The sequence below is a fragment of the Haemaphysalis longicornis genome, unplaced genomic scaffold, assembly GCF_048455015.1.
Source record: "Haemaphysalis longicornis isolate Haplotype H1 unplaced genomic scaffold, Haemaphysalis longicornis Haplotype H1 scaffold_18, whole genome shotgun sequence".
Lineage (NCBI taxonomy): Eukaryota > Metazoa > Arthropoda > Arachnida > Ixodida > Ixodidae > Haemaphysalis > Haemaphysalis longicornis.
In genome coordinates this window covers 4,192,938-4,304,730 of record NW_027526282.1, presented here as the reverse complement: position 1 = coordinate 4,304,730, position 111,793 = coordinate 4,192,938, and the positions used below count along the sequence as shown (strand labels likewise).

The window sequence follows — 111,793 nt, the reverse complement described above, 5'->3', positions numbered from 1 at the left end:
CGAGGGGAACTCCTTGTTTTACTTTTTCGTCTCCGAACTTAGGAAATGAAAGTACTTAAGTGATCCAGTAAACGTCATTGCACTTTATGCTGAACAAACGCGATTTTTCGGATAACATAAATGCAATTTCCAATGAGAGTATTGGAACAGTTTGCTTGTGGGCGTGTTATGTTCTGGCTGACCAGGTAGAACGAGTCACAGCTCTGGTGGTGACTCAATCTCGTTAACATCTTTGTTGCTCTGAGGACGCTGGACTGGAAGCGTTGAAATTCCTACAAGGTCTGGCATGAAATCTCTGTGACCACCGGTTTTACATTGGCATGAATAAGAAGGCTGTGCTACGGATATCGAACTGCGAGGTAGATTAATTTTTATTCCATCCTTAGGTCTGTCACACAGCTGAAAAGCATCTTGGTGGTCTTGTCTGAACTGACGCTTGAAAAAAAAAAATCTGGGTTTAATGTATCGCCGGATGTGTGAATGAGTGCTGCATGCAATACACATGAAGTGTCTCAATGCAGTACACTAGCGAACGATGATAGTTCCATACAAAGCAGTTTGGTTCTTCAATGGCGTGGAATGCATGCAGGCAACCAAGTGTGCGCCGCCATATCTGTTGCCAAGCGTCTGTTGCTAGGCGAGAGAGAGAGAGAGAGAGGAAAACATCTTTATTCGCCCTTCTATAAAGGCTTCTGCGTTGCTGGGGGAAGGAGCTGCTGTTACCAGTCGCCCCCAAGAACTGTTTCAATGTGTTGGAGGAGGGCCTCCTAGTGCTCCTCTTCTGTCAGTCGTAATGAGGAGGTGGTCAATTGTCGGACTGAGGGCGCGTACCGGCCGGCGCTTTTCGTCCGCTTGCGGAGAGCGAGTTTGAGTTGTTTGTTTTTGGGGATCCTCTGGGGGGTCAAGCCACTCCGCCCAAATGCCAGGAGTAGGGGAAAGGGAGTCTGTGTATGTTTCTTGTCTGTATAATCTCTAAACAGTCCCACATGCAGTGCTGGTTGTTAGGGTACCCGTGACCGCAGCGTGGGCAGCTAGGGTGGCCAGGTTTATTTTCTATGTAGTGCATGATATGTGGGGTGCGTAGGACACCCGCTTGAGCTCGGCGGATGCAACTACGTTGTGCGCACGGCCCGCAGATCAGGCACTCCTCTTCTCCTCCAGTGCGCCGTCACTCGTTACGTAGGGCTCCGCGGGATGGCGGTACTTGTCCAAGCTAAGCACGACTGTGAAACGTGACTGTGTTTAACGTTACAAACTCTACCTCAACGAACGCTAAGTATTGCCTCGAGTTCAATGTGAGTGCGATTAATAACATATCTGTTGACGCCACCGCTTAGAATCGGATTCGAACGGAGCAGATGACGCACGCCGGTGTTTTTTTTTCTTCGGCGTGCTGGCGCAGTGGCCCAAGCCGCGCCGTGTCCGTGGCGCATCGGCCATGCCTGTGGCCGTTTCCACTTTTCAACGAATACTGCCTATACTTGTGTGACGACAAGCTCCACTGCTGTAGTTCTATGAGGGAGTTCCTAAAGTGATCGTGCTTTATTTTCATTTTTGATTACAACGTAAACTGGCCTAGGCATGAATCTACCATCTAACAATGCTTTCGTGCCTGTTTGTTTTCAAAAATTAACGAATGGTCATTAGGGCTTCCTGGCGTTGCACCATCCTCTTGTAGCATACACTGCTTAGTTTTGAGCCTCTTTGTACATGCTGGCCCTTTTAAGCCCTAGTCGTTGACTTGGCATAGCACTATGTTTAACGATATGTTTAATGACTGCATAGAAGAAGACAAGGTGGTAAAAAACATCTTTACTGGGCAAGCATGCAAGGTAGGGGGAAAAGGATGTGGTCAGCCTCCTGTGTCCAAGAGGCGCGCGCGTGCCTGTTCAGAATCCAGGGCTCGTTGCACCGGGGCGAGTTGATGCTGCGGCGCCGAGCTGGTCAGCGCAGACTCCCACTGCTCAAGGGAGGGGGAGTGGATGGGGTGGGGGTGGTGGAGACTTTATGGGGACACGTGGTGGGGACATGGTAGGTTGTGAGAGGGGCGTCACATTGTGGGCAGTTGTGGGGGAAAAGGGACAGAGATATATGGGAAAGGATAGTGTTGATTTAGAACGTTTCTGTTTGCAGACACCGATATATGTGAGCTCGGTGGTTAAAGAGACTGTGGTGCGGGGGAGGGTATACGTTCTTCTGGTGCGTGTGTAGTGCGCGAGGAGGGAGATTGTCAGAAAAGCACAGGTTCCGAGTTGCTCAGTGGCGACTGGGACTTTCCACAGTGCCAATAACCAGACGAGGGCGCTTGCGAAGAGCACAAGGAAACACATTCTCAAACAAGCACTACGCAATGAAACATGCCAAGACTACAGGCTGAATTACAAATGGGACCACATGACAACTCACAATTAGACGACACCTACATTAAACTAGGAAATAGCAATTCTAAAGAAAGCACAAAGAAACGTCCGCACGAAATGTTCAGCGCGATGCGGCGGTGTCGTCAGGGCGTCGTGGGATCGACCAACGATGCGCAGCGAGGTGCGACATGGCAACGATGCCGGCGTCTCGCGTGCTGGGACGTCAACGAGGAAGACGCACCGTTTTCCTCGTAGACAATGGTTTGCTCGGCACCCGCTCACGACCAGGTGCCATGTTACAGCGGCCAGCTGGTAGCAGGCAACCATGCAACTGCCGGCAGACGACGGGCAGCAGGTGGATGGTCGCCAAAGCTGCACGCCTTCACGAGTCAGGAGTCGCGCCTCGGCACAGGATGCCAAGGCGTCAGGTTGGACCACTCTCGAGCTCGGGCCCCAAAAACCCGACGACCCTTGTGTGTCTTCCATCTGGACATCGCGCTCGTCGAACCTGTTCCGTCAACTCCCCCGGTCGCTCTCTCGTTCCTTACAAGCTCGTTTCTTCCGGGGGCCTCGACGATGATGATGATGACGATGATGATGATGATGCCCCCAAAATTTCTGGCACGTACCCACAGGGGGGGGGGGGGAATTGGCCAGAACTAAATCACTTATTGAAATTCGTTTGTACTTCAAAATACTAATTTATTTCCGGAAAGAAAGAAGCCGTAAAATTAAGGTTTGCTATGATTAAAACCCCAATTACCCTTTAATTAGTATCCTTTAGCAATTCAAGCGATCTGAAGCAGAAAGGTAGGGTGCCTCCCACAGTCCACGCCATCCCCTCGTGTGGCTTTTTTTATTGCGCATATACGCCCTTCGGCATGAACTAAATGAAGTCCAGCAGTCCCGTCTCCGCAATGAAGTTAAGGAGGGGCCGGTATTGGGGGCCGTGCGTCCAGCGGCGAAGGTCAGGTGTTCGTCCTGGGTGGCCCTCAATGTGCGAACTCCTGCTGTCTGGAGACCCTGGCATGTCCCCAGGAGGTGGTCCAGAGTCGCTTCAGAGGCAGGGGCTTCGCAGAAGGGGCATGTTTCTGGGAACTTGCGTTCTCCATGAGGCCTTTATCGACGTGGTCAAAGCTGCACCCACGCGGATTCTCCGGAGCACCACCTCCTCGCGGCGAGTTAAACCGCCAGAAAGGTCCGATCCACGCGGAGGAAGAAGGGTGCGCGTGGAGAGCCGGAGAAATTCCTTGTGAATGATGAGGGTGTCACTCTTGATGCTGGTGTGCATCATTCATACTGGTGTGATGATGGTGGTAGTGGCATGGGCGATGACAAGCGCTTCGGCTGAGGTAACGGAACACCAATAATAATTATAGGCTTGTACACTTTCTTCAGTAGTAAAATAATTTAAAATTGCCCGACGCCTTTTGGGTCACTTTGATTGATGCAAAGAGTGCCGGTTAGTCTTTTTGCATTACGGCGCATAACAGGAAACGTTCCACAATATGACTGAGTTCAGGTTAGCTTGGAAGCCTTTGTTTTACTGCTTGTAGGGAAGGTTACATTTCTCTGTAATAGCACTATTACTGGGTAAGGCTTATTTTTTTCTGACGTCTGGTGCAACTGCTTTGTTAAGCATTGGTTGCGGTGTAACGGTTCTCTAAAGCTTGTGTTTAGTAACACAAATCTTGTACCATGCTAAGTTTGCATGTGAAGTTAAAATTTTTTAGTGAGCAGGTTTGTTTCTAAAAATGTAACCAGCAGTAGTGCAAAGTTGTGGGCATACACAAGTTGCGAGCAAAAATAAACGCTAGCTAATTTTTTCCTTGGTATTTTTACCAGCTCATCATAATGACCAATTTGCTCGAAAGAGCAAGAAAATATGACAATTTTTTTTTCAAGTAGTATTTAGCTAAGGGCTGTAAAGGTACAAAGCTTAATAAGAAGATGCATGTTAATGTTATAGTCCTGCTTGCAGAAAAATGTGTACGGGGCAATCAGTTTTTCCGGTATTTTTCCGGGGTGGTGCTTGTATGTTTTTAGTGCCCCTTCTAGCAGTGGTCTGATAGGCAGTGGGTATCTCAGCTGGTGAAACGCTTTTTAAAGCTTATTGACTGAGCCAAATAACGTATGCAGACTAAATTGGCAAGCCTCAACTACAATGCATTGTACTAAGTTGGGCAATACGTAATGACAGGCAACTGAAGGCATCGCAGAACAAGTTCCAATTTTTCGCTTGCATTGAGATGCCCAAGCCACTGCCGTTTAACAAGTTGAGAGAATTAACATTTTCTACTTGCTATAATTCGGAAGCCTGGTTGTTGATAGTTGTTTATAGCTGATCTCTAGAAGGTTGTGATCGACTCAGAATGATAGGTAAACGCAAGTATATTCTTCTGGTCCCATGTTGGTCCTGGAGGTAAGTGCTGAATTTTTAGGCGTGCAAAGGCATCCACGGTTATTCCTGCAAAGTCTCGCACTGATCCATTATTGCAACAGGTCTAACAAAACGTTTTGTTTTTTTGTTACATCGCCTTCCTTCCCCCGATGTTTCTTCCTCCGTCCGGTACCAATATTCCCTGACAACGTGAGCAGAACTACCTGTTCGGCTCACGTAACTGAAAAACTAGAAATCGAATCAGGAACTATGGAAAAAGAAAGTGATTTTTTTTTACTTCGTTTGACCTAAGCACGCGCGTATTTTCCTAGAGGGGAAATAATAAATTTTTTTCACTGTGGTAGCATAAATACATACCACAACATTAGCGCAGTACGTAATTCCACAATAATGCAGTTATAGAAAAAGAGATCGCAGGGCAACTTATACTTGTGATACGGTACGTCGGTCTATTTGTTTCGATGAAGTGCATGGTGCACATTTTAGGGACGGTAGAAACAAAAAGGGGGGGGGGGGGACCCAGGAGAGTAAAACATTTTGCTGTAAGATGCACTGGTGTAGCCTTTATATTTTGTAAAAAACCCATCAGGGGGGATCGACCCAAAGATAATGCAGTGTGCTGATCGACTGTTGTGGGCATATAATGTTTAAGGGGCCATGAAGACAAGATGCAACTTTGGTTCATCCGAAAGATCGCCTCGTTAAAATAACACTGACACCCCTTTTAACGCAAACTTTACTAAAATGAGCTATGGCATTCCCTTTTTTTTTCTAAATGAAGAAAAGAGAATGACCATACGGCCCACTAGCTCATTTCCCATACGAGAACCTATGACGTATTATGGGCAGTCGTGCGATTGGCTGAGGCCAGAAAAAGCACACACAACTTAGGCAGGGCTCATAAGCTTACAGAACGAGCTATTAGCGCTTAAATTTAATGCATATTATTTCTATAGCAGTAAGAGTGGTGGGGTAATTAATATAAGTTACGAACGCGCATATATACCTAAAACCACCAGGGCGTACTGCGCGCACCATGCTCTTCGGCGCTTAGCTAGGAGTTGTCTCACACTACACTGGCCAACTGGCAGAGGCGACGTGGCCCTGTTTGTCGAGCATGCCCAATGTTCCACGAAACGATTTTTATCGACCCCCCAAAAAATACCCCAGGTGCAAATCCGGTCAAAGCAAAAACGAGTGCGGACAGCGGCCTTGAGCGGTATTGTGGCGTCATCTAGAGGACGGATGGAAACGAAGCAACGAAAGATGTTTAGTCGCCCGCTGCAGCCCTACTCAGCATACTCAGCATTCTTTTCAAATATCTTCCCTGGGTACATCACCGCTGACATCACGAAACTCGCTATTTTGCGGGAGCATTGGAATTTCGGCTTACATTTAATTTTTTTTTTTTTGGGGGGGGGGGGGGGGGGGGAATAGAGCATCTTTTGCCCACAAACAAGCGTCGGAGCACTACATAACACCCAACCTCTTGGATAAAACAAACTTGCATTTTGACTTTATGGCCACATTAAACGCTAATATTAGTAATTCGCCTAATAAATGCTTGCCAGATAGTGGAAAATTAGCCATCGTGATTTAACTAATCAACGTGCAATAGCTGATTTATATGTACAGTCAAATTAACTTACTTCTGAAGGTAGGCATATATATCCTCGGTCGGCTTCGCCTTGCACAAAACACACGGCGGGGTGTCATGATCGGGTTGGTGACCCGACATACCCAAACTGATAAGGGACGTCGACGCTAATTAGAGTGTTTTCGCTACCGGCGACCAATTCGGCCCGTGCCGCGGGAGTTGCGTTATTGAAGAGTAATCACTGCAATAAGCCTGCAGACGACGGCAGCGTGACAAAGGAGGTGACTTGCACGGACCGTGGAATCGGCTATCAGCGAGCCACGTGGATCAGGCACTCAGGTGTGCCCCCTTCTCGGGCAAAAGGTCTCCCCGTTGGAGCGGCTCCAACACCTTCTCGTCCTCGTGGTGACGTGGGCAAGCATCGGGAACAGCTTCGGGCGTGGGCGGGGTCTGTGTTCGTGGTCACGTGGGCAAGCATCAAGAACAGCCTCAAGGGGCGGGGCCTATGTGTTTTGAACTGCGGGTTCTTGATTGGACCAGACTTTTGGAGTTGAATTCCCTGGGGGAACTTTAGGAGCTTCTGTTGTAAACAAAAAGGCGGTGCTGTGCGCCGCCAAGGGTTGCTCGTTGTGCGATTCGATTCGAGACTCGACATCCAAACCTGCATATTCATCATGTAAATAATTGTATAAAGTTTTCTCGTTCATTAGCACGCCTTGGTCTCCTGATCAACGTTACTCTACCAAAATGGAATCCCGACACCGGATTCCCAACAGGGCGGGGCCATCGCGACCCGAAGAAGCGTGTATGTACAGGTGCCGTCACAAGTAATTGGAACAGGAATTTGTGAATATCACAAAATATTTGTCTTGCTGGCTTTATGACAGCCATTACCGGTATATGACAAGCTTTTTTCTATTGGGGATGACTCCTTTAAACACACAGTCGCTCACCAATGCAGCCAAGCAGCTGCGGAATAAGAAATTGCAAATTTACGAGACCGTGTTCCAATTACTTTTGATTGCCCCTGTACGTAGCTTGAGGTTCTCCCAAGGCGGCTTCTATGAGCAGGCTAAGTCTTTGATTGGGAAACCGGCGAATACACTAGCCTAATTTGGCTGCAAAATATGTGCACAGGAACATGGAATTGAACGTGAAAGAAGAGACGGCATGGTGTATTGCGTAGTTAAGCGTTTTGTCCGTAGCAGTCCGAAAAGAATAACCTGTCGTTGAAGAGCTGTTTTAGTACAATAATGGGCCCCGACACAAGCAGAGTTACTCGCTACATCGAAGAGCTGTGGACACAAGGTAAAACACATTAAGAAACAAGAGAAGAGCATATAGCACGAGGGTTTCACAGCATGAATTAAGGGGCAAGTTTCTGGCTGAAAGGCACGTATAACACGTCTGAATAATTACGAGCAGCTCCGCACTCTTAAAAAAATACAATGTATTCAACAACCTTCAAATACACTGGACTTTCTTTGCAACTACCGTTCATAAAACAGCACATAACAAAGCACGCTAAGAACTTCACTTGTCCGTATCACGTTGAGATTGTTGCAGGTTACTTCAGCTTGAAGCGGTCGTAGTCGGTGCATCGCGCAAACCCGTTGCGCCGAAGGTAAGTGTCCCACAAACGCCACCAGAGTCTAGCACCATTCGCGACAACTTGAGGCGATATGGCAGCGTTAGCCGCAAACACTCTCGCGGTCACAATGGACGCGTTGCGCAGCCTTGAATACATTGCCGAGCGGTCTTTGCATTCCATGCTCTTGGCACCGAGACAGCAGTTCGAAGGCAAGTAGCAGCCATGCACACGGTATGTCGCTTTACGGCCTTGTCTAGTATGCAATCTCCCAGAGAAGGCCGCGATGTCCACACAAGGGCACTGGTAGTGCCGGATGGAGATATGGAAGAAAGAGACGAGCTGGTAATGCGGCTGGGGACGTTACTTCACGATGCAATCATCACCAGCTCCAGAGCAGTGTCCCATCTTTTCCTCCCGTTAGGCTGCCGGTCGACTAAGCGGTGATGGCAACTGATGTGTTCCTGGTGACATCGCCCGTGTGCCCTCGCGTACAAGCGAACTCCGGGGTCGTTGGCCGCGTCATAGCTCTGTCCTGGCGATCTCTTTCGTTTGCGAGACGGGTGATGACGGGGAGGAGGTGTGGCCATTGGCCGACGCGGACTTGACGGGCTTGAGCGCTGTGTTCTCGTTGGCACTGGGGACGTCGTCGGACGCCATGCCCCAGCTCTGCACTTCGGCCGAAGCGAAGAGCTGGAAGAAGAGCCCGGTCACCAGGCCCACGACCCCGGACAGGTAGAACATGTAGCTCCACTGCTGCAGGGTGTTCTGCGACAACAAGAGGTAAAGAGAATGGGTGCCAGACAACTCCTGCTTACTGCGCAATAATCATGTCATTCCTGCCCAGAAGGTCTCTGCGGCAAGCGTATACTTCCAACCAATTCTATATCACCTTTCTTTTCCAGTGACTTGTATCATCTCATCGTTCATCAAGTTCTTGACCTGTCCCAATCTCTCAGTCAATGCCGCGGTAATCATTACATATATTGTAAGCATTCCGAGTCACCCGTGTAGCACCAAACTCCTATCTTCTGACATTTATTGACACCAACTCAATAATTTGTTAATGCGGCGAAGTTAGTGAAACACATATTGGTGTCCTGCCATCCACCGCTCTGCGTACCAACACGCCATTTCTTTTGGCACTTGGTCAAAGCATTCCACGGGCCGCTCAATGACTCTGCGATGTCAGTGTCGTCTGACGCGTTCTGTGAAGTTCTGTAAAAGTGTACGTGGGGCTTGTATCAGGTTTATGAGTGAAAGAGAAAGAGAACTTTCACGCTCAGTAGAGCAGTCCCTGGCTGAAATCCCGCCGTGGACTGCGATACGTGCCCACATGATGTAGGATTGCCACAAACAACAATTCTCGGGGAATACGCGGGTAAACCTGGTTTAGAATTTTACTGTGCATTCTGCTTTATAAAGCAAGGGGAAGGCGATCGCGTTAATGCCTCGTCGATGCACCTGACGCATACGGTTTTATTTTGCGAACAAGTAGAAAAGAAGTTAAGTTGGTTTTATTAGTTTGTGCTTTCAAAGCAAAGCTTTATGGCTTGGCAAAAGGGAAGTCCGGTGGTCCCGTGTACACAGAAAACTACTCCGGTGCAACCACATGCGCATGCGCAAAAAAACCAGGTTAGAAAAGAGTTGGACGTAAGGGGAGAGAGAGGTTTGTTTGGTTTATAAATGACATAGCTACGCTCGCATTTACCTAGAGTGGTAGGAGCTAAAAATTCCACGAACTTGATAATAAGAAATACTTCACGAACCATAACAAGTAAAACAGGGTAAACCCCGGCCACACGTACCACTTCGGTGGATGACCGTCTGTACGGAGTGCATGGGTGAATTTTATTAAAACCAAGCCTTTTTAAATTTTTTTTTAAAACCAAGTGCACCTCACCTGGGCTATACTTTCTCGTAGCAGTTGAGGTTTTTAAATTAGCAAGTGTGACTCAATGAGGTGAGGTATTAATAACATTGCCTTTGACTTTTGGGCAGCCGCACCAACGGAATAGAGTGGTTAATGCATACACACACACTTCCGTCGTTCCCCAGATGTTTAATTTGGGTGCGTGATTTTCGAAATCAATAACCACAAGGCAGTGCCAGTTTCTTAATGCGTAGCATTCCTTCCCGAGTACCCCCACACCCAAGACCGTGTAACGCCCTATATTTCCACCTGTAATTGTTATAATAGCGTAAATAGAGATAACTGGTCGCACAAAATTTTGTTGTGAACAAATTTAATCCGTATTCACCGCCTGCTAACCAGTCCGCAACAAGCTGCTCGTACATCACAACAGCATATAATCCGCACGCTTACTGTGGGCTTTTCAAGATGCAGTAACCACGGCTTCCTATGTGCAAACAAAAAGGAAGAGAAGAAAAATCCGCGGGAGAATGCACAATCTTCCCAGCTGTGTCAACGGCTTGGCAGCAAGGCGACAACGTTCTATCAGCGCCCGTTTAATTTGGAGGTTTCCCCCTACAGTATAGCATTTCTGCATGACCTCAGTATGTAGTAGTTATCTATCCACGCAAATAACGTTATGGCACACGTTTTTGCAAAGGTGCATTCACAGGCGATGAAGGCGGTCGGCACGGCGGGACCGACCCAGAGCTGCGCTGGTCTGCCGCGGCTGGCGCTGCGCTCATCCGGCAAACTTCGCTGTCCGGAGCCTATAGCTCCAGTATGGTGTATAGCTCCAGTCTCAATCGGTCTGCCGCTTTATCTAATCAGTTGCGATGGCGCCCGCATCAGTATACAACACGGCGCTGTTCTTGCGTTTGAAAATTTGTAAATCTTTCCAGCAATGACGCTCACCTCGATGCTTTGTATTCTAGATGGCTTCCAATTACCCATATAATGGGTTTTAGCTTCGACTTATCGAGCAATTTCTGCCATTGGATTGCATGGAAAATTGGTGCGACCAGCAATTCACTTCCCAATTAAGCGACTTCGCATTATCGAGAGTCGACTGTACAGCACCAAAATATCCTATTCTGTCGGTGTAGTACTTTTTTATGTTCGATAGTCTTAGATACGTTCGAATGTATTGGCAGCTGACAAACCTTTCATGGAAGGACTGTACGTACTAAGAGGCAAACTGAAAAATGAATTTCCGAAAAGAATGTTTGTATAGCTGATTTCCTATACAAAAGACATTGAAGTGCGAAGCACGACTGCGCATAACTTAAAGCTGCACTGTGTGTAATAACACTACCAGGGAGGTCGGACTACCAGGGAGATTATGGAAGCATGGCACATGTGTAAAATAACGAAAGTGTGCGTAAGCTATCTGTCTATCGCCTTGTCACAAAAAGAGATTGACTTGCTAAACAGCATGAAGTAGGTTGTTCAATAAATAAACTGTTTTTAGTGATTAGACAATGTGTGCACCATTCTGACCATGCGCAGTGTTCATAGGAATGACGTTGAGGGTATAAATGTGATATGTTCTTAATAAAATTCAGTTGTTAGTCTGCGCTTGTGTTCGTGTCACCTTTTTCTGTGTCCCCGTGTCGAGAGCGCAAAAGTTACCGTTAAGATGCACTGTGTGCGCAAGTTTCTTTCTTTTTTGCTTCGTGTTTTTTCCAAACGGCATATGAGAGGGGTTTTAAAGAAAGGAAGAGAGAAGAAAGTAGAAAATCAAGAGGGAGGGGCTGCAAAAAGCACACACGGTCACAAAACCGATAAATTTTAGAGTCCACAGATATGCATGAAGTCCAGTTCCGTGCAGAAAGTCCATCAGCGGCCTGCAGTATCTATCATCCTGCACCCAGTTTTCCAATGAATATCCTGCGGATGTACCTTTGTTTCTGTGAGGACGCCTGTGATGTACGGAACGAGGATGCCAGTGGTGTTGCCGATGCTTACGCAGATGCCGAGGATCGTTCCTGCATGTTTGAACGAGAGGGAAACAGAGCAAAAACAGAGCATCAGTAAAGCTTACGTTGGTCAATAAAGCAATCCGATAATTTTACGCGATTTTTGAGTCATCCCTTAGGCCTTTAGGCAGACAAGCTTTACAAACAACACGGACGCTCATTCGAAACAATGGCTTTGTTCTGAACGGTATACAAGTCGTAACAGGAGTAAAGACATTTTAAAACACTAAACATTACAAAATTAAAAAAAAAAAAAACGAATGAATGCTTGTCCCAGTTCTTTTCGCACGACTGCACCAATCCTGTGCGGTCGTCCTCTCGCTACTTTTTTCGTCAATGAGAAAGAAAAGTAGCATAAAATAAACCAGTTGCGTTGTTTCCTTTCAATATCTGTATTTAATGGGGCGACAAATGTTGATGTTCCTGAAGATATTGCTCTATGTTATTAACCTTAAATAACAATGATGAAAACTATTGTTCCACCAAAGTATCGGCTGGAAAGAGCTGCCATGGATAGGATTTCTTTTTCACATTGAAGCTGTCTATGGCTAGGATGCGGGTTTTGATGGCGTCCTCGCTGAAAGCGACACGTGGGAAAGGCAGCCTACAAACGACAAGCCTGCACCCATAAGAGGGACTGCATATTTTGATGTCTTCGCACCAATGCATCTGTGTTCAAAAATGAAGCTAACTCTCGTGTCGGTGCAATGCTTTGGTGTTTAAAAGTGAAACCGGCTTTTCGCTTCAGTTTTCAAACCAGTGTAAGCTTAGTCTTTGTAAGCTCACTTTCCCACATTGCTTGTCCCTACTCTACAAAAAAAAATGCTATGCGGCAAACGGGTCCTGATAACAGCGACGCGAGTGTCATCGTCGACGACGTGCCGACGCTAATGTGGCGTCCGACAAGCGTGCCTGCAAGACGGCAAGTAATCGGCTATCGAGTACCGAGAATGTCGCAAAGCGCCGTTGGGGCCAAGGTACCCTTGGAAAAGTTCAAGGAGGCGTACGCCATGTTCCATAGAAACTGTATCCATCGTCATTTCGGCTCAAGCTGCAACGTGTGCGACAGGCTGCGGTTCGACAACGGCCTGACCGCTGACACAGGCCGTTGTCCAACACACACTGATGATCCCCGAACACACGCAGCCTGGCTGGACGACCACCGGCCTTCACAGAGTGAAAAATGGATGGATAATCTTTTTCTTTTTTGTGTGTGTGTGTGGGGGGGGGGGGGGGGGGGGAGGGGTGTATCAACACTTCGGAGAAACGGGGCTTAACTACTTAGATTCCTTATATTTGCACGCGCATAGTTTTGTATCCTTTAAAACTGCTACCGTAAAATGTTCCTACGCCAGTCGCCCACCACATTGTGATGAAGCTCAAAACTGCGCGCACGCAGTCCTCGACGCTGATAGGCTGAAACGGCGCGTGGACACGTGTTCGCCAGGGCTCCCTACTAGAAAAATCGGGCATCATCGATTTAGTCCTCGATAGTTCTCGGGAAATCCGAGGACTGCCTTGGAACCGAGGCTTTTATATAGGGAACAATCGAGCGCCGTATCGCGTCCAAGGCTGCCGGCGGACGGTCCGGGCCTGATAATCGCCGTATAATCGACCCAAGGCACTGCCCGGAGAGGCGGTTCGATGTACCAAACAAAACACACGATAACATCAACTGACATACAGAAATGCGCGTTGGTAAAGCTTTATTTCGTCCGAAACGTAGTGAGAATCTCCTTGTGGTCGGCTCGGGCACGACCAACCTCACAATCCTAACACCAAATCATCCATGCTCAACTTGGCTATGCTGGGTATACACGTTCACCGCGTCGGAAAGCGCGTTCTGCAGTGCTCGCAACTCCGCTGCCGGTGCCCACGTGAGCAGCGGCGGGCTGTGCTTGTGTGTGCGTTGCGCGGCTTCTGAAGTTGCCGTGTATCAAGTGTTCCCGTTGGCGTCGCAGGAGCGGCTGTGTCGCGTTCATTTTTATCTCCCTTGTTTTTTTTTCGTTTTTTTTTGCCATTCGGGGGTACGTGAGCGGTGGTGTCGCGTTCATTATCTTCGCTTCCAGATCCCCGCTGTACGCGGAACCTACAAGAAAAAAAAAAAAAAAAACTCCGGCCAACGAGACGCTAGCAGCGCCGCTGTAAAATGAACGTCCCGCTGCGTGCCATTTGCGTGCGCGCACCGTCACAGCCGTCATGTGAAACGTGGTTGAGATCTCGTCCGTGGTTAAGAGGCAAAAATAATTTTGGGACGGGCTACTACAAGCAGCGGCAGAAAGAGAAAGAGAACGATGTGTAGTAAAGTTAGGCGAAGTGGCGGCAGTGCCACCTCTCGCTTCCGATGCTGACTCCTAGTTCACCAAGCAGGTGGTTGGAGATGATTTCTATCGGGGCGTTGTTTCATTCCGCAACTGATTGGGCGAAATGCGGTTACCACGCGCTAAGCAAAAGAGAACGGACTACCCGAGCGTGCATTTTTAGCCGAGAGTGGGAGACGGATAATAAGGAGAGACGGGTGTCTATACTTGAGAACAAAGGGTAATAAAAATTGCGTTAAACGGAGTCTGTATCTTTAATCAACCGCCCGTATGGGTGGAGTTGGGTAACGCGTCACAAAGTGCGAACGTTGCTAGCAGATTTTTGGGGGAACCATGACACGTGAACAAACGCTTGCTGAGTACATCGTAAAAAGAACCGCGGATAAACGTGCCTCGAAAAATAATATGTACGTTAATTCCGGGTAATTTAAATTGCATAGGACAAACTATTTCTATACCGTTTACAACCACGTGAGTGACGCCTCCAACATCGGCTACGCCGCTTCGTTGGCAAAGAGAGTAAGGTCGATTGACGCAGGCGCGATGTAAGTACACACGGGGCATCTGAATAATCAGCGAAAGCCCGGCATTGCCTTCCACGCGTTGACGAGCAGGACGGTGAAAATCTACGTTCGGTTTGTTGGCCGATTCCCTGCGGTGACAAGACAGATGGAGGATGGCGGTCAAGCCCGATAATTGCGACGACTGATTTCCTTGGCTAATCTCCTGCCTTGACCAAGATGACTAATGATAACAACTTTGATGTAGGGGAAAGCTTTTGTTATATAAAGGTCCCATTGGTGAACAAGATGAAAAAGAGGGCTACCGACCCTAGAGGTTGCCTGTCCGCGTCAAGCTGCCTATGAGCAGCATTTACCACCATCATCACCAGCCTATCTAAGCCCACTTCAGGGCAAATGCCTCTCCCATGGATCTCCATTTATCCCGGTCCCGTGCTAACTGCGACCAATTTATCCCAGCAAACTTCTTGCCCCCTCAAGGCATCCACTCTGTTACCCTTAATGACGAACGACTATATTGCCTTCGCATTACATGCCCTACCCACATCCATTTCTTAACACGCGTTTGTTTCCTGACCCACTCCTCTCTTTTTGTCCCTTAGTGTAACACCTATTATCTTCCGTTCCATGGCTCGCTGAGTCGTCCTCAATTTAAGTTGAACTCTTAGTTGAAACCTCCCATGAATCGCAACTTTTATATACACAACTAAAGCGTTGAAATGCACGGTAGGGACGGCGCCCACGTACTGCTGACGCTGCGGATTGCAAGGTGTACTGCAGTAGATGCCGGGTAGGTCACTCTCAACGCACACACTTGAGCTCCTCTTTATTTCATCTCCACGCGTAAAAAAAAAAAAAAAAAAGAAGAAGGAAAGGCGGCGTCAGCTACAGCTGGGTGACGTCGGAGATGACAAGAGGGCCCGGGAGGTGCCAGGAGGAGGAGGAGGAGGAGGAGGAGGGAGTCAGTTGGAGATGGCCGGCGAGGGGACGGAGCGGGATCCGGACGGCGGGTTCTGCTTGAGCTGCAGCACGATGCTGCGGATGCGCGACGTGTCCTTGGCGTTGCGCGACGCCTTGGCGTTGTTGAAGTCGCACAGGCGCGCGATGTTCTCCCAGTCGGGCGCCGTCCGGTCGGCCACCTCGACGCGGCCGGCCGACCAGTCGGCCAGCGCACCGCTGCGGTTGGCCGCGCGACGCTTGGCCACGGACTCGTTGTAGCGGGCGTACCACTCGGCGAGCTCGCGCTGCGCGTTCTCCCGCAGCTCCTGCTTCTTGATCTCCTCTTGGGCGTCCTTCTCTTCCAGGTACTTCTTCATCTCCTCGCGCCACCTGGTGCAGGCACACGAGTACGTCATCAATGCCACACGTGCCTTCTCTTTGCTGAATACCAATAAGAAGCCTTCCAACCAGGGTTGCCATTACGGCCACCATAGTCGATTGGCGTCATTGGTGGCCACCGTTTACAAGGTGTGTGCGGCACCTGATGTCCAGTCTATAAAACCTCCTGGTTAATTTAGCCTCCAGCTCTCTAAACTTCTATCTTATCTGCCTGCTTCTTATTTTATTCTTTTTACGCACAAAATCAGACCAAAGCACAACAATTACTCTAGCACCTTTTGTCTGGATAAACGTGTTCTGATGCAGCAAGTTCGCTCAAGCAGTTGGTAATTCGGTACGAACTCGAGCCCTCTACACTGCCCTATAGGTATCTATCCATGGCTAAGAACTGTTCCCTCGAACGAGTGACTGGTTCTGCCTCGGAATGCCCATTAAACAAATCAAGTTGCGCGTGAATCCTGTCTGCTATCAAATGGCTGCAAATTTAGCCACTAGAAGCCTCGCCGAGGACTATAGGGATGCAATCAGCAAGTTATCCTTCGCGTCAAATCTTGCACCACTGATTTCAGCGCGATCAACCCCGGAGCACCAGAAATTGGACTCGCAAACAGTTTAGGTTAGGTCGTCTTATTTTTTCCGCCTCTTCTTGCTATAATTTTGCATCAGAAGTTGAGAAGTTATATTGAAGTACGTCATTTTATTTTAATAAGGCTTAAATTAGTAAGTGGTCACCGCAAATTCCGCCTCTTCCGCTAGCCAATTACCTAGACCTAGGGCCGGAAGGTACCGGAACTAAACGCTACGCAGCACAGAGTCTTCTAAGTTATTGCTCATAAATTGTTCCGTGAACGCGAGCCTCCCCTAATATGGCACAGGAACTTTGTTCCTTACTTGCGAATCTTCTCCGGTTCCTCGCGAGGAGCAGCCGGGGGCTTGGCGGGCGCTTCGGGAGCCAAGAAGTCGTCGAGCGAGAAGTTGATGGGCCCATCGTCGGGGAGCAGCTTCTTGGAAATGGAAACCTCGGACACGTCGTCCCCGATCAGCGAGTCGTTGCCGACCTGGCGGCTGTCCGGCGGCGTGCTGAACAGGTCGTCGACCGGGCTCACCTCCTGCTGTTTCTTCACCGGCGAGTGCGGCGACAGCTGCTGCTGCTGCTGCTTAGCGTCCAGGTGCGTTTCGAACGGCGTGAACTCGTCCATCGGGTCCATGCTGAGATTATTCTCAAAGCAGGCAGGCAAGGCGGCAGAGCGGAGTCAACGGGCAGCCTCTCGAGCCTCGCTTCGCCGGTGTTCACTCGCTCGACGGGGTCCTCAGGCGTGAGGCAAGGGCGCAACGCTCGAGCCAGAAGCGTGGCGCGCTCTGGGTGCTCGACGGGGTTCTCAAATGTGAAGCGAGGGCGCTGCGCTCGCGCAAGGAGCGTGGCGAACACGCTGTGGTGGCTGCCGGTGCCGCACGTGGTGTGGTGCCCGCTTCTGTCGCGGTCACTCTAGGTGGCGCTGAATACGACCGCCGTAGTAGTGATGATGATAGTGATACAACGAAGACGAATGCGGCGAAGAAGCGCCCACGGCACTGACCATATCTATGTCGTTCATTCTGTCATTTGGAGCCCAAAATTCGAGTTGCGCAAAAAGAGATTTTAAACTTTTTTCAGGCTGATGTTTCTGCGACAGGTCGCTTGAGTTGATAAGGGAGCAAATTAGTGGAAATGGGGGATTTCCTCCCAGTTCACATAATTTCATTTAACTCCTCAATTTCTTCTCCGAAAAATAAATTGAGCCTGTATTAAACCTATACAGTCAGCAAGGGTGATCGACGCATTGGCCCTGGCTAATCTCTCTTCATGGGTACGAGCTAACACTTCAAGGGCGTTATCATCATCATTATCATCGCCACCGTCGTCGTAACGGCCTATGATGATGATGATGTTTCCGATGTCATCGACACGTACCCACACAGGGGGATTGGCCAGGTTTAAAACGTTGAATTTATGGGATTAATTTTTTGATTTTCTAGAAAAGGAAATTGGGGCGTAAAATGAAATTGCACTGTGATGAAATCCAGAATTAACCAACATTTACGGCTTTTTTAGTTATTCCAACAATCTTTAGCAGAAAGATTACCGCGATTATAGTTCGAAATTTTAAATCTTGCGTAACCAAGCTTTTTTAAGGCCACATGGCTGCGTGTAACATTTCAGCGCCAAGTTTCGACGTCTCCACGCTCGAGATCAGGCGGTCTGGCGGAGCAAATCTCACTAGGATGACGTACGTCAACAGAGTAGCTCACACAGAACCGTACTGAGAAGGCTTGATAAAACGGCTAATTAACAAATTTAATTTTTGTTAATATTAGCATCGATAATGATGACCAAATAATATTGAAACGAGAAGAAAAAACAGTTGGAGAACTGATCTATAACTCACGAGATTATCAGCATTCGCTATGGCGGGCAAGCACAAAGATGAAGCATTCCAGTCAAGCTCAATATTCACAACGTCCGTGTAGGGTCGTTCTACAATTACACTCTTATAATTATAAAAGTGTTGCTGCTTTCTATGGAGACAAAAACCAACTTTGTAGATCTACATAGCTATCATCTCACTTGCGCTTGGAGTCAGTAGCCTCAGTCGCACACACAATCTGACAGAACAATCATATCATGAAGAATATGCAGTGTTCTGTCGACTACAGCGTTTCGAAGGAATGTTTACACCATTTTTGTTGCGCTGTGTGCCATTCCTAACGTTGACAGGCAGGCCTCGAGAAGCCTTTACGGTGTTCCTTTCGAATTCAGAACAAGGACACGCGCTAATAGTGCGTTGGAGGTCATCGCAGACTGCAAAGGTTACCGGGCCCAGGGGACAGGATGTCTGCGGAAGTTTAAAAAGAAAACTCTTCGTGTAGCCCACTGATTTCCCGCAAGACGGCATTACGCCAACACAGCCCGCTTGGAAACCGGAACTGCCGTCTGGATCGATATTGCCTCTATCACAGAACCCTCCGCATAAATGTGAGTGTTCTTGTGGTAGGTGCTGGCGATGGGCTCTAGAGTGAATAACTTCAGAGCAGGCGGAGGTAACGTAGTTTTGCTCTTGACACCGGGAACGGTATATACCACTTTTCCAGGGGCAAATTGTCATGTATCAAGGGCACCCCCTGAGAAGGGATTCATCAAAACTACCTGAAGGAAAACAGAAAACCAATGCCGGAAAATTTGAATGACGCGCCAAGAACAGACAAATCAAAGAACACCGCGACTTAGCCCCTACGGCATCATGACCAAAACTGGTAGCGAGCCGGGGAGCAAATCCGCGGCGTCCTCGGACAAGCGGCGTGATTACCAAATCTGGAAACAAAAATGCTGACAGCCAATATGAGTGTGCCGCTATGGAGGCCAGAGGTTTTATGAGCGGAGAGCACAAGGAGAAGGGGAGGGGGCAAAGAACCAGGAGGTGGAAGGAGCACGGGAGCTTCAAGGAACGAGCCAGGGATATGCGGCTAGGCCATCGACTATGCCTACCAAGCCTGGGCAGTAGAGGGCCGACTTCACATCGGCTGCGCCATCCTAGTCGAACTAGCGGCGACGGTCAGGCAGCTGTGGCCAGCGTCCACGCTCCGTCGACGTTTCGAGCGACGACCCCGAAATGCTACGTTCGTGATCCTCCTGGGGACCTCCAACTGCGGGGGTAGCCACCAAGGAACCACTTTGGGACATGCGGTGCCAACGCCGTCCACACGACGACCGCGCGCAGCAACGCTGGCATCACCCCAAGACGTTGACGGCTACCACCGCGTCGCGGCCACGCAAGGGTGCGACATGTCAGCGCTAACGACCGGGGTAGGCCAGTCCAATATGGACACGTCATGTAGGACACGACTAGGGAGTTGTGGTGGTAAAAAGACTACTTGAGTCATGATGATTAAGTAGTAACACGTGGACAGCGGTCCTTGAGTTGGATTGCACACAAACTTTATTGTAGCCACTTCTGTGTTTGATTCAGTATAGTTGGTCGTGGTTTGATTGTGTCGTTACGTTTAATTAAGGGATTTATTCTGACTGGTTTTGGGCTGGTTACTGCTTGAGCGGTTTGATTTAGGGTCCTCTATGTGTGTGTGTATTAAATGTGTGTTTTGTTAAACCCGTCAACGGCTCTCCTGCGTCCATCTCTCTAAGCTGGTCAATGCACCTCACCATGGCGTGGTAAACTTTCGCGGCTATGGTACACCCATAGTAAATACCACGTACCTAGGTCAGAGAGGTAGACGCCAGAGGGTGTTGGAATGACCCGGTCACAAACCGTAGGAGCGCACGACGGAGTTCTTGCTTCCAGATGGCAGAGGGTAAGAAGCGCCTGCACTATTTAAGGGTGCCTAAGGTTGAGGTGTTTTGGGAACCTGGAGGTACACACGACGCACTTTGGCTCGCAAGCCTTCTAGAAGCCATGCGTTAGTTTCTGAAAGAGGCTCAAAGGCAGCAGGGCTGTAAAGACGCAATCCCCGGCAGAGTCCATTGTAGGGCCTCTCTAGAGACGCTACTGAACATTCTCCAACGCTGCTGGACATCATACGAAAGACCGGCGCAAGCACATCGAGCTTTCATTTCAAGTGTCGTATATGTGGTGACCACGTCATGCTCTTGCCGAAGACAACTACTAAAAATTTATGCCTTTCGAGAGGCGGTATAGAAACGACTGGTATTGTTAGGGGATACTGGGAGAGATCACACCTGGTGATAATATTGCAGCGGACTTATCAGCTGATATGTCGAAGCGCTGTGCTACCAGGAATATTGCCATTAAAGGGACCCTGCAACACTTGCCATCGACTACTAGTACTGTATTTTGGGATAAAGTCTATTGTCCCAGAAATCTCCCCCCGCAAGAATTATGAAAATCCGTTCACAATTACCGAAACTACGCGCGATGAGAAATCGCGCATAATCGTTCCCTCTCAACTCGAGCGCGGACAAGGCGACGAAAGCTGCGCGCTCTCCACTCAGTGGCGCTCTCTCCCGGAGAGGAGGGCGCCTCGCGGCGTTCTCTTCGGCGGCCTTCGATATATCAAATGCCGGGTAGTTTTCTCCTTTTCTCCGCAACGCGGAGGGGCCTATTTCCGGTCTGGTGCCACAAAAAAGCAGGCATGGGCGCCTGCTCGCAAGTGAGCGCTCGGGCTGGTAGGGCGTTTTTGAAGCAATAAACGTTTGTAGTCGAGTGGTCCCGTTGAAAGGGAAGTATTGAGCTCATCACTCATACTCCGCGCGCGCTCAAAACACAAAATAAACGGCAAAACTGTGCCTACAGGTTCAGGCATAGAAGAGGTTCGTACACAGCGATGACGACGACGGAAATGGGAGAATCTAGCCGCGAAGTTGACCAGTGGCAGCCGATCGGGCAGCCATGGCCTATGTGACGTCCCTTAGGCCATGCATAATGAGGACGACTGAAGAGAGAGCGGTTTGTTTTTCCGCGTCTTTCACATCGATTTGCGCGCTCACCGCTTCACGTGCACGTGTAATATTTGGCTCAGGTATTCCTGGCCGTGTAATCTAAACGTCGCGCAGGTTTACTTGTACTGCTCAAAGAGTGTTGCAGGGTCCCTTTAAGTTACTGGACCTATGAAGCCTTGCATGCGATATCTTCCGGTTACGACCGGAACACCATATGCAGATATCATCAGAATAAAGAGAACTCTCTACAGATGGCGGCAATTATAAATTCCAATTGGGTAGATGTTTAATGGCGTCGGACTTAAATTTTTCCCTGCGGGACATCTTTACTTACACCGTGAAGAGTTGTGTCACTGTCTTCTGTGAAAATGTACAGTGATATGTCGGATAGATTGTCCAAAAGCCACGCATACATGCTGCCTCCTACACCTGTGGTGTTCAAGGCTGTTCCGATGGCTTCACGCTCCACGGAGTACAATGCTGCTCTAACATCTACAAAAAGTGCAATGGTGATGCGGCGCAAGCTTTTGGCACACTTGACAAGCCCCACTAGGGCCAAGACATTGTCAAGAATGCTCATGCTTTCCTGAAAACCACGCATCAGCGGGGGATATAGCTGTCTGTTTGTCAAGTTCCAGTTTAAGAGCACGAGTACCGTTTTCTCCAAGAGCTTGCCAACAAACCTCAGTGGAGTGATCGGCCGACAAAAGTTAGTGTCTGTCTTTCCGGGTTTCAAGACAAGTACCACAAGTCTCAATTTCCAGCTGCCCTCTAAACAACGCTGCACCCAGAAGCGATTGAATATATCAAGCAGGAATGTCTTGGCCTTGTCTTCGAGATGGGATAACGCTGGGCAAGCGATAGTCGTCTAACTCGTATTACCAGAATGAGGGGCTACGCTACGTCTTACGGGGAAAGGGATGGGGAGAGGTGAGACCACAGGGCCCGCTGTTGGTGATTGTCCCTCAAAACTCATACAAGCATCTAGCAAGTCTGAGCGCGTTGGCTGGTTGGTTGTGGAACATACCCTCGCGGGGGATGGGCCAAGATGCTGCCAGCGTCAGTTTCTCCTAATCATAACACCGAGCCAGTAACGGACCATCTTTAGCAGACTGTGAGGAATTCTAAGCAAGTGTTAACTAAGTCTGCAATCCACCAACAGTCAGGCCTAGCGTAAAATCCTTCTGCCGTAAAAAAATGAGTGTTTTCCCAAACGATTGAATTCTAACCGTCTTTATGGCGTGTGATGTCTGGGGCGCGATAAAGGTTGTATCCCAATGGCGAAGAACGTCCTGTTCGGTAAGCGGATTCACCCGACGGACGAGGAGCTAGCAGGAGGCGGACGGATATGTGACGTGGCAAACATCATCGAGTCAAGCTCAAGCTCGGCTGCGAATGCACGGGTACGGGGAAACTAGCTGGCAACAGGCTAGAGTGAGCGAGGCGACTCTAGATCCCGCCGCCGCGCCATAGCAGTCCACCGGGGTACGACGACGAAAGAGTTTGCTCCAAAGCAATTGTATCCCGCTCATCATCATCATCATCATCGTCGTCGTCGTCGTCATAATCCTATTTGGGTCTACTGCAGGTCCTATCTCATTAACCCTTCACCCGCCCCTGTCCTGCGCTGCCCTAGTCCATTCCTTGCCTCCGAATTTTCTTATTTCGTCCCTTCATCGCGTTATTGACCTTCCCAACGGTGTAAGAAATAGTTGCCATCCATCTCCACTCTGTTCCCATGGTGGTCCCCCGGTTGTCACATCTTCCCACTACATGGCCAGCCGAAGTCAATTTCTTTTTCTTAATTTGAACTACAATATCTTCTACTCGAGTTTGCTGTCCTTCATGAGGGTTACACCGATCATCATTCGTTCCATGGCTCGTTGGGCCGACCTAAGTGCCCTTCCCAGCTGTTTAGTAAAGTGCCATTGCAAGCTTCCGCTCCATACGTAATCACCGATCACACGCCTTGGCTTTATACTATTGTTTTCACTGACAGAGGTAGCTTGCAGGAACCCCACTGGTTCGGCCGAAATCCGTGCTAAAAAAATCAGGGGAGCTTGCTCTCACGCGCAAGACTTGAATGGCGAAGTTGAGCATTGTAGGTGATAATTGAGCATTGTGGTTGAGCACTGTAGGTGATAAAGGTGATAATTGTAGTATCGTCGTGGCGTCATGGTTGCTGTCGGCGGCATGGCATTTCAATGACCTTATGTTGAGCAAGGCCAGAGTGAGCTCGTCGGTTTGGTCGACGGTTTCGTACGCCACTGTGCAAGCGCCACTTACCGTCTCTAGCCGCAGGTTTGCACGCCTAGCCACTGCGAACTATCCGCGGCCGGGCCATGTGGAGTCATTGATCACCTACAGGAGCTCCGACATTCAAGTCGCGGATCTTGTACGATACAGAGCGCATGCGCACGGCGACGCGACGACGGACGAGGGGCGTACGTTCTGACTTGTCTTCCTCGTTCCGACCAAGTATTGCCATGATATTGTGAACGTTGCAGTTCTTTTTTTTTTTTTTGTGGCCAATGTTGGCCAATCTCCCTAAGTGGGCATGCTTAGCTTGACGAACGTGCGCTCGAGGCACGTGTGCACGAGCGCTCGGTATTTTCTTGGTATTTCTGACTGCGGACACCATACACAAACTATTTGCTCAACAGCGCTGAAACTGCGGGGGCTAATTCAGGCGAGTGAAGGGTCTCCAAACCGGTCACGTGAGAGGACCCACGGGCCGGAAGGATGGGCTTTCACAGCCGCGTGAATGGCCTGTTTGGAAGGCCAGTTTTTTCAGCACCCTCAATCCCTCCCCCCCGAAAGTTGTAGACGGCCCCAATGGGCAGACAGTGTTCTCAATGCCACCCCACCAACCCAAACAGTGGGCACCCAACATCCAAGTCGCTTTGTCGGGCTCTGCCATACCACTAGCAAACCAGATTAAAGTACTACGGCTAACTACAGCAAAATCGACTCAACACACACAGCATCCACCTACTCAAGACCCACGCTGACCAAATATCAGGACTCCTACACGGCACGTCAGCGCGAGAGGACGTGGCCCTAGGGAGCAGATCGCCTCAAGATTACCCGCGCCCCTCTCACCCCACGCATCACGTATACCCGACCATATCTCACCATCACCCGCACCGAACTTACACGGACCGAGGCCATACAACGCGCACTATATCGCCGTACGCTACAGCTACCCCCCAGCGCTGCTTCCGACGCTCTCTTCCACACGGGCACCTTTAAAACACCAACCGAACTTATAGAAGCACGCCGACAGGCCCAACTATCCCGCCTTGCCCTAACCCACACCGGCAGAACCATCCTATTCTCCCTCAATATTAACGCGCCCATCCACCACTCCCCACCCCTCCACATCCCTACAGAATATCGAGAGGTTCTCTATCCCCTTCCTTCTCGGACACATTATACGTTGATGCTGCAGAACAGCAACCACGCCATACATACGTCATAGCAGCAGTGAACCACACCCCAACCCCCTCTACCTCAGCCACCATCCGCGCTGCCCATCCCCACGTGGCGGCGGAGGAAGCAGCAATTGCCCTGTTCACCACCCTCCACCCCACCCCTACCATCATATTAACGGATTCACAAACGGCCGTTAGAAATTTCTGCAGGGGCTGTAGCGAAAGGGAACCAGTAAACCAGACGTCCGGCTATCAGCGATGCCTACTAACGACTGCCGCGAGAGCCGCCCTCGTGGAGCGAGCCCCCGCTGCCTGCCTCGTGGCGCGCTTCTTTCTCTTTATTTAACAGGGGCATCATTTCGCCCCTCGCCCACAAAATTATCTGTTTTAAACACCAGTTTAAAGCGGTGGAGAGCTTGTGACGACGAATGCACCGGTTAGAAATGCTTTATCAGCAGCTCGGGGAGGATCGCGCTGTTTCACGCCGCGCATGCACTCTTTATCCGAAAAGCGCAGTCTCACGTACCACCCCGCCGATTCGGCGTCTTGTTTTGCGGTGTTGCGGTTATTCCTGCCAACGGCATGTGAAAAAATGGGCCGCGTATCTGCCCCTTTCGTTGCAAATGTCGTCAAAAGACGATAGTCTTTGTAGACATTTGCCAAGTAAATGCCTCCTTCGCTTTCCCGCTCACCTCTCATGTTGTTCCTGTTCCGTCGCGCTCATCCCAAGGTAAACACACTAAATGTTTGCTCACGGCGATTTGAATTTACCGCGTTCCACTGCTACAGGCGGGGTTCCTCGATGTCAGCGCTGCAGTACGGCGGAGACGCGCGTGAATCGAGGCGGCCGACTTCAAGGTTTATGGAACCGCGTTGCCGTGCTCCATGTGCGCTCCAAGCAGAACTTGAAACCTAGCTAGTGGAACCTTTCTTTGCTGTTGCCGCGTGATTTCTCATATGCCGCCAGGAGGTGGCGCGGCAACAGCAGGCGGTACGCGTTGTTCTGCAGATGTAGAATATCATTTGCTATCGAAAAACCAAGCATTCAGGAATATTTAAATAAAGGAACACTGTAAATATCCATTGTGTACTAATTTCATGTCTTATATTTGCGTAATGTCTTGTTCTTGTTCAACAAAGTTGACAAGTACGAACATATAAACCGGGCTTAGACGCTCACATTTGGCTGTGAGTATATAAGACTATTACGCAGTAAGCATTTTACTCCGTCCGGGTGGCTGAATCGAGTTACAGACAGACAGACGCACAGACAGACAGACAGACCAAATTTCTGGGTTTAAGTAGCCCAAGAAAGACTATCGTCTTTAAAAGACATTTGAAAGCCGCGAAAAACTTATTCACGGAACGCGCCGTGGTTCGGACCGCTTTATCAGTCGCGATGAACGGCCTTCCTATAGGAAGGCACAGAGCAAACCAGCGGCGCACTCACGCAGGGTGCACGCGTGTTTTGACAAGCTGCACCCATGTATTGTAACGAGAAGCGTGATAATTGAGCAAAAAAAGGTAAATATAGACGAACACGATAGCGTCTAAGCGTGCTGCAGTGAGTGCTACTTAACCAAAGGTGCCGTCGCAACCCGCCGACGCTGAACAGACGACGCTTCTCTTCGCCGGAAGTGCGAGGAAAAAGCCGTCCAAACAGGCTCTCTACTTCATGACGCACATGGGAGAATCGATGACGTGTATGCGTTTAAATGTCGGTCTACAAAACATGCAGGAAAGGGTGGGAAAGGCGCGACAAACTTTGCAACGAAAGTGTGAGCTTTCCGATGCACGTAAAAATGTTACACTTGATACAGATGGCGTTGACCCCCCGCCATAACGACTACTCGTGTTCATTCAGTGTGCTCAAAACGCCCTCTAGGGCCCCTTTAATGAGCAGAGGAGAAAAATAAAATCGCGGGCGAACACAACCACCGATGACCTGGACAGAGGCTTTTCGAACAACGAACCACCGCCGGCATAGGGACGGCCACAGTTGTACGATGTACGGCGACGCGTGCGTGCGTGCGTGCGTGTGCGCCTGTGTGTGTGAGAGAGAGAGAGTGTAATTGGAGGGAGAGAAAGGAAGAGAGTCCTCACCTGCGTAGTCGGGCGCCATGTCCACAGGGATGGCCATGTAGCCGGCCTCGCTGACACCGCGCACGGTGCCGGCCAGCACGAACAGCACGAGGCTGAGGGGCCCGTTGCAGCCTCCGACCGAGGGCACTATCATCAGCATCACCGACGGAACCAGGTGGGCTGCGCAAGAGGGAGAGCGGAGATGATCCCTCGTTATCAAGATCGAATCCTGGGTTAAGCGGGTAACGTGCACCGGAGCATCGATTCTTTCAGGGCGCAGCTTCATTGTGTGCATACTTGGATGAGAAGTTACCGCACAAATATCCCTACAAAAATAATTGGACATTAATTGGCGAAAGCTTCAAATATGCGTGAACATATCCCCCTCTTCGCCAAGCTCGAGGCGCAGCCCGATATGCGCGCCTTGCTCCGGCTTCTTGTTGTACTGCACTGCATTGGTTTCACACTCCGTACTGCAGCGCGTGGAAAGAGTGGCGGGAGTCACGGGGACCTTAGAGACAGAGCAGAGGGAGGTGGCGCGCCGCGCTTCCACTTTACGGCACCCTGGCAACAACGGCACCGTTGCGAAGGCAGCTCCCTCCTTTCTCCAAAGCAGATTGATGCTCTCTTTCCACTCTGTCGTTCTGTGCTCTTCTACTGCTCGCTTTATCGACAGGTCAAGGCGGCTTTGCAGACCGATGTGAAAGTTTTGTCGACATGCCCGTTCTATTCCTCATTTAGTAATAACAATCCTTTAGATAACTGACGGAGCGAACAAAATGGTTATGTTTCCACACTAAAAACACGAGACTATATATGCTCACTTTTGCAGTGTGAAGGACATTTGGCTGGCCATTTTACTGTCGTGCTTCCTAGACCTGCGCACACTCCCCACATTTCCACGTTCTCTTCCTGTCGTTCTCAACTAAGCCACAGTCGCTCATACGATGAAACCGTGTTTGCGGCGGCCCCAAGCTAAAGCAGAGCATTGAATAGCCTCCGGGACGGAACCAACAGGGAAACGGAAACGCATTTTCGCAGAGTCGAGGACGACAGGAAGTATACGCGCGATCCCACTTTCCACTGTTTTTTTTCTTCTAAAACGCAAAGGCGCGTTAAATTGTTAAATGAGCATGAATCTACCAGCATTATCGGGCCGGTGAACACTCCCAGTCAGTTTGTGAAAGAGAAAGTTCCCCGCTGCAAACACAGCCGATCGTATGCACGCTTTACGCAGTAAACCACCGTTATAGTAAGATCGTTTTATTCGAAATGCTTCACAGCCGCAAGTGCAGTGCTTTGAGAGGAAATCATCTCCGCTTTTAACGAAGAGTCGCTTATAAGGAAGTCAGTTTCCCGTTTCGATGGCTGAATTATAACGAGGTTTTAGTGCACATCGCTCGTGCGTAGAGCGGTGGGAACTGCAGCAGTGTAGGGGAAACGAAGAAGGGAGCAGGTGGTGTCCCCTTGCCCCAATTAGGGCTAACATTCTTCTCCGGCACAAACAAATACCTTTCCTCATCCTACCAAACTCCACTTGCTTTATCCAACGCAGTACTTCGCGCTGTGCAAATTTTGCGCTGCCCCGGGCACCCTGTACCATATGGTATGGGAGTGTTCGGCAAACCCCAAAATTCAACGAATAGCGCACCCTTCCCGTGAGCAGTGGGAGAAGGAGCTGTCCAGCTCCGGTCTCGATTCTCAGCTTAGGCTGGTGGAAAGGGCCCCGGCGGCGGGGGTTTCCAATGGAGTCGTGGACTGAGGACCCCACACCAAATTACGATGCTGTTAATAAAGTTTATCCTCCTTCTCCTCCCCTCCCTGCCTCCCATACCCCTTTCCCAGCTTCTCCCCAAGGTGCCCCCACACGAGGCGCGACGTACCGAGTCCGTTGAAGAGCTTTCTGATGTGGGTTGCCGACATGTGGGCCCGGCTGCGCAGCCAGTCGGCCACGATGCCCGCCACGGCCCCGGACACGATGGCGCCGATGTAGGGAAGGGCGGAGTACAGCCCGTTCTGCAAAGGCGCATTCGCATACTCGGCATACGCGCTACTGGAATCGCCACGCAAATGGCCTTACTTGCAATGTATGCACGTAATGTGTTACCTCCTCTGCCACCAAAGTCACAGAAACCACTGAACATAGGCCATCTACACTGGCCTTGAGCCGAACTGGTAGCTATCCGCGACAAATACAAGCATCTGCGAGTCTGAAGCCTTATCGAATGGATATACCCAAATGCTTCAGTTGATATACCCATACCCAAATACCCAAAAGTGGAAATATGTGCTCCTGTCACTTCATCACCCCTTCCCCACTAAGCTATAACCCTATAATTATTATAATTACAAGATTATTAGATGCGACGCATCTCTTTAACTCGCCTTGTCCCTCCGGCGTTCATCCGTAGTCCGCATCACTCCCCCGTTCTCCTCGCCACCCCAGCTGCGCGGTAACGCCGCTTATTGTTCCTGTATATGCTCCATATGCTCCCGTAGGGAGCATATACAGGAACTCTAACGCCGCTCTCACCGCAGCGCCATCTGTGTGTTAGCGCCCGCTCTCACTGCAACGCCAACTGTGCGTCAGCGCGCGTTCGCGCTCGGTTAACACATGCGCATGCGCTGCTCCCTCTCATTCCCCTCACCGTTAACGCGCGGTACATATAAACGCGATAACTGCGCCGCTCCGCTCAGTCGCTCCACCGCCGCCGCTCCGATGACATCCGATGACCACCGATGATTTGAATGGAGACTAACAGGTCTGCTACCGCGATGGTCGGCGCAACCGAACAAGCACCGCCCAGATGCGTCGCATCACCCCATGGTTTCCCCCCGCGGAAAGATGTGGTCAATTTTTTTGTCTTTAATAGGGTGGCTCCCTTGTAGGCTTTGTTTGGACCTTTCCAACGCAACAAGGCTACTGCTCTGCCGGCATCAAGTGGTCCCCGTTGCTGTACGCTGGTACGTTACCTGACACATCACTAACCTAGGAATTCTTCAATAAAATTATCTACTGCTTCTAAATGTTTACATACCGCCTGGAGCATATTTGTCGACGCGATGGACATAATTGAGCTATTTTCAGTTCCTCCCTTCTTTGTCTCACTTGTGCTAAAAGAGCTTCAGAATTTTTAATGCGAAAGCGTGTGCGAAAGTGACGTTGGCAATTTGCGACAAGCTTCGAATGTGGATTAAGATAGTTTCGATAAATCAAATCAACTAGTTTGTAAATAAAATTAAGAAGAAAGAACATTAAGAAAAGGAAATTAAGAACCACCTCTCCCTACTGCTTAGATAAAGCTCGCGCTATGGATCGCCTCGTGAAGGGGCCGTTTTTCTATAGGGATGCATGTCAGACGCCGGCTTCTTTTCGCGCAGAGAAATGCCTCGTGCAATGGTACATCTCCGAAAGAGCCGCTTTTCTGTTGCGGACGTCGGGCCCTTTCCCCGAAATCCCTTCTAAAGGGGTGCTGGGAGGCCTCGCTTCGCAGCCCCGACCCGGACTTACAGATACGCCTGGTCAACAGGTGCGGAAGAGGTCGCCGAAAGGCACCTGCCGACGGTCACCACGAGCTCGCCCACCTAACTCAAGGAGAAGACGTCCTCAGGACGTCTCCTCAGGACGTCTAGGACGTCGCCCTGGAGGGGTGGACGTTCAGTCCTTGCCCACCACCAACATGAGGACTTCAATTCTCCTTGACCCATTTCCTCAGCCAATAATTTTTTCCCCTCTCTCTCTCTCTCTCTCTCTCTCTCTCTCTCTCTCTGACGCCGATTTTTTTCGCTTAATGAGCCATCTAAGCGTTTAGGCCTAAAAAAGGTATGTCGGATAAGGAGACTCACGTCATCGATGTCGTAGTGAAGCACGGTGCCGAGGTAGGTGGGCAACTCGGTGACGAGCACGTACTGGAGCCAGTGCGTCCCGAAGTGCGCCATCACCACGCCCAGCACGGCCGGAGAGGTGAACATCTTCTTCCACGGAGTCTTGTGCGCCTGCGCGCCGAAAGGGCACCGTGGCATACACAGATGTCCTTATATACAAGGAGGGGCTTATGAGGGAGGAATCTCATCCTCCCTTCTTGTTCTTTGATGGACATAGCTGCAAATAACCTTGGTTTCACAGAAAGGCCGGCAGAGACGCTAATTGATTGTCAGGGTTGACTGGGAAACTATTCCCAGGGGATGCCTTATTTCTGAATTTGAATAAAACGCACTACATCTGTATAAAATTGTTTTTCGCTGTATACGCCAGGTACGAAAGTATTTTCACTCCCTTCACAGCTGGCGAAAATATTGCGGTGCCTTTAGCCACATTACACGTCCGTTCCATAGTTAGAAATGTTCTTCCTTTTTTTGGCAAGAGTCCCGGCCCTAGAAACGCTCTTGCGTGTAAAAATGCAGTGACATCTTATTGGACTGTCATTCCACATCCAGGAAGCAAGCATAATTTACTTGTCTGCATGTGTGTGTTCTGAGTGTATGTATGCGTGCGTGGTGCGTGTATGTGTGTATACCTGCAATTTGGCGAAAAGCTGGTTCCGAATAATAACATGCAAAGCAAACAGTGCAGAGAAAGTGTCGAGGCGATGTTTTAAACGACAGGCATGGCGTGTACAGAATTTATCAATCATTCAATAATTTACAACCACCTTAGCTTCCGTTGTATAAAAGCGAATTCTTGGAAGTTCTTGTGGTACAACCAATAGATGTAATTTCTGAAGCCTCAGCGTGAAACACAATAGTAAAAAAACATGTGGCCACTTTCTTCCGTAGTCCTCCACCCCACAAGGACCGGGGCTACTACTCTTATGGGTAACAGGCTGCGCAGTATTATGCGAACTGCGAAATTTTAGGTAGCCACTATTAGCAAATACAAAGCAAACGATAATCTCTGTGTCCAATTTAGAAGAATTTTTCTCGCTCCTCGAGCCCAGTTCGCATCGAATCAGGGGACTTCTGCTCCTCCTCAAAGATAGTCCATCACATCAGATCAGATGGCCTTTTCCGCTCCACAAGGACAGTTCACCCCATCAAATCAGAGGGCTTTTTCCGCCACTCAAGGGAAGTCCATCATATCAAGTGAGAAGGCTTTTTTATGCTCCTTAACGACAGTTCATCCCACTAAATTAGAGGCATTTTTCTACTCTTCAAGGCCAGTTCCTCACATCAAATGAGAAAGCTTTTTATGCTCCTCAAGGACATCACATCAAATAAGGAGGCCTTTTATGCTCCTCAAGGACAGCTCCTCACACCAAATCAGAAGGGTTTTATGCTCCTCTAGGGCAGTTCATCGCATCAAATAAGAAGGGTTTTTATGCTATTGAAAGACAGCTCATCACATCACACCAAATCACAGGACTTTTTCCGGTCTTCAAAGACAGTTCCTCAAATGAAATGAGAAGGTTTTTTCATGCTTCAAGGACACACAAGTTCCTACAGTTGGTGATCGAAGACAAAATATAGCAGATTCCGAAGCCGACAATACACGCTGGTTTGTCTCAATACACCAAGTTATGTTTATGAGAAGAAACCTGCTTGAAGTCATACAGGAAATACGTCCAAATTCACTGATATTTTTATGCATGCATCTTTTTGAATTTTCGGTGTCATTTTCAACAGTTATTACTACAAAAGGACACTGTGATCCAAGTTGTCACGGTGGTTCCCCAGTGGGGGCTCACGCTCATGAATATTTGGCGATGGCAGTTTGTGTACAAGCTCCCGTGTTGTGTTGCATTGCGTCGATCATAAGAAAATGTGGGACTTCACAAAAGGGCTACTTTTCCACAAAGCCAGTTTCTTGTTTCCTGCAAAGATGGAATTTTAGGGGCGTGTGGGAAGTACATACCGGCAAACACGGTATGTAATATGAGTCTATTTGACATGTTCCGGCCTCTCCCGTGCTCGAGCCTGCTCGAGAGAAATGCCAGTGTTGGTGCCGTGTCCACGTTGCAAAAAAGCGTCCGGCCGCTACACGTCCACCGCCCCCAAACTTGCATTCTAGAGCGAAAGCTACGCAACGCTATATTGTTCAAGGTCATTCATCGCGTCGCAAGTGACCTTCAGCCACCGGCCCACAAGCTGCGCCCTTCTTTTCTCTTCGCTCGCTTGGAGCGTCGCCGCTGCTGCACCACGTGACTAGGCGAGCGTGAAACGGTTGCTCCGCCTGCGCTTGATCCCCATGCCGGCGCGCATTAGCGCAACTCAACCGCGTGGCCTGGCGAGAATTCAAGAGCTGCTTCGCCAGCACTTGGTCCCTCAGTCTCGCCATCGATAACGCGCCTGGTAAGCTGTCTGTGCCTTTCAGTGCGAACGAAAGGCTGAATGCGATCTTCCAGTAGATATAGCTAGACGGCAGGATGCGAAGTATCAAACAATGGTAAACTTTTACGAAACACTGCTTTCCCTCGGGATAACTAGGTTTATAAATACGAAGCCTTATCCATTTTCTTTTTTGCCGCCCTGAGTTTCTCCCTACACTGCAGTACAAGTTCCGTCCCGGGCAGCGCCTCATGTATAAGCAGTGCGCAGTCTCAATTCCGTGATATGAGCGGCTCTGACGGACGCATTTTCCGTGACGATACTGCGAGTGTACGCTAAGCCCGAGTTGTCGCCTCCCCGCACTGACCAGCGTCGGCTTCTGGTCTCCGAGGTCCGCCTCGATCATGAGCACCTCCCGGGCGCTTGCCCAGCGGTGGTCGGATGGCCGATTAGAGGTCAGCACCGCCCAGAACAGGAACCACACGCACGTCCACAGGCCTGTGCGAGGCAGAGGGGGGCCACTTCAAGCGACGGAAACGGGCCCATCCGGTGAGCCTGCTTTAATGTGAAACACATGAGCGTAAGAACACGCCTGCGCTCGCGTATCCGCTCCGAGAACAGGTTTGGTTGCGGGAAGACCCGCCGGATATCCCGCTCCCGCGCTCGTCCAACCTGTTAGATATTTTGATGCGCCGCGTCTAAAACCAGATTGTTCAGGCCCACATTAGGGCCACACATTTGCGTAGAAGGATGCGGTTGCGCACGCGTTTTACTTTTCCGGAAACTGGTCTGGCAGCGGTCGTGAACGCACATGAAGGTTGCAGGACCATTTTTGAGGAGGGAAAAAACGAGTGCAGAATCACGTCGTACTCCACCCATCTGTTTCGCCCTTATGTCTGCCGCTTCAGAACTACCAGGCTCCTCCACACTTCCCATATAACTACGTCACTGATTATCAGGTATGCGATTCTTCGCCAAACGCCAACTGTCCGTTGTTGTCGGGGTGCCAATTTTCTGTACGTAAAATAAACAGCGTTTAGCTGCAGCAAAGCTTGGTCTACCTAGCTGGTACAGGACGGGTGAGTGGAAGGGAGGAGGGCAGGAGGAGGGAAGAAATTACTCGACACAACTGTCAGGTCCACCCAGCACAGCCATATTCTTCAATACGAGGCGTTTTCGAACGAACACTTCTAGTGCACCCTTTCATTCTTTCTATACTCCACAAACAGGTCACTGAATGCTTGTCATTAGGTACATTATTTCCTGCCGCACGCCACCTTCACACCCCTTGAGGTTCACCATTTGTCTACTCCAGGGTGCCAACACTCGCTGAAAATAGTTTAGGACAACACCTCGCTTGTTGGCTCTCAAATTCCGAACGAAGGTTGCGCAGCTCAACAACAGCATTTCGCCAATTATTTCGCGATTGAATTAGAACCACGCTCTGCTGCATTTTTCGCTGAACCGGCCTCCCTAGCAGCCCACGTGGCGAGAGATGTCACGGCGGACGAAAGCCAGATTTTGTATACAACAAAACGAACAAAAAGCGCTGTAACCGATATATCCGTTGAACGATATGTACTATCGGCGTCAAATGAAACGCGAACACGAAAATATGAACCTGAACCAAGAAATAGCGCGATTTCTTTCCATACAAGCCAAAAGAACGCGTGGCTTAGTTACAAAAACAAAGTTTTGAAAAGTGGATTTCCAAATATACCAATAGCGGGCCATTACATGAACTCTACGAACAGTATTTTTCAATTTTCCCGTTCTGATTCATATTTTCGTGTTCGCGTTTCATTTGACGCCGATAGTACACCATAAAATACCTCCGTCGAGCGACATTTCGAGCTTAAAGAAGCGAGCCTTATCACAAAATATGGTTTCCTTGCCATTTGCACAAACTGTACAGAGGTCGCAAGTCGCCATTGCCCTAGCCGCCACGACTGGCTGTGGTACCATCATAATGCTGGCAGGGGCAGGCTGCCACAATAACCTAGGAGAACGCATTTCCAAAACAGCGCTTTTGTAGACGATCCCACGACGATCCCACGGCTCCTAAGTACGCCTCGTCTGGGTGGCCAAACGCGAATCCCTCAAAGCTAATGAGGTGGCAAACGCCACTTCCCGTGTGTATGCCCGCCGTGCAAGCAGCGTGGGAACAACCTCGTTTTGTGGTCCCAAAGGTTGGCCGGCTCAGCATGTATGCCGACATACTACACCCCTACCGTCACTCCCGGAACACCGTACCATCAGCTATGATAGTGCCAACAAACCCCGCAACTCACTCCCAAAACCACTCAATGCTACGACAAGTGGACATCCTGCCTGACCAAACCGAACCCGGTCCACATGACCTGGTGATGGGGGCCCGGACAGCCAGCCACAGCCAGGGTATCTAAGACTAATGATGTTCCCCACTGGTCAGGACGTCAACATCAGCCCGTGAGGCATGCTAGATGGAGATTTATTTAGTCAAAAATATTTTCTCGTGTTTTCCTATCAGCGTTCGGAACCCCACTAGACACGGTAGTTGTGGCAGTGAAGACTGCTGAGATTATTTAGTGCCGGATGGTGTGTGAAGTAGGACATAACAGCCCGTATATATAGTAAGAGCGATCTGCCGCTACACTGTATGAAGCCACTCCCCAATTTACAAATCCCGGACAGTCTTGTGTAATGAACAGCCCTCTCCGACAGGCTGCAACATTAGATAACACGCTCAAAAATAAATTAAAAATTCCGGAATGCGCCTGGGACAGTTTAGGAACAATCCTGGACTGAAAACAGAGGAACCATTGGACGCAGTGGCTACGCAAGCACTTTCGAAGTTAAGAGCGCAGAAGAATGCCGTGTTCAATCAATTGCTTTACTTGCACAGGCCCCGCCGCATCGTTAAACCAGCGACCTCACGCGTTTGGGCCGGCATGTCACCGAGTGTGCCACCACGTGACTCCTGAGAAAGTTGCCTTCCAGTTTTTAGGCGAAGCTTATACGGCTACGGTTCCGTGTATACTTTATGTCCGCGAACGAAAACTTTCAAAGCTCCACCTGTCTTTGAAGCGCGAGACGTTGAAAAACAAACGTCGTGGTGTGTGTTCTATCAGCACGCGGACAGCACCAAACTAGCATGCGATTCAAAACATGATTTGAACCTGCCTCGTCACTTGGATGTGCATCTTGAGTAAATTGTTAATAATAGACGCCATTTTGAAGACAAACATGACTTAGTCCTCGACCATATTCGTCTCGTCGCCTAGATACACATTTTGAGTAGAATAGTCATCAGTAGACATCATTTGTGAGATCAGTAAATTTAATATAAAGGGGTGTGCGCGGATAAGGCCAAGATTCAGTACTCGACAAAGCAAAACCAAGAGTACGGCCCACTTTTATCCTCCACTCGCATGCCTGAGGCAGTCAAACAAGGGCGGAAGAGTAGAGGAGGAAGGACTTACCGAAGACGTAGAAGACCGAGGGCCATCCTCCCCAGAAGTCCGAGGCGGCAAGCAGGCCGGAGATGTACATGCCCATGGCGACGCCGAAGAAGCCTCCGGTATGTATGAGAGAGACGGCCGTGGCCCGCTGGTTCACCGGTATCCAGTGCGCGATCTGGGCCTCGATCGCCGGGTACGTCACGCCCTGAAAAAAGGAGAACGTTTAGCAGGCTTGCAACCACCATAAAACTCACTAGCGGAATAGTTCTCCCCTGCTTTGCTGCACTATATGTGTAACGGGTAAAGTGTTGAAGGAGGCCCAAAACGCACCAAAATACTAGCCCGAAGTTCTGTCTCTGGCAGGTTCAGAGTTTGTCTGTTGTTAGTATATGAATAGCCTGGATTGGCTGGCGAAAAATGAAAAAAAAAAAAATGCGGCTTTATAAAACGCTGTGTAATATAAATTCAAAGTAGTGCCGACAGCTTAATGCCTCATAGTTCTTTGTTAGCAATCGTTTGTGAGAGCACGTCGCAGTACTAATTCATTTGCTTAACAGGGTTGAAATTAACACCGACTCTCACACACGGGTGAAATGATTACATGATATTAGAAATGGCAAGAAAAACAGAATCAGCTGCTGAAGCAAATAAGGTACTTTTACAATGTTTGTTCACGGTACGTACATTGTCTGGTTTTAGGCTGCTTTAAAAATCACTTTGGGTCAGTAACAATTTATAAACGACTGGACTAACTTACGCTGACGAAAATGCTAACGTTAAAAAACTAGTTTAGTCGTTCATCAGTTCATATTGCCGAGCAATAGCTAGTTGCAGAGATTTACTTTCCAACTATTGGCCAAACCCTCTGTTCTTTCGGTAGCTTAGCTTATCGTTCGTACCACACGTTACTCAGTACTAATCCTAGAGATGTATTGCTTGACGTGTATAGGTCTTACCACGCCTGATAACAGCGCTAAAAGCACGACACAAGAAGAGGACTCACACAAGCACGGCGGTCGCCTGTTCTTGTGTCGTGTTTTGAGCGTTATTACGTTGTTGTTAGATGGGCAGATGGGATCAAGAAGTTTGCTGGGATAAATTGGTCGCAGTTAGCACAGGACCGGGGTAATTTGAGAATAATGGGAGAGGCCTTTGCCATGCAGTGGGCGTAGATAGGCTGGTGGTGGTGATGATGATGATGATGATGATTACGTTGTTGTTAGGCATAATGTACAAACCCGCTCGATCGTACGGTCTACCGCGCTCCTTGGAACTACCCAATCTCTCATGGGTTGCCTGATGCCCACAAAGTACACAAGACAACATACCGGGCACTTTACATTCAGGTTGATTTATGCAGTCACGTAACATGGTTGTACCACAAAGTAACAATTTTGTTTCAAATTTTCTTTGATGTTGTTTACCGATGCGTGTTTTTGCCACGTCTAGCCATACATTCAGTTCCACGCCAATCTAGACCGTATTTGTTCGCTTGGCCGCTGGCCCATACGATAGTCGAAAGCATGGCCACTGCAGGATGCGTAGCGCCTGGCATGTGCTAAGCTGCTATCCTGATGCACGCAAACAGTCTGGGTGACGGCCAGGGTTCTTTTCAGTTTGGTACGCAACGCTATGCTTGAGGAAAATCCCTGGCGCGCGCAGGCGTGGTAAGAACCCGCACCGCTTATGAAAAAGGCTAGCCTTGACGGCGGCGTAAAGTACGTACCTCTCCTATTCCCTGCAGTATCCTGACGGCGATGAGGTAGTAGACGCCCGCGTGCGACGCTATCGGTATGAGGAGCGAGAGGAGTCCCGTGAAGAGGGTGCCCAGGCCGAAGAGCCACTTGGCCCCGAAGCGCTCGGCCAGCCGGCCGCCCGGGATGGGCGTCAGGATGTAGCCGTAGTAGAAGGAGCCCAGCACGATGCCCTGCATCACGGGGTCCCACACGAACGGACCGTCCTGCCGGGGGAAGATAAAGGCGTTTATCAAATCAAACTGACGGGAATGAACGAATACACTTCTGCGGAAACGGATGTCTTTTGTTGCCGTTGACGGGAGGGGTTCCTAGTCCATGGAGGACATCCCTGAGTCTGTCCTTCTCGTACTATCAACATAACTCCCTAATCTTGCGATCATGTACATCCCGAAGAAATTACAAGGATCCCCCACCTCTACCACAGCCTCTACGCAGACGATATCACCTTATGGATTAACCGGAGGAGTGATGGCCACATCGAAAAAACATTGCAAAGAGGCATAAAAGTGGTGGTGGAGGAGGCCAAGAGAGCAGATTTGGGCTGCTCTCTGGCAAAGTCCGAGCTACTTGTCAGTCCCCAGAACCAGAAAAAATGACTCCCATTTAACATCAAACTCCGCATTGAAGGTAGGGAGATCCCTGAGTTCACGGTCCTCAACGTCCCAGGGCTGCACATACAATCCACCCGGCTAAATCACAAGTTTATCCAAACAATAGAGCAGCACGTAAACCAAACCATTGGTCTGCTCAGGAGGGTAACCAATAAGAGCTCCGGCCTGACCGAGCAGAACAAGGTTCGCCTACCCCGTGCCTTCGTCGTGAGCAAAATACGTAGTTTACTCGATACCCCACCTTAAACTAACAGCTGCTAAAACCGACAAAATTGATGTCCTCATTAGACGCGCCTACAAGGCAGCCCTAGATCTTCCCATCGGTACGTCCACTGTCAAAATGAAAGGGTTAGGCCTTCCCAGCAAGGCCAGCGAACTAACCGACGCCCACCAAGCGGGACAATACGAACGCCTGGCTCGCACACCGACAGGAGACACATACTGAAAAAAATGAGGAACAGGATACCATACACTATGTCAGGACGCGACACCGATTCCTCCAAGTATTCACTCTCATATTGTAGCCAAACCACGTACCCGCAACATACACGCCACGTACCACTCCGAGCGGAGGAAGCAACGAGCCCCGCACAAGAAGTGCAAAAATGATCCACTAGCTGTGTACGTCGATGCAGCAGAGTAGACACAGGGAAGCTTTCACCGCAATCGGCTTTCAAAATTACCCCAAACACCAGTATGCTCGATTCTATCGCAGTCCGGACGCCCATTCCAGAAACGGCGGAAAAGGCCGCGATAGCACTCGCCCTTTCACACCCCCACACCCGCAACAATTATTACAGGTACTAAAACCGCTCTCGAAAGTTTTGCCACTGGACGCATATCCCCAACGGCGCTCAAAATTTTGCGCAGGAACCCACCGCAACCTCCAGTACAACTGATGTGGACCCCCGCGCATTCTGGGCTCGAGGGAAACGAGGCGACCCATGACCTAGCCCGAGGATTTACTACCCGGGCTCGGCCGAACCCGTATCCTTACCATGGAGCCCTGTTCTTTCCGCTGCGTGTAACGTACATTCGGTCCGTGCGCAGTGGCGGCTGAATGCTCGGCAGCTATGACAGCTGCCTGTGAGAACCCTTGGCCTTTACCTATGTACGTAGAAAATCTGAAGCGGCGTCTCTCAGAGGGAAAGATGCGGAGGTTCTATAAAGCCCAACATTGGCGGAAATCGGCGCTCTTGTCTGAGCATTTGAGCAAGGCAGATCGCGAAAACACGTGGGGTCTCCTCAGATCCCGGGGAGATTTGGGCCGCCGTGCCTAGAGATAGACTGAGGGTTCGTGTCGGAAGTTTAGGGTTCGATTGCATACCTGGCAGCTATACGGATTCCGCAACGGGAACACAGCCCCCGCTGATGACGCTCAAGGGGTTTGCGCACACTTGGAGCAAAAGAGAGTAAGAATCGCGGTTCGCGGCTCTCATGTGATCTGTACGCACTTTGAGCTAGAGTCTACAGTTTGGAGTTTTTCTTTTATCGCTCGTGTAGGCTGTAATGCAGATAGTTTTATACTAGATTCTTCACGTCTCATCATATTGTCACGAAGCCAAAGACTAAGCAGTTGTCTTGAAGGAAAAATAAGTTTATTGGAGCGAACTTGTGCTCCCCTGATAACTCAAAGAATACACAGGCGGCGAAGCAGCAGTCAACAAAGTGACGTGCTCGAGCGAGCGTCGGCGATCCGAATGCCGCGGCGTCTGCTCTGCAAGCTTTTATCTTTCGGCGCAAGTGTTTCTAGAACCGTCGATTTACATCCAGAACATTGTAGATGAGAGAAGATTATTGTGGGCTAGTGACGTTGGGCGGAACAGTCTGCTTATCTGAATGAGATAGCCCGTGCGGCATAAAAATAAAGAATGGAAGACGCGCTTCCCTTGGGACACAGATAACAGAGCCGGGCGTGGCCGGGCAGTAAAAACAAACAATAAATAAACAAACCCATACATGGTTCGCGGCAATATCAACCGCGTGTCGAGCTCATCAATTCCCCCACCATCTTCGAGATTCCCCATTGCCCTGCTGAGTCTCCTGCCAAATCAACCGGACCCCGGGCGATTGGGTTCCTCATCGACACCGGACATCGGGGAAACTAATGCATCAATTTTCCCCACGTTCGTGGAACTTTCCATTAATATTGTCTACGACTGATGCTTTCAGACATTTGCAACCAGACAGTTCACAATGAGAAGGATAATTGTTCATGTTCCAAGCTATTCAATCGCACAACCTCAAATGTGATTATGCTCGCTAAATAATCACACTTGTTCCCCATACAAGAAAGAAAGCCTTGTCGATCCTTACACGGCATACGATGGCTCAGCTTATTTTCAGCAATGTGGAAACAACTACGTGGCAACGCCATGCACGCGTACGCGGCTGGAAAACGTAAGCGTGGGCTTGTGCCACACCAGAAACGTGTTCTAGAACCCAGAGCAGTGCACCGTAATAATTATTTTGCTCGGAAACTGAGCAGATATCTTGCGGCGAGCTACAACAAGCAAAGGGGGAAAGAGCTTTTTTTAGCTAAGTGACATTGAAGAGCAGCTTTGAGGAACATTGATCCCAGTACCAGCAGCTGCAGGCGCATTCCAACGCACAGCCCCTTCCGCGCGATTGCAGAACGAGCCATTCAGTGCTTTCCCAACAGCGCCGTCCAAATCGCCGGCGCTGGCGTGCAGCAGGTCATGTAACAGTCATGGACAGCCTGAGCTGAAACGGTGACCGACAGATACTTTATTTAGTAACTGGGCAAAAAAAAAAAAAAAAAAGCACCTGAAAGAAATTAGTCTCGTCCCGCATATCCCAGATATCTTTACGGGAGGGCATTTATTGAGTACAATTTATTTGTTTTTTTCTTTTCCTGTTACTACATAAGGTGTATGTCGGCCGCCGTTCCGTCGTTTCGGCTCAGGCTGTCCATGACCGAACATCTATGACAACCATGCAGTTGTGCTTCGTCTTTCCTGATTTTGATCGGTCTCTTCCCGGATGGCGAGTCATTAGGCTTGAGCATGCATGCTTTCGCTTCGATTATTTGAGTCGCGCGTGAATGGAGCTCGTCTTAACCACTGCCGTATTCATTTTTCGACAGCATGCGCCGCTTCTAGGCAACGCCCTTCCGTCTGAGTGAGGAACCTCTCAATCCAGGTGATCGAGGGAAAGAATGCCGAGAGAACAGAGAAGCGTGTAGCTAAGGAACACCGAAGATAATATGCTTGTGTTGCGGCAACCGGGATCGTTCGAAGTGCGTCGTTATATGCTACTGTGCCTAACCAAGCTGCGTTCTCCTCGCCCGAGAACTACAGGAATAATTAGGCAAACTATAGAATCAACAATAAACGCTTTCGGCAGATATGAGAGAAAGTAAGCTCGCGTGACACACGGTTTCGCTTCGCGCAACGATAATCTGAAGGTCGCGCAACGACTTATTAAGTGAAGCAGCATAGGAACCACTGGCGCGAGTTTTCAGCACGGCGGCTGACTGTCGGATACGGCGTTTAGCCGAATGCGCCAGTAGTTTCGATGTTTCGCCTCCAGTGTCGCCTCCACGAAACGAAAGCGAAGAAAGAGACGCAAGCATGACGTTGCAGCAAAGAAGCCTTCAATTATCGCTTGCCTTCAAAGCACGTGGGAGCTTACTTAGTTCCAGAGGAATTTTTATTTCGCAGGGGTGTGGTACCCACCCCTACTGCCGCCGCGTCTACCTTGATTTTTGTGGCACCTTTGTTGCATTTTGTTCTCGTTTCACGTTGCTGATTCCCCCGCGGGAAACTGTCTTTCACAGCCTTGGTGATTAAGGTTTCGGTCTGCAGAGCACGTGGTCGCGGGTTCGACTCCAGGCCACGGTGGCCGCTTTTCTAATGAAAGCGGAAGATAGCAAAGCTTGCATGTCGAAATTCTTGGACACGTTAACCCAGGTGTTCTAAATCATCCCTTCCGGTATACGGTCGCCTTACAGCGCTGGTGGCACCTTGGCGCCATTTCGCCTCGTTGGCGTCCGCGACTAAAACATTCCGAACGATGGACAACTGACAAATCGTTCGCGGTTCGATTAGTAGCAACACGATGCTATGCTAAAGGTCGGAAACGTCGGAGACACAAACTCACCCTCTCGCGAATTTCGCCTCCGTGGAGCCGGCTCGAATTAGCGTACGAGATCCCGTTTATGTTGACCACAACCCTGGGGTCCGGGCAGTCGCTGGGCTTGGTGGTCTCCTGGACGGCGGTGTGGTTGACCATGGCGACCAGGGCCACGTTGAGGTTGACGCGCATGCCGTACACGTTGGCCAGGCCCAGGAAGCCCAGCACGATGAGCACGTAGCGGCATTGCACCGAGCAGCCGGCCGGCTCGCCCCCGCTCGTCACGCTCGGCCCTGGACGCCATCGGCGGGGGACATAACGTTATTTGAGGAGGAGGAGGTAGAAAAAGGGGCCGTATATCTGCGATGTTTCCTTAGAACACCAATAAAGGGGGCGCGAAGAACAACGTTAATTAAGTAAGAAGAATGCTTTGTCCAAACAACACTGTACCCGTTTTATTAAAAAATTTGAAGAAATAATTCAGTCAGTAAAGAAAAACACGAAACCGTGGCGACTCCCCAGCCTTTTTCAAGCAGTGTCTCAATGACGTCATAGAATCTTACTTGTGTGATATTAGCTGCCTCAGGCAGCGCCGAGAAACACGACTGGGCGATAGTAGTGGAGACTAGTTTTGTTTGGTCGGGTCACTTGAATGCTATTGTGCACTTAACTAGCGTGTTTTAGTGCTGCCATCGTAAATTATACTGTAGCGCGGGATTTGAAAGTTCTTCAATATTTCTTGCTTTTTTGTTTAAAAAACGTTTTTCCTGTCTGGAATGGAGCTGGGTGAGTTACCAAAGACGGGTTCTTTCAAATCGAACAAAGTTGTATTTTCTCTTCATGAACCCTTCAGCGACTCGACAGTCTACTTGACGAGAAACATGGTGTCTTTGCCATGTTGCAGCAGTAATAAATATTGCATGCCGCGAAACAAAACAGATGCAAGTATTCGTGAGCGCTTTGACAGAGACCCTGTATTCGTGAATGTGAAGACTTGTTCTTTTGAATTTCGTAAGGCCAATTCAACGAAAACAGCAGGCTCTTCATGCACATGAAGGGGCATAGCAATGAATTGTCCCGAAGCACTTTCTTCCCCAGTGAAATTTCAAATGCGTTAGCCGCAACCACCATCCGCTGACCGAAAGTACGCACGTTTAAAATGTTCTTTCGTTCATCACTGCAAGGCAGCAAACCGCAGAACAGCTACCTGTTTAGAATACAGTGTACAGACGCCAGAAAGGCGCTTAAGATCCATAAGGAGTGGATTGCTCGCCCGTACTTCGAACCGACCCCTTCGGAAGCGATGACCGGCTGCAAGGAGAAGGCAATGGGGGAAAACTAATATCACGCCCGGAAGACACCCGACGTGATGCTATCTAACCGATTTTAGGAGCAGAGCACTTTAGGGGACCGGTTTGTCGTCGTAGCTCGCCTGTGGTGACGCTATCTAGCTTCACTGAGGGTTCTTGCCCGCAAGACTTAACGCAAGTCTGGTTGCAACCAAAATTAAACCGTCCATTGATTGATTGTTCGGTTTAACGTGCCAACGCAACGCAGGCGATGAGGCGCGCCGTAGTGGAGGGCTCCGGATTAATTGTGACCACCTGGGGATATTTAACGTGCGCCCAAATCTCGCACACACGGGCGTTTTTGCTTTTCGCCTCCATCAGAAAAGCGGCCGCCGCGGCCGGGAATCGAACCCCCGACCTCGTGCTCAGCAGCACAACGCCTTAGCCACTGAGCCACCGCGGCGGGTACTTTTTTCAATTCTTGAGCCCGTTTTAATAAAGTCCATACGTACGTGCGTCACCAACGCATAGCCATAGTGCAGGTACACACAATTAAGGAGCGCACTACGTGACCGGATCACCACACCACTCAAACTTAAGAGGCATGCAGTTGTGGCTGGTCTTGTACCGTGTACGTTAATAGAGCCTTGGAACCGCCACAACTCTAAAATGAAGATACGTATGCAGATACGCGTGGACGCACCGCTGAGATACTTTGGCACGTATGCGTTGGTAGTGCTCGATAAACAGATCAGTTGCACATTCTGCGCTCCGTCACTATTCCTCTTACACGGCAGGACTTTGAACTGTCGTCGCGCCTGTGCATTGTTATTGCTGATATGTCGCACAACAGAACGCAATTGACACTTTGAGACGAACAGCTAGGAACGTAGTTAGTGTTATTCTATATATGGAATGTAAAGTGAATAAATGAGACTAGCATTGACTGTGTACCACGCACGAAAACAACTATGTGGCCCTCGGCACAGCTGGCTTGTTGCAACACTTGTACACGGCGTGGGTGTTTTTCCACGTGTGGTGTTTCTGCAACGTTTAAACAGCTGTGGCGCTACTGCTGCGTCACCGTGTTTTCACAATCGCTGTATCAACATCCCCCCCCCCCCTTTTTTGTACTATTCATATTTCAGGCATAGCATTTCAAGCATAGTACAATATAGGCTCAGTTTAACGCAGCATGTGTATCTTCTCGCTTACTCATGATGGAGAGGTTCTTTTGAACTATGAGTCAACCCGAACTTGAACATCGTTCTATCTCTCTTTTTCGTTCTCGCTTGGCATATCTCCGGAATGACACGCATTCTTTGGTGGAAGACAGCTGCGACGCGTCTGCTGCCTATTCAACAACAGCGTTGCGCGATGGAGTAATCTTTGGCGTAACCGCAGAGTAAGGTGCTGCGATTGATCTCGAAGCTCGACATACCAGAGTACACAGCTGAATTCGGGCTGTGGCAAGTCCTCTTACTGTCAAGCAAGGTCGCACGGAATCTCACATTCTTTACTGCAACTGCGGTTGCTGCCGCGTTCTACTGTGGCCATAAATTTATAGTGTATTTGTAAATGCCTCGATGCCAAGAATACATAAAGGGCTGGCACGTACTTAGCTGCGAACAATTGCCTATGTCAGCAAAGGCATCTGTCGCAAACGTCTAGCCAAAATACCAACTGGAGCTGATTGTCTTCTCTTTCTTATTATGTATTGTACAACTCGCGGTGTATTTTCGCCACTTGACTGTGTTTCAATGTTTGTACGTACATTACTCCTTTTTTATACGCACGCTGCCGCGTCTGTCGCACGTGTTGGTAAGTACTGCGCACTCCGCCGCGCGTGCTGCGAGTCATTTTTTGAATCCGTTGTTATTTTTTCTCTTTATTGAGAAGCGCTTCTCTCGCTTTTCATTCTTGTCATTTCCCTGATGCAGCGTCACATTAGGAGTTGTCTTTCATGTCCTCCCACCTTTTTCTCCTTGTTATAAATGGTTTGCTTTCACTCACACGGCATAGGCCAGCGACGAGCTTTGCCACCATTGCAAATTTTCATCAAAAGCAAATCCATCCTTTTATCCATCACTTTACAGGGGAGCCATATCTAGAGTGCCAACCGACGTTATTATAAGCATTCCACTATATCGACGTCCACCGGCGTTTTGTAACAAAATTGCCGTCTGGCACTACATCGCTCTAGTTAACGTAAAGCTAGACACCCTAACCCAAAGATAACATAACATAACCAAACGCACATAAAAAATCATTTAAAGCACTAAAACTAATCTACGCCATGAAAAAAATCAATTTAGGTTCAATTTAATGATTACAAAAGAAAAACAACCGAGGCAAGAGCCGGTCTCGAACTACGGTCCTTGGACGGATCCTCTACACTACAACGCCAGACGCTTCGGCCGGTGCTAGCCTAGTCTCAAATACTCGAATGTCGTCGGACGGCACACTAGCCATGCGTGCAGCGATCAGCTGGAGTGCCGTCGGACGGCACACTACACACTGCGTTAAAGGGGCCATTAAGACAAAACAACTTTGTGCAGTTCGAAAGAACTAGCCTTTGGTAACTCACCCAGATCAATTCAAACCACGAAAGACGTTTAAACGAAAAAAAAAAAGAAAACGCAAAAAATTGGTAGGTCGTGGAATAAAGAAGCTGCCCTGCTCGCCTGCGAAACAGTTTTCTGAACGCCCGACATCAGTGACCAAGTCCAGAACTGTAATAACCCTACTCTCGCATCCAAGGCCTATTTATCCGATTGGCGGATTCTACCGTCACGTGATCCTAGAATTGGACAAACACAGACAAACACGCCGCTTACACTTGCCTTTACAGTAGCAATAGAGACACCCCCTCCAAACTGCGCACGCTGTGCAGTAAGCAGGCCCATATCAAGTGGAACTGCCCAAACACCAAGCCATTCAGCGTACACCACACTACGGACTACAACAAGCAAGTTGGAGGAGCTCACAGGCACATCAAGAGGCGAATCTACATCATTCCTACAGTGAAGATTCACGGTACACTAATAAAAAGGATTGCTTCCTCAACCCTAGTTTTTAATGGGTTCTCACAGCCCGTTAACGAGATACTTCAAAGGCTGTTGGCTGGGAGCCTTCGTGTTTGCTTAGGTGTCCCTCGAGCCTCGTCAAGTTCTCGTGTAATTGCTGAAGCTAGCCAACCATACCTCACTGTGATGCGAACAGTAAAAACGCGTCAGCACTTCCTTCGCATATCAAAATCCTCCTAAACATGCCCTTTTTGAAAGAGGCAGTTAAGTGCAGAGCGTGCTGGCAGAACACAAAATTCCTTTACGCACGCATGAATTTCGGACAGGTGATATGGAGCATCCCCCGCGGCTTCTTTCTTCTGCAATGATTGGGCTGATGGTGAACGGGAGACTGAGAAAATAAGATATAGCAATGCTCGTCGCGCAGCAACTAGCTCTTCAATAATTATGCACGTGGTACTCCGGCTCCGCACATATTTTGACAGATGGATCTTGCCAAGCTAATCCTTTCACGTCCGCGTTTGCTATGCCGGAATTAAATTACGAACAGCATTGTCGGTTATTCTATCAGACTTCATCAACTACTGCGAAACGTTATGCCATTCTAGTGATTCTGCACCTCAAATGCGGCGTGACAGTTCCTCAAAACTGGTTCGTTCTCTCTGGCTCCAAAAGCGGCGTCACCACCTTTAAACACAAAAGCAGCGTGTTAAACTATTCTCTGGTATATGAAACCTTAACAGTTTTCACTAAGGCCTCCGAGGTATACACCATTACTTTTCAACGGATTCCTTGCGTTGTGCAGAAAATCTGCCGCTGTACCCTCTACAATCGCGACACCTGTTAAATGACAACGTATGTTTGCCTTTGACCCTCTACGTGGCTTCCTGGACGAGCACAAAACAGCCTGCTGCTATTTGACACTGATTCTCCGTTACGGCCTTCAACTCCGATAACCGTAAACAGAAGGTTAGAGACGCTTATACACCGCCTACGAAGTGGCACTGCTTGCGGAAAGCATTCCCTGCACAAAATTACCATAGCATGCAGTCATTCTGGTGAAAGCACTGTTAACCTCATTTTAGAGTGTCCCGTTAAGACCCTAAACGACGGCGTTTTAAAAGTGTCTCAATGTATTTGGACAACACGCCGCTTAACCTCCAGCAAGGGAGTTCTTGCCTTCAGGCTACTATTACAGTCCGGCCGCAGTCCCGGCTCTCATTAGTTATTATCAGCGGTTCATTCCTCGCCTCTAGCTCTTTTTAGCCACGTTCTAGGCTTTTATTAGTTTATTAGTTTTGGTATGCCTTTGAATGTGCAAACTTGTTATATTGTCACTGGTGTGTAATGTGTATTGTCTAGTGCGTAATTTGTATGTATCTGTGTCCTGCGGTGGATTCTCTATAATCCCACTCTGTGCCGTTCCTCTCACTCAACGTTCACAATTATGCCCAATTGCTTAATCTTAGCGAGAAATTGTCGTTGTTTAGGGTTTTGTGTAGTGGTGTATTTTGTTACCTTTCCTAAGACTCCTTTCAACTAACGTGAGAAGGAGTAGCCGGCGCACATGTCTGGCGCCGGCTACTCTTTGGGAGGTCACTCTTTCCAACTGCTGAAATCCGCAACCAAGTTTTCTGACCCCCCTAAAAAATAAACAAAAATAAAAGCATCATCTGCAGGTTCCTTGGAATCAGAGTCTCGGAGAAAATAAGGCTATCGAGACGCAGTCGCCCGAGCTCTTTCTTACAGGAATTTGCCCCGCGCGCCCTCTGACCCAGGACCCAGAGGACCCCTTCCTGAGTTCAAAAGAAATACTAGACGATTAAAAAAAAAGCCATAGGCTCCACCCTGCTCCCGACAAAGGGATAAGTAGAGAAGACGAACCTATATTACGCAGGCTGCAAATCAACACTTTGTCATGTCCTGCATTCCAATTTTTGTATACAAAACGGATTGGCGATGCCATTTCTGTGGATATATCTACGATAATTTTCATGCGGTTTAGGCTTGTCACCCCCCCCCCCCCCCCCCCCCCAATTCCTTCCCCACTGTTAACTCACTAACTGTCGGCACCACCATCCCGGCAGCGGCAGAGGAGGCGGCAATAGCGCTCGCACTAACGACTCGGCCTTCACCTATAATTGGAATCACGGATTCGCAAGCGGCAGTTTAAAACATCGCCCGCGGGTACTTATCGCCCGTGGCGTGCAAAATTCTCCTTCAAATTCCCCCGACCTCCCTGGTAGACATCGTCTGAACCCCGGCGCACACCGGCTTGGGAGAAATTGAGGCAGCACGCAACGCAGCACGAGGACTTACCATCCGTGCCGGTGCCAGCCTCGTTCCCTACCACGGTGCCAGGTCAGCCAGGGATCACTTAATCACGTACCACGATATCACTGCGCATTACCGCTTCGCTCGCTGTCAATACCGTCCTGCCCACCCTGAGCTAACCAACGATCAGGAGCGCTTATGGCGACTCCTGCAGATGCACTGCTAGGCCTGTCGAGCACTTCTGCACCGAATTCACCCCTCGCAATTCCCCTCGTCAAATTGCACACTCTGCAGGGACCTAGCCACGCTGGTCCACTCCATGTGGGCCTGTCCTCAAGACCCCTTTCCAGCCGTAGTTAATGAAGAGCAGTGGGAGGGAGCGCTGGGCAGCTTGGACCCAGAGGTCCAGATACTTCTGGTCGCCCGTGCTGCCAACGCCGCTGCCGGCCTCAAACCGGCGGCCACACCGCTTCCGTAAACCAACCTACGGCTAAATAAAGAGATTCCTCCTCCCCACCAGAGAGAACTGTTAGCCCTTCTCAACTGCTCTAGACTTGAGCCCAAGGGAACCTGGTTTAAAGAACTTGAGAAGCGGGCAGGTCATGTGGTATCCTGAAGTAAGGATACCACCCAGGCACACAATTAAGATTATAATCTTTTCTGTTTTAAGTTTTTTCTCTCGCTATCTTCTTTTTAAAGAAATGAAATTTCACAACGATCATACTCACTTCTTTCGGGCTGCTTCAGGTTGTTCCCGTGTCCGGCGTCCGGCGCACCAAGACCCGACCACCCGTCCTTCGAGATGGCCGCAACCGTCATGTGGTCGTTGGAAGATGAGCCGGCGTCGTCGTGCTCAGATGTCGTCCTTCGTTCGGTCCTGCCGATGGATGGCGACGACATATTGGTGGCGCGCACGTTTAAGAAGTCTGCACAACACTTTCAGCAACCTCGCCCCACTCGGCAAAAAGCCGAAATTCCAAACAGAGGAACTGCCGTTTTCTGGAGTTGGAAACTGCGGCGACAGCAGTGGCGGATAGGCGAGAACACGAGCGCAGCAGACGACGAAGCGAAGTGTTGCAGACGATACCGACGACAGTTGGCGACGTCAAAAAAAAAAGTGTATGGTAGATAGCGGTTCACGGCAATGCGCCTCAAATGATTCCGAACACCTAGCGAAAAGTACGGTAACGTAAAGTACTAAGAATTTACGTGGCTTCGTGTACGCATACGCGTTCACAGAGAACCCGACAAAAGCCGCTCCATCCGCGACCGGATTGCGGCGACTGCTCCCCTCCGAGATTGGAGCCACCGTGACGCGCAGCGCACACTTTCACAGCCCGTGCAGTGTGGAACACCTGCACGAATGTCTGTGCGGAATCCGCAGTGAATCACCGGCGAAACAGATCAACGGCGAGAGCGACCGAGAGTCAGGGAGGGAAAAGCGGAAACGGCATTTAGTTGTGCTAGGGACGATTCGTTAGATGTTACCATACGTAGAATATCGTCGGTATCCTGTTTTGATGTTCGTTTTTTTTTTTGTGTCTGTGTGAGTGAGACCACGAACATATTGCAATAGCTGTTCCGTTTAATTTCCTTTTGTTTGTCCAAAAAAGGCACGACTTATCTGAATACCTTTTGGTTCCGCCCTCTGCTCGTACATTTCTATTGGAATTCGGCGTCCCTGTTGCTCCAAATTTCGCAATACATCTGAACAACGTTGAATGCATTCAACTGCACCGTTATCTATTCTTTTTTATGACTGGGAGCGCACGTGCGCATTTTTTTCCAAGCAGATCGTGTGACAGGTGGCACGAGGACACGCACAGATGTTGCTGTCGGCGAGTAGCTTTGCATACGCGACTGTGCCTTTTGACGGAGTCATTTTCTTTTCTCAGCTCTTTTTGACGCTCGTTTAAGATTTATTATTTTGTGAGATCCAGCACTCATTCTCAGTGCTAGTTTTAATTGAAATACCATGCACATACCATGCACATTTTGCGCCAAAGGGTGGTGCGTTAAACAAATATGGACTACGCATTAAATGATAAAATACTGACTTAGCTACACAATCTATCCGTTTCATTCGTACGAGGTGCCTGAAATTAAAAAAAAATGAGTCCGCATAACTTCGCTACGTCTACTAGGGCGTAAGCTTTCTTTGCCGAGTTTTAACCCAGAGCTTTAATCGTGTAACGCCCCGTATCTCCGCACAAAATAGAATAGTTGGCGGGGTTAACATATTGACTCTTTACAATAGCGTGACTGTACATGACTGGTCAGACGAAACAAACAAAAACAAAAAGAAGAAATGCCAAATGCAACAAGAAGTCACCCAGTACAACCCAGAAGTAGTTTAATTTTGCGACACATATCCACATCTCGCTACAAAGAAAACTGAAAACGAAAAGAATGAGTATATATGCCCCCCTGGAATTCGTACTTACTGAACAACTTCTCACGAAAGTGAATATTACATCACTGAGACCGAATTTTTTTTCGCATCCCAGTGGGAATTTAAAGCTATGGATATTTCGAAGCTAAACACATTGGTTTCAACCCTCGCCATCGTTTCTCATCGAAATAACAGCAATTTGGTGTACTTCAGCGTTAACGCACCTTCGTGAGCTTTTGTTTATCCCCTCTTTTTCTCGAGAGATCAGTAACCTACCCACTTGGCGCGCAGCCAAGCAGCGCAGCATGAGAAGGCCTTTAATTACGCACTTCGGAGAGAGGATTCTGTGCGTGTACATTTAAAATTACTTGTTATACGTTGGCGCATGGCACATCGCTTTGGGTGACACCGCACCAAACCATACACGCGGGCGGGGAAGTCCGACAAAGTGCGCCTCGGCGGAAGAGGCTAAAGCAGCCCTAAATGCCACTTTTCGTAATCACCGTCGGGAAAAAATGGCATTGCTTGCACGAGTGGTGCAAGGCTGGAGAAATAATCACGCCATATCCACGGAATGAATGATGATAAGTGGGGCGAAGCTCGAGAGGGGGAGATCATCGGTAACCGTAACTCTCCCGTGAAAGTTGCCCATTACATCATTAAGAAAGACGTAAGACTGTGTGCGTACATTGTACAAATCAACTTTTATTTTCGGAGTCAATGCTCCCAGGCCCAGACCTGGTGAAAGACCCCGCGCCATCGAGGACTACCCCGCACCTCTACCACAATTTGTCACGTAGGATGGGACACAACGGTAAAGAAAGAACTTCTATTTAGGGCGAACTTGTGCCCGAACAAGACGAGAGGAAACGAGCAAAGGTCCTTGCGTCTCGTTCGATCTCCGAGAACGACTGCCTGCGTTCAAACATGGCTCAAATCCTATTTGACGGCACGAAAGTTCCCTTCTGGATAAGGTACCGAGCCACCACTTATCGCTGCAAACCCTTCCGGAGGAAGACCGAGGCATGCGCGGTATGCTGGCAACAGGGCCACCGCCAAGACGTCTGCCCGAATGCCCAAGCCCCCGCGCGTTGCTCTCGATGCGGCACCATGAACGCTGCCGAGAATCACAACTGCTCCCCCAGATGCATCGTTTGCGAAGGCCCGCATCTCACGGGCTCGGCGGACTGCCCCAGACGTTACCAGCCCCGCCGTCGGCACCCGACCTACGCACAGGTTGTGTCTTCCGAAAAACCAACTAAGGACTCCTTCCTTGCTCAGCGTGACGAACCTTCTCTGTCTTCAGAGGGACCTCGCCCCCCTCCCCGCCGCCCAGCTCGCGATGCAGGCACAGGGATGAAGACTACCACGAAGACACCCCTACAGCCCCGCCGGGACGGCGAGCACCGGCAGAAGGACGTGCGGGGATATCAGGTGAGCTGCCCGAGCGCTCCTACCAGTAGCTCGTCGCACCCTCCCGCTCCCCCTTCGCTTTCCCCTGACATTCTTAAAGAACTAAATGCCATCCGGGCCGAAATCACCCTTCTCCGCCAGGAAAATGCTACCCTGCGGCACGAAAATCAATCCCTAAAACAGCAAATAATCCACCGAAAAGAAGATCCGTCTCCCCCTAACGATCCTCCGCCCAAGCGGAAGGCGCTGTCGTCCGACCCCCAATCTCTTACCGAGCCCTCTGACCGAGATGAACAGCTGCAGCGGCAGATAACTTCTATTGAAAGCTCATGCAAGCTAGCTCTTTCGGAGCAGAAAGCCGAGTACTCCAGCCTACATCAGGCTGGAGTACTCTAGCCAACTTTTCTACTTTCCAGGCCAACCTTGAGGAGCTAAGAGCGCAAATGCAGTCTTGGGTTGACCAAATAGGTGCCCGTGTAAATGCTTCCACCGCATCCTCAGCGGCCACTGATCCCCTATATAATCCCGTCTATGGCCAGCACTAAAGAAACTTTAAGAATCTGGCAGTGGAATTGCAGGGGCTACAGCAAGAAAAGGCACAACCTGCAAATGCTCGTCGCCTGCATGGAAACTCCCCCTTCAGTCATAGCCGTACAGGAAGCAGGAGCTACAACTAAGCTCCAGGGTTACAGGGCTTTTCAATGTCCGGGTAATCCTCATACAGCGATTCTTGTCCAAAGAAACATCCCGTCCGAACGATCTCAATTTGATAGCATTGACATTCCGCATGATCTAATTGTCCTCTATCCTGTGCAACGTAACGCCTCCAGGCTATACATTCTCAATGTATATAGCAGTCCCAAAGCCATTGGCCATAACTTTAGCAGGCTCTTTTCCCTCGCTAAACAGGCTGCTCAACATCATGCTCTTCTCATAGTGGGCGACTTCAATGCGCCTCACACTGCATGGGGTTACCCCAGGTGCACCAAAAAGGGTCGTCTTCTATGGGAATGCATTCAAGCACTTCGACTCACAGTCCAGTCTGACCCATCAATACCGACTAGAATTGGCAACAGCGTTCAAAAAGACTCCACGCCGGACCTCACCCTCACCCATAGAATACATAACGTCCGCTGGAGCTGTACTGACTCATCATTGGGTAGTGATCACTTCATTATTCAAACAGACATCTCCCTGGCCCATTCCATCAAACGGCGACCCAGACATACCCAGATAACAAATTGGGATGATTTCCGCCACGCCCGCGCTAACTACTCCCAACCAGAAATTCAGACTGACACTTTCCAGGACTGGGTCGGCCAGGTAGTTACCGATGCCCACCTCAATAACCACCAATTAGACCCTGAAATCCCGTCCGACATAGTGGACTCCCGGCTACTTCACCTGTGGGAGGCCTTCAAGGGCATACAGTACCGATGGCGAAAAAACAAACGTAATCGTAAGCTCCGCCGAAAAATGGCAGAATTGAGCCTACAAATTGAATCCCATGCTGCTCATTTGGAACAGAATCAGTGGGGTCAACTGTGTGACCAGATGAAAGGCCACTTGAGCATGAAACGCACGTGGTCTATTCTTAGACATCTTTTAGACCCTGAAAGATCAAAGACCTCCCAAATTAATATGCTTACTGCTATTGCTCACAATTTCCCGGGCACGAACCAACAGCTCATCGACGCGGCCAAGTCTTTATACATACCCAAGGGGGAGAAACTGGATCTACCTCTCTACCAAGGAACGGCCAACCCTGAACTTGACGCTGATATCACGGAGGCGGAAGTAAGAGCTGCTCTACTCCACATCCGCCCAGGGTCAGCCCCGGGACCTGACGGAATTACTAACAAAATGTTACGTAACTTGGACGATCCTTCAATCTCGACTCTCACCAAGTTTTTTAATCATTTTTGGACATCAGGTACCCTACCCCTGTCGTGGAAGCACGCAAAAATCTCTCTCATCCCCAAACCAGGAAAACCTCTCAGCATGGATCAACTCAGGCCGATATCACTTACGTCGTGCATGGGTAAAGTTCTTGAGCACATAATCCATGCCCGGCTAACGAAACATCTCACCTCCATCAATGCCTTCCCTCATTCAATGATTGGCTTTCGCTCTAGATTATCAACTCAGGATATTCACCTTCAATTATTTCACGAAGTCATCACTCCAGCATCTAAAGTGGACACGGCTGCCATCCTTGCATTGGACCTCACAAAGGCCTTTGACCGGGTTTCCCATGCGGCTATTATGCAGGGACTAACTGCTGTATCCCCGGGAGAACGCATCTACAACTATGTGCGAAGCTTCCTCACGTCACGCACAGCGGTTATTCAGGTTGGAAACATAATCTCGGACCCCATCAATATTCCCTCTATTGGCACACCTCAGGGCGCCGTTCTCTCCCCTCTACTCTTTAATCTTGCAATTCTCAACATCCCCCAGAGACTTGAGAAAATTCCTCGCCTTAAATTCAGCCTTTACGCGGACGACATCACTCTCTGGATGTCTGGAGGCAGCGATGCACAGATAGAGGAAACTTTACAAACTGGAGCACAAATTGTCATCGAGGAAGCGCGTGCAGCCGGACTTGACTGCTCCCCTACTAAATCTGAACTCCTTCTTTTACCGGCAAAAAGCAGCTCCAAGTCCGTCCCGGATATACAAATTAAAAGTGGTGACATCACTGTCCCGGTGGTAAACAGCATACGTATACTCGGTCTTCTAATCCAGCGTAACCGGGCTAACACTCAGTACATTTCACAACTCTCTTCGCACGTGAATCAAACAATCGGCCTCATTAGACGCATAACCGCCCGGAACAGAGGGCTTAAGGAGGAAGACAGAGTGCGACTGGTGCAGGCTTTTGTCGTAAGCCGCATCACATACTCACTGCCTTTCCTTCAGGTCACTCCCACTGAAATGAAGAAAATTAATTGTCTCATCAGGAAAGCCTACAAGGCTGCATTACAGCTCCCCTTGTACACTTCCACTGCCCGACTTGAGAGCTTGGGAATTTACAACCTCGCGGAGGAACTGGTGGAGGCCCATCGCATAGGTCAGCTGCAACGGCTATCAGGCACCTCTACTGGACGGCACATTCTGGGAAAACTCGGCTTACGAGCTCCGCTAATCACCGACAGCAAGCTTCAAATCCCCCCGAATATCCATTCTAATATACTGGTTCGCCCACTCCCGCGCAATATGCACCCAACTTACCACAGGGGGCGGCGGGAGCAAAGGGTGCGCGCGCTCAATAAGCGACTCCCCGTCCGACCGGACATTCTTTATGTGGACGCGGCTGACTACCGCCACTATGATGCGTATGCGGTAGCAATCATTGACCGCCCTAATGCCCCACCAGTTGACTCAATTTCTGTCCGCACCATCAATCCTGCAACGGCGGAGGAGGCGGCAATAGCGCTTGCCTTAACGCACCGGCCGACTCCCACAATTGTGATCTCGGATTCGAAAACGCCATTCAAAATTTTGCCAAGGGGCTCGTATCCCCACAGGCACTCAAAATTCTCTCTCAAAATCCCCCCTCCACCTCAGTAGAACTGATCTGGACCCCTGCTCACGCCGGGCTAGGAGGTAATGAGGCGGCCCATTCTGCTGCTCGAGGGTTCACTTTCCGAGCCGGCCCTAGCCTCGTCGCTCGCACGGTGCCAGATCAGCTAGAGATAGCCTACTCAGCTATCACGACATAGCGACACATTTCCGCCTCGCCCGCCGTGTATATCCCCCTGCTCACGTCAGTCTCGACAACGTGCAAGAACGCACGTGGCCCTTCTGCAGACAGGCAGCCTCCCCTGTCGCGCGCTGCTCCATCGCATTAATCCGTCCTTATTTCCCTCCCCTAACTGCCCATCATGCGGCATTCCCGCCACCTTATCCCACACCATGTGGGCTTGTCCCAATGATCCTTTTCCCTCCATCACCTGCGACGAGCACTGGGAGAGGGCGCTGGGCAGCTCTGATCCGGAGGTTCAAGCCTCCCTTACGAATCGGGCTGCCATTGTCGCCGCCAGGCTAAAGCCAGCGGCCACCACGTCCCCGTAACAGAGCTTGACTAAATAAAGTTTACCTCCTCCTCCTCTTGCGTGATCTCCCCCTCGCAGTGCACGTGCGCTCGCGCCTCCGTTAGCGAACACAGACAAGCTCGCGCTCCCGGTGCCGAGTTTGCGCTGCCGGTTGCAGCCGGGTCTTGCGCGTGCAACGCGGCCCACTTTGCGACATCTCCGAAAGCATGCGGCGGTCACGTACCACGAGACAAAAGGGATGGACAGACCCATGGCTTTAGGAGCTTCGCCCCTAAAAGCAAGGCTGAGGGTCGACCTAGATAAGGAGGTCGACCTTACCCCACACTGACAGCAGATCCCAGGAAAGAGGGAGCAGATGGAGCAAGTCTATGCACGTTCCTCGTACGGCGAGCAGCAACCCAAGAACCCTCGACATTAACATTCGCCAAGACGTCGTCGCCGCCGACCGAGTCATCAAGCCCGCTTACGTCGCCTCCCTGCGGCCCACCCAGGGCGCTTCCCCGTCTCAACGACCCCGCCCCGTAATTCCAAAGCTCAACCGACCAAAACCGTCACGTGGGCAACACAACGGCCTCCGGCTCTACAGGGGGGGAGCAATGTAGCAACCGGCACGCCACGGGTCCGTCGAGCAGAAGACGACGACGATGACGAAGGCGGAAGCTCCTCACACGGCGCGAGCACACGCGCAAGCCTGTACGACGCCAGGCGCGCCTCACGACACGTGCGCTCACCAGATTTATTTTTCCAAAGCCACTGCGCGAACGTCGTGCCGCACGCCTCACGCCGCTGGAGTTTTTTCTTTGTATTTTTTTACTAACGCCACCGGAGCAAGGTCAAGCTTAAAAGGCTCTGCTGTTAAAGCGGATATACATGAAACTTCGGCAGCGACCCGATGAGAGAAACATGAAAATTCAACAGAATGTCCAACAACAGACCAACAGAAGTCCACGGGCTTTCTTCACATTCTGAGAAAGTTCTAAACACCCCCTAGACTTTTTCCCCATTGCTGAGAAAAAAAAAAAAAAAACAGCGACTGGTGCAAGCCCACTGAGTTTCCTAAATATCCCCTTCAGACAGGCTGTGAACAATTTCGGAGAGACTGTGCTTCCTTACCAGACACCTTTCTTAATGGAAAACTTTTTACTTTTCTTATGAAGAAAATTCGTACCCGTGCATCCTCGGTAGATGTCCTCAAACAACGCTATGTCTGGCCGCGAATCTTTCATTGATGTCGCTACAGCGGTGGCTACTGCGTCAAATGCCTTTTCACAATCTATGAATATATTTACACCATATATATTTACACCATGGTATCTGGCATGAACATGATTCATTGGGTTTATGGCATTAATATCATTCATTGTTTTTGAGAGCCATTCTAAATCCGGCGCGCTCCTACAGTTTTTAATAGTCAAGGGTGTCGATTATGCGAAGAAGCATTGCCTTCGTGAGTAACTACTTACACATAACAGACAGTGCGCTGATGGGCCTGTAAGTTCTTAGCTCTGACATTACCTTTTTTGTATATTAGAATTAGGCTCCGTTTTTCAATGCCAGGATCATCTTTGATGTTGTGAGACATGGTGAGAACATATGGGGGAGCTTTTCTTTCAAAGCTGTCATTCAAGACAAATTCCGTCGATACTGCACACTCTTGCAAGCAATTCTAGGAGGTGGGATCGAGTCCAGGCTGCGGCGGCCACTTTCACCTACGTAGGCAAATAACACAAACACCCGTGCATACGAAATTCGGGCCCTCGTCGAAAAATTCAATAAGTACTGGGATTTTTCGCGCCTCCAATGGATTAACTACGGCGTGAACACAGGCACGCTTTAAAGGGACACTGAAGTGAATTTGTCAAGCTCCCGTTTTTGCTTGCACTGCGTAGACTGGCTCAAATTAGCACACTTTTCATCGTTTATCCGGTGGACAAGTCGGTAATTATTTTACAAAGCGTGAAAGAAGAAAAACTACCATGGGCGGTTTGCGGCGGCCGCACCAACTAAAGGCTGTGACGTCGGGAGGAGGTGGCACCGTGATTGGACGATGTCCAAGGTTAGCACTCAAACAAGTTTCGGTTTCGGTTCTGTAAAACATGCTTGACATCCGACGGCATCGTTGGATGGGAATTCTGCCATGATGGCGGCTGTAAAATGCATTAAATGAGCCTCCCAGGACGTACGGCTTCGAATCGTAGCAATCACTAGCCGAGGCCTACGCAGTGGATGAACGCCCTCCGCGTCCCCGCAGACGCTGAAATGCCAGGCGCTTTTCCCCCATATTTGGAGCTCTCCTCACTCATGCCCGCATCGTAAAAAGCGTGTTCGCACCAGGCCAAGGGTCTGTTGATTCTGGCCTGTGCCCACTGCCCGCAAGCCGTCGGTGCTTATGGCAACACCACGCCAACGAGACCTCGCTGGCGCGTCAGTGTCAGCCTGCGCGCGTTCTGTGAACTAGTTCGTAGAGCAGTGAATTACGGCCCAAAAAAAAGGTGAACTCACAAATGAAAACATCGGCCGAAAGCGAAAAAGTCAACTTATAAAAAAAATAATCTATACCCTCGGGGATTCGAACTCGTGACTTGCAAAACACTTGCAGCAAACATTCCTAGCGCTCCATACCACTCGGCCACGGGACTATTTTTTTCTTTATTGCATAGAAAACTAGCCCGAATAGCTTAAAGTCCCACCCTAACTACAATAACGGTACATTCACTAACACATTTTAAAAGTCAGGCAGGCACACAGACGCCTCAAGAAGATGCAACCAGTCCGGCGGCCGCGATTGCGCCGCATAGACACTGTACACAAGCGCACATTGTTCGCGAAAAAATGACTTAGTTCCACGAGGTTTTTCGGCATGGCGGTCAATCATGCAACACTTCCATAGGCTAAACAATCCTATCAGCACGAAAAGGTCATATGGCAAGGAACAGTTCATCATCACTGGCAATAATCACTGGCCGTGAACGCGTCCGCTGTTCACGGTTGAGACCTCGTAGGTGGACAACAGCCTTCTGTTGACGAGTTCAGCTTTGGAGAACTGAGACAAACGTAAACCTAGACATATCTCCGGTCGGTGCAAATTTCTCCACCTGATATGGGGATGGGAAAGTGGACGAGATGCGAAATCGTTCGTTCCCATCCACGTCCTTCTGGGTCTACGATCGCAATATTCCATTCCCAGGCGACTCCCCCCAGGCATCTGTCCATCCGCGCATAACGCACGACAGAATGCATTTAATATGCGTACATGGGCCACCTGGGGTACTTAAAAAAATACTGGAAGTACTTAATCTGCTTGCGTGATTTCAATGTGAAGCATTATGGCAATGGAAATTTGATAACAGGCCGTGACCATCTGAGAGCAGCTGCAATCTTCACTGAACAATCCCCCTGAGTGGGTATGTCGAAATTGTGGATGGATTATGTAGACGTCGCAGCCAAATCGGAATTGGTGATTCGACCGCGATCTTCTGAAGGCAGCTGTCATCGTCATTTTCCAATTCCCTTGAGTGGGTACGTGGCCAGTCCGAAGACCATTCGGTCTGGTTCTCACTACCATACGTAACTATATACTGAGGATCTATGAATTAGGTTTTGTAGAGAGAGAGAGAGAGAGAGAGAGAGAGAGAGAGAGAGAGAGAGAGAGAGAGAGAGAGAGAGAGAGAGAGAGAGAGAGAGAGACAGAGAGACAGAGAGACAGAGAGAGAGACAGAGAGACAGAGAGACAGAGAGACAGACAGAGAGAGAGAGAGAGAGAGAGAGAGAGAGAGAGAGAGAGAGAGAGAGAGAGAGAGAGAGAGAGAGAGAGAGAGAGAGAGAGAGAGAGAGAGAGAGAGAGAGAGGTCTTTAATAGGCCAGGATAGCCGCCCGATTTGCTACGCCAGATAGGGGTAAAGGTGATATGAACCATCTTTATGGAACCAGCTTGACAAAAACACCATGTAGAGTAAATAAAGTATCGCGAGAGGAAGCCACGATTGTTTCTTATTCAAAGCCCGTAAGTATATTTAAGTGTTCCTCGAAAGCCGTGCACCGTAATCGGCCAATATCCTTGAGCGGGCAAGTAAACAGTCCGAGGACAAACGTGTTGTTAGTAGTGCGTAAACCATAATTGGCAGCTCGTTCAGTTGAAAAGAATACCAATTCGCGGTGCACTGGTACAGTATAGCACTGGGGACCAATCCGCGCCCAATTGTTTCCAAAGAAGGCACCATAGCCACTCGAGAACTACTGTTTGCTTTATTAAAAGTGCGGCTGCGCCGGACACCCGTGCATGTTTTACGGGCCTTTGCTGGGTTCTGCAGGTGGTAGAATGGTTCACAATGGTCTGTAGATTTGTGCTTCAAATGCAAACAGTGCAGGGAAAAATGGTCTCCTTCCTGGCCTGGGAAAGCGAATCGAATGTCCAGTGAAGCTGTTGTAAAACACTACAAATGCTAAGAGAGGGGGGGGGGGGGGGGTATTAAACGTTTCTCGACGTCTCGGCGTGCTTGTCGCTTGCGCTCGGCTTCTCGGGCGGCAAATGCTGGGTACTGGCTAGCCTGACACATGCGCTCGGCGTCTTGGGCAAGCTCTGCTCTATTTAGTGACAGTAGTCTTGCCTAGCGTTCAAACAATCTGCAAACAATCTTTACCAGGAACACATCATGGACGGTCCCATTGTTCACAGGCGCCCTATCATCCATAATGCGGTTTCGATGCTGGTTTTGTGGTTTCCTTAAATGAGTACTGAGCTCTGTGCTGCATGCCTGATTAGCCTGACGCATGCGCTGGACGTCTTAGGCGAGAACTGCTAGGTCGTGCCTGGATTTTTTGTTTACGGCACGAAAATTTCGGACCATGCTAGAGGGTAACAGCTTCGCTGTAAAACTGGCTTTTATAAAATGAACCTGGTTTTTAGAAAAGACAACTGCCCCACGGCCCCACACCCACACAAACACCACAAGCTCCACGTGGGGAATTGGCTAGAAATGAATGCTCTAGAAGCTATTGACGATTGCCGCCGCAAAAGCCAGATGCCGGGTGGGAACTTTGCCTAAAAGATGAACACGAAGCTGAAGATGAATAACGAGACACGGTTCTGGACGAACTCTTTTTTCATTGGATGATGCGAGAGAAGGCAGCAGAAAACAGTAGAGAAGGTAGAGAAGGAGAAAACGGCAGTGGGGGGCTCGGATATTCGCACGTCCTTCGGACTGTGTCCAGTGACTGACTGCCATCCAGTGACTTACTGCGACTGACTGACGCTGACGGTCGCCCAATCAAGCACTCCAACGAACGCACGCTTCGATGCCTAGGCGGCCTTTCATCACCATCATAGTGCTCTAACTGTTTCCGCTGAGACCTGTGTCCTTTTTCTGTTATGCTCAAAGCAAGGCTTTTCCCGCGGCATACGTCTTCCGCCCTCGACCCGAAATCCTGTTTTCAATTGGTTTCCGTAGCAAGTGCCCTGCCGCACCATACGCCACTGGCTTCCGAGCTCAGGTGTAACTTCGGCGCCAATAGCTCCCATTCGAAGTTCTGACATATGTTTATAGTGTTTAGAAACACTGGCCTTGTTCGTTGTTTGTCCTTTCGGCACGCTTTCTTCAGCGTAAAGCAGATATTTTTGTAATATAAACGTCTTCTATTTGAAAAAAAAAGGAAGGACAAAGTGCCGATGTTTATAGCGCACCCCCGGTGAAAGACGTGTACCAAAGCGACGGCGTTGTTTTGCCCATCGATCGAACGGGGTCGTCGGGGGAGAGCGGAAGTGAAGACAAAGCCCAGTGTCAGCAGTGGGATCAAAGAGCTGTTCCGCTGCATGGCGCGTGCGTCACTGTGCACGAGACCACCACGGTCAAACACGTCGACAACATTCGACGGTGAAACAAAGAAGCAGCTGCTTGCTTCCAACCGACTCACTGACCCCGCAAACAAGGCATGAAACGCACTGCGACGAAATTCGTGGAATCTGCACCGCTGCTCTTCGACGGGGTAAACATGCGTAAACCAGCCCACGCGTGCGTCGAAGTGTTTCAATAATTCCAGCAGTTTTTCGACATTTTGCCCCAGGTGGTTCATGGCCGACCTCCGAATCTCCCAGTTTCCAGTAAGCGGATATTTGTAACGGGAACATTCCAGGAAAAAAAAAACGGTATTACTTTTACCCGCATTTAGTAATGCCCGTAGATACTTTTTGCTTCCAAATCGGGGGAGGAAAAAAATAGCTAGGCATTCTGACTAGATAAAACGTGATTGGGCAGAGAAGCCGGTAATACGATTCTGTGGCGCGGCGTTAACGAGATTTCCTTGCTCGTTGTTCGGCCGCAGGATCTAATACTTATACACCCGCTGTTACTAGCCTTGCACTCCATTTCTGATTGCAGGATTTAACGCGTCGATGCAACGCAGGCGGTGGGGCGCGCCGTAGTAAAGGGCTCCAGATTAATTTTGACCACCTGGGGATCTTTGACGTGCGCCGAAATCTCGAACACACGGGCGTTTTTTTTTTTTTTTTGCTTTTCGCCTCCATCAGAAAAAGCGGCCGCCGCGGCCGGGAATCGAACCCGCGTCCTCGCGCTCAGAAGCACACCCTGCACTCCTTCACGTCATACTTGATGGCCTCCTCTTGTGGATACACCGTCGCGACCAGAATTCCTTTCTGGTCATGATGTCAAGAGTAGCATCGCTTCCGGCTGTAGCATACGTAGCATATGTAGCATCGCTTCCGGCTGTAGCATACGCTACGTAGAACCGGAACGATGCCTTAACAACTCAGTTGTAGTAATTATTTGCGTAGCCTTATCGGCTAATGTGACGGACAAAGTGACGTCCGTTACGGACGCGCCAACAGGCACATGTAAGATGCGTCACTAATCACATGTGCGGTACATTCAATTTACACTCCAAGCGTCAAGTTAGGTTTCGCCCTAAGATTGGCTCTTTTTATCTGCATTTGCCTCTTTAAGTAATTCCCTGGAAGAGCATGTGTCATCTGCGTGTTATCGGTGCAGTGATGGTGGCCAAGACACACACAAACTGGCGGGGTCATGTGGGCTCGGGGCCGCGGTTTTTCTTCTCTTGCAGCGGAGCTGTTATAGGGTAACACCACCCCCCCCTTTTTTTTGTGACCGTAGTGTGACAAGAGCCGCTCCATCTCCGAGCTACCGGGCAGTATTCACAAACTATATACCGTAGGGGTTCCCGCCTGCTTGGGGCACGTTTGACAGCAGAAAACTACCTAAAGCGGATAAAAAGCCTCCTCAGTGAATAAAAACCGGTAAAAACAGAGTAAACCGGGAAAACAACCCTTATTAAAAGTAACAATCGTACACACATGTTAAACGCAGCTAGCCTTCGCTGAGCTAAATACGGGACAATTGAAAAGTGACCTAAAGGAGACAAAACCGTCAAACTTGAAAAAAAAAAATCTTAACCAGAACCGACTTAACCACGTATAAAATAACACTAATGTCCAAAAAGATTCAAGAAAAAACAGCCAAAACCGACATAGAAGGAACAAACTACTAAAAACTACATAAAAAGTACGAAACAGGCGCTGGAACTGACCTAATAGGAACAAAACCACCCATAATTTTGTTTATAATGCTCAAATGTGCAATAAATTACATAACACGTGATAAAAGTAAATGTTTCTCAAGTAAAATAATCAACTAAAAAAGAAAAAAATGTGAGAACTGGACGTGATTCCCACGATTGATAAACAGAAACGGAACCTCTATAGCACGAGACCAGCCGGTCAGCGTTAATATACGTTCAAACGTGCCCAGAGATGGCGCCACGCGTCATGGGACCTTACGGGCAATGGAATGTGAATAGGCCTCCTGGGCCGGTGTTCTCTGCACTTGCCGTGGCTGACCACACGTGTTCTCCCCTCACGCTGCATGCATACCCTCTCCATTCGGCCACCAGTTCGCCTCAGGCGCTCCATACTTTGATGTAAGATGGCGTACATCGGCCCCCAAAAATGTTTTCCCATTAATGCGTTGGTGCTTGGAAGTGAAGCCGACTTCAAGGAGATCGGTATAACCTCCGTCTTTGTAAGCTGGCTTTCCTATGCTCGGTCTTTGCACAGTCAAACCTACTTATAAAGAAAAAAATAGTGAACGCTGCGGAAGGAGACCACAAAGATGATCGAGTCGCTTGCGCCAAGCGTAAGTGCGATGCCCGTCGGGTCTCCGAATACCACGAGGCAGAAGACGCTACAATCACGCTGAACGGGCTTCTCCGGCGCGACGGCGCAATTTGAGCAAAAGTTTGGGGCCAACCAATTTTACGTCCCTTGCGCGGTGTGAGATAGTTTGTGATTTCCCGGGGACCTCCGTGCCGTTACCACAGTGACCCACAAACAGCTGCGCTGGTCATCCACCTTCACAAAGTGGAATGGCACTGAATTCCTTTATGGAGAAAGCCTTAGATGCCTCATCAAGAGCGAAAAGTGACCGTCGTCACCCTTCGACAACGATGGTACCAAAATGGCCGTCACTGTAAAAAAAATTACACCATCTTCCCGTAGGGGAACCTTGAGTAGTATGCGAAGCAGCCATGGGGCCGACTCAAGTATGCAGAGGAGTACGCAGCGGCTACCGTCGCGCCTCTAACTCTAAGCTGCTTCGCATTATCGCGCGCGGAGCCGCAGGTGTTGCCATTCGTTGCGCAATCCCGGAGAGGAGAGGAGGAATACTGGAGAGGAGAGGAGCGTCGGAGAGGAGAGGACGAAAGCCGGAGAGAAGAGGAGATGAGACAAGGAGAGGAGAGGAGAGGAGAGGAGAGGGAGGAGGATGCGCATGCGAAGTGGGGGTGTGGACGCCGCACAACGGCGGCCGCACAACGGCGTAGGGAACAGGCGCGACCATAAGCTGCTTCGCATCTAAAAGATAGAAACAAACAAAAACAAAAACAAATGTGAGTTCGTGTGGGATTTGTGCCCGCGTGTTTAGAGCGTACCAGCCACTGTGCCCGCCCGGCACCTTGCTAGGATGGCACAAGAAGTAGCATAGTGTGCTTCTGGTGGCAGATGAACGTGACGGCATGTGAGCAGAACACGTGCACGCCAGTAACGGGGGGGCTCTGATTCTGGGGGAGCTGTCGCGTTACGTGCGGCCAGTCTGCTTGTTCAAGTATAGTTGGCACGAAAGGGCGAAGAAACGAAAGCGAAGAAAGGCAAGCACTATGTAGCTCGATAAGAGACGACGATAAAAAACGGCTTATCGTCTTCAGAGCACGTAAGCAGACTTAAGCACCCCGAGACTTTCTTCCTTTTATTTTTGGCAGACCACGAGGCCGGCGCGACAAACTTAGCCATCCCCGCCGAAGGAAAGTTGAGAGAAGCGCGAAAGCTTCGTCCAATTCAAATAAGGTGCGTCCAATCGATCGTCAAACATTCAAAAACCCAAATCGCAAAAGGAAAAACGAACCCATAAGCGACGATTTTTCGCGCACAAGCAAACGAACTTACGAACTATTTATATGTTAGGAGCACTGACAGATGGGCGAGTTGGTAGTGAGACATGATGGGAAAGAAGCGCAAAAAAAAAAAAAAAGACGAGCACAAGATTCTTTCGTCTTGTGTTCTTTTTGCGCTTCTTTCTCATCACGTCGAACTAAATGTATACCTACACGAGCCTTATGAGATATGAGATATTGTACTCCTTCTCATGATCGATGTGTGTGTTGCCTGATCTATAGCAGCGTTCCCTTTTCGCGATCTTCAAATAACCGTTTTGACACAATGGAAGACCGGTTTCACGCGCGCGCCGCGTGTCCAGACATTTTATCAGAACTTTTCGGTCGACCAACCGGTCTACGGGGAAATGCATTAGATTTTTTTCCCAGGACGCCATCGGTCTCACTAAGAAAGCGTTCGCTTTAATAACCCCCCAGACTGGGGCGCTCAACACGCTCCCCAAGCTAGACGCCGTGTGCGCGCCTTAAAACCGTGCGTCACATGTCAGTTGGTGCAGTCATGGACAAATAAAACGGCAAACACGAAAATAAGAACCAGAACACGCAAAATTGAAAACTACTGTCCGTCGAGGTCGAACAATAGCGCGCTACTGGCATATTTGGAAAGCCACATTTCCCAACATTGTTTTTGTAACAAAGCCGCGCGTACTTTTGACTAGAATAGAAAGAAATCGCGCTATTTTGGTGTTCTGGCTCATATTTTCGTGTTAGCGTTTCATTTTTTCCAAGACTGTACATGTCCACGCCTAGCGTAACAACAACCGAAACTGCTGGGAGCGTGGCTTACGTGGAAATTTCGAAATCCCGCCAACAGATAAGGCAACACCTGTTGCCGTTGTCACTGCGCGTAGGCAGAGCGCTACTGCGTACGCCAGCGCTGTATATCCGACGACGCGGGGTCGCCTGCCTCCTCCGCCACCCATACACTGCTTTGTTTCCAACGCCCGCAGAACGTGTTCGCGACAGAGCAGCGGGGGATCACGTGAACGAGCGCGCCTGAAGCCCTCTGCGCTCGGGCGTGAACGTGCTATCTGCATGCCCGCTTTCGGAATATCAAGCTGCCATCTCGTGCTTCTCACGTTATTTTTATTCTTTAATGCGTGTGAATCTGTTTACAGCCTTTCCACCAAGCAATAAAGCACTTAAGTCGTTCCACTACGCACTGCCAGCTCCTGTCTTGTGCCCGTCTTCCGTTCGCGCTCCATGCTGTTCTAAAGACGATAGTCTTTCTTGGGCTCTTTCTACGAGGAAATTCCTGTCCGTCTTTCACTGGATTCAATCGCCCAGCCAAAAAAAAAAAAAAAAAGAAAGAAACAGTTGAAGAACGCTTGAACACGATGTGTGCACAAACGGGATTGTCCTAAACTACTGAAACTGCTGCAATGACCAATGCATATCACCGTCATTCAGCGCGAATGAAACCTCGGCCATGTTTGAGGCAAAATGCGTCTATATAACTGAGAGTACCGGAATCAGTTTAATCAGTAACGCACATAAGGTTGGTTTTTACTAAACTAAATAAAAAAAGGCCTTATAAGCGCTATTCAAGAGCCGCGAGGTAAAAGAAAACAGCAAAACAGGAGTTGTCGGCTCAAGCTGTTTCAAGGAGAACAACAATAAAAAAGAAATAAAGAAAGCACGTGTCTTGTCCCAATCAATGAACTCAAGCAGTGCGAACGCGGGAAAATTGAATGGAATTGAGCAATCCTATATTACATTCTTCCTTAGAGGAGCGAGAGGGTGGGAGGAGAGCAGAGGGCGGTAAGTGGCAGGGGCGGTACAAGGCTGTTGTCTTTTGACTTCTGCAACGAACAAAAGCACGCACGCGGCCATTTTTTTTTTTCACCAGTCAACATGACAGATTTATCCCAATGTCTGCAGCCCCAGTGTCTGCTTTGAATTGCCTTCATCCGGCTCCCAGTATTTGCTCGCTAATGAACATGCGCCGACCGGCTTAGCGTACTCGCTATTGTACAGAACGAATTGCTAAGCCACGTGCATACAGGCAAGCTGCATGCTCAGAGAATTGATTCAGCAGCTGGTCCAGAGTAAATAGCATGTGATGCCCGAGAACGCCAGTTGTTCGACGAAACTGAAGCATAGCGCTGTTTGAATTTCGTCCCCGTCTGGTGAAATTCCGGCGCCCGGTTATATATCTACACAATCGAGATCTAAAGAGAGCCCTCGGACTGTGCCGTTTAAACCTTCTGATCAATGATGGTCCTCAACGCTCTTTTTGAAGGTGTGACTGCAGTGTTGCGAAATCGGCAACAAGCAGTTCACCCTTGAATCAATTAAATATCAATTTGATCAGTCAATAAATCAACAATGCTGAATTGTTTCCATGTTTTCTATAACGTTGATTTTACGAACAAATTCCGATTTCCCCGAAATTTATGTTTGTGAAATCGGTATTCCGAGCGAAACAGAGCGCGTTTATGGGGAACATTCCGGCGAAAAGATAAAGGAGAAGTACATAAATGAAAAAAAAAAAAAAAACTAAAGAGAAACATGGTTAAACCGCGAAGCTTTCTCCCATGCAACACGAGTGAAAGTCAACCTCCAAAGTCCAAATTGCTTCGACCGTGTCTGAATTGCGCAATCGTAATGGCGCAATTCCGACCATCTGAAGCGCTTCTTTCTTTCTTTCTTTCTTTCTTTCTTTCTTTCTTTCTTTCTTTCTTTCTTTCTTTCTTTCTTTCTGAGGCGCTCGGGGTGCCTTCTCTTATCCTTATCATAGTCAGCCAAACCAACCCATTCAGTAAAGCTGGTTTTCCTGCAGTGCGTTTTTTACGCGGACGACCCGCGCCGTCAGTGAATGACAGAAAGCGCCGCTTTAAAAAAAACGACGCCCCTAACTTCGACCACTACATAAGCGATGACGTCAGAGCAGGCATGGACGCGGCCGAGTATCCTGAGAACGCATAAATTCTTAAACATCCGTGCCCGCGCAGGTGATGCGTCAGAAGATGACGACGCGTATGGGCTGCTGGTGTGTGCCAACAGCTAGCGAAGAACTTCGTGCCGAGGACCACCTGGGGCAATTTTCCGGTTCTACCTGTCGTGGTTATGGCTATCGCAAGCTAAGAGACGTGGACAATGACGGTATCAAACGTATACTTAGGGTTGCTCGTTTTCTGATAGTAAAATCCGAAATTACCTGATTTCTACACCCCGAACATTTTTGAGGAGAATCGGATTAAGCCCGATTTCTTTCCGAATGGACCTTTCCGAACTAGCGATATTGCCGCGAAACATGCATTGGGTTTGTTTATTTGTGTTTTGCTTTTGCCGCCCGGCTGCGCCGGTCTGTGTTATCGGTGTTGTCTGTGGGCCAGGGGAGGCACGTGTTCCGTTCTTCCTTTCTGTGCCGCATGTGTTATCTCTTCTGATAGGGACAGCATTCCGAATTATTGATTGATTGATTGATTGATTGATTGATTGATTGATTGATTGATTGATTGATTGATTGATTGATTGATTGATTGATTGATTGATTGATTGATTGTAGGGTTCTAACGCGCCGACGCAGCGCAGGCGATGAGGCGCGCCGTAGTGGAGGGCTCCGGATTAATTTTGGCCTCCTGGGGATATTTAACGTGCGCCGAAACCTCACACACACGGGCGTTTTTGCTTTTCGCCTCCATCAGAAAAGCGGCCGCCACGGCCGGGAATCGAACCCGCGACCTCGTGCTCCGCAGCGCAACGCCTTAGCCACTGAGCCACCGCGGAGGGTGAGCGTTCCGAACTAACTTTAACAGCCCAGAATAATCTTCGTTGATCTGCAGTGTTCGGGATTATAATTCGACTATTCCAGAAACCCCCGCGCCGAGTGATAAATTCCCGTTGAGCAGATGCCGCGGCATTCGAATCGCCGACACCAGTCTACGCACGTCACTTTGTTGAATGCCGTTTCGCCGCCTGTGTATTCTTTGAGTTGTTAGGGGAGCACGAGTTCGCTCCAATAAACTTGTTTTTTTCTTTAAGACAGCTGCGTCGCCTTTGGCTGCGTGACAATATGCACAATTAATCGTGCGCTGACGGTCCACCGTTCTCAACCAGTACTTGCTGCAAGCAAGCCCCACAAACGCAGCTTTCGAACTCATTGAATATTGGCACGGCTGTGCCGCTCGCTAATGAGGGATGGCGAATGCGCCACTGACATTGTTGTGCCTAGCTAATGGAAGCGGTGTTGTCGAGATAAGTTTCTCCCAGTAAAGATACGTTAAGCGATCAGACAGTTCTCGAATGGAGACAGACATGTTGTACATGCGGATGATAATGTATGCAAGCAAGGATGTGTAAAAAATAGATTACCAGCTTTTGGGAAATAAAATGTTTTAATTCTTGGAGGTTATTAGTGCTCTTACTGCCATCATTACTGATTCATTTCAAGCAAACGCCACATTTCGGGGAGTTCTTGCTAGAAAACCCTGTTGTTCAACCGATTACCAGATTGAAACAAACACCAATTTTAGTGCGTTAAAATTAAGCAGCTCGTAAAACCTTCTGATAAAATTAGCTGAGTGTGTTACTTAGATTTGACCCGAAAAAACACGAATTTCAGAATGCTTTTACAAAAAAAAAAAAAAACGATTTCTCCCCGATCAGTTCCCAACATAGCACCCAATTTTACCCCGCAATTTATATAACCCGAAAACGAACAACCCTCCCGAAAAAAAAAAGGCTTTTGCAAAGAAATAAATTTTATGTCTCACAGTCACTAGGCACGTTCGCGTTTTGAGGTTTTGCGGATTTGCCGATTTTACGAATATTTTACGAAAATCGGTGTTGAGGCATTTTAAAACTATAGTATTTACAGCTTTACACACAATAAAACGATCTACTTCTCCTTTGCCTTCATCTTTAGGGTTCTAGACTTACACATGTTTATTAAATGTTAATTCCCACGCTTATTTAACAAGCACCTTATGAGAGACAAAACTAGAAAACTTTGGACAAAGAAGAGGCGGCAGTCTGGTGCAAACGTTTCGAAAACAGGAGCCGCCTTCATCAGGGCAAATTTCTTTTCGGCTTTCTCAACCCAGATGATTTTTCCTCGACTTTCTTTTTTACCTGTTTAATGTAAAAAGACCACCTTCTCAAAATTCGGCAATATACAGCGCTTTTGAAGCAGCCGAATCGCAATGATAACAATGACGATGACTATAACTTCTTTGACGTATGCATGCATATATTTAACAAATTAAATGTCCATCCAAATAAGTTAACAAAATGAGGGAAGTGCGCCGGTTGGATGACAGGAGGTGCGCACGATGAACCAGCGTCCCCTCATGTGAGACTACGAAGCATTGAATAACGTTCTCAAAGCCACCCGGTATCGAACAACCTGCCGACGACTGATGAGGACTCCGACCTCAATGTGAAACTCTGCGCGCAATGTGTCGACCGCAAGGCACGTTTAACAGCCGGCCCAAGCCTTCAACTCTGCCGCACAGCTGAATTCGTACCATACACCGTGCGGAATTTCAGCTCGCCCTTTTGAACTTTGTGACAAGTGTGTGGCGCCCCCGATCCCTGATATTTGTTGGCCGCTAAGTTCAGTGGCCCCACCAGGCTCGGTGGGCAACATTGTGTGTGGCCGGGCAATAAACACCGCCGAGCACGGCTGCTCGGGGGTCAGTCACCGTCACCACCAGCACGCTGCATGTAGTCTCTCGGCAGGAGGGTACCCCTACCCTCCCAGGTTCACGAACGCGGGACTAAATCGTGACACTGGCGACGAGGGAAGAAGCCCGCGGAGCGGCCGAAGCCACCGAGAACGCCGAGACACCGCCCCCTCAAGCCAGCCGCCATTACGCCATGCCGCTGTACGGGAGGCTCGAGCCTTTCGAGGGTGAAGGGTCCGCCTGGCCGGTCTACGAGGAGCAAGTCGGCGTGTTTTTCCGGGCGAACGACACACCCGAGGCGAAACAGCGCGACATCTTCCTGGCCAGCTGCGGGACCCGCGTCTTCGCTCTCCTGCTCGACCTGCTCAAGCCGGCCACGCCGCACGACAAGTCGCTGGGTGAGCTGCTCGCTATGCTACGCTCGCACTACAGCCCGGCTCCGTCGACGTTAATGGAGCGTTTTCGCTTCAATAACCGGAGCCGCCGAGACGGAGGGACGCTCGGGCAGTTCGTCGCAGCGCTGCGAGGGTTGGCGAGCGGCTGCGCCTTCGGGGAGCAGCTCGACTCGCTGCTCCGGGACCGTTTCGTCTGCGGCATCAACGACCCCGCCATGCAGACGCGACTCCTGGAGCTTCCCGACCCCTCGCTGGACGACACCGTGAAGGCAGCACTGGCGATGGAGGCTGCGGCCAAGGACGCGGGCGAGCTAGCGCGTGCAGCCGGCTCACCGTCGGCGGAGGCGGCGGTGAACAAGATGGCGGCACGGCATGGCAGGTGCGTTCGCTGCGGTGGTGACCACCCCCCCTCCCAGTGCCAGTTCGCGCAAGCGGAGTGCTTTGCGTGCGGAAGAACTGGGCACATTGCTCGGGCGTGCCGAGGGGGGACGACGGCGGACGGACGGAAGCAGCAGCCGGCGTCGAGCACAGGTTCCGCGCCAGCCCACGGCCGAGGGAATCGGCACAAGGGTAGGCGGCGGGGGCGTGCGGCAGCAGCTTCGGGTGCAACGGCTAGGCTTCACGTCGTGGCCGAAGACCCGCAGATTTTCGACATGTGGCACGCGGCCACAGTGCAGCCGCCGGTGCCACCATACTGGCTGACCGTCGAAGTCTGCGGGCGCCCCATCTCCATGGAGCTGGACACAGGGGCCAGTGTGTCGGTCATGGCCGGGAAAGCCTTCAAGCGCACCTTTCCTGGCGTGTCCATCGAAGCGTCGGGCGTCATGCTGCGCAGCTACTCCGGACAGCTCGCCCAGGTCGAGGGTCAAGCCCAGGTCAGCGTGCGCCTTGGCGACAGGGAGGCAACCCTGCCCCTGTACTTGACCAAGGGGCCGTCACCGACGCTGCTGGGCCGGAACTGGATCCAGGCGTTGCGCGTGAGGCTGCCGGAGTACCAGGAAGCAGTGCATGCAGTGGCAGACATCCCCGGCCTCCTGACCGAGTTCGAGGCCCTGTTCCAGCCCGAGGTGGGGACATTCACCGGCACGGCGGCAAGCATTGAGGTGCCAGAGGGAGCACTGCCCCGTCCAGCCCGACTGCATGGACGGCGTCATTGAGCAGCTGCTGCACCGGCGAGAGGCCGGCACCAACGGCGGCGGGGTGCTGGGCACCAACGGCCGCCTGCTGCACCTGGTGGTGCTGGGTGCCAGCGCCCAGCAGGTGGCGCAGGCTATGCGGCAGGTGCTCCCGCAGGGTTTCCGGCTCGACGACAAGGCCCAGTACGCGCTGGATTTCAGGATCATCGACGGCGACGTGGGCCTGCCGCACAACTCGTTCCGCACGGAGCCCCTGCTCCACGGCTGCCTGTGCGTGTACGCCAGCCAGCCGGGGCTGGAGTACATCCGCGAGAGCCTCGAGAAGACCCTGCTGGCCAACCTGGAGCAGGAGGACCGGCTGCCCTTCCATGGCCTGCCCCTGGTCATGGTGTTTGCGGGCCAGGGGGACTTCATGCGCGAGGAGGACATCAACCGGGCCAAGAGCCTGCAGTGCCCCTTCGTGGACGACGGCGGCGGCCTGGACCCCGTGCGGCTGGAGCAGGCGCTGTGCACGCTGGTGGAGAGCATCGAGCGGCGGGCGGGCCGGCTTCACATCTACCAGGTGCTGCCCGCGGTCGCGGGGCCCTGGCCGGACCTGTGGCTGATGGTGTGCGGGGACCCGTACGCGCCCGAGCAGGTGCTGGTGCAGCCGGGCTGCCTGGCCACGGGCCCGCCGCACTGCCTCAGCCTGGGCTCCTTCAAGGGGAGCTAGCTTCACCGACCGCTGCCAGCACAGCACCAGGGGCTAGTGCTACTCGCGCCACTGTGGCGCCACGCGCAAGTCCTTCGACACCGGGAAGGCTGACAGCTGGTGCGAGAGTGACACAGGTGGCACCCAATGCTGTCACACCTGCATCGACACCTGTGCCCAGGCGGAGTGCGAGACTACGGAGACCGCCAGACCGTTACTCGCCGGAGGGACAAGTGTTGTTTTGTGTTTGCGTAGGACAAAGAATCTTGGGGGTGAGGGGTGTGACAAGTGTGCGGCGCCCCCCATCCCTGATATTTGTTGGCCGCTAAGTTCAGTGACCCCACCAGGCTCGGTGGGCAACATTGTGTGTGGCCGGGCAATAAACACCGCCGAGCACGGCTGCTCGGGGGTCAGTCACCGTCACCACCAGCACTCTGCATCTAGTCTCTCGGCAGGAGGGTACCCCTACCCTCCCAGGTTCACGAACGCGGGACTAGATCGTGACAAACTTCGTCACTGCAGCCTTGATATCTGACTTGCACGTGTCGTTACACATAGCAGAAAGGTGGGGGGAAAAAAACGACTCAGGAATTATTAGTAGAAAGCCGCGTTTTAATTTTTCCCCTGAAAAAGCTACCGCAGAGAGCACACGTGGTGCGAAATAGATCTTACAGCTACAAAAATAGTCCGAGTTTCGTAGAACAAGGATTAAAGTGGTTACGTCAAGTGCGTAGCGTATGCGGACGAACAATCGACGAGTTTTGCGAGTTTAAGAGAATGCCTTATGGACGTTAGAAAAACAATTTTTTGGACATGTGCCGGATGGGCAACGAAACTAACCGCGCTGCGATGCACTCTCCAATGCTGCGAACCTACCTATCTAGTTTGATGTCATCAGGGCACGATATCACATATGAAGGTTTTGCAGCTTTCGAGAGGCACCTAACACACTGTAATGCATGAAATGCCAGTCAGGGGCCTCTGGGGAAAAATGCCATTGCATACTGAACACAAGGTTTCTTATCATCCGCACAGGTCCAACACGAGTGACTATGACAGTACGTTTGCAGCGAAAGAGGCCCAATCTGTGGATTGTCAGTGGTCAGTGTCAGCGAAAGCAATGAATCTTCGCCCTCAAGCGCCTTACCAAGCTCGTATTGGTCGGAGCAGAGTGGATCCTCGCCATGTACTGTTTTAGATGCTCTGCTCACTAAGCACGCAGTAGTTGTAGTACAAGGGCCGCGGGGTGACCATATAGAAGGTATACACTGAAAGGTTTAGCTGTCAGTTTCTTCGTTTGGCAACACTAGAAACTGTTACGGACACAGCCGGAGCGCCACGGACATGGCGTGGCTTGTACGCCGTGTCCGTGGCGCACAAGCCGCTGCGGCTGCACGTCGCAGAAAAAAGAACACCGGCGTGCGTCGTCTGCTCTGCTTCAACCCGATTCTTAACGGTGGTGTGAACAGAGATGTTATTAATCTCATTCACATTGGAGTCGAGGCATTACTTTGCGTTCGGTGGGGAAGAGTTTGGAGCGTCCAACACACATCATATGCTTAGCACGGACAAGTACCGCCATCCCGCGGAGCCCGACGTGATCCGTGACGGCGCACTCACATGGTTGCCTGCATGCGTTCCTCGCCAGTGAATACAACCTATGCGTTCGAACAGACGTAAACTGTATTCCAAGTATGCACGTCGAGCGAAAGAGAAAAACATGTTCAAATGTAAAGAACTGGACATTAGTCCGCCCGTCCAATTTTAAAAACACAAACAGCAGGTTTGCTCAAAAAAAAAAACATTTACCGACTCTTCTTGAAGAAAGTTGAGAGAAGCGCGAAAGCTCAAAGAGCGGCCAACCTGCGCTGAAAGTGAGTCCAATCGATCGTCAAACCTTCAAATAGCCAAATTGCAAACGGAGAACGAACCTATGCGAGGATTTTTTGCGCACTATACAAGTAAACGCATTTACAAAAGATCTGGATGTATACCGATACGTGGTCTATGGGATAAAGGTACCGTTCCTTTTTCGTGATTTTCAACTAACCGCTTTGACCCAATAGAAGCCCGGTATCACGCACGCCCCGTGTGTTCAGAGACCTTACCGGGCCATTTCGATCTACCAACTGGTCCATGGGGAAATGCATTGGAGTTCTGACAGATTGCCATCGGTCCCATCAAAAAGCTGTCGCTTCAGGAACTTGGAAATGCAGCGAACTTTCTGCAGGCACTCCATAACAACAAAAACCGGTATGCTTGCGTAAGGTTTCAGTACGGCAGTAGAGGCATCACTGGACCAGACTAGCTTCTGCTGATGAGGAGGACTATGCGGATGCAAGGCCGACAAACTAGAAGCACCTGGGCACTCAACGTGCAACACATGCAACGCCGGCTCTAAACCCGACTTACAACAGCTCCCACTTACGATGGCAAGATATTGGGTGATGGTCAATATTGTGGCGACATTACCTCCCTCAAATGATGCGTGCAGCTCCACTCCTGGTTGTCACCACTGGCTTAATTGTTGGCGCGGTGTCACAGCTGAGACCCTCCGCTAACATGCTCCCTCAGCCTAATGTTAAGACAAATCTTTCACCTCATCCGATGGCGGTTGTTGATCCCCTCTAAACGCCACACTGTCATATGTTAATTACCTGGCCAACACAATTGCCCCGTAAGGTTAACAACAAGCACGGGGAGGTCTTCCATAAATCTCCTTCTCGGACAAGTATGACTGGAACGGAGCGTCGTAAACGTCAAGTCAGAGCATCTGCAAAGTGCACGGCGCCTGTATGCGCGTTTGTAAAATCCGAAGCTCCTGCAGAAGCGCGCAGCTGTTTGGCGACTCAAATTGCTAGGCACTCCTGTGCTGCCGGCAAGTTTTTCAAAAGAGCCCATCGCCCTAACAAGCCCTTACACCGATCTAGGGTTCTAAAAAATACAAACCCACACGCACACGCACGCACAAAAACCCGCGCACATACACACATGCACGCACATATGCACGCCTACACATACATACACACACAAACACACGTAGAAATCCGGTAATACGACTTTGTCGGGACCGTGAAAAAGGGTCGTAAAAGGCGGGCGTTGCTAAATACAAACAACCGCCAATAAAACAAAGTTTCGCGCGATAGATTTGCAAGAAATTTCGATGTAAACTCAAGCAGGGCTCGGAAACCCACATCACCAAAGAAAGTAAGGGCGAAAAGAACAATACAGTGCAGGTGCGAGTCACGCTACAATAATTCAAACAAACATTGTACCGCAGTCCACTGCGGCGATTCCCTCCAGCCAATGCGAATAATCGCACACGCGATCGCTACAAACACTTGTGGGATCCTAATATCCCTGTTACGCGTGCACTTGCAATGGCCACTAACGCCAACCGCAGTTGAACGCCGTAACGGCCGTGGGAACTGGACGGTGGTGGCTGTGCTCACACGACATGCTCAGTTCCGTTTGAATGATTTATCACGTAACTTAAAACTTTACGTCGTAAATTCTAAATTTTTTTCTCTAGTTATTGTCGACGCTGCATGCTGCACATGCGTATTTCTTTTACTTTTAACCACAAATTGTTGTCACCGCACTGGAAAACCTCATTTAGCCGATCCAACCAGATCCATTGTGTTGCAAATGGCTGCGTTTGTTGTGGTTTCGACATGGTGAACCGCCCCATTTCCCGATCCATCCCTTGGACTAACCGCAGCACCACTGTTTTGTCACAAGTTCATTAGCAAATGCGCCAGCGACGTTATCCACACGAAGTATTTTTGCGGCACGCGCTCGCCTGCCACGGGGACTTGTCGGATCAACCATATTCTTGATCTGGTTCGTTGGTTCTAGAAACGAGAGAATTGTAAGATAACTGCATTCAGAGTAAACGCTACGGCATTACATTGGCCGACGGTATAATGTGTACATTCATTTGCTCACTGCTTCCGAGACGTTTGTATTGCTCAAATTTATTATGTGGACGAAGTTTGCTCCAATACACTATTTACTCGAAAATCTTGGCGTTCTTTGCAAAGTGATAATATGAGTTAGAACTTGGTTTCTTATAAACAAAATTATAAACGATGCATATAATTTCTTCAAGCTAAAATTCCTTAATCCCCAAGAAGTTTCTTTCTCATACGTGCACTTTATTAAGTATTGTTAGGTGTTGTACCTTCGGCAAGACCCTTTCAAACAATTAACCATGTGAATAGCAGCGTTTAAGAACCGGCTGCTGGGATAAATAAAAAAAAAGTATAAAAGCTTCAATGAAAGGCCTAATACATAAGGATATAATTGAAGAAATCAGTGGTCGACGGGTAGCAAAATGCGATTCCATAGGATGCCATCGTGTGAGGAGAATGAGGAATGTACTTTGTACGCCAAATTACCCTACGTAAATTCAATTTTAATGTTGTGCACTCGTTTTGTCATAACAGAAACTATTAGTAAAAAGCATCTGCGTTTCCATGAAGACCTTCAGTTCCTCTTTGAAAACAAGAGAAGTTCCAAACGAAAGTCTCAAGTAATCGACTGGCGTGCGAGTATTCTACGTAGTCATCCCTGCATCAAGTACGTGTCCATGTCCAGCCGGCACATGGGCCCTCCCGAAGAAGTCCTTCGCCGTGCCGTCAACCACGACATGTGGTGGCTACTTAAAGAAGAAGACATCGCAGTACCCGTTTCCATTACCGAGGATAACGTCAAAATGCGCAGGAGACTGCACGAGCTCAAGAAAATTACCCTCTTGCTGGAAGACGGCCGCTCACTCCGGAAGGAAACTGCCCACGATTGGCGCAAGTTGGCTGAAGTGCTCAAGGAGAGCTCCACGCTGCAGACGGCGTCCTGGCACGACCACGAGTGCGTGCCACTCGACCTAACCTTGGCGATCGTGGACATCTGCCAACACGCCGCACCCCACATCAACGTGGAAATCGACAAACCGCTGCGCGGACGCGAATATGCCGAACTCGTGTCGTTCCTGGAGGCCATGTCAGACAAAGAAGACGTTACGTCCATCTCCGTGCGGGCCACGTTTCGAGAACACTGCGCACTGTTCCCCGCCATGGTGTCGCCCGAAAACGGCAATGTGTATACCTACTTGAATAGAGACGTCACCTCAATCAATATATTTGAACATTGTAAAGAAAAATACATCTTGAACTTAAACTACAGGTACGAGGAAAAGTGCGAAGTCATGGCACGAACTCACAATAATGGACTTGTCCACCCAACCCCACGTTGACTTTTTCTCATCACTGCCACACCTGCAGCAGGTCGAAGTGTTGGAATCGTGCCGTAAATCCAGCTCTTATAGTGTGTATCCTTGGTTGCTCTCGCTTTTTACGTACATCGCCAGCCGCGCATGCACGATAAAGAGCCTGCAGATTGGCGTCAGTTGCAAGTTTTGCCGTGGCATTGCGGGTGAAATGCTGTTACGCGCGCTCAGCGTAGAGTGTGAGAGAAGTGACTGGTATACGCGTGAAGACCCTCGAAGAGTTGAAATTGTTCGTGGAAATATTGAAACGTGCTAAAACATTACAATCAATTAAGCACCTCCTCCACACTAGGTGGGCCACATTCCAGGCCAAATACCTTCAGCTGATAGTGGGCACAATGCGCAATCACTACTTCACTCTAAAGACGTTTCACTTTTCGAGCAATCACTGGGTGACTCCATTGTCTCGCAACATGCGCAAACTGATTGTTCAAATTGTATTGTACACCCGTAGAAATCAAACGCTGTTGAACAGAGTATACGTGGACGAGAAGGGAACACTGTTAAAGGACGAATACTTGACTGATTGCTCGCATTTCGCGGAACGAACTTGTCGCCGCGTTAGGGGGAAAGACTGAACGAATTGTACGCCAAAATCAACAAGAAATATTTCCAGATTACCGGTGTGGTGAAGTCTGTAGAAAACACGTTCTGTATCCTGCTACCCATGGAATGCTGGGAACACACCTGTTCCTACCTCGCTATCAGTGAAGTTAAATAAAGCAAAGCTAAACAAGTGATCCCACTCCCTCTCTTTCCTTCCTTCCGTTCTGCTGTGTAATATCAGCAAGGGGTGTGGTGCGGGTGAACTGGTTATGACGAATACTTGATGCACTTAACATATTCCCCAGCTACTGCGACAGAGTTGAGGTGTACTGGGTAACTAAAGTTACCTACGTGAATTCATCTTGCCTAACTGCCGAGGGAACGGACGGAAACGGCGACGGAAGCAGTGGAAACAGCGACGGAAACAGCGACCTCCATTGGCGCCGATCGCCGTTGGGTTTCCAACGGTGCTAGCGGTACAGCGTAACTTCGCCTAACGGCCGTTAAGGCCAACTGCCATTTTCGTTAACGGCCGTTTAGGCCAACTGCCATTTTCGTTAACGGCCGTTAAGGTACCCGTGTGAGAGGGTATATAAGCCTGTCAGCGCAATCTTGTTGGCAATTTACTGCTGAGTAGGAAGAATGAACACTTGCACACTGCCCCTGCGACCGCTGCGTGACACGACAAGAAGAGACGCCAGTGAGGAGAGGGGGAAAGCGATTGTGCAGCGAGAGCGGCCCGCTGCTGGAGGGGAGAGAAACGAAAGATGAGGAGGAGAAGGAAGCTATGCGAGATAACTGATTGAGTGGGCTCAGGGTCCGCGGAAGAGGCCGGCGGCACTTTCATTTCGTCCACCGATCGGTCACGCGCTTGCGTGTATCGTCGGATAATGCGGGTCAGACGTGGAATCGCGTCGGATAACCGATGTTTTCAGTGCTTTGTTTACACAGGAACTTCGCCGGAACGCGTGTTTCCAAACGACTCGCTGCACAGAGAACCCACGTTATATGTGATGTATCTGCGCGCGCTAAAAGGAGCCCACCATTCGGGCTCTGTGGTCTCGATGTAGAGTACTCAGTACTAGCGCTGACGGCTCTGGTTCGAGCCCCAGCAGGTCTGTTAACCCCCGGGCCGTGACTCGAGTGTCTCCATTTTTTCTCCACTTTCTGTCTTTCCAAATTCTTTATCTGTTTCAATGACCTACCACATTCTCCCCTTTGCCTTCCGAGGTTCTTTATTGCCAACCCTTATTTCTGTCTTAATTCAACGAGCCCCTCATTTCCCATGCTCATTCGTTATATATATATATATATATATATATATATATATATATATATATATATATATATATATATATATATATATATATATATATATATATATATATATATATATAAACGAGTCAGAAATGGGAAATGGGGGCTCGGTGAATAAAGACAATAAAACCTCGCAAAGCAAAGGGGGGAATGCGGTAGGTCATTGAAACAGATGAAGAATTTTTTGAGTGCCGCATTCCCCCCTTTCCCCCTTTGCTTTCCGAGGTTTTCTTGACTGCCAACCCTTATTCTAACTTATAATACATACATACATACATACATACATACATACATACATACATACATACATACATACATACATACATACATACATACATACAAACCATGTTACGGATTCTTAGAACATGATGATGCATAAAACTGCCAATGCGTTTTTTATCATGCGAGACATCACTTCGCAAGCGGCTTTCGTGTTAGAGTGGCGGGTTAAGGTAGGCAGTAAGAGGCACACGGTCATCTGTGAAGGTGCCGTAAAAGAGGCGCAAAAAAAAAAAACGATATGAAGAGGCACGAATGGCGGAATTAGTAGAAGCGAACAGAACAGCTGCGATATTCCGCGGGCCCGAACGACAGCTGCGCCGAGGCTCGGAGCCCGCAACGGTCGCAACCCTTTCACACAGAGCGATGCACTTACGCGTGAATGCGCGCTGCTCCTTTTGAGGAACGGCAATGAGTGACATGCACTAGCCCTTTATCACGACCCATTCTAGCCTTCAAGACTCCGGCTGTCAGCGAGGAACGCAGAGCGCCCGAGGCTGTCACCCGCTGAAAGAGTGTGTCGTCCAAAGAAGGACCCAGAAACACTCGCTCACCCAACCGGCGCCTTTTTTCCGGTGGCTGTTAAGAAAGAAAAGAAAGGTTTCTTTATATGACACGTACCGCATGAAACACGAGTGATGTCTTTCAGGTGTTACGATGTTGTTTCCCCTACTTGCAAACACAGCTTAATGGAAAGCACCAAACCAGGACGGATTATAGCGTCGTCTATGGAGGCTGGGCTTGTCTGAACACCAACTTTTCACTGCCCCCCTCGCCGCCCTTCTGTCCCCCGCGGTCTTTCAACATGCATCATTGCCACGGACGAGCAACATAGATTGTTGAACTCCCGCGATCAGCAAACACGGCTTCGGGGAACTTGAAACTGTACATGTAGCGGGAATCATAGAGTTTCATACAAATAGCTAGAGGGGAAACTGGCGCTGCGATCGTACGCCTCAATGGGCGTGATGGGTAGTTGTGGATTCGGATTGGCGCTCAATGGCTTGGGGAAGTTACTATGGATTGCAGGCAGTTTCGTTTCCGTTTTGGATTTACATGAACACATTGGCCTATGCGGTGTGTTGGAAGAATCTATCAAAAATACGTTTCTCCTTGAACTGCATGCCGCGCGCGCACTGACGCCACCCTGAGTAGAAAGTTTTATAACTAGAGTTGCGAATTGGGTGGGTTCTCAATTCGTTGCCGGCGCAGCGAGCAAGAAAACACAAACGACGGCGCTCTGTGCGGCGAAGTTGTCTTCGAATAAGGAGTTGCGGCGCTGCTTATTCGGCAGAGCAATGTATTGTCGAAGCTAACGACGGTTGCGAATCGCTTGGAACAGCCACACCTACCGGGCGAACGCCGGCTCCTACAACGTAGACCAGCAGTATCGGCGGTTGATAGGAACGCAGCTTGATGAATGTCACTAATTCAGGCAAGAATAACTTCTCCAAAGGTAATCGGTTTCTTTTTTTTATGAGCACAAAACTTTTAGCTTCCTATTACAAACCACCAGCGCCGAAACTTTTTACAAGTAGTTTTTAAAGAAGTCCGCGTCCTGCTGTATTTGGCGGCAAATGGCAAACCTGCTTCGCAAACCTCCTCGACTTAGCGTCTGCTTTTAGGGGCGAAGCTTCTTAGGGCGTGGATCTGTCCATCCTCGACGTATGTATGTAGCCACCTCTAGTTTATTTCTTGGATTGTTTACTAGATGGCGGGGAGCGTTGTAATAAAATCCGTTCGCTGTTAGCGCGCGCTCGGAGTCGCCCGATGGATAAGGCTGCAGATGTGCGAGCCCGCGAGGCAGAAGCGCTCCGTGAAGCTGCGCGACGCCGCCGCCAAGATCCTGCCGTACGAGAGCGGGAGGCCGAAGCGTGTCGTCTGGCTGCGCGACGACGCCGCCAAGATCCCAGCGTTCGAGAACGAGAGGCCCAAGCGTCACGGCAACGGCGCGAGGACCCTGCCGTACGCGAAGCGGCACGGCTGCGGCGCGAAGAGGATCTCCAAAACGTCAGAGAACGGGAAGCGGCGAGAAAGCGCGCGTATCGGCAGGCAGACCCCGATGCAGTGAGAGCTCGTGAGGCGTCTGCAAAACGCATCAGGCGAGCTCAGCCCCAAGGTGCCGACGCGCGGTTTAAGCGAGACTTTCTAGACGTTACGTTCGGACACAGATGTAGTGGACGAACTTTCACTGAAGAGTCACGGTTTTACCGATGATTTCCCCTCGGGAGCTTCGCCCACTCATCATCATTCACCCCGTGGATATGCTGTGAATTTTTTTATTTAACGCGGCGTTTTATTTTGTACAAAACCAATTTTTGTCACTATCTTTTTTGTTCGCCATGTAATTTGTAAACAGAGAACCGGACAATAAGAGTTTTTTTGTCAAAAAACACAATTTGCGCAGCCAGAAGCTTGTTTCGATCCTACGCAATCCGGTTCCACAACTACCCATCATTCCCATTGAAGCGTAAGCGCCGCTGCCATGTTCGCATTGACACTAGCGCCAGTTTCCCCTCTAGTTATTATTGCATGAAACTCTATGGCGGGAATAAAGTAGCCAAATAAACACATTCTTCATGTACTACGTGTGGAGTTTGAAAAAAGAACCCCAGAGGTCGTGACTCACTTCGAAACCTGAGTTTAAAGCGAAGCTTTCTTTGCCTCTCCTCCCGGATTTCCGGACGCTGCTGCTGCTGCTTCCGCTGTGGCCTTGCTCACACACGCGGCGGGGTTTCTTGCACCGCCAGATGGCGCTTGCCTCCGTGCATCGCAGAAGGCGGCTTGGGGAAGCGTTTCAAAGTTCGCGCGTGCATCACGTGCCCTGCGCTCTGAGCGGGCGCCTCAACAGCGTGCTGGCCAACAGAAGCGCCTTCGCTCCGCGGCGAAACGTGGTGTGAACCGCGGACGTTTACCTTAAAAACATGCAAGTCATAAAGTCGATGTACCTATAAGCACAAGTGTAAAACTCACTTCGCTTTACGTCAATTCTAACCTACGAGTGTGATCCATCATTTTTTATGTTAAAAATGTGACGTTCCTGCTTCGTAATCCCCTTCCAATCAGCGTTTCATTGAATAGCCTCCTCATATTTGTGGCAGCTGATTTTGCTCCAGTCAAACACTCGCATTTTTTTCTTTTGTGAACGAAGCGTTCATTGTGCATTGTTCTTTCCACTGAAAGCATTTGCATTCGGGGTGATATATAAGTTATTTACCTAACGCTTTCTAAACATCTCAGATGATATATCGGTCTGTTTACCGTGGCTTTGTTTATACGGTGTGCTTACCATGGCCGATTGATTTTGTCGGTGGACTGGCAGGCGGGGCGACGAGCCACGCAATCGGCGCAGTCAAGCCGATCCGAAAGAGTACGCGTCATAGTAAACCGGCAAGGAGGACACATTAGGAGTACAGCACTTCGAATTTAATTGTTCTACTGAATAAATTCGTGCAAACACACCCAGAGTGGTTGAAACATTACCTGAGTGCTCCCTACTCCAATCTGCGCAACTAATCTCAGAATGTTTACAAATCCCTTCAGTGTCACTAGTTAAGACATCCCCATCGCAAAACAGGAATTCAAAGGAGGGAAAGTAAAGTGTAAAAGGAGACATGATGGTATGACAGTGCCACAACACGTTTATCCCATTGTAGGTGATCGTTTTTTCTGTCCGAAGCGTCGTCGCCGTTTCGACGCCGTCTCATGCGCTTATAAGTGTCGCCGGTCCGCTCTACTTTCCGCGCGGCTGAATCGTATCGACATTGACGCTTGCGCTCGATGTCGCGACCCCGCTGTGCTTCCCGGGTCACTGGATGTGCCGACGGCGACGTTTACATTCGACGGCACTGGCGCGCTCTCGTTCTCTCACCGCCGCGTCGGTTTCATTCCAGCCGATGCTGGCGGTGTCGCTTCTCATACCAATGTGCGATTCACCGCGAGAGTGTTGTTTTAAAATACACTTTATAAGCGACCCCAAACCATCCACCGCCGGCGTCGGCGGCGTCGGCGGCGTCCGCAGTGCTCCTCTATAAAGAAAAACAGCATCCGGCGCCAGGTTTCGATCCGCGGACTTTGCGGCCGCAGCGCGACGCTCTACCGATCAAGCCACGGACGCGACGGTGATATCAGTGTTGACGCGCCTTATATCTTTAACGCATTCAAACTACGTCGTCAGCGGCGTGCGTTGGCGACTCAGCGGCGTTATAGCGGCTTGATAACTGCGTGGTGTACACGTGATACTACAAACCCGATGGAAGAGATGGAAGAGAAGGCGGCGAGGCGCTGGGCTGCGGGGGCCGAGCGCAAGCGCCGCAAGCGGGCCGACAACCGTGTATTCGCACTTTCACATTCTCCCCCTCGGGGAAATGCGGGGGAATTTTTTTCTCTCTGTGGCTCGCCAACTACGCCACAAACACGCCGCGATGGCGAATTTCACCGCGATAGGCCCAGATTTTCTCTTTCTCTTTGTGGCTTGGCGTCTTTAGCACCTGGTTTCGTTCACGCGACCGCACCCCATGCTTCGGAGGGTTTTCTGCTCGCTGACACGCAGATTATTTGCCCCAGACATCGATAACCTCGCTGTGAAAAATGTGTTCGCACGAAAGTATGCAGTCGTGAGTTAAAGGTTACTAACCGCGACGAGAGCGGCTTTATCGCTGAATATATCCCCCGTATCCTATATCTCGCAAAGAAAAGCTTTCCTATATCGGACCCAATGATCAGGTGTTTAATCATTAAGAAAGAAAAAAAAACAGCTCCTGAGATGCCATTGTATAGATAAAATCAGACAGAAGTTCCGCTCTCATGGTCCGTAAACTTGTGCTTATGACTGCGCACGTATGTCGTACGACGCATCGTAATCGAGAACATTCAGTGCTTGTCATGTTTGTGACGATGACTCATGGCTGCTATTATCTTGAGAGACCTTAAAGGCCGAGCAGACATTAGAGTAGGATGGCACTCGGGGTCTCTCGATAGAGGGGGGGGGGGGGGGGAGCGGTAATCCTAAAAAAGAAACCGCAGCATCATAGTAGAATCAAGACTTGAGTCATGATCGCTGTCATTGAAAGTGTCAATACCTGTCACCTACTCCACAAGTCAGTCATGAGCCCATGGAGGACGAATGGTGATGCATTTGCATGTGTCCTAACTTTCGAAAGGACCCGGGACTCTCGGAACAGTTATGACGCTGCCAGTGCAGTCAGTGCTGCGCGGCTTATAATTCATCATCTTTCTTCCTCTCTCTTGCTAGCCTCTCTTCTATCCTCCCTTCCCGACTCAGTCTTGATTGAGGTGCCCTCAACCTGAGAGGCAGTTATCAGCTGGCCCTTTGCCTCGTTTTAAAGGGGAAAGCCCCTCAAGGCTGGGGCTGTTGGCGTCTCCTGTCGTCGCCGTCTTCTTATGTAGTCACGGTAGTAAAACACCGCGGTACTCGCTTACGCCTCGCGCTGGAACGTAACGCGTACTAAGAAAACACCGGGGCACTCGTTTACGCCTCGCGCTAGAGAGCTTCGTGCTTCAAAGACAAGAGACTTTTACAGCAAATCTGTATACCTCTGCCCCCAAACGGTTTCATCTCCGTTGGTAAAAACGCCACGGCACCAAGAATACACTTACACACTGCATGCTTCGCCCCTCCCCAGGTTTCACGTTAGTGGAAATGGGCAGGGATTTTCAATAAATGATTGACTGATTGAAGGGTTTTAACGCGCCGACGCAACGCAGGCGATGAGGCGCGCCGTAGTGGAGGGCTCCGGATTAATTTTGACCACCTGGGGATCTTTAACGTGCGCCGAAATCTCGTACACACGGGCGTTTTTGCTTTTCGCCTCCATCAGAAAAGCGGCCGCCGCGGCCGGGAATCGAACCCGCGACCTCGTGCTCAGCAGCGCAACGCCTTAGCCACTGAGCCACCGCGGCGGGTCTTTCAATAAAGGAAGATAATGCGCCCCCATTACCTGCCATCATACTCTGTGCGGTTTACTGACTGTCCCAAATGAGGAATTAAGCTTGAATACATTGCGATCGAGAAAGGCCCACCAAGTCACGTATATAATAAGGATAAATGTAACGATAGAGATAAGAAATTACAGTCTTGAATTAGGGAGCAAACTCGGGTGGAAGATATCCTATACAGTCAAATCTCGTCATAACGAATCACACGGGACCGCCCAAAATCGTTTGTTATTTTGAAATATCGTTGTAACAAAAACCTTCCGGTTATAAGCCATGATACCCAAACCTAGGAGTGCAGATGACGTACCTTTGCAGTAAACGTGTGTGCAGAGAAGCAAACTCTCAAATCAAAATGTTGCACTCACTTCGAAGCAGCGTTATTTGAAGAAATCAGTTCTTTCTTCTAGAGAGTGCAGCACGCCCGACAGATCCCACTCTGCGCAATACCTCATCTGGTACATCATTGCACCGAGCGATGACAGTTTGGTTGGTTGGAACAAAAAAATCAGTGGCGCGTACCCACTCTGGGGGATTTGCGAAGTCAGATTGGGGAAACTGGTCAAGAATTCAAACTAAGGGTAAAATAGAGCTGTGGAGTGTAAGGAAGTGATGTTGGCAATTTTGAGGGAAAAAAAAACTATAACATACTGAAGTAAAAACAGATACTACTCGTACCAGAGAAAGAAAGTACGAAGTGTCTTTTGGCACAAAACATCAAATTTTGACACTATCTCATCTTCTTCGGTGTTCTGTGACCCAGAGACGTCCTAGTTCGCGTCGGGACGATGAATCACGGCCGCTGGATGAGAGCGCACGCAAGGTGCGGCCTGCCGCGTCGCCCGGATTTCAACGAGCGAGGGCGTGAGTGGCGGTGGTTACGTTTGCCGCCGCTTGACTCCCTCGCGGCGCTAGCGTTCGGGGACTGGTTTCGGGACGGAGCGGGGCGGTCCCCGTAGGCGAGCGCTTGCACCAACTCAGAGAGACAGCCAGCGCACGGGTCTTAAAGATGTGGTTGTCCTTCCTGGGCTACTCAACCGCGAAAACTGTCTGTCCGTATGTATGTAAGTCTGCCAGTCTGTCACTCGATCCAGCCGCCCGGCCGTGAGCAGCCAGAAGCTAAAATAATTCTTGAATGATATATAGGCAATACATTTTCAATCTAACAAATCTAAAAAGATGCTCCATATTCGACAACATTGTTAAAAAAAGATAATATTCAACAAAAAGATAATAACCACCGGTTAGCTTTGTACAAAGCGTCTCACACACAGCACGTAAACCGCGCGTTGCACAGTTTAAAGCCGCAAGTTGATTAGTTACAGTTCAAGTGGCAGGTATTTGGTGGGACTTTATTCGTCCGAAATTTCAAAAATGTCACCTTTCCTCGGGAAACGCGGTGTCGACACACGGGAGAGCGATGAATATTTGCCGGCGACGGATTAAAGCTTGCCTAAAGACACTTCTTTGCAAAAACATGTTGGCCGGGCGGAATGCGCACCTCATAAAACGAGGACAGGCGATAGGATGGTCGAAAAACGATTTGAAAAGACTAGACATTTTGCTATGCGTGTCTTTTTTTTTATACTTTTATACTGGCCCGATCATGTCTTGCCGCGTATAGAGATTTGGGTTGTTTTATTTTCGCAGGCCCGACAATGCCTTTAAACGCGCTACTGAAAACTTGATTACAGATGTTGTATAGAAAGAAAAATAAATGCACCGTGCTGTGTTCAAGAAACAGTGCGTACGCGGTCCACGTTGCTAAGCATTTTTCAAACTTTGCGATGAGAACAAGCGCTATATATCCTCCGTTATGTCTGCCAGGCACTGCCGTTCAAGCCCACTGCGGCTTTGGCAGGCCCGTTCCTTGTTTTGTATTTACTCATGTCATCAATAAAGTATTATTATTTCACCGCCGATTTAAACCCATACGCATTTATCCCTGAAGCTAACGGCCGGGCTCCTGGAGCAGCACCAGTATGCGCTCAAATTAGCGTGCTCTAAAGACGTTGCGGTAGTTTTGCTCTGTGAACATACTGCGCTTCAATTCGAATGAATTTTCGTAGCGTAGGAAAATTTTCACATACGTTGTTATTACGTCAGCTTTCTTTTTTGAGTACCCAAGCATAATATCTACGTAATGCAACAAGTGCAATGCCTTGTATCTGCACAAATAATGTGTAATTCACGCAGTTAGAACAATTAATAATTATGATATTCAAGATGTACAATTGTTGGTTTAAAATAGCAAAGAAAACAAGAAAACGTGAAGTGGAAAAGCGGTGTTCGATTGCTTACGCATTATTAGGCAATTTTTGGAATTTCTGTACAATTTCGCTTTTTTCTTTCGTGTCCGGGCAAAAATTTAGCTTGCCAAGCTCGCCAAATATTTTTTTTTATGTTTTTTGTTGACCCGGAAATCCCATCTGCTCTCCTTAATTTTTTTCGAGGCTACAGGGAAGAAGTAAAAATATCAGGTAGAAACTGGAATCGCTTTTCATTCAACTGTATATATATATATATTATCAAAATAGAAAAGGGCCGACATGATATTAGTATTACTTCATAACTAAATAACGTGTAATCAAGACATATGTGCCGTGAGATTAATACGAATTGTGGTGTTTTATTTAGTGCACGAGGAAAAACCTACATAAAAGTTGGTTACGTCTTAAACATTGAGAAGTGTTGGCACTCATAAATAACAAGCGCCGTCACAAGAGAGAGAGAGAGAGAGAACATCTTTATTGGCCGGCTAAATTAGTCGCAGATACCAGCCTCCTGTAGGGGAGGCAGCATCTATGACTGCTGGCGTTGAAGGGCCTCCATCGCGAACTGGACGGCTCCCCGTTGAGAGTCTAAGTCTTCTTGCTCACCGCACGAGACAAAAACATTGTTTCTGCTTGTGGGGAATTTTAATATATTCTCTGCAGTCGCAGCTTGCAGACAAAACGTAAATCTCTACCGTGCGTGAGGTCACAAAGAGCATGCCGGGCGACATGAGACACAACGACACAGCAATGAAAGACAGAAGGCACACTATCAACGCGTAATGCTGCTGCTGTGAACGGAATTTAACTTCCACCTTGACCAAATTAAGCTCGGCCGCCGCTAATCGTGTTTGTCTTTTAACAGGCGTAAAATTAGTGCTGGTAAATGCCTTATGCGGAGCGTGGAACGCCGATGATAAGCCCACACTTCGAAATAAGCGGCCCAAAAGCCGGCGTCCCGCGGGCTGCGCTCACCGCAACCAGTCCCGGAACGGTGGCGCCGCCGCGGCAGCGATGGGTACTAGGCACCCTCACGCCGGTTTGGGAGCACGCGGCAGGCCGCACGTCAGTGCGCCTCTCATCCAGCGGCCGTGGATGAATGCTGTCGCTTTTTCTTGGCTATGTCGCTAGCTGCATCCATCGTTGTATATCGCACGAACTTCGCAGCAGGATCACTTACAAAGAAGAAATACCTGCCCGCATACGACCTGCCTGAGAAATACCTGCCTGAGAAACGACCAACCCACCGACCGGCCGCCGACTGACACTCAAAGCAACGAGAGAGAAAAGAGACAAAAGCGGCTAGGCTGACTAGGCGACTGCACATTAAACTACGGCTTTGTGGTGGCGCAAGCAAATGACACTCAAAATGGTGATGATGACAGCTACTCCACTTGAGGGAACACACACAGAAACGGCGGTTTCTGTTTTACGTGGGAGTTGGAGCGCAGTTACTTTATCTGAATTCTAATTACTGATGTTCCTCGCCTACAACGGAGAAAATAATGTACGTGCGTTATTCTTAAGTATTGGCTATACTAAAATTCGTAGTTCTGAAATATTTTTGCACTGAGAATGTAGACAATCTGGCGGGGATTTTGAAAATGTTCGTAAATTTTAGAAATTCGTTAATGTGGGGTTCGTAGTAACGAGACGTGGCTGTAGCTAAAATTGAGCGAAACAAGCAGAGGTGGCCTGGAGGTATTATGTTGGGAACGAACAACCGGTGGACCCCCCAAGATAACGGAGAAGCTACCAAGAGGATGTATCACAAGAGGGAAAGACACCTTGATGGAAGGATGAGATAATGAAATGTGGTGGCATAGAACGGATTAGGACAGTGCAGGATAAGAAAAAAGTTAATGGAGGTTGGAAGTCCTGCAGTGGAAATCAGAAAGACATTGCTGTTATTATTGTTATTTATATAATTAGTGTGAGTACTATTATTATAATGACGATGATTATGATGATGCTGGTGCGGTTAGTGGTAATATCGAAATTTACTTCGAGTTTGCTCGATCACGAATTTGCTCCCAGGATACTGTTCAGAGCAGCTGAGGAATGTGTTTGCACAGCGTGGCATGACGTGGGGGTCTGCGAACTTCGCGAACGCCCGACCACATTGCAAGCGTTTTACGACGAAGAGCGCCGGGCTTTTTTTTACGGCGAAGTTTCTTGTGCCGCTTTCGTAGGAATCTTGCGTGACCCCGGCATTCTTCATCAAAACGTCCCCTCAACGATTCGCGCGCATGTCCATTCAGGCGGATTTCCTTTCGGGATTGGGGGCCGGACACCGAGGTAATAGAGCTGATCATCGGGGTCGGGGACTGCAGACATGAAAGCCACGCAAACTTTGTGGGGAGTTTGCGACAGAAGCATAATATTACTCCTTGTTTGACGAAAGTAGATATAGTGGCGTCGACAATATACCACCAATACCCTTTCGAGCCCTAAATGGTAGGAAAGGCCGCGTCCCTTGACCCATTCACTGCCGAGTTTTTTATGGCTGTTCTTCAATCCCTGTCGGATTTTTTCTTGTTCGTTTGGTAGAAATTTTAGGCTCATAATGCAGACCGATGTTCTAGAGGACATGTAAACAATTAATTGAAGGTTAAATTATACAACAGAAAGAATTGTATTGAATAGAAACAAATTAACATTTAACTAATTAAAATGATAATTACCTTCGCACTAGGATGTCTAGGCGTTTGGACAGCTTTTTATTAAGGTATTCTTCAAAACAACAAATCACACAAAGCGACAGCTGCAGCTAACACGCAGATAGCAAGACCTTTTTCCCTGGTTTGGTCGCATCTGACTCGCCACGGCCACGGCAGTCGTGCTGCTGAGATAAGCCGAAGCGGCGCCAATGAAGAAACACGGGCTCCATCTGTTGTCTAAAATTTACCGACATGCTTTATGTGTTTACGTAACTTTTCAATCAATGTAACAACAAGTTCACAACATATTTTTTTACACAAATTGTATCGGGAGTGGCAGCACGAGTATTCTCGGGTGTGGCAGGGGAAAGCGTGTGCAATTGCCCGAGTCATCTGAAGAATGACAGTGAAAGGGTTAACGGGGCCTTTCAGGAAAATACAACCTTGTTCGATTTGAAACAAAAAAAAACGAGCCTTTGGTAATTTCATCAGCTTCATTCTAGCCGCGAAGAACTTCTCGAACAAAAAACAAACGCAAGAAATATTCTAACACTTTGAAATTTCGCACTAAACGACATTGCCAGTGACGCAGTAGAGGCTAGCGGCCAGCACTAAAGACAGTTATCACTGCGTTAACTGAACGTTGCCATTTTAGGACCATGGGCATGTCCCAAACGTTCTTTACGGGCTACAAAAGCTCTGACAGAGTGCCTGCAACCCACGACCTAGACTGCATGTTCTCTCTAAATAACTCAACGTCTCTGTGTGCATGAAGTTCTTAAACATCATCGCCATCATCTTGATCACGTCATCAACTGGCGCAGCAAGTTGGGCATTTTAGCCCGGCTAACACCGCCAGACTTCATTAAAGATAGTTCTCTCTCTCTCTCTCCCTCTCTAATATATATATATATATATATATATATATATATATATATATATATATATATATATATATATATATATATATATATATCAGGGTGTCGAACCGAAAAAAATACCGGTTCGGTTACGGTTCGGGTTCGGGTGAAATAATTTCGTTCCGGTTCAGTTCCGGTTCGACAAAATCACGTGCCGAACCGGTTCGCGAACCGGTTCGGGAGCTTGAACCGGTTCGCGAACCGGTTCGATGATTTGAATTGTCACTGAAATTAGAAAAAAAAACATTTAGTAGTTTAAAGCGACAGTAAAGTCAAAACACAAACAAAAATTCAAAATGCTGCTGTTCCCCAAGGGCAGTGGCGCAATTGCAAAGCAAACTTTAAAAAATCACGAGATATTAGAAAAACAGATGGAGTGGTGACGATTTACTACCTACTTTCTCGTCCAGACTTTATGTTGTCCTAGCGACTATTCATAAAGCCACCGCCAAGAGATATGACGGTGGGATATATATTCTGCCCTTTCATTTTTTGGTGAAATCGCAATCGTCGCTATGGAATCGCCTATAACGCTTACCTTGAAGCCTTAAATTTAGGTCTGCGTACTGGCGTGTTGAAATATCAGCGCTTAATACCAATGGCGCACATTTTTTTTATATTTGTAACAAAACAGAAAAACCCTACTACAGGCACATAAATACTACCAATGAATTAGATCATTTGGTCACCCTGAATAATTTCTTAGCTGTCACCCTATCGAATGTGTTAGCCACACTTTTGTTAAAAGTAAGCTTTAGTTAACGCTCAGTCACTGCATTATTGCTCTGACCACTGCAATTCCTTTCGCGAAAGCTATACTGGATGTGTGCATTACAATCAGTATGTCATCGTACCGCCTGACCCCCGGCCATCATTCCGTGTGCTACATTGCGTAATCTTATAACAGATTATGCTGTTACAAAATGAAAGGGAAATTTTACGCGCGGAGCATGAGAAGAACTTTTTTGGGTAGGCGCTCTTTAATTCGTCCACAGCAGTACTCCCCTCTGACCTGCCTCGGTGGCTCAGTGGCTAAGGCACTGCTGAGCGCGAGGTCGCGGGTTCGATTCCCGGCCGAAGCGGCCGCTTTTCTGATGGAGGCGAAAAGCAAAAACGCCCGTGTGTACAAAATTTCGGCGCATGTTAAAGATCCCCAGGTGGTCAAAATTAATTCGAAGCCCTCCACTACGGCGCGCCTCATCGCCTGTGCTGGGTCGGCGCGTTAAACCCCACAATCAAATCAAATCAGTACTCCCCTCCGGATCGAGTAGCAGTAGAAGTAATGTAGCGAGTTGGGCAGTCAGTACAAGTGCACCTTCGAAAAAAAACCAGATCTGAAAGAGAAAAAACTGCAGAACAAGCAGAAAAGATGATCGCTCGGCGAATGGGACAGTGTGAGGTACCGGCCGTCCTTTCTGCACGTGTCATCTGCTTTATTACTGTTGCTGCTTCCAAGACAAGGTCGAGGACTGCAGTTTCTTGCCAAGAGATTAAGTGCGCACCTTAACAGTTTTCCCTGACATATCTGTTGTTATTAGTACTTGTAAAAAACGGAGCTTGTCCACGGTACTGTCCTCAAAAATGGTCGTGGGTAAGGGACATCGAAGCCACTTTTGGTCAGCATCAAGCGGTTTAGCCACTGAGCAGCTCCTGCGGTCAAATTTGTCAAATATTACAATTTGCAGGTGTCGGACCTTTTAAAGAAATTATGAAATGGAAAAGGTTTGCACACATCGGGCTTTCGCTGCTGCACACTGGAGCACTCCTGCAGCCTGATTTCTCCACTAAAGTTGCAGCTAGGGAAGGGCAAAATCGTTTTATATCCCCTGCAAGCTGCGGAGAATGACATTTCCTTTGGTCAGCTTCCACTACGCTCGCGCTTCCAGCAGCAACAGACCATTGCTACATTGGTGCTCATTCATTTCCCTTGTTGTTACATAGAGCGTGATAGTGTTCAATTGTCTGGAGGGGGAAGTGAGCGAGCAGGTACGAAGTTGATGGTACGTGAAAGAAAAAAAAGCCTGAATTGCATTGACTGTGCAATGTCAACAACAGAGGGGCGAACCGTTTCGGCATGAACCGGTAACCGTTATTTCTTTTTTCGGTTCAGTTCCGGTTCGGGTTCAGCGTGCTCAAAAAATAACGGTTCGGGTTCGGGTTCAGTTCCGGCAAAAATACCGGTTCAGTTCCGGTTTTCGGTTCAGTTCGGTTCCGGTTCGACACCCTGATATATATATATATTAAGTGATACTGATGAAACTGGCGGCCCCACTACAATCTCCCAGTAATATTTCACGGCGCTGGTTTAGGTCAGTGACCGCAAACATCCCAACCAAGATTGTATGACGTCGTAGAAAAGTGTCCTGAAAGCGGCTGGGTAGTCGTCACTGCTGCGTCTGCTTTCCATAATATCTCCGTGATCTGTTTGAAGTTTGCGATAACATATTTATCATTGTTATCAGTGTTTTTAAAGAACTAAACTTGCATTTTGCCTTAGTGGCCTCTTAAGATGACAGTATACGAGCTCAGAGCAGCGCCAAGGAAAATTAGGAGCATATCCTGCGTACAGCGTGTGCCTATGCGTACCACTGTGTAAATGACATGAAACGATTGGGTTCATGCGAAAACTATGAAGGTACCTTCACGATGGTGCCGTGAAGATTTAAAAAAATGGCTACGATATAGCTGAATTATAAAATTTCCGGGCAGGCCTTGCGGGAAAATGCTGATATATTGGTGGGTAAGGTGGGAGGGAATAAACTTTGGTCGCTGTGCATTTGCAGGCAACCTATAAAAGTCAGCGGTTCTACGACTTCTGGTAACCTGCTGCACTGCCCTTTTTAAACGAACCCTGCAACCCTTTTTTCAACTTTTTTTGAAATCTTAAATGCTTGCAGAACGTAGTCACCAAACACACCCAGTACTTTGATTAGGGGGTCGCAAAGTACCTCGGCCAACAATTACTGCTCTATGCCCAAGATAACTTGTAAACTCGCCCAAAATATTTTGCTCTCTCCCCCGGTCTTGACGTTTTTCGACGGCTCGAATTACGTCACTAAGGCCATGTAGCGGCTCCTGACCGGTTTTCCTTCAGTTGCAGCAATGAATGATTTTCGATAGCAACTTAAAAAAAAAAAAAAACGCCACAAAAAGCGCAAAGCCGAAATGGAAGGAGTATCTGGTGCGACGAGCAAATCACGCAGTGCCGCTCCGTGCTGGCGATAACTATAGCTTTCGTAGTGGTTCCCGACGCGAAGGAAAGAGTGAAAATGCTTATCGAAAGTGTTGGACCCCTTTCAAATAAAGCTTTCCGCTTACATTTTTTTACTTTTACCGATTTATTATTTTTTTGTCTGTCCTCTCACGCCATTTCAAGTCGGCAGTTATTACTGAGTGCTAGCTGGCCGTTTTTGACGGTCCGCTTCAGTCCGTTAGCGAGGGGGGCGCCATTGCGCATGCGTGACGCGCCTGTCCGCGAGCGGCATTTGCTGCAGACGCTCCGGTTGTGCTGAGCCGGCCGCCGGGAGCGGAGCGGACCGTCAAAAACGGCCAGCTAAAACTCTGTTTTTACGTATGTCTCGCTGATACGCAAAGGTAATTCCTACGTGAAGGCGGTGGCACCTCTCCTCGCGCTTTATTTTTTGCTTTTATTCTATTTGTTTCAATGACAGCATAGCTAGCTGTATTACCACTTTAATTTTCGCCATTGCGTATAGGTCTGTGGCACATGCGCACACGAATGGGAATTCTAACTGCTCGTGTTTTAAGGCAAAACTTTAATGTTCTCACTGATGGTGGCATCTGTAACGCGAAAACGCCCAAGTGAAAAAAGAAATCATGCTCCCCTCCGTCAAACGACGACGATGGTTGAACGCGAAGCTTTTACTCGACGGGCGATTTGGTTGTTTCGACCACGTCGAAAGCAGTTGGCTGTTTCTGCACAGCCAACTGCTGCGCATCAGCAAGCTATAGTTCTATACTGACCGTGAAATGGGCTGAAATAGCACTAAGACTTGTATACTTCACATTTCTGGCGCTCTTTGCCGTCGTCTGCCTTGCGCCATTAAACACAAACCATCATCATCATGTATACTTCAAATTAGTGAGCCGTAACTACGGTAGTTGCTACGGAGGCTGTGAACAACGCATGCTACGTACGCCAATGCTTCACTCTTAATGAAAAGGTCGTAAAAGGGTAATAACGGCCGTATTTTCTAACTCCTCACAAACCTTGCTAGCCCGCGGTACGCTACGTAGGCTCTTCCACTAGCAACTGCATGGTTAGGAAATTAACTGGGTGTAGGAAGCAGTACAGACTAGATTAAGGTAGTTCTTATGACTAGGTTATGCATGGCCACTTAGTAAACTCATGTAGCTCAGAAGGGCGCTATCGCTAGGACTTCACCAGTGAAGGCAGTGGTGGTGCTTACTGCCTGCTTCAGTTAGTAACCCTGACTAGGGCTGCATTTACTACCTCCAGTTACTAAGTACCTAGTGTATACTGGGACGAGTAACTTTCTAGTGTTGCGTTAGTGAATGCCGCAACGTCTTTTAAGGAGTGTTCTTGTGTTATAGAAAAATTAAAAAAAAAGTTTTGTGCCTCTGCTCCAGTCAAGCGTTTTATGACAGCAGAACTTGCATGGTCGGTATGATCCTGCTTCGTAAATGTGTGGAGGAATGTGCGGACAAAGCTAAATAAAAAGAAAGCGGGACCGCGTAGGCTGTTGTGAACGAAAAGTGCGCAGCTAAACGTAATGCATCCACTATTCAGAAGACCCTAAACACAAAAGGTATCGAAGGCTTTCAAATGCTCAAAACAGGGAGTACAGTTTAGAAAAGGCGCGAAACCCTGGGCGACCGTAATTAATAAACGACAATAAAGGACAAGATGGGAAAATTCCCGCCTGGCCGAAGAGGCCCGAGCGCTTACTTACCCGAAAGAAGCGTTCCCGGGCCGTCACAGAAGTCCCACTCCTCGCGCACTTGTTCGTAAAGCTCTTCGTGTCAGGCAGAACTCGGCAAGTGAGCGCGGGAGAATGCTTCGTTTGCAGCAGGCAGTCGTACACGAAAAAAAGGAAAAAGGAGAGAAAACAACTTCGGACACGGCGTCGAACGAAGCCGCAGACCGGCGAAGAAGCGTCTGTCACTCGTGCGGTCCTCCGCTGACCGACGGACGATCAAAGCGTCGACGTCACGCTGTCTATCTAGCGTATATGATCCCGGGGCTGCTGGCAGGTGCGGTTCTTTTTTGTTTGCAACGCAAGTGAAACAAAGCCGCTGCCGAGTGAGAAAACGCGTGCAATGTGTGCGCTCTTCGTCCAGCCGACGTCCGCGCTCTGAGCGGGAGTTACGAGAGCTCGTCGACCGCGCTTGCCGCGTCAAGATTGCCGCGCGTGCGCGAGGTGGACGAACTTGGTCGAGCAGCAGCGGCAGGCGTCGTCGGTATGCGAGAGAGCGTTGACGACGGCCGGAGACACGTGCGTGAGCAGTGATTGCACGGGCTGCTCTCTTCCTTGGATGGGCGCGTGAGTTATGTCGCTGCTGCTGCCACCGACAGAGCGACTCAATTTGGCCGCTCTTCTTCCTTCTCGAGCATCTTTTGTACCCCTCCGCCCAGCTGGCCACGCGACAGACGCTCCCCCTCGTGTGAGCGTTCTCTTACCTTCTGCCGTTGTGCTTCCGCGCTCCGGAAAGCGCGGCCACTTCCGTTCAGAATGCAACCGGCCATCTTGGCTCATGCTGACGTAGGACGGGAAAATCAGAAGGCGTCGATCGCCCGCCACGTCTTCAGACGCACGCGGGAGGTCGGCGCCTCGTCACCTTTCAAATGCTAAGCATCTAAACAAGTATGTAACGTATGATGTGTCACGCCTTCGTGGCATACGAAAGCGCTATCAACAAAGGCGCTGGGGCCTTCGTACTTCGATGTAAGAGGACTTATATTGCCCCTGAAGATGCCGTCCCACCAATGCTCTTGTGCATAGCAACGAGCCGACTTTAAAGGCGCTTTGCGTGTTGCACCCCATAAAGATACACGGGTTCTTACGCAAGTGTGCAATATGAGGCCCTAGGCCCTCCATATTTTCACATAATACCTCGTTCACTGCCTCTGAAAAATCTGTTCCCAGTATATCATTTGTGTATAGTAGTGAAGCAGACTTTAAAGCGACTCACGACTTTAAAGCGACTTTAAAGCGACCCAGGGCAGTGCTTTGCTTTTTGAGGCTAGAGCAGGTTGCCTGCGTACTAAGAGTTTTGTGGGGAAGTATTCACAAAATGATGGGGTATGCGTGGTCTGCGGAAAAGAAACAGAAACTATGCGGCACATCATGTTAGAATATGAGGGTATCCATCCAAATCTACATGAAGGGAATATTGGGCTTTCAGAAGCCCTAGGATTTAAGGGTATCACAGAGGAAGTTAACTTCAAGGCTGTCGAGGGGACGAAAAGAATATTAGAATGCTGGTGGACGAAAAGCAGAGAGGGGAATATTGCCTAGGACAGTTACCACCTGTAACAGGAAAAAAAAAAGTATTTTGTGCCTAATAAGCTTTTTGTGCCTGCCCTAAGCAGCGCTAGTATTGAACCAAAAGTGTAAAACATAGGTATATTAGTTCTTTTTGGTCAGATGACATGTCATCACCCCGATACAAAGGGGAAACCAATAGAAATCATCATCATCATCATCATCGGTATGGCGCTCCATTGCAAGACATGGGGTGTCATGGAGGTGTTTTAAAAAGGACCTAGAGCCTCCCTTTCTAGACTGTTTACGCTGCGCCTGAAAAATGTGCCCTGAGCAATGCATGTGTGCAGCACTCAAGCCAGCCTCAAAGGGGCCTGGTGTATAAAAGCCGCTTAAGCATGTCGTCGATAATTCAGCCTGGGAGTTTCTGCAAATTTATTTTAGCTGCCTAAGCCTTTATAAGCGTAATCGAACCCAATGAAATTTATTCGGGACGCAATGGGAGTCGAACGTGCTCATTTATTAGAGGCTGATTATAACACGTGCTGTTTTCTTTACAAACTTGGTGGCTATATCGTCGGGGCCCTATCAAAGCCGCCCAAGATTGAACTGAACGCGCCAGCATCGCAAGACAAGTACACGACGCATGAAAGTACTCTCGCGAGCCCTCTGTTATCAGGAAAATGTGCCAGTTGGCACAGCGTCCACTCTCCGAGAAATCGTTCGACATCGAGAGTAAAGAAGAATGTTGCAGATTTCTTTCAAGTAATTGAAACGCGCACCCAACCAACACAACGACATGTGTTCCAGTGCTAACGTGCACAGTGGGCGACAAAGAACTATTATATCGGCTGCATTTTCAGGCGATCAGTACACCTTTCGCTTTCACGTTATTTCGTACACTCGAACGCTTAATAAACCGTCACTCTCGTGCACAATAGCTCCGCAACTCGCCGGGTATATACATTCGGGCACTGGGATCGCACAAACCAGAGGGTATAACATATTGAAGTAATTGTTTCCACAATGAAAGCGACACGGATTTTATACAGATTATTTCAGGAAACATCTGTCTTCAGGCAGGCGCTCGCATTGCCCGCGCATCGAAGCTCTTCGCCGCGCAGTAGAGAGGTAAGTTTCCACGCTGCGCGAGGCTGGCTCTTGGTCAATTCAGTCGCTCTCAACAAAAGGCACGCCCACGAAATATTCAAGCCTGAATTGAGAAACCCACAACATGCATGCGGGCTGCCCGTAAACGACTGAGTCCGTGTAAACCTGGCTGTATACAAGCAGGAAATGAAATATCCGAACGTCACAGAACATCAACCTGTTTGCTAATGAGGGCCCCAATTCTCCGCTGCGAAAAAATAAACAGTCGCCCCTGCTACGTAGCACCCTGTCCCCTCAACCCCTCACGCTGTTTCCCTCCTCTCTCCCTGCTCCCCTTAGTAATGTAAATTAGGGCTTTCTCAATACGATTCAATTTTCCCGCGTCGCACGGCCCGTGCGCCATTTGTATGGACCTTGGATTTCTATTGCTCCTGGAACCTCTCGAGGATACATATCTGTCGGTTGGTGCTCACTTTTATCACGCCCTGCGACACAACTTTTGACGCGTTTCTTCATTTCCTACCACAAAAATCAATCCCACGCCTCTTGTTAATTAAAAGGACGCTGATATTGTAGGATATGTACTTGTGCTTTGCCTCAAATATGCCTAATATTTTTCTGCCGAACAATCTTGACGTTTATTAAGCATACGACCAGTTTTAGAGGTATGCAGACGTATTGCCTATATCTACTTTGTGTGCTAATTAGATCTAAAAAGATCTAATTAGGAAACGGCAAACTATGACAATCTCCACCCCAGCTGACAGAATAGAACTAGCGGAGCTTTTGAAGTAAATCAATAAGCGTAAGACAGCTGACATACAGAAGTAAAATATGGAGAGGATCGAGTACGCTGTAAAGAACGGAGGTAGCCTGAAAGAAGCGAAGAGGCGTGTTGGCGTGGGGAAAAATCAGATGTATGCACTTAAAGACAAGCAAGGCAATTCCATCACAAATAGGGATAGAATAGTCACAGTAGCCGAGGAGTTCTATAGGGATTTGTACAGTAGCCGGGACATACAGGATAATGCCGAACGAGAAAGTAGTTCAGAGGAGATAGACATCCCACCAGTAACGACCGAAGAAGTAAGGAAGGCTTTGAAAGAAATGAAAGGGGGCAAAGCACCTGGTGAGGATCAGATAACAGCACACCTCTTGAAGGATGACGGAGAAATAGTACTTGAAAAACTGGCAAATCTGTATACGCAATGCCTAATGACCGCCAGTGTACCGGAATCTTGGAAGAACGCGAACATCATCCTAAATCCATAAGTAAGGTGACATGAAGGAATTGAAAAATTACAGGCCGATCAGCTTACTGTCAATCGTCTACAAGGTACTTACAAAGGTAATCGCTAACAGAATTTCTGCAACCATAGATTTCAGTCAACCTAAAGAACAAGCAGGGTTCCGTAAAGGCTGTTCAACAATGAACCAATATTCACACGATCAATCAGGTGATAGAGAAGTGCGCTGAGTATACTGAACCCCTATATATCGCCTTCATAGATTATGAGAAAGCATTTGACTCGGTCGAAATCTCAGAAGTCATTCAGGCATTACGGAACAAGGGTTTAGATGAGAATTATGTAAGAATACTAGAGGATATATACAATGGGTTCACAGCTACCATCATCCTCCATAAGGAAAGCAGGGAAATACCTATAGGGAAGGGCGTCAGACAAGGAGACACAATTTCTCCAATATTATTCACAGCATTTTTACAAGAAGTATAGAACTATTCAGAACACTGGATTGGGAACAGGTTGGAGTAAGGGCTAATGGAGAATACCTCAGTAACCTCAGGTTTGCTGATGACATTGCCGTGCTAAGTAACTCGAGGGACGAATTGCAAAGCGTGCTTTCCGCACTGGACAAACAGAGTAGAACTGTGGACCTGAAAAATTAGTATGCAGAAAACCAAAGTAATGATCAATAACCTCGGGACAGCACAGCGGTTTGAGATAGGTGGCGAGGCAGTGGAAATGGTAAGCGAATATATCTACTTAGGCCAAGTTGCGACCCCGGATCCCAACCATGAGGCAGAGATAATTATAAGGATAAGAATGGGGTGGAGTGCATTCGGAAGACATTCTCAGATAATGAATGGCAGCCTACCATTGTCCCTGAAGAAGTAAGTGTGTGACAGCTGCATCTTACGTGTACTCACGTAAGGGGCAGAAACTTTGAGGGTCACTAAGAGGGTTCAACTTAAATTGAGAACGACTCAGCGGGCAATGGAGCGGAAGATGGTAGGTATAACATTAAGGGACAAGAAGAGAGCGGAGTGTGTCAGAGAACAAACGCGTGTTAAGGACATATTAGTAGAAATTAAGAAAAAGAAATAGACGTTGGCAGACGTGGGAAGGGCATGTAATGCAAAGGCAAGATAACCGTTGGTCATTAAGGGTAGCAGAGTGGATCCCTAAAGAAGTCAAGCGTTGCAGGGGGTTGTAGAAAGTTAGATGGGCAGATGAGATCAGGAAATTTGCGGGGGATAAATTGGTCGCAGTTGGCATCGGACCGGGATAATTGGAGATTAATGGGACAGGCATTGGCCCTGCAGTGGGCGTAGATAGGCTAGTGATGATGATGGTGATGATGACTGTGTATGCAGAATTGTTTTGGGTGCTGCTTCGTTTACTTTTTTTTTTTGAGGGGGGAGGGAGGGAGAGGGCGGTTGCACCGAGTGACAGACAGAAACACGACATGCAGCGAAATGTTCGTGTTTATGTAGCGCAAGAAAGGCTACCATAAAACATGAATACAGCTGCACTCGTTGACCTTTCGACTCGGTAGCGACCCCCTCCGGCTTTCTCGACAACCACACACTCTCTCTGGCAGTTGGATGACGCGAGTCGGAGTCAATTGGAGCGTGCGGGTGGAAGAAGAAAGTACCGAGGCGTGCTGTATACGGAAGGAAGCGCTCGGCGGCGACTGCGGAAGCCGACGAGCGCGACGTTGTACGAGCGTGTCGCGTCTCGTCACGAAGGCGCTTGTCGCCTCCGTCGCATCATCAGATATGCCGTCGGCCCAGGCTGCGCAGTGTGGCCAACGTGCAGCTGCTCGTGCCACAGAGTTTCGTACCAATACACCATGGGGCAATCTGCCGCTAAAGTTACGTGCCGTCGTGGGCGGAGCCGCAGCAACTAGCAACGTTCCTCTCATACTTTACTTGGATAGCCATGTGACTTTTTTTCACTCTTGAAGCCAAAATTAAAATTAAAGGGCGACATTTTATTTCTTGCTCCTTTTACACGAAGCATTTGTATATTCCTTGAGAAATGCGTGTATTGGAGCTCCACATTACTGTACTCATAAAATAACTTAAATATAATATTCTACAATAACATTATCTTTTTTTCTTTTTTTTTGCAGTCACAAGCAACTTTTTAACTTGTATGGAGATGCCAACGACTAGTAAAATGCTCCTACCCGGTACATGATTGCACAGCTCGCTGAAGCACTCGCATAGACACTGGCGCCACATTTGCCTCTAGTATATATTAGTATGGAACTCTCTGACTCGTACAGCTGCAAGCCGCGCGCGCGACCGGCGCACAACACTCGCGTGCCCATCTGGTGCAACCGAGATAACTAAACAGACAAAAGGAACGCGTCGAGTTCAAATGTAACGACTCCCTTCTGACTAACAAACCACAGAAATTAAAATGCAGCGGTTGCATGAGAGACTCTTCATGTCGCGTAGCATGGACTAATTACGAAGAACCTGGAGTAGCCGGCGTGACAGTTGATTTTCAAAATGACATGCTAGTCTCCCCGAGGGGCTTCAGTGCTATTCTTTGTGCTCGATAACATTGTAGTAAGCCCTCCTTCTGTCCCCCTGTCTGCCCTTTGTGGTCGGTATGCTACAAAAGCGTACAGTTATTCGCCTCTTGTCAGTTTCGTTCCCGTGCCGCTGTTGCGGAGCTGCGGTATGTGGTGGTTGCGTCCCGGTTGGCAGTTAATCTGCTACGGTGATTACGGACTAGTATACTAGTCAGCCATAGCCGTGACGTTTGAGCTAGCGCGGTTGTCACACGCGACATATTCGAGACCCGAGCCACGCTGTACAACTGAAACAATGCCGGACTGTACAATACGGGGGTTGAACAAATTGGCTGCAGCAGGATGAAGGCTACGAAGAGTGAAGCGGTGGTGTGTCTGCGCAGCGCCACGTAGTTCTCGCTTAGCGCGTTTTTTTTCTGGATTCCACAACTAAATTAGGCTTTGCTGAGCGTGCTGATATTATTTATGACCCATTATGTGGTCGTACCGTTTGTTGTTTCGACGTATTTGCGTTTATCATTGCGAATGTATAAATTACAAGCCAACTTGTTATCTTTCTACTTTCCTTACCGCGCCAATTACGCTTGTATGTTTACAGGTCATTTTTGTAACCCTTTTTTCTATTTTACTGTTTTTATCGTTACTTTAGTGTATGTAACCACTCCACTCGCCAATGCCTTACGGCACTGAGGGTACTGTAAACAAACAAATCCCGAGCCATCTCCACTAACGTGAAACCTGGGGAGGAGAGAAGCATGCAGTGTATGTGTATTCTTGGTGCCTTGGCGTTTTCGCCAACGGAGATGAAACCGTTGGGGGTAGAGGTATACAGCTTTGCTGTAAAAGTCTCTTGTCTTTGAAGCACGAAGCTCTCTAGCGCGAGGCGTAAACGAGTGTCCCGGTGTTTTCTTAGTACGCGTTACGAAGCCCTCCAGAGCGAGGCGTAAACTAGGTTCCCGGTGTTTTAGTACCGTGACTACATGAGACGACGTTTGCGACGACGACGACGACGACAGGAGATACCAACAGCCCCAGCCCCTCAGGGGCTTCGCCCCTAATAAATAAAAAAATGGTTTTCCTATTTTCACCTAAGGAGAAAGTAATCCTCTAGGTACTTCTTCTATTGGTGGAAAAAAATCAATTGCAGTGCTAAAGTCGCAGACATCCATCCAGGTCAACGCCAGCCACGCAGAATTAACCGTGATTCTAAAGGAGCTGCGGCGTGTGCCAGTGTGCTTGCTGTCGTCATTCACGCTGCAAGTCGAATAAGTTTGCGAAGAAAAAGACGCAAACACGGTGTAGTGGAAAACAAACTGGCCGAAGCAGCCCGCGTCAAAAGAAAAAAAAAAAAGCAGAGGCGAAGAAAGAGACTTCAACGCGATGTAGCAGCAAACAAGTTGTCAGTAAGTGTCACCTGGTTTTCGCCTTCAAACCACGTGAGCAGACCTAGGTGCCTCGAGTAACTATTTATTTGTCTTAATAGCGCGGCCATTTTTTGGCCGCACAAGAACAGCTGTCGAGACACAGCCCGCACGCCCGAAGTGCGTGCGGTAGCAAGAAGTGAATCGTCAAGCTGCGCTGAAGGTGACGAACGAAATAGTGCCTCGTTTCTTCTAATGGCCAATAATGTGCACCTCCAAACCTCACTTGACATACCGCTTGACAGACGCAGCTTGCGCCCGCTATCTGTCGTGGCAGTACACTTCGAACACCGGCAGGTGATAACAGTACATCCCCTTTTCAAAGACAACAACCACACATCAAGGTGCCCCGTCGGGGTAGCGAATATATGCATTATACAAACAAAAACAAATCCACCAAAACAGCAACGCCACAATTTACTACTCATCAATGCCCAGCCTTATGGCTTGTTCACTACTCTATAGTGTATCTCATTACCATGCCCGCAGAGTCACCATGGGCCACTTCGCGAGTTCGAGGCACCGCGTGTGTTGCATTCAAGTCGCCTGTGCTATCAGCCAATTGGGCAGTACCTGCCAGCTCTGAAATTTCCGCGTTTCCCCTTTCATTTGGACGACGGTTAAGCAGCCCCTGTTTACTGTGGAGATCAGTGCCGTTGGCCAACTGCGCAGCGCTCGGCTGTTCTTCATTCTCTGCAAACTCGAAGGTTTCCGTGCATGCTTGCGAGTTCTCTCAGTAGGCGGTTAAGCCTTCTCCTGTTCCGGCGGAGATCGACGCCGTCGTCTGTCCACATATGAGCGCAGTTGCGGCACTAGTGCGAGGACTGTGGCCTTGCACAGCAAGTCTGTTATCCATACCCGGTCCCCTGCTTCCAGCTTTTGAAGTGGCCGGGAGTGGTGGCGCTGGTTGTAATAACGGCACTGCCACCTCCTGGCCCCTTGGTCAGTGGCCACTGCTACTCTCGGGTTGGCTCTGGTCTGCCACGCTTGCACAAAGGAAGAGCACAAAGGAAAAGGAAGATACAGTATCTCCCTCTTCCTTTGTGTTCGTTTTTATTCAAGCTGATTCCCATCGAAGATGTACTCTAGGGTTGCTTTCTCCCGGATTTCGGAGACAAGGTAGCATTGGGACTCTTGTCTTGAGTTGCCTACCCATAAGTATTTCCGCAGGACTCACTCCAAAAACTCCGGGCGTTGCCCTGTAAGCCAAGCGAGCGAGGTAAGGGTCTTTGGTCTTTAAAATGAGGTGCTTAATCGTCTGAACCATTCGCTAGACTTCCCCGTTTCCCTTCGGGTGCCTGGTACTCACGGTGACATGGCGGAATCCATACGACATAGCAAACTGTTCAAAGTCAGTTGCTAAAAACTGAGGACCGTTATCGGTAACCACGCACTCAGGGATTCCATGCATTGCAAAAAATGCTTTTCATTCTTTCAATTACCGCGCCAGATTTTGTGGTAGGAAGAATAGCAATCTCGGGGTAGCGCGAAAGGTCATCAACCACGACAAGGTAGGCCTGACCTTTCGTCACGCATGAGTCCACCCCAACTTTCTTCGAAGGGAATGATGGGGTCAAGGTCGCTATCACGGGCTCAGCTCGTTGCGGAGCATGTTGTGCACAAACAGCACACTGGTTAACGAACTGGGCCAGTTCGGTGCTTAATCTAGGCCATCAAACCTAACCTTTCCTACACTGCGACATCGACCGATGCCTGATGCCCATCATGCAGTTTGCGCACCACTTCTGCTCTTAAAGGTTGCGGGATTACAAGCCTCCTTCCTTTCAACAAGAAACCATCAATGACGTTAAGGCACGCTCGATCTTGCGAGTAAGGCATCAGGAACAAAAAAACATTGGGTTTTCTTGGTCAACCGGTTTGGCACAGCATATGCAACCATTTACAAATCTGGTCATTCATTTGACATCCTTCTTGCCAGTAAGGCATCTGGAACAAAAGAACATTGGGTTTTCTTGGTCAACCGGTTTGACACAGCATGTGCAACCATTTACAAATCTGGTCATTCATTTGACATCCTTCCACTCTGACCGAAAAATCGTCCTCTGTTTCCAAACCCAGCAAACACGTCTTAAAATCTTAGAATACGCGGCGACGTCTGATACACTCAATGTTTTTTTTTTTTGCCATCGCTGAGTGCCACCGGGGACAGTGTAGTGTGTCGGCTGTGATAAGCAATTTACCCGGAACGTACTGGACAATGAACAGATAGCGCATAAGGCGCAGTCAGAACCGTTGAATTCGCGGCGGCATGTCTTCAATGGCCATCTGGCCCAATAGAGACACCAAAGGCTTGTGATCCGTTTCAAAGACGACATTGAGGCCACGTATGTACTCGTCAAATCTTCTGGCAGCCCATGTCAGTGCCAGCGCTGCTTTTTCTGTCTGGGAGTATCGTTGCTCGGTGTTTCTAAGGGACCGAGACGCGAAAGCTAGAGGCCTACGGTGACCCGTTTTGTGCGTTTGAAAAAGGTCGCTCCCAATCCGAAAGAGAATGCGTCTGCCGACAGAACTGTTGGAAGCGTTGCGTCGTACATGGCCATACACTTCGCAGAACAAATTAGCTCTTTCAGCTCATTTAGCGCGTTTTCTTGGTCACATCCCCATACCCATTCACTGTCGTTGCGTAAAAGAGCACGCATCGGGGCCGTAGTTGTGCCAAATGAGGCAGAAAGCGCCCCAAGTGATTGGCCATGCCGAGTAAGCTTCTTACTTCGGTGACATTTTTCGGTGCGCTGAGATTCTTGATAGCGCTGACCTTAGCTGGATCAGGCTCAATTCCATCCCCCTTCAAAATATGTCCAATAAATCGCCCTTCATTAACACCAAACACGCATTTTTCTTGGTTCAGTGTCACAGTGGAACTAGCTAAGTGTGACAGAACCTGCGGTAACCGTTCATAACGCTGGGCTTTCGTTTCGCCGAACACTAAATCGCCACCCATGACGTTGACAACGCCTCGCAGGCCACACAGAATTTCGGACATTTTTCTTTCTGAAAATACTTCGGAGCGCACGTTATTTTGAATGGAAGTCTGCTAAAACAGTACCTCCCGAATGGAGTCAAGGACGTAGTTAGCTTTTCGGAATCCTTACTTAGTGAAATTTGGTGAAACCCCGAGTAGTTTATCAAGCTTAGACAACCATTTAGCGCCTACCGGAGAGCCTATAGTTCATACCACAAGCTACATGCAGCCCTATGGAGGCTACATTGTTGTCAGTAGAGCGCCCACTAAGGGTGCCTCACCGGCCTAACTCACCGCGAAGGAAAGCGAGAATGGGCGCCGGGGCCTTGCGGTTCCACCTGCCTAGAGGAAAGACTGAAAGGTCCTTTGAAAACCCCCTTCATGGTGAATTAGGCGCCCTCAGTGGGCGCTGTATTGACAACAATGTAGCCTCCACAGTGCTGCATGCAGCTTGTGGTATGAACTATAGAGCCTCGTCAACCGTAGGCAATGCAAAGCGCACTCGAACAACGCACTTATTTAGCTTTGCAAGGTCTACACACACTCTTACTTCTCCCTACTGCTTCGTGAGCAGCACGATTCCTGCGCACCACTCGGTGGGGCCGTCTACTTTTCTTATTATCCCCATGAGCACAAGTCTCTCGATATCTTGCTTCAGCTTTCCCATGCGGGGAATCGGCCCTCTACGCGGGACGGTTATGGAATGTGGGATTGCGCCAGGTTGTAATCGGATAGTGTATACACTATCCGATTACAACCTGGAGTAATCGGATATATCCAGGAGTATATATACTCCTGGAGTAGTCCCCAGGCTACATTCCGTGTGCGGAAAAAGTACCTCATACCGCTCCTTGCCTGCCGTCAGCGAGCCGGCAAATTTCACAACGCTTAAGGCCTCCAAGACTGGCAGCCCCAAGAGTACGTCACGTAGAGGGCTAACATCATAGCAGGTTTGACGGAGAGTTTCCTCTTTCTATGAAATTTCAGCCACATATTTGCCTAGTGCATTCAGCTTATGGCCGCCCGCACCCAGCAACACTTAATCCGCCTTATCAAGGCGAGTGGGCCACCCTGGAAAAGTAGATGGTGAAACACACACTTCTGCACCCCAATCCACCTTAGCAGCAATTGGCACAGCGTTAATCGAAACCTGCACCTAGCGCGCTTTCCCGTCCGCGTTAATCGCCCCAACCAAAGTTCCCCCGATGTCGGGTTCAACTGCACCCACGCGTACCTTTCTTTGCGAGGACACCCTCTTCTTGAGGCAGGCCTTGGCAAAATGTCCCTTTCTTGCCCCAGTTGTGATACTTGGAATATTTTGCAGGGCACGCCGATCTCGTGTGGGCGTTGCCGTCGCAATAGAAGCACTGCCCCTGATTTTGTTGCGGTCGTTTTTGGTGCATCACGACGTCCACACTGTTGCCCTGTTGCTAAAGCTCTGGCGGGCTACCGGAGTGAACACCTTCCGGCCGGAGACACTGCTGCTGCTGTCGCACGGTTTCCTTGAGACGAGCCTTGGCCAGCGCCGATGCCAATGTCAGCTGCGGGTCTATCTGCAGGATCTCGGACAGTTGCGTGTCCCGAAGACTGACGATAAACTTGTCCCGGATGAGTCGTTTCTTCGTGTCTCCGAAATAGCAACGGTCCGCAAGAACGTGAAGTGCAGTCGCGAACTGGTCCACCGATTATTCGGGCTGTTGCTGGCGTCTGTGAAAGCAGGCACTTTCGTAAAAAATGATGAAGTAGCTGTCGAACGTCTGCTTGACTACCTCGTAATTTCTTGCTTCTTCTTCAGCCAGCCCAAACGTAGAAAAGACTTCGCGGGCTTGGCGCCATATTGTATAAAGTAGAGTGCGCAC

At 49.3% G+C, this 111,793-nt stretch overlaps 2 protein-coding genes across 3 annotated transcripts; both read right to left on the bottom strand.

The window, feature by feature from the left end:
- Window positions 1–7,788: 7,788 nt before the first annotated feature.
- On the bottom strand, window positions 7,789–99,771 carry LOC144166577 (putative inorganic phosphate cotransporter). 2 transcript variants are annotated; one of them, XM_077696074.1, is made up of 11 exons: window positions 99,099–99,769; window positions 50,467–50,615; window positions 43,177–43,442; window positions 38,413–38,646; window positions 36,708–36,891; window positions 33,614–33,744; window positions 30,829–30,978; window positions 28,866–28,998; window positions 27,004–27,162; window positions 11,761–11,846; window positions 7,789–8,714 (listed from the first exon to the last, which is right to left on the bottom strand). In XM_077696074.1, the coding sequence occupies exons 2-11, from the start codon at window positions 50,555–50,557 to the stop codon at window positions 8,469–8,471; spliced, it is 1,680 nt and encodes a 559-aa protein (XP_077552200.1). In that variant the 5' UTR covers window positions 50,558–50,615; window positions 99,099–99,769; the 3' UTR covers window positions 7,789–8,468. The 2 variants fall into 2 exon arrangements, with proteins under 2 accessions (XP_077552200.1, XP_077552201.1); XM_077696075.1 differs by lacking the exon at window positions 11,761–11,846 and having other exon boundaries at window positions 99,099–99,771.
- LOC144166578 (uncharacterized) lies at window positions 15,618–17,559 on the bottom strand. The gene is made up of 2 exons (XM_077696077.1): window positions 16,909–17,559; window positions 15,618–16,008 (listed from the first exon to the last, which is right to left on the bottom strand). The coding sequence occupies exons 1-2, from the start codon at window positions 17,223–17,225 to the stop codon at window positions 15,642–15,644; spliced, it is 684 nt and encodes a 227-aa protein (XP_077552203.1). The 5' UTR covers window positions 17,226–17,559; the 3' UTR covers window positions 15,618–15,641.
- Window positions 99,772–111,793: the final 12,022 nt, after the last annotated feature.

Coding starts and splice junctions, on each gene's coding strand:
- LOC144166578 (XM_077696077.1), bottom strand. CDS start 17,225: ATGGACCCGATGGACGAGTTCACGCCGTTCGAAACGCACCTGGACGCT. Junction 16,009..16,908: donor GAACCGGAGAAGATTCGCAA/GTAAGGAACAAA, acceptor TGCCTGCACCAG/GTGGCGCGAGGAGATGAAGA.
- LOC144166577 (XM_077696075.1), bottom strand. CDS start 50,557: ATGACGGTTGCGGCCATCTCGAAGGACGGGTGGTCGGGTCTTGGTGCG. Junction 33,745..36,707: donor CTCGGTCTTCTACGTCTTCG/GTAAGTCCTTCC, acceptor TGCCTCGCACAG/GCCTGTGGACGTGCGTGTGG. Junction 8,715..27,003: donor CATGGCGCCCGACTACGCAG/GTGAGGACTCTC, acceptor TTGTTGTCGCAG/AACACCCTGCAGCAGTGGAG.